Raw genomic sequence first — 112,947 nt, forward strand, 5'->3', positions numbered from 1 at the left:
GAAAAATTGTTTATCTCAATGTGATGGTAGTCTTAGGCCCTTTAGATTACAATTTACTTCTTTGGCGTGACTATGTTTATGACATGGGAGCTATTGTTTCAACACTCTTTCGAGTAATGTGTTTCCCGCATGAAGGTGGAATTATCACCATTGACCAGCTTTCATTTCCCGGTCCAAATATGGCTTCCATTCAACCATCATCCCTAAATAGTCCTGTTGTCCCAATGGTATCTTCCCCGTCACGGGTCAATTATGTGGCAACTCATTCCATGCCTACATCAACTGACAATCAATTCCATGATGTTGTGCATTATGTACTGGGGGAATTAGAACCAAATCTCTCTAATGGATTCCTTGTTACGTATCCCTTCCAGAGCATTGTTCTCCCATCTGATGAGAACCTCTTGGAAGTCATGACCTCTTATGGGTCATGATCAAGGAATCATAAGAATAGTTCCTTGTCTTGTGTCAAGATCATTAAAAAATGAAATAAGGAATATGAGGATAGTTCTTTTACTATGTCAACCTCATTAAAAAATGAAACAGGTCCATGAGCATAGTTCCTTATCTTGTGTCAATCTCATTAAAAAATGAAACAAGGAATATGAGGATAGTTATTTTACTATGTCAACCTCATTAAAAAATGAAACAGGTCCATGAGCATAGTTCCTTGTCTTGTGTCAAGCTCGTTAAAAAATGAAACGAGGAAGATGAGGATAGTTCTTTTATTGTGTCAACCTCATTAAAAAATGAAACAGGTCAATGAGCATAGTTCTCTATGGTTCAATCTCGTTAAAAAATGAAACAAGGAATATGAGGATAGTTCTTTTACTGTGTCAACCTCATTAAAAAATGAAACAGGTCCCAAAGCATAGTTCCTTGTCTTGTGTCAAGCTCCTTAAAAAATGAAACAATGAATCTGAGCAGAGTTCCTTGTTATGTCAAGCTCATTAAAAAATGAAACAAGGTCCCCTGGAGCAAAGTTCCAATTCGAGTGTTTGATTAGATATCGTAAAATCCTGGTTGAGTCTTTCACTTGATCTCATAAATGAACCTTCATTCCGTCCACCTGATAGCCATGAGTAGTCTAATTAGGTGAATGTAATTAAGCTTGGGGGGCATGCACCTAGAATCGAGTCATCATGCTGGGGGCATGTAAACTAATCAAAGCATAATTTTTCGTTTCAAGCTTGTGTAAACATGAAATTGAATCCAATCATAGTTCCCTATGGTTCAAGCTTGTGTAAAAATGAAACTAAATTCAAGCATAGTCTTTCATTTCAAGCTTGTGTAAACATGAAAATGAATCCAAGCATAGTTCCCTATGGTTCAAGCTTGTGTAAAAATGAACCCATCTCCATTTTAACCCCCGTGATTTCCATTCTATTAGCCTCTTCCGTTAGATGAGCCTTGATCTTTTGCCTTCCATCGTCACTATCTGCTTGGCTGATACTATGCTTTCACTTGGTTGTTTTACCCTTTTTGAGGAACAATTGCAACGAGTGGTCTTATTAGCCAACCTCTTCACATAAATCAACATGTTTTGAGAAGTTCCAACATCACCTAAACCAATTGCTATCCTAGACACCACTCACTCCTCTAAGACGAGTCACCTTTAAGCTCTCTTCTGACTCGTAAAAAATGAAAAGATCGCCGAGTATTTTCTTTTTTTGACTCGTTAAATTAAAAAAAAAATAGGGGGTCTACTTTCAAGCTCTTTTCTGACTCTTTAAACACGAAAAGATTGTCAGGAACTTGTCCTTTTCAGCTCATAAATGGATTGGAAATTACATCTACTCAGTATAAGTTTAACCCTTTTCCGAACTGAGATAGATTACTTACGAAAAAGGAATACGTTGATCGAACATGGTCAATAGGTTCTCTCTTGTATTATTTTATTCTTTTTCAGACTTGAGACACAAATTTATGAAAAAGAACTTGTGGAGTTTTCTTTTTGTCCATTTTCAAACTCTCTAAATATGAAAAGGACCGAGTTCTCATTTTCGTTAAACTCGTTAAAGCATGAAATAGCGACAAACTTGTCCATCATGACAAGACCGAGTTTCAACTTCGTTAGACTCGTTAAAAAATCACATACTGATGGATTCACCCGAAGGGTGGAATTATAATATAAGCATATGTTATTCTCCTCAAGCTTGTTTAAAAAAATAAAGAGGTATTGGTCAGAAATGACTGGGGAAAATGGGAAAAGCGATAAATCACTTTATGGTAGCAAGTTGCTCTTGAACATGACACTTTCACTTCATCTCTGTGACTATTTATGTTGGGTTATCTGCTTGATGGTTATCATACCTATGGTCTGTCACACCATCCATCACTTTGGTTTTGGGTCAATGCTTCCAATTCATTCACTATTGCCGACATGTTCAAGAGAAATCACTCAGTAAACTTCATCCTTTGCAATACTCATAATCCTTCATTCTCATGACCGCCATTCCTGAACATTGTGTTGCCAGTCATATTCTGTCTTCAAAATCATTACACTCGTTTCGTGTCGTTGATGGGGGATACATCAAGGACCTCCAGCGACGAGTCACTTTTTGTCGACATCAGCACATTATCCAAGAAGTTGACTTAGAAACACCATTCCAGTACCTTGAGGCTTGCATACATCAATAGCAAGTTTCTCATTTTCGGTGACAGGTTAACATCACAGGAATTTGACCGAAAGACTTTGTATGGTGTTTGACATCAAAACATCTATTCACACTATACAGAATGTATTGTAGTACCTTGAGAATCATTATCATTATCAGTGATTTCTCTCGCATCTGTTAACAACTTACATCATTGGCTGGTAATCAAACAATGTCTTCCCATGTTCGACTTTAGATCACATTTTCACATGTTTAGACTCATACTTGAGTGAACGATTAGATGAGATAGAAGACCCCAGATCTAGTTTCATCCATCCGTGCTGCGAATTCAGGAGAGTACTAAATCATTTGTACAATGGCTTTACACAGATGGTCATCCTATCATGGGTCTATATCTATAGACGACTATCTAATTTATGTAGATGTAATGAAAAGTTTATATGTTGAGTATGGGTATGCCTTCCCTTAGAAATTCATGAAAAATTCAAATATATCATGAAATTATGTGTTGTAATCGAAGCAGGTCACCATCCGCTTTAGATCCTCCTCATCACATCATAAAGCATATCACTCAACATTATCATTTTCGACTTCATGCTTTAGGGGGCAGTTGTTACAGGTCTATTTGGGCACATCACTCCCGACATTCAGATCAGTACAATTAGGGCTCATCAAACCCTAATTCAGTTGCTACATGCCTTAGACAAGTTATCAAATTGAATGCTTTCATCCATGGAAGTTTCCTAGCTTGAAACCTTGCTGAAATGACTCCATAAGACACCAGCATAGCCTTGGTCAGGGGTAACTATGTTGCAGAGTAGGTAGGCCCATTCAGGCTTGCACTGCAGTGCACTTGGGCCCACTTTGACCTGCGGTGGGTGAAAATGAGCGAAATTCGCATAGGATTCTGGGAATATTGATTGATTCTAGAGAATTCTAGAAGGATGCCCAAATCTTATCTCATCCTATGAGGTCAACTTTGGATAGGTTATGGATCAATTATCCCTCTATCCTCTCATCCCTTTCTCCATGGAAACTAACTCCAATTTTGTAAAACCATTCAATGCCCAATTTATGACATACCCACTTGCATTTCCCTATAAATTAACCACTCATCATAGTAATCAAAGGAGGTTGGAATTTGAATATTGTAGAGAAATATTGTTGGTTTGAGACTTGAGTTTATTGTCAAGTAATGTTATTCTGCTGGATTGATGCACTATTGGTGTGACGAGGATTTGGACTGAAGCTAGATGAGTGACACAGGATCGAACCACATTGGGTGTAACTCCTCCTTCTACATCAATAAAGTTGTTTGTTCCTTTTCCCATATTCTTGTTCATATCTATGATACATATATGTTTAAATCTTTTTTATTCCATTTGTTTATAGTAGATAGATCGTATTCTTTGATCGTTGTCATCTTCTGTTTCTATTGACAGGTACTAATTGAGCGAATTTAGTTCGAGCGGGAGCAACTTGAGAAATTAAAAGGAGATCAAACGAAGTGAAAGATCACAAGTAGGTTCCTTCATCTCATCTATATATTATTGGAAAAGGTTAAACCACTTTCTTTCTGTTGTTCTAAGTGTAACTACCCACTTACGGAAGATGTACTTATCCGTAGTTATAAATTCCATATAACACCCATTTTTTACATCCAATTGTGTTTCGTTTGTTGCGCCTATGTTTGCATCCACTTTTAAATCCCTTTATTCATTCTTTTTTTTTTGCAACTAACCCATTAGCCCTTAATCTAGAATCTCTAAACCCCCTATTCCATAACCCCTTGTCCTCCTAAACCCTAACCCTTAACCCTTAACCCCTAACCCCTAAATCCACTTAAATCCCATAACCCTTGATCATTAAACCCCTAAATCCACTTACCCCAAAGGCTTTGGTGCTTAATTATTAACCCTTGAAGCCCTTAACTAGCACCTATGGTTTTGGAAAGGAGTTTAGGGGTTTAGGAGTCAGAGGTAAAGGGTAAAGAGTAAAGTGCTAGAGCTTAGGGGGTTGAGGGGTAAGTGTTTGAGGTCTAGGGGGTTTATGGGTTAGTGGTTAATGGCTTAATGCACTAGTACATATGGGTGGAAAATACAACACTATACTCCAATAGTTCGATTGTACTGTCATATTTTACTTTTTTTTTTTTTTTTTTTTTAAAGCCTTGAATTTCATCGGATATTTAACGAACACAATTATCGTCAGATATTCAACAACAATTTTTTGTTGGATATTCGATGAACATTAGTAATATTATTAATAATAAAAATATTCAATGTATGTCATAAATAAAATATTTTATTATGCAAGGTTAAATAATATTGACATGTATTTTAAAATATATTAATAAAAGAATGATATTTTAATATAGACAAAGTGATTTATAAATTAAATATGTCAATGTCCATATTAAGTAAAATATTTCAATGTCACCTATGTACATATGTATGTATTATATAAAGTAGTTAATATATATATATATATATATATATATATATATATATATATATATATATATATATATATATATATATATATATATATATGATTGCTAAAAATTGATCCACCTTGGTGGGTTTGAGGTTGGTTTAAATGGTTTTCAAGTTGAAACTAATCATCGTGATCTTTCTCTTATCAATAACATTTGCTAGCTTTTCCATATACATGAAATAGAGTTATAAGATCACCTCATCTATAGATGCCACCATTATTATGAGATTGAAGGGATGTTCTATTATCTTTATCAATATTTGGATGGGTCATTATCTACATTCTTTCAATACATGTCTAGCCCTTTTTATGAGGGAGGTCCTATGATTTAGATATTTATATAAGGCCTTATGTGGTCTTCCCCTTTTGAACTCTTCCAAGGGGGTCACCTCCTACCATTCTGCCCTATATATTTAGATCCAAAATTGACACAAGTGATTGACACTTAAAACATAATTGTCATGGATCTCATGGACCAAAAAGGATATCATACTCTTTGAAGATTAGGAAACATTTTCTCATACTCTACTTAATATAGAAGTGGTAGGGCTTCATTGTTTTCCATTTTCTAGGAAATCTCACCCAAAAATTCAACCATTAAAGAATCAATCCTATGTTAAATCACACCTACCTTCTCATTTTTAAGATCTCTATGAGCTTTCACCTATGACTATTAAATTCAATGCCCCCTAACACCTTGAATGGTGGAATATAAGGCATTGCAATAGTAGGTAAACTCCATTCCCCTTCACATTTGTGAAGACCTCTAGAAACACCTACAATATATATTGCCTTTTTGACTCAACATGAACTTTTGATTTTTTTCCATTTCCTTTGCATACCCTCCCTTCAAGGCGATCCTCACAAGAAGAGCTAATGGTTTAAATATTATGACAACAAAATGAGACACACCATCTCCTTACAAGGTTTCAAGGGAGGGTATTGAAAAATAACCATATTATACCCTATATCCCTTAATACCTTCTCAACACATAAATTAAACAACAAACTTATTACATGGATCGAAAGATAGATCACATTGTTCAAGGCCAAACCCAAATAGAAAGAATCACACTATCGATTAAGCATTCACATTGAGTTTTGATAAAATCAAGGACCCCCTTTCAATATTGTGATCTTGTTTTAGCATTCGCAAATGCAAGGTTTAAAACCCACATCAAAAAGGGGAGATTTGCACATTAGCCTTTGCAACCTTTGCAACCTTTCCCAAGACAAATCATTCTAATGGACTAGCTTGGATATGTCAAGTCTTGGATTTTGAGTGCCTAATCAATGCTTTTGAGTCCAAATCCCTAGCCCCAACTAAAATTTAGTCCTATTAAATAGAAAACATTAACAATCCTCCTAAAAAGAGGCATTTTCTTTCCTTTTAATTGATTTACAACAAACCTCGATGTCTTTTATTTCTTATCTTCCTCTTCCATTCTCCAAAAAAATCATTAATCTTATTTCATAAACATTTTATATAAGTAAACATTGTAATCATTTTCCTCAACTCACTGGGTAACTTTACACCTTAACCCATGTAAGTGAGCTTAAGTCCATAATAGAACCCATCACACACTAAGATGGTTACAGTTGTCTCTTCAAAACTAGGGCATAAGATACCTTACAATGCTAAATGGTTAATTCGTCTCAAACTTGTGGGTTTTTTTCCTTCATGGAACACATTCTAGCTAGTGCTCATCAAACACAATGCACTAACACCACTAACACACACCAAAAGTCCAAGATACCCTTAAGATGTGGCATGCACCCAAGCACTTAGACTACACCTCCATAAAATGCACCTTCCACTTTGGAGGTCTGAAAATAGTAATATTCTAACCCAATATGGCCTATTTTTTGGATTTGTATAATTTTCTCCTTATCAAATCCTTGCACCTCCTTGGCACTCCATGAAAAATCTACTCCAATGGTCACCTTCCAAGTTCCAACACCTCCTTTTGCAACATGACATAACCACTTGTATATGTTGCAACAACCTTGCCAACTTATTTAGTGGGTTGCACATCTATTTCACATTTCTTCTTCATCTTGCAAAGTGGTAGTGCCAAGGAGAGGGTATGAACTTCGATCAAGGAATGTTCACTTAGTACCACCGCGAAGTTTCCTTCATGCAACTCCTCAAATGTCTTAAGTTTTCTTCACAACTTCTCATGGTGCTTAACTTAGTTGTCTACACCTCTAAGTGAGACTACACCCCCTAACCTCTCTAATTATTCCACCTATTAAACCCTTGTTAGAGTCTTCTTAGATGTGCATTCATGCCTCAAGCAAAACATAACACTAGCATCCCAAATGTGCATGCTCATTCCATCTTTTAATGTCTCGTTGAAACCACATTATCACACTGCTTAAAATGTAATGTTAAAATCCTAAGGAAAAGCACCTACTTTGGTTATTACAACCTAAAATATGTGAATGACTAAGAGAGAACTCCATTTTCTCAAGATGAAAACATAGGGTCTTACAACCCCATTCATGCAACAATTTGAATATATTTAACCTAAAGAAGGATACATACCCTATTCCTTCCAAATTTTTCATATAACTTTTAAGAAACTAACACTTGATTCTAACTATTAAATCCACTTACTATATACTCTCTTTTGTTTGCACCCACCTAATATGCAAGAACACTTAAATGTTTTCAATACAACCAAGTTAAGAGCACTTGTTTCCCTGAGGCTTTGCTTCCATAAACTTTAAGAGAAAAATCATTGCATAGAAACCATAACCTTAAAATTAGATTATTATAAATACCACCTAATATGTTAACAAAAACATGTAAAAACCCTTAGTTTCTCAAATACAACAAAAATTTGATGTAAGTGAAAATCAAATATTCTCTCTATTGTTTTTTCATGAAGGGAAATTTCAACGTTTTTGAAAAAGTTGAGCGTTAATTTTTTTACAAAACCCCTCCTATTAATTTTGCTTTAAAAAACCCCTCCCAACCCAACTTCATTTACGTTATCTGTTCACTTTTCACAAAGACGAAGCAAAAACGAGATCACAAAGAGTTGTGAATTGGGGTTTTACCTTTAGCAAACCCAATATCGAACCTCACCATGGGATCTTCAGTCCATTAGCAGTGCCAAGGTATTCCATTTTTAACTTCAATGCATTTCCACCCACATTCAGTCTTCCACAAAGAGAGTACATGCACTTCAGGTCTCTCGTTCAAAATCCATTGTTTTTTTTGTAGCCACACTTGAACCTTTTGGCTTTAATTTATGTGTTGCATTCTTTTAATGTTTACAAGGATGGAATTGGAATTTGATGAGTTCAGGAGGTCATTTAACATAGTAAAGGAGTAGGAACAAAAGACCCGAGTAAGAGGCTTAGATTCTTAGAAGGCCAACTTTGTGACCACTAGGGCCATTGCAACAATACTCCACACCTCACTCGACCCTATGGGAATGGACAAGAAACTCCAGAGTACCAATGGCAATGTCACAATTAGTAAGATCATGTTCCCTTATTTCATTCACTATTTCATGATCAGTGAAAACCCTTAAAAATTGTGAAAATAAGTAGAATTTACTTTTAAAAGGTTTGATTCATAAGTAGAAATTGATTTTAAAAATTTGTAGATATTCTGCAAGGAGTGAAATAAAAAAAATATTTTTTCACTCTTTCTCACAAAATACGATGCCCATCGAGCTAGATGCTCTACATACGATGTTACCTACCTACGAAAGTTATTGAAATTGGTGAATCTGTTGATATGTTACTAACATTGAGACATAGATGCTCTTTAGGGATCTACTTCGTGTAGAGGCACTTTTCAAAGGGATTGGTCCCTTCAAACCATACCAATTTTTACACTTTCATAGATCAACATTGTTCATTTTAGTTTAATATTTTCTATTGAAAAACTAGTCCTAGTTTACTTGTTCATTAACTTTAAGAACAGTTATAGGTCAACTCTAGCAAAATTAAAATGTCAACAAATTTGTGGGTTAGGTTGGCCTTGCTCCAAATACTATCACACATGTATATATAATCACATATTTTCCTTTTTAGATCTTGATCCATTGAACAAAGAGGTCCATTGTATGCATAGTTCTGTCCCAGACCTCCATATTAGCAGTTATAGACAATAATCATCTTGATTCATTAGATGTGTCTGCCTTAGGGTCCCTGTTGGTTTTTATATTTTGATGGAGCAACCTTTGACAACACAACTTTTACCATAAAGATGTTGATGTTCGATAGAAATCTCCACAGGTGTCTTACAGCAGACATATAAATGGCTATCGTATATCACAACAAGAAGCAATAACATATGAAGATGTGGAAGACCATAAAATCTGTTCGTTGAATCCATTGCTTGTTATTTCATGGTGGGATTCAACCAAGGGTCAAACATGAATACATCAACGGTAGCAATTAGTTCAATTCTTACTCCTATAGCTTCAAAATTTTCCAAGAGTCAAGTGTTGGAAAATGGATTAGGGTAGCATGTTTAACTTTATATTTTCCTTTCTTGACATTTATCTGTCATTATTAGGTTCTTATTAACTTGATTATGCTTATGTTCTTCTCATCAAATAAATTTCAAGACAACAAAGATCAAATGAACACAAGATATAGGTTCCACATGAGAGAAAAACCACAACTTCGGGAAAACCTGAACAATCTACTTCTTTTAGAAGCAAATCAAAATGAGACCTCTAAGACCCAAATGCCAAAGCCCAACCTCCTCCAAGCTTCAAGTCTTTCTTTCAAGAGTCAAACTCCAAATCAAGATGTCTCTCTTCTACACTTTTAGGATCTTGACCCTCTGAACATATCCTCCCACTTCGGTCTATATGGGTGACTGCCACTTCTGTCTTATATGAGTGACTATAACTCGGATCATCGTGCAACTTCGATCTTGAATGGATGACTTCAATAGAAAAATAGTGAATTGTCCAAGGATCCTTCTTTGGCATGTTTCTTGTTGTCCTTATGCTCCTATTCTCCTCATATTGAAGCACATATTTATTTTTCAAATGACTCGAACTCTTCATCAGTATATACACTTCTTTGAAGGTCGAATGCTTAATCTTGAAGGCTGACTTGAGCAAGGTAAGGTCGACTCAAGCTTGGAGGGGTATAATGGCGTATGCATCCGTTACATGATTACAATTTTCCAAATAAGTTCTTTACATTGACACTTAGACTCATGAAGATCCTAGAAGCATTTTAATTAATGCTTGACCCAATGACAAAATGTAATAAGCGTAAAACCCATGCAAAAAATAAAATTTCTTTCTTCTTTACATCATCTGAAAATAATGAAGACTAAACCTAGTTACTTTTCCAAAACTCCCTGTTAACCAAGGAGGTATTCATAATGACCCAACAAGTGCATCTCAGATTGAAATATTCTCATAAGAAGGGATCCAAATTGATAAGCATCACTCATCATAGCCAACATTGTCACATTACCCAAGGCCTTGACAGGTACACTTTATCTCTCACGAGATTAGAGCACAATGGTGGGAGTCATTTCATAGGACACCATATTGCCTCATCATGATACATAGTCCACCTAGGATACTTTGCATAATATTACCACCGGACCATTATTATCTAAGTCAATGTGACATAGGATCTTAATCCTAATCCATCACATTACATGACTCAATAATGTTTGTCCAATATGCTTATCCAATCCAACATTCTCCTTATCCATGTCCATGTACTTGACTTAGGACATCAATCCTAATCCATCATAGTACCTAACACAAGGAGAACCAAACAAGTAATCATTCTCCCTATCCATGATGCATGCACTAGACTTACGATTGTTAGTCTTGGCCTAGTACATGACACAGGGAGAACCATGGTCCAACCATACTCAATCAGGGAGGATATCCCTATTCTCCTTTTAATCAGAGAATAGATCTTTCTCCTATTCAAGGAGACTCCTTTTACTCCCTCTCAAACCTAGAGGAGATTCTCGACTTCAAAGTCACAATTCCTCTTACTTGTCTTTCATAAAAGCACATGGCTCCCTCTTTCCACTGCATCTCGTAGTACAAACCATGCTTCCTATCATGGTATTACGAATTATGGATCCATCTTCTCATGATAGATTCCTGGTCATCCATTTTTCACATCACTTTTTGTCTTGGCTTTATCAATGAATGCTTTTTATCGGGCCTTACCAAACTTCAAGCTAATCATGGCTTCCTCACAAAAGTGATCTTCCTTCTTGGCCTTCAATTTATCTTCTCACACTACTACCTTCCAATCCCAAGATGAACACATCTTGATCTTCATAGTTGCCAGGTATCATAGATTGAGCTCCTCTCAATATTCTTCAATTATTTCATCCACATAATTGAACTTGCCTCAACTGTCATCATGAATACCTATAACATTCCTCTAGGTAGAAAAAAAACATGTTAACCAGATAACCAATAATAGATGTTAACAACATATTTACCTCAATGACAACCTTCTCAATGAGTCATCTACATATTCATAGACCATCTCCACACAATTCTACCTTTATGAATCATAGTGCCCAAGGATCCAACTTGATTACCAAGTTACCATTTTCTTCCGAAGATCATGTTAGATTTTGAACATTTAGATTCTAATGAGAAAATATCAATATTCCATTTTTTCTAGAGTAATTCAACTTCATTTTTCTAGGCATCATAAAATTTTCTCAAAAAAATTGTATAAGTCCTATACAAAAGTTATCTTTAAATATGCATTGCTGTGCTTTATTTTAATAATCTAGCTATTAGACCTTAAATGATTCAATGTCTCATTTTCAAAGAGAAATGGATCTCTATCCTTGTGAGACTACAACTTGACCACCTGTAGCTTATCATCCTTATGTGTCACAATGCTTCCTTAAGAAACTCCAAAGTGATGGTTCTTTATAGGTTCTTGAGGATCCCCCTTAGCAAAAATGACTATCTTTGACATAATATTAGAAAATGAAAGGATGATACTTATGCAAGTTGAACTCAAATTTTTCATATTTGAAAGACTAGATGTTTTAACTAGGAAGACTCTAGACATGCTACTATCACATGATGCCATACTAAATAAAAAATACAGTAATACAACCTTGTTTCATTAATGAACTTCATTACACGGTCTTTACGGTTCCTTCCGTCCATCATGTTCACCAAAGCACAAGATTTTCTTTGCTTATCCTTCTCATTTTGCTTCCTTCATGGTGTGCTTGCATTAGTCACCCCAAGCAAAATGTACAACCACAAGAGCATAATGACCAGTCTTGTTAATCGAGGGATTTCATGGAATCTTAGAGGGTGAGTTCCTAGGGTTTCTAAGTACAAACCCTAACCATCTTTAGGGACATGATGTCATTCCTTAGACTTCATTTAATTCCAACCTTGCTATATACCCTAGACTACCTACAAACCTTAGAAATCAAGAGTTATGTTTTCTGTGAGGGAACAAGTAGATTAGGGTTAGGGTTTTTATATGACTAGGGTTTCGACATACCAACTAGGGTTTACAAATCCTAGCTACCAAAAACCTTCAACAAGATGAAGACTACAAAACCCTAGAATCAAATGTGTCACAAAAACCCTAATGCAACTCATGTTAGACCCTATATGCATAAAAACAAGTATACATACCTCAAGGAATACATACCTTAGTCCTCCATGATCACAAGAATCTGCTACAAATGCCTTCTACTTTTTCTCACAAGACATAGCCACTTCCACTGCTATCATGATCTTTCTTATTGATACCAAGATGCTAAAGCCAAATTTTGACTTCTGATGATCTTTAGAATGCCAAGCAAGATTACTTTTTCAAGAGACTATTTTTTGCTCTTCCATTAAGTTTGGTTAGAGTTATCCTCTAGGCATTGTACATTTCTTCAAACTATACTCCAAGTATAGCTTCTTTCTTGAAAAAAACCTGAGTTACATATGTCAGTCTCCCCCTATTTTTGATTATAAGAATGAATTTTATTGTACAATGTCGTCCCTCTAGTTAGGGCTCACCATGGTTACTATAAAAGAACTCTGATGTTGCAGTCTTGTAACTTTTAATAAGTTGTCTTACTTCAAATATTTGATTCCAAAGGAAATGATGTCTTAGTATAGGGCTGTGGTCTTGCCATAGAGATTCTATATGTAAGAAATCCAACTTTTCTAGGCTCCTCCAATAATTTTCTCTATTACATGGGGCATACCTTTCTCCATCTTGCACACAACCATTGTACCACCTCTACAACTTTTGGACTTCTAAAACTTCTATTCTGCAATTTCATATTTCTTAAATACTATTGTCCCTTTGGCCTACTTGTACAAAGAAATATACTTTAAAACCAAGCTCTGATTTGGTCCAAATTTTTCCTTCAATCATAGTCAGGGATCCAAACTTAGCCTACAAGATAGAGAATTTTCTTCACCAAATTTGTACATAACTTATCTCCTTGACCTGCAATCTCTCAAGTTTTTTCCCAGAATTCTTCTAGCTAGCTTCTCTAGCCTCCTTAATTCAGCCTTTAAGAGATAATCCTATTGGATTGTTTAATTTAATTATGATCATATTCTTTCTTCAGTGCTTGGGTGCTTCAAACCAAATCAGGAAATTGTCTTTTCTTCTCCTTCTTGATCTAGGATTTCCATAAAATTATGTTCTGCTAATAAGAACAATCTGAAAAAACACTTTATTTTCTTATAAACACAGAATTTCTCTACTCAATTTTCAGTGTAATTAGGAAGGAAAATAAAAACACGATCACATAGATGAACAGGGAACCCAATTGGGAAAACCCTATGCTTTATTATTGAGAATTTATTGAAGAAAATTGAGCAGTAGATCTCTTACAATACATTTCAATCTGAAAACATCCTTGTTTCCCCTGCTTAAACTAAGCTTGAAACCTTGTGCAATAATTTTGGTCTATGCTTCCTTAATCAAGGAATTCATCCTTCTCCAATTCCCGCAAGCCTTTCCTAGGCTTGTACTCCTCTCACAAGCTCCACGCATGATCTTGTGCTTCCTATTTCTTGGTCTCAGCAACTTGTGCTCACCAAAATAATGATTAAACATGTGCCTCCATTCCTTCTTTTAAAGCAATTCAAATGGCTAAAATTAGTGAATTTTCTAATTAAGGAGAGTTTATTTGTGATTTATGAGTTAGCATGAGTTAACTAATCATGTAGCTCATCCTATTTCAATTCAACCACTTGGAACTCAATCACTTGTGCTTTTCCTCAGTCAACTCACACTAAAAGACCAAAAGAGTGACCTTCAATTTCAACACATCAGTTAACTTCCACCTAACTTATCCTATTTTTAAGGGACTGATTCCTAAATTATAGAAACTCGTCCTTTACAGGGAATATCCTAATTTTAGAAACTAGAGCCATGCACAAGAAGGAACTCGTTATGGCTCCTATGATTAAAGGCATAAATCAAGGAACCCTTTTCTCGCTGATATTTTCAACACTTGATCTGCTTGGTCATCTGGGATGTGTGAAGTCTTTTGGTTTTGCATACCTATTCTTCAAGGAGACTCAATCAATATATATCTTCCAGTTTCCTATCAGTTTGACCTTAGCTCGGATACAATGTTGGAAAATTGATTAAGGAAACATGTTTAACTTTACAATTTCCTTTCTTGACATTTATTTGTGATTATTAGGTTCTTATTAACTTGATTATGATTATGTTCTTCTCATCAAATAAATTACAAAACAACGAAGATGAAATCAACACAAGATATAGGCTCCAGACAAGAGAAATACCCCACAAATTGGGGAAAACGCGAACAATCTTCTTCTTTTAGAATCAAATCAAAATGAGACCTCTAAGACCCAAATACAAAAGCCCAACCACCTCCAAGCTTCAAGTCTCTCTTTCAAGAGTCAAATTCCAAATCAAGAAATCTCTCTTCTACACTTTCAGGGTTGCAGCCCTCGGAACATATCCTCCCACTTCTCTCTATATGGGTGACTGCCACTTCGGCCTTAAATGAGTGACTGTAACTTGGATCATCCTACAACTTTGATCTTGAATGAGTGACTTCAACAACCAAAAATAGTGAACTGTCCAAGGTTGCTTATTTCATATGTTTCTCATTGTCCTTATGCTCCTTTTCAATTCATATTGAACCATGCATTTATTTTTAAAATGAGTTGATCTCTTCATTAATATATACACTTCTTTGAAGGGAAAATGCTTCATCTTCAAGGCCAACTTGATCAAGCTAAGGCCGACTCAAGCGTGGAGGGGTATAATGGCTTATACATCAGTTACATGATTACAATTTTCCAAATAAGTTATTTACATTAACACATACACACATGATGATCCTAGAAGCAATTTAATTAATGCTTGACCTAATGACAAAATGTAATAAGAATGAAACCCATTCCAAAAATATTTTTTCTTTCTTCTTTACATCATACTACAATAATGAAGACCGAACCTAATTACTTTTCCAATAGAAAGTCGGGTTGTTTGGATTGCTTGGCATGAATTCTATAGCGGATGCAAATCACTTCTTTGGAGGCATAGACCCATCCTCTACACTTATTCTATTGGTCCAAACTAAGCTTATATGTTGCAGCCTCTAATAGTCTTTGAAATGCTTGCCTAAAACTTCAGATATGGGCCAAAAATACCATGAATTTAAGAGTAATGGTATCCCTAAAACCTCCATAATTGAGTGTTACACTCAGTGTAGAATTCCATAGTTCCTGGAACACCTTTTGTTTTTTACAATAACTACCTTCTTTCTGTTTTTTTGTTCTCAAGAGATATAGTGAGGAAAATTAGAGCCTAAATAGTGCCTAGTGTAACCCTCACTCAAGAGTTCCAGGTCAATCTCTTACCACTATCATCTACAAAGTGTAACATATCATGGAGAGTTCCATTGTTGAGATATTCATAAACACGAAGGGGCTTCCCATGCTCTATAGAGTCACTGTATTTCCCATACTACAATTCTGCTATATGGCTCAGTAAGAAAGCTCTGTGTCTTCAACCTTTGAGTAAAACAAGTCCAATTATAAATCACTCCATTGTTCCAATGTACTATGATTGTCTCTTTTCATCAATCTTGATCAATCAATATTACAATCACTTCTTGCATTGGCATGGTTTTCCTTCGCAGAATTGAGCCAATGAAGTGTTCCAAAGTGCACCCGGTTTCAACCTCCATAAGTGATTGAAGGGGTGGAGAGGAAAGTGATGAACAAGGGGTTTTGGTGCATCACCCAGCCTCTAAACGCTCATCAGTGCAAACTAAACATCAAATAATATCCTCTAAAGTGGCCATTGTACTCCAAAGCATCTAAGGCATCACCCGGGAGAAGCTCCAAATTGGACACTTAAAGGGTTGGCCCTTCCTTCAAAAAAGGTTGTAAGTAATATCAAAGTAGACCAATGGGCTTTGACAAACCAACTCCAACTCCATGTCACTATACAAGTGTTCACATTAGTGCTACAAAAATTATTCTGAAGTATTACATCCTACATCAGTTCCTAAGATGGATGCCCAAAGGGGTTCTAGAATGAGCTGGTTCGTTTTCATTGCCACATTTAAGACTTTTGAAAGGGATCGGTCCCTTCAAACCATACCAATTTTTATGCTTTCACAAGTCGTCCCTGTTCCTATCAGTTTATATTTTGTATTGAAAATCTAGTCATGCTTTACTTTTTCAATAACATCAAGAACAATTATAGGTCAACTCCAGCAAATTGTCAACAAACTTGTGGGTTAGGTTTTCCTTGCTCCAAATACTATCACATGTATATATAATCACATATTTTCCTTTTTAGTTCTTGATCTTCTGAACAAAAAGGTCTGATGTCTATATAATTATATCCCAGACCTCCATATTAGCACCCATAGACAATGATATTCTTAATTATTCATCTGTGTGCACCTTAGGGTCCTTGCTGGTTGCTATATTTTGATGGATCAATCCCCAACAACACAACTTTTACCACAGAGATGATGTTGTTTGATAGCAAACTCCCTAGATGTCTTACACCGGAAATATAAATGGATGCTATATATCACAAAAAGAAGTATTAACGTATGAAGATGTGGTAGACCCTAAACTCTATGCATTCAATCCATTAGTCCAAATATCCGAAGACTAGAGGGCTTGCTCAAAACCATATGGGACTTTCTCTCATCTCAACATTTTGAACCGTAAACATTTCTTCATTCTGCAATCATAATCTTCCACCGTAGATAATAATAGGTGTTGAAATCTCATCAAGGCTTTCTCCCTCTGAATGGGAAGCCTTTTCAATGATTAATCAAGACATCACCTTGTCTTACATCTCACTTTTCATGATAAAATGCAGCCTTCACACCAGACTTGCTAAGAAATGTTTCTATCATTTCTGTCTCTTTTATGTCTATATTGGACCGGATCCTAGTATAGGGTGTTCCTCACCCGATACAGTTTCAAAAGACCCACTTTTTGTTTCTAAATCATGATATTCTTTGAAAACGGATCCTTCAAATTTGCTAAATGTCACACCAAAGTCTTCAGCTATATGCTCATCAGCCTCATCCTCAAGGTATTTGACTGTCATACTATGACCTTAACAAATATCTCATCCATGTTTTACTAAAAAGGTGTTTGCAATGATATCATCATCATTGGTATCCTCTCCATCATCACTGTTTGATTCATTTGAGGATGTTTCGTCTGAATCATAATCAATTTCCCTTGCAGATTCCTAGGTATTGTCTATAGAATCCTTTTGAAAATCAACTCCTTCTTTGATATTCTTTGATGGGGATCCTCATCGAGTATAACTATCAATTATATCTTGAAAATACACTTTATAAGATGATGGACAAGTGTTCTGGGTATGATGCATGGAGATCCTCAAATTTGGTCCGAAAAACGGTGTTAGAATAATTCTTGTGTTTGGATTCATGCCCAGAGAATTCATAATGTATTCTCGAACACAATGTGTAGCTATAGCAATAAGTTCCATAATCGGTATATGATGCTTTACTGACTCAATGTTGCTTTCTTAGAATCTTTATCTAAGTACAAACAAGCGCCTATAATCAGGTCGAAAATCATGACCCCATTTTGACACACAATGAATTTTGTCAATAGAAAAGAGTAATACCACAACTTTCTGCAAGATTCTGTAATGGCCCAATTACTCATAGAAGTGTCTCTGGACAGACATATATAATGCCATACATGCTTGCCACAGCTCTATCCTCAATTCTTTTGTCAACTTGCCCTGAACCAAGGAAACTAGCAGAAAATCGATTTATTTCCACCTTCAAGCATTGATCATGCGTAAGGCTGATTAATGGAGATACCACCAGGACAACTTTACCAGTCAATAATGTAGGAAGATGGAATCAAAGGTATTTGGTTGAGCCAGTTGCTGCAAGAACAAGGCAGTCTTGATGACATGCCCATGCCTTCAAAGCCTCTTTCTAAAAGCACTTCAATTCTTTATAGCCAAAGCACTGTTGTAAAAGAGTTTCTTCTTTCTGTTCCCAATCCAGTTGTGTGTCTTGTAAAGGATCAGTGTGTAAACTTGCTGCCACGGAATTCATCCTGAAACAAATGCAGTTGCCTAGTATCATTTCCAGCTACATAACTGGAAGATAAACTTTCACAACTGTCCATAGATCCAGACTCATCGTGTCTTCCAGTGGGTTTGAATTTCTCTGTAATCAGAGATTGATTTGTTGCCTAAAGGCCACTACGAGAGACATGATTTTTTTTTGACATCACATTCTTCTCTAGATTGAATGTTGGGAAGATTATTTTGAACATTCTTCATATTATTCCAATCTCTCATAGCAATAGCAGGATTTCCTGCCAAGATGAAATCTATGGCATCATTTACTGACTGCCCAACAACTTCTACCGCTTCCAATTCGGCACTGAATTCAAAACCCATAGAAATCAATTCAGCAAGCACCACATCCTTTGATAAAACGTTTTTCTATTCCATGTCACAATACTACGGGTTTTCCATACCTACAAAGGTTTAGTCTAATTACACTTCATGGGTTATGCATCATAGGCAGCACCAAGTCTGGAATCGTGTAAAATGAAGAGTGAGATTTTTGTAGTGGAAGAAATTATTTCTGCTTACACTTCATTTGACCTTGTCGTTCTCTTCATCTTAGTTTCTCATCAATCGACAGAAGAAAGTTGGGGGTTTCAAGTCTTCAGCCTTCATTATCTCCAAGCCATACTTCAGGGGTTTCTTTCAAAGCCTAATCTTATGCTATCCACCAAACCCTAACAAGGGTGCCCAGGGATTCCTTCAAATCTTAGGATTCTTTCAAGTCTCCCCCATCTTTACTTGCTTCCATCAACGATGTCTTCAAAAGGGTGATATTCATGACTTTTTTTCAGCCCACCTCTGATACCATGTTAAATTTCTTAGGGCTAAAGTTGTTCTTTGTTTTGAAATGAAATAATGTAGAAAGAACAATATCATCAATAATGCAATGGAAATAACATCAGAAGAAAAATAAGTACACATAGAGACACCAAGATTTGGTAGGAGATCAAGGTCAAAACCCCACAAGGGGGAAAACCCAAAATTATTCTTCTTCCATAAGATTTCGTCAAAAATCCAACAAAGAGGATCAAATTACAAATTTCATAAGGCTTGTTCACAACTTTGTTTGTGAACAAGTTACATGGATAATGCAACTGATATCAAAATTTCATCATACAGTTAATAGGGGTTTCACCATATAAATGCCACCACAGAACTGCAATGTTGCCATATATATAATTGGGATACTAATGATGCCAATAACGTTGAACATACAACCCTATTACTGAGTGATACCGTACTGATCATACTGCAACCATGTATAATGGTGGACTGTGCTGAAGAATGACTGGAATCAACCATTCATATAACACAGAGATACCATTGCAAAACCATAGGGCCATATCATATGAATCGCAGAGGAACTGAACCACGCATGTTGCAGAGATATATTATACCGATCTTAGATATTATAATTTTGACACCATTCATTGGACAGACCGCAAATATTATATCCATCGCAAGGATACCATTCCAGACTATTCATCACATAGTTACTTAGATCACTGACAAGAATCATTACTATATGCAATAACGGAGAGCCAATTCTTAATATTTATGAGCTAGTTTCATATATGTGTGTGTGAAGAAGATATTATGTGCTAAGCAAAGTTCTAAAATAAAACGCCAAGCGAAGTTTTGTTCTAAGATGCCACGCGATGTGATGTATAGAGACTATATCACTGCCATCCATGTGATGCTATGAGATCATATTACTATGCCATCGATGTGAGATATAGATACCATACCATGGTTCCATCCATGCGATGCAATAGAGAAGCTCCATCCACGCAAAGATAACAAGTGATAGATTTATTAAGTGTGAGCCATGAACAAATAGAACCAAGTTGAACCATAAAGATATATTGAAATTGAATATGTATCGAACCTCCTGTGACTTATCTTCCATCTGTACAGATAAAAGTGAATCCAAATAAAAACAGTGATGCCCAAGTTATTGCGATGTTAAGAGGCTACTACTCCCAACTTCCAAGCTCATCCCACCAGAGCAAACATTTGTAATTCTGAAAAAAAAATATATCTCCTTTACTTTGCTAGCTACATCAATCCAGATTATAGTTCTTGCGGCATGTACCTACACAAATACTTATCTAAAATGTTTTCTATGACCCCAGGTCAAAGAGGAATGGTATGGTTCAATATTAATATCTTTCAAAGAATTAATGAACTTCTTTGATTTCGATGGTTCTGAAAGCCCTTTCAAATTGATACTTGTATGAGGAAACATGGAGCCCTTAGTGGACTTGTATGGGCCTGAACTAGCCTCTGACAAGGGAAAATATATCCTTTTCCTTCTATAAGAAATAGGCTATGTGTCAGGAGCCCATGGCCTCTGCTTTGGAGTACTCAGTGATCTGAAATTTGCTTTGGAAAACTCTCTAGATGGCATGTAGTTGGGAATTCTAGGAAAGCTCATAAGGTTATCATCGTCTCTCATAGAATATGTACTTCCTACGATGTTACGAGAGTTTTATCTTGGTCTTTCTAACATCAAAATATTGTCATGGCTCTTTAATTTTGTGCTCAGTAAATGGATTAGATATTATGCGACCAATGTTGGCCAATTATGCATTATGCTGCTTTAACTCTATATCTGTATATTTTTGTCCAATATCACCTATAGTTTGAAGCTTCCTATTATAATTTTCCTTCATGGTCATCACGTGGTTGTCCCATGGCATGGTTGCCATCCAGCGATCTAACCAACTCCATCCCAGTGAGGCTTCTCGGGATCAATCTCCATCAACTTGGTTTGGACTGATTTTGGAGGATTCTTCCATAGCTGTAAACATGCAAGATTTACCAAAATGTGTCAAACAGATTGTTGAATTTGGCATATTAGCAGTTTCAAGCAGCAGTTAAGCACATACATGATGAGAAAATGCATAGGCCAATGCCCTCTCTCGCTTAATAACAACCTCTATTTTTCTTTGTCGTCTAGCCTCAATTTCTTCCTTGGTTAGCATGTTGTTGTCCCAATCTTGTTGATGATCAGCTTCAGACTATTCAGAAACAACAGTCTTTTAGTCTTTGACAAGTGCAAATGATGATTGGACAACAAGGCGACAACAAAGAAACATGCATTATTTACATTGAAACCAACTGAATTTCCTTAAGAAAAGAACTACATATACACAAAACTTGTTTCTTTTGTTGGACTGAAACAATTAATGCTTTCAATAATAGAAAGAAAGAATATATGAAATACTGAAGCTGCAACATAACTTGTTTTCCATAACATACAATAAAGCAGGTATAGATCACCAGAAACTACAAAATTTCATACTCATTGTATAAAGGCTTTGACATTAAATCTATTTCTCCAGCCAAGAATGGTCATTCCTATGTAAAAATAATTTGAGAGTTTATAAATATGTTATAATACAATCACCCAACATTGGAAACAATATATCAAAGGTCAAAACAACCTCTACTCAACATAACTTAGTAGTATTTATAAGCAAATACAGTTCTAACAGTTCTAACTGCTTACACCTCTGAGTATAGATGTCAACTTATGTTTAAGATCACCAAAAACTACAAAAATTCATACTCACTGTATAAAGGCTTTGAAATTAAATCTATTTCTCTAGCCAAGAATGGTCATTCCTATGTAGAAATAATTTGCGAGTTTATAAATATGCTATAATACAATCACCCAACATTGGAAACAGTATATCAAAGGTCAAAACAACCTCTACTCAACATAACTTAGTAGTATTTATAAGCAAATACAGTTCTAACTGCTTACACCTATGAGCATAGATGTCAAGGTAAGTTTAAGAAATCATCTGCTTGTCTTTGTCCTTGGATAATTCTATTAGTGAAAGGCATAGTTATGATCCTTCTACAATTCACCTGCACAACATCATGTTGTTTAAATGAAAATTTACATCTTTGTAATGCTTTGGCTCACCTTCAACAACTAGGGAAGTTAGTTGCTCATTGTAATCAAATAAAAAAATATTTGTTAATTGGAAATGGTACACATTATTATCATGATTAGTGAAACTAAAACTAAGAAAATTGTAGCCCAAACTAAAAGGCATTTATTTTTTGCAAGAACTTGTTGCCAAGAGCATTAAATCCTCAGATATTGACTTATCAAGTTATGGTGACACCTTTTTTGAGGTCACGATATGTTCTTTTTGTTTAATATGATTCTATATTGGACTTATTACTGGATACTTGGGTAATTACAATGGATCCAATGTCTATGATGATGTCTAAATATTGTCTTTGAGGTTGGGTTTTAAATTTTAGTTAGACATCCTTACCTTTTTGGTTGTATGGTTCCATGCGCTTGTCTGTTGGATGTTTTGCACACATATCATGATAGATTGTGTTATAAGTTGGAAAGCCCTAATGTATAAGTTTGTTGACAAGGAGTTTCCTTCATATAGTACAAGTAAGTTGTGGGACCAATGTCGCCTTTCTTCAAAGGTTTGGACGTTTTTTGAGTTTGTCGAGCCCTTTAAGAGTGAATTTGTGATCATCTTGGTTTTTAGATCAATTTCTCACTATGGTTGGTGGAGTAGGTCCATAAGTAAATAATCCATTTATAGTTTGATACCTAAAACAAAATCTACTCCAACAATTGTAAGTCTACCATGGTAGGGTTCCACCTTGTGCATTGGCCCTTCACACTTAATGTTGATGAAGAGGTGTTCAAAAAGCCCAAATTCTCGACTTGTTTCTCATCAAGAATGTTCATTGTACTATAAGGATCAAGTATAACATTTACAAATTAATTTTTTAAATATATTTAGCTAAAAATATGTATGCCTTGGTATCCATTTCGATGAAGTCACCAAGGGCAGGGTATCTATTTCACCAAAGTCACCTAAGACTTGTACATTCACTTGAAATAGTCCACTTGAGAATATTACAATATAGTGTAGCTTGCTTATAATATTTGAGGAAGATCTCTTTATCTAATTTAGTTGTGTCTCAAAATCTATTCCCATTTTAGTGAACATCTCTCTAAAGGATTTGAACCTCAGTAAAGGATATGAAATATGCCCACATTACCATCAAACCAAACCCTGTTAACATCAGGGATGATTATTTGGAATGGCATAAGATTGACTAGGCTTTCTTTTTTGTGGAAACGATAATATCATGCCATATATGGGAATGTTCCTCCATTTGGTTTGGGTGAGATTGCAGCTTTTGGATTAGATTTTTTCCCCTAAGTTAAAGGAAATATATGGTGCAGCTCCTTGGGGGTGTGTTTTTAAGAACTTCCAACCAAAAAAGCAAAATCTCAACTGTGATCCTACTAGAATCTTCTGTATTTGGGTTATTATTGAGTTCAATACACTTTTTTCGATCACCTTCAATAGGAAAGGGATCACTTTAGGGGATGGTACAATGGTCTAACAGTTTGGGAGAAGTTATTTGGAATGTTGTAAACTTGATTAGTCTTTAATTTTTGCTGAAATATCAAGGATGCGCCACATAATGGGATGATACACCTAAAACCATTTGATTTGGGTAATACTTCAATTCTTGGTTAAAATATAGTTGCACCTAAGTGAGAGGAAGTATGCAGTGCAGCTATGTGAGATGTGTTTCTCAAATAATTTCTATCCTCCAAAAATTATAAACCCTGACTAAACTAGTCTTCTGGGAATTGGTTATTGTTGACTTCAATGCTCTCTTTTCTCTCCCCTTCATTGTGAAAGTTACTTTTTTTCTAAAGGTGGTTGGAGGATCTGATTGCGAAGAAGTATTTGGAATTCCATAAGGTTGATTGATTTTTTTCCTTACACAAATTGGTGATGTCATGCGACAAAATAGGGATATTACTCCTTTTGAGTTTTATATAAGAATTTAGTTTGTAGATTATTATGGTTACATTATTTTCAACTAGGATGTGTAGGGACCTGTCCCATCGAAAAAAAATCCTATACTTGATGTTTCGACACTATGGGGATATGGGGAACCCTAGGAAATGTCCTTGAACAACTAAGGAATTTATTAGGGACTTGTTGTCCATCTCCATGATGTTCGGGAAAAATTACAAGGATGTTTTGGATAGATTTTGGGGATGTTCTTAGTATATTTCAGAGATGTTTTGGGAAAATACACGAATATTCTCGGCATGTATCTTCAGTTTTGACAATGGACATTGATCATTGGACAATACAAACATTTTTCTCTTTTTTTTTGTATTGCACTGGATCTAAATTTGTTATACAAGTTGCAGCCCAAAACATTGGTTTTGTATGATGGGATAAATTATTCTCTTTTCAGCAACAACATTACAACAAACAAATCCTGCATGTAGAAAAAGTAGGAAATGCAACATTTCAAAGGGCTGATCCTTTTGGCTTTTTCTCGTGTTCTTGGTTTTTGGGTCATCTCAGATTTTACATATTGTGCATGGGTTTTTAGGAGTCATTCAATTCCATTTCTTCCATCATCCCAGCCTCAAACATTGTAAAAACAATCAAATAGTTGTGACTTGGATTATGTATTAAATGTTTGAACGAATTTCCTATTCAATCACCCTTTTAATCTCAAAGATGAATTTAATCTCTTTACAGAACCAAGGTATTTTTTTTGGTTTTCAAGATAACTTTAAGAATCTACACAACCTATTGATGAGGAAATGCCTTCAAAGTTTTAACATAATGACCATTAACAAAAAATATGAGGAAGGATATATATTTTCTTACTTAATCCTTAGAATCTAATAAGCTTTTAACCATAATTATGGGATCTTCGTTTCTGCATGTTCAAATCCACTCAATATATATTTTAGGCTTGGAAGTGTTGGAGATCCAATCGAGATCTGTTTCTAGCCAAAAACGTCTCACGGTCAAATCCTTAAAAACTTTTTTCAAAATGTACCATAAAATATAAAATAAAATTTAAAAAAGTCCAAGTGTGGGGACCTAAAATCATAATTTTCCCTTATAAAACAACCCTTCCCTCATCCTAAAACAAACAAATATGAGCCTTTCATATCAGTCTGCATTTCTAAATTTTGTAATAGAGATTTGTAGTGAAACACATTTGAAAATGTGAATTTTCTATGTTTTTAATAAGTGTGGACACATGTTTTTAACATCGTTTTTCTATATCCATATATTAACTTGAAAAAAAAATGTTGTATCAGTTTGTTGTGTGTACAGTTTCCCTTTATCCAGATCTTGAGTTTTAAGAAATCTGGTGTATCGGTATCTGCATGTGTATATGTTTCTATGCAACTTAGCTTTAGTACTTATGAAACATGGAGGTGATTTAAATAGTTCTAACTTGTCAGATTTCAAGGGAATAGGAATTTGTAATTGTAATTCTCGGCGCCTTGTGTGTGTGTTGGCAAGCTTATCAATTTTTTGTGATGTAATTTGGACAAAAGACACTTACGTTTTGGGAATATGCAACAGGTTTGAAAGAGTTAAAGTGGTCAAAGTTGTTGCATGTAAGAGGTTGGTATTAAAAATTCAAAGCTAGGCATGAGTTCTTGAGAGGGAATCTAAGGACCTAAAAACTTAACTCGAGGAAGAGAAGAAAAGACATAACTCTACTTTGGTAGAATTCAAAAACCTTGAAAGGGCAAGGCACATCCTCAGATTTGCATGCACTCTCGTTTTCTTCTACTCCAGTTATAATGATAAATCTTGTGTTGATATTTTCCTATGGTCTTGTAATGTAGAGTGAATAATTATTAACTCTGTTACTTTTTCTTTTAAGGTTGAAATCATTGTTAAGCACATTTCTTCTTACCTAAGCTTTTAAGAAGTTGTAGGTGTGTCATTTCTTTCCAAAATGCTAAACATAATAATTTTTTATGTTCTTTTTCAACATTTTAATGCTACATTGTGCTTCATCTCTTATGTGAATGAAACTTGAAGGTTTCAACTTTACCCAAACCATTGATTGTGGCCAGGGAAACCAAGGGTTCTATTGTTTCTAATGATGGAAGGGATAGATTTTGTGCCATGATATCATTATTTTGTTCTTCCCATAAGAGTATGAGTTTCCTCTGCATATTAATATTTAGAGTTGAATTGGTGTAGGTTGTTTCCATAAAACGTTTTAAAGTGTTGGAAATGTAGCCCTTAAACTAGGGTCTAGAGCATTTACAACATAGGTTTGATGGGGAGGGTTTTGGGTTGGTTGATAATGGGTAGAGGCTTTGATTTGTGGCATGTCATGTTTCCCTCTTCCTTGAGCTTTGATTTGTGGCATTCCATGATTTCCCTCTTCCTTGGCCCTCCTTTCTCAAAAGAGGTAGGTGTAACAACCCTGAAATTAAAATATGCAATTAATTAGATTAATCGTGCGATTTATAATCAACACTCAATTTATCAACTATTTAACATCAAAGTTCGGAAATATGAGTAGAGACAACTTACCTGCGGCGATGATATTCCTTACTTGTGATTTCTGAGTTGAACGCTATTTGAATCTTGCTAACCACAACAAAGTTTTGGGGATGACTCTCCACCCAACCGTAGGCTCAATTGCACAAAATCTTGCTACGACTAGCCACCCCCGAGCCCTCAATCAATGTACTACTGCCAGTGAATCCTTTGTCTCACAACACTTTTCTCTCAAGAGAATGGATGATGGAATCATGGAATGATATCTCATCTTCCTCACCGTCTATTAAATAGAGCAAACATTGGAAAGGGGAACCACATGCACACACTCCATGTGTCAACATGCAACTTTTATTTCTTTATTTTAAGTTTAACTAAATTTAGTAATTCTCTTAATATAATTCTTTCTAATTTTATTCATTTTTACTTTTTGATAACTTTATTTATTTTTATAGTTCTCTTAATTTAACTCTTTCTTATTTTATTGTACTTTTGGTAACTTTACTTATTTTTACTATTTTTATAGTTTATTTATATTTATATTTATTTAGAAATCTAGTATTGTTATTTACTATTTTATTTATATATTATTGTTATATTTTCTTCATTATTTATTATTTATTTACTATTATTATCTTTTCTTCATTGTTTATCATTTATTTCCTTATATTTGAATATTAAATTAAATTATTTATTATTTATTATTATTATTATTACTAGGGGACATTACATACTCCCCCTCTTTAAGGAGCTTCATCCAGAAGTTAAGTTGAATTATTTAACATTTTATTTAGTTAGTTATTTATTACTTCATGTTTGCCCTACACCCCTTGCTGAACTAGTATAACCAACAGGCATCGAAAGTTTTCACAACAACCAGGAAATCTCAAGGAATCTTTGTCCTCTTTCCCACTTTCGGAACTAGGCATAAACCTCCCCGGTCTGTATCCTAGTCCAAGGCTGGCCCCAAGGCTCGCACATGACTCAGACCTCATCTGCCCCAAGGTAGGCATCTGGTACAGTACTCAATGACTCCGGGCATCTCGCAAGGTTGGCCCACTCCCTCCATAGCTACTAAGGTGCACAACCCGAGGCATCGAAGTCCTTACACCCCCACCAAACTTCGGCATCCCAATCCAATACTAGGCATCTAGCCTACAATATCAGGCACTTGGCCTCCTCAAGATGGTCCCATGGCCCCTCAAGAGCTATCCATCAAGAGCTATACAAGATAAAAGAACCACTGGCATATGCAGTGTTGATTGAGTATGTCCCCAGCCCATATGGTGTTACATATTCTCCCTCGTAGGTATGGGCTCCTACGAGATCATCAAATAAACTAACCCTCTTGGCTCATTTGTGGATTTCCTGTCAATCACCACATCTCAACATACATCCAATGCATTAGTTATAATCATAACATCATAGAAAATAAACAAGATGCCAACTCTTGCATGCCATCATGATAACATCACATCATTGTAAATCACCATTTTTGAATAATAAAGAATTGCATGCTTATGCATGTTATAAAATATGCATGCAATTACCACATGCTTCACATCATAATATCCTCATAAGTTATAACATCAACATATGAACATCAAAGACATATCATGACATCAAATAAATGAACCACATGTCAAAATACCTCATATTACAACATCGTAATCCCTATGCCACATTATATCCATCATGAACATACAACATCATTATCATATCAAACTAAATGAATAAGAACCACATGTGCATCATTATTCTCATACCATTATATCATGAAACATCATTAATATGAGAATAATCTCAATACTTTATCAAATATAGAATAATACACTATAAACATTCTTATCACGATTCATCAGAAAATCAATTTCATTTGCTTGTATAAACATTGAATACCAACTATGAAATAAGATTATTCAACATCCATCTAGGATATATGTTATCTCATCAGTACTATTAGTGTCATGTTTTCATCAAGATACCAATTACTTTTCAATAATCATTTCTTGTTCTTTCTATTAGGAAGTTGACCATTTACACCATAGGCATACTCATCTAAGTACATTGTTAAATTTCGAATGAGCCTCATCATCTTGAGCCTTATTCTCTCGTCAAATATTCTTCCTTCCCTAAGGAAATTTTCGTGAAATTCATTGTTAAGATATTACTATTTGTACAATCATTTAAATCATTAATATTAAGTTAAAATTCCATGAACACTATACATAGTTTTCTTATCCAAATGGGACACATAACCTAGGTCATCCTTATTTAAGCCTCATGTCATGCTTAATCCACCTGCATGATAGTTTGTTGTCCCTTGGTGATCTAGCCATCACTCACATAATTGTCATTGTTCATTCTAAAATATTTTCTTATCTCATCAAGTTCCCTCTTGATCTCTTTTATCATAGATTCACTCATCTTCAAGTTGACTAGGGATTCTTCCACTTTAATTATCACTTGTTAAATCTTTAGTTTAGAATTTGAAATGATTGGAACCACTACCACCATTTTCATCCATGAAATATTTGGTATGCCTACTGTGTTTGGAAATAACTTCTTCCAATACTAATGTCACACTAATAAGTTATTTTATATGAAGTAACAATAGATCATCATTCCACTCGAAGTGACATTTATTCAAGTACACCCTTTATTAGTTGATTCTCACTTCTTTTGTCAATTGATGTGTAATCCTTCTCAAAGCATCATTATAGGATTTCCAACTGTATTTCTTCCTCGGCTTCATGCTCGGTGTTTTCTCATTAGTCTACATACCGTATTTCTTTTTCCAACAGTTAAACAATCATTATCCTTGAAACATTTCCTATTTTATCACTTGTCATTTGTCACCAAATAAAAGTGCTCACAAGTTCATACCTTGACACTTCTAAATTATATAGCTCATCACTTTGATCGTTACCAATCATGTTGATAAATCCACTCATCTGTATCCTTAAGATAACTTTTTTCTTGATATAATCACTCCTTCACTTCCTCATACCAAATATTCATAAATATGTTTTTATTTTCTCCAATAGTCTTAGTTTCCTAATATCCCATTTCTACTAGCTTCAAAGATGGGAATATTATTATGGTTTCTTTTCCTCCTATCTTAAATGCATAAAATTGTTACACTTGGAAATGTTGTTACTACTCCTCTACCACCATAATTTCATTATCACCTTTACGAAAATCATCATGCTATAGGAGCATATATAAAGGTGTCATTTTTTCTTCTTCTTTTGTTTTGGACATATCAGTATATCCCTATGTTTTACAATAGGTGTGCACTAACCTCAACCACCTATCCAATTCAATAATGACATAATGATCAAATATCATACTATCAAGTTAATATATCATTTAAACTTTTATAATTTTCCCATATAATAAAATTAAATTTACTTAGTAATGTTTTTTATTTTATTTTTTATACAGTCATATCATGCAGATGAAAATATTTCTCATCAATTTTCCTCATACATAAACCACATGCATATAAATATATAAAAGACAATAAACCCTTAAATAAATAAATTTATTTATATTATAAAAACTTGGACTAAACTCCAAGATCATCAAAGCTTTTTAATACAGGCTTGCATCAATGCATGGAAACTAGTTTAGATAACTGGACTTTTATATATAATTATAAAATTTTAATTTTAAAATGATGTAGAAATTATAAAAATAAAAACATCATTATTATATTCAAAAGAATATAAAAAAAATGACACAACAATTGGAAAATCCATTAGTTGCATAAATATTTATTTAATCAAAAATTTTAATCACCACTTATTATCTAAATTATTTTAATTTATAAGTGCAACTATCTATATTAAACCTTTAGTTATAAACATCTAAATATACAATCATGTAATCAATATTCCTAACACCTAAATGCAATGAAATTAAATTATGCATGTTGTTTTAAAATAGTTAAACCTTCAAGGAAATTCGTCAATACATCGTAATGATGCAATCTTTAATCCTGTATTCATCATTTATAAACTAATATTGAATGTTGAATAGTTTGTTAACTCAATTGATGAGGGTCATGTAAGTGATATTCTTGTGTCGCCACTCAGGATTGATCCATTAATATCTTCGTATCTTAAGTTACATATATTTTAGTGTTTCCTCCGAAGTCAGTGGATTAATATCTCGAGCTAATTAATAGATTTATATTTACATATTTTATTTTAGCTCTTTTTATTTTAATAATTAAATTTAATATAAATTAAATAGCTTTTTGCAGTCGTCGATGTCCTTGTGGGCGACCTCTTCAGTTTTCACGTCACAATCGAAGTAAAATATTTATTTTTAGTTTTCTCTTTTCCTCATGCAGCCACGCAAGATTTTTCATACGATGAATGTGTCATCTTTAAGTCCTTGCTTTTAATAATTTAAACAAATTTAGAAAATTTGTTGAAAATGCTAATACTTGCTGATAACGATATTTACATTACATTATCTATCCAATTCTCACCGTTGAAAACGATTTTTTGATTACATTATCTAAACAATTCTCACTGTTGAAAAGTTATAATTTATAATATGAAACTATCAATATGTTTGAGCTCAGGCACCCAGATTCACTACATCTTCCTTTCCTTTTAAGGTTTCTTTGAAGAGAAAAATAAACAAACGGTTCATCTTACTGTATCTTCACCATTTATAGGATATCTTAACCCATAGAGCTAAAATTTAAGTGGTTCCATCATTCCCTTACCTTGAAGTACATGTTATTCGTACTCTATATTATATGGAGATATCGTAGAGCGTGTGTACAAGTTAACATATTGTAAAGTGTGTATACATGCAAATAAAAAGTGTCTTTTCTCTATTTAATAGTTGAACTAAAAAGTTTTTCTACTTTCTTAAAACAAAGAAATGATATCTATTTAATAATTTATACAATAAATGCTATATATATACACATTACTTTGAATGCCTCTAACACAAAAAAAAAAAAAAAGTTTAAAATTTGTATTTTTCTCTTATTTCACTTTGACTAAATTCATCTTTGTACCATGTTTAAGTATTTTTCTTTTGTATTTTTTTTTATTAACTTATATTTAGAGGTCACCCAGAGTTGAAACTTGCTCTGATACCATATGTAACAACCCTGAAATTAAAACATGCAATTAATTAGATCAATTATGGGATTTATAATCAATACACAATTTATCAACGATTTAACATCGAATTTTAGAAATGTGAGCAGAAACAACTTACCTGTGGTGATGATATTCCTTACTTGTGATTTCGGAGTTGAACGTTATTTGAATCCTGTTAACCGCAACAAAGTTTTGGGGACAACTCTTCACCCAACCATAGGTTTAGTTGCATATAATCTTTCTACAACTGGCCACCCTCGAGCCCTCAATTAACGTACTACTGCCAGGGAATCCTTTGTCTCACAACAATTTTCTCCCAAGAGAATGGATGATGGAATCATGGAATGATATCTCATCTTCCTCACCATCTATTAAATAGAGCAAACATTGTAAGGGGAAATGCATGCACACACTCCATGTGTCAACATGCAACTTTTATTTCTTTATTTTAAGTTTAACTTAATTTAGTAATTCTCTTAATATAATTCTTTATTACTTTATTCCTTTTTACTTTTTGATAACTTTACTTATTTTTACTATTTTTATAGTTCTCTTAATTTAACTCTTTCTTATATTATTGTACTTTTTGTTAACTTTACTTTTTTTTTTTACTATTTTTATAGTTTATTTATATTTATATTTATTTATAACTCTAATATTGTTATTTATTATTTTATTTATATATTATTATTATATTTTCTTCATTATTTATTATGTATTTACTATTATTACCTTTTCTTTATTGTTTATCATTTATTTCCTTATATTTTAATATTATATTAAATTATTTATTATTTATTATTCTTATTATTATTAGGGGACATTACATTTGTCATATCCTTGACTCTTGCATTTCAGGCACCATACCTCTTCATGCACCTCGGTTCGAACTGTTCTGTCCTACTTCAGTCTTTGCATCTCAAGCCACAGATTCTTCAACTGCGCATGGATCTACTAAACCCCCACATTTGGATCCTGCATCGGTGTTTCATGCAGTCTCATGGTGATTTCCAAGGACTCCACCTGAGTTGTTATTTTCTGTTGTGACAATGCAACCCTTAAGTGTGGCAAGAGAGAAGCCACAAACCATTCGCGATGTTTTCCATCTGTTAATTTCATGTTAGCTTCACGGATCTTACACTTTAATCTGTGGTCTAATTCCCAAGGTGTCTTGCTTGGTTGCATCACGATTTCCTTGAATCCCACAATCGACTGTGCCTCAATTTAGGCCTACTGAATTCTCTATTCAGTGTTGTCTGGATGTCTTCCACTCCAACATTTGGGTTATCATTCGAGTACTTGATATACCAGGTTAGCGCGCGATCTTGCAGAGCACTAACCAATGTCACCTTCTTTAGGTGATCATCTGTAACACCCTGAGCTTCCCATATAGCTTTCACAACAAACCATAATTGATCTGGGTCCTCATTTCCCAATCCTTTGAACAAAGGAAACTTCACTGAATTTGCCATACTAAACTACAGTGGAGGTGGAGGTTGTATGGGCTAAGTCACAGATGATGGTGGTGATGTTGTAGGTGGTGTGGGTAGAGGTGTTATTCTCAAGAATCCTTTTCTTATTAACTGAATAGCACTTCGCGGAGAAACCTATGCTATCCCTTCTTCGTCACCTCGCGAAGCTGAAATCAATGGACTACATTTAGGACCCCTTTTTCCTTCATTCTTGTAAATATTTCCACTTCATGTAGCTCCGAACGTCAAGGTAGCTACATAACCTGTTTTTCACACAATAACATTTTAATCCAGGTATTCAAAGATTTCACGTACTTACCTCGTGGTCCTTTGAGAAAGCGCCGCTCCATTTCACTGTAGCTGACTGAGGTGTTGACTACGAATTTAGTCACAAATCCTCCTATGACATGATCGAGCCAATGATTGATAGCACGGGCAATCTTTTCCTCAGATGCTTCAAATTTTTCTACTAGCTCTGGGGTCCAAAAAATAGGACCGTCAAGTTTCCACCTTCCTTGGCTATCTGCTAGGTTCGTGATCCACTTGTATAGCTCAATTGAAAAGGAGCAAAAAAAGATTTTGTGGACCTCTGTGTATAGGTATCTATCCGACCACTATACCTTTGTTAGTCACGGGTTTTTGTTCTCTTGCACCTTGAATTCGTGGATCTTCCTATCCAACCAATGTCTGATCTCTTTCTTAGTTGGACTCTAGTGATACGACATCACACATCTCTTATGCAGATTCTGGTCCTGGCAACGGAATCATTTGTTGGCTTGAGGGGACCTGAGATGGTTGTGATGTTAGTTTATTCGTCTTATTCCTGCCTTCACGCAGGTCACTTTGCTCTAGCGCTTGCCAGACGAGTCATATATTTCGTCCTTCAATACCTCCGCAAAAGGGTACAATTGACCTTCGTGCAGCCCTAACCCTCGATCTAGACACTTTCGCGCTGCTAAGGCAACATATTTCACAGATTGTCATGTTATCTTAAGAATCTTACTTGTCTTATTAGATGCTCATAGTTAGCATTGGGTAAACAGAGATTCTTGATTGCGTTAAGTTATACAACATAATTATACACATTTGCGCATCACATAAGCCTTATAAAGGAAATTCATACATAAAATGACAAGATGAATTAATCGGAACAAGAAATAGGAATTGCATAATACTTCTCTTTATTGATGTCTTCCAAGTGATTACAGACTCTGTCCACCCTACGGACACAACTGCAGGGGTCCACGCACTCAGCTCTAGACTTCCACCCTAGGCCTCTGCGCACTCAGTTGTAGAGCCTCTACCTACACTACGACCCAATACTAAGACTTCTTACTTCAAAGCTACAACTCTTTTACATGATTTCCATTGTGTCTCTCTAAAACTACTTAGAGCTTAGCTCTTTTTATACAATCCCATGATCTGCGGACCATGGGTAGATCTCTTACAGCTGACTTTACTTTACAAAACTAAGGGTGGACTACCCTTTATGAAACATGAAACCTTTGTGCTCCACGACCACAAAATGCGAAGTCTTTACAAGTTTATTACAAAATTTGACTCAAACATGGGCTTTTAGCCCCAAAACTGTCCTTGGGGGATCCCGCTCCCAACATATCCCTCGTTATAGCATGTCCATAACATAGACATAATATAATCACATAATATCAACCCCTAACCACATGATATTGACCTCATATATTTGTCAGGGTTACTCTTCCCAATTGATTCATCGTAATACCAGGAACCTCTTCATGACATTCACCTACATAAGAAAGATTATTCCACAAGAATGATCCTGAACCTGCCAGACAGTGACATATATACATGCATACATACATACACATACATAAACATCACCATAAACAATCATGATCATGTCAGACAACGATATGCATACATACACATACATACATATAAACATCAACATAAAATAACAATGATCTAGTCAGTCAATGACATACATACATACATATAAACATCAACATAAAATAACAATGATCTAGTTATTCAACGACATACATACATACATATGTACATATAAACATTAGCTTAAAATAACCATGATCAATGATGACCTTGTTAAACATGACATGCATACATACATTATACACATATAGACATCATCATAACCATGATCATAATGTAATTACTAGATATCATAAGGTAAAGGTTAAGAGAACTCCCTTTTTGTGTGCAACATCGAGAACGACAGTTCCCAACATATCCAAGACATATGATGCCTCGAATCCATTCACCTTATGTTTCTTGATTACCTTTCCTATGATTGTCCTGCGATCATCTATTTACACTAATGGACCTAACCAGTCCACCTAGTTGTCATACTCTTTCCTTCAACCTCCTTTATACATGCTCTAGATTCATTTAAGTCTTACATTTCCTACTGGATTTCATTTAGATCTCTCTGAGCTCCACTAATTTTCCTCTTTCCCAACCAATTCCCAAGACTGAAAACTTAAAATGAAAGCACAAGAAACAAACAAGAAGAAAGCCATGAAAACTAATAACAATACGACACCACAAACAAAGTGACATGATAATGCACTAGACATAACAAAACTGCAAATTAGGCACAATCAAATCACATAATACCAAAAGAACAAGACTAACAACAGACACCATGACTCAATCCCCATGGTTCCCAGTGCTTCCAAAAGAAAGCTCAACCTGAGCCTTCTTCAATATTTCATGGCAGTCTCTTTTGGCATGTAATCCCCTACATCATACTACCATAATTACATAGTTTTCAGTGCATCAATAAACATAACAACACATAGGTTACCTTACCTTTTTATGCCAAGCACACTACCTTGCAACATAACACATCCACACCATCTCTAAAGGGACTCCAATTCCCTTGAAAGATCCACTTGTAACTAGAGACTAGCTAATATACCTATCAAGTACATGGTCCTGAGTCTAGCACATATCCACATAATGTTAGACGAAATCAAGGTTAAGATGAATTCCTATATGCAAAGAACTCATTCATTTGGAATTAGGGTTTCCAAACATAGCCAAAGGAATTATTGCCCAATTCCTTTCACTTACCTTTTTACCTTTTTGTAATCGAGACTTACTATGCACTGTCGCATCACCAAACTGTTAGTTATATAAACACATCAACTATTACCTTGTCAAGCTAATACCAAGCATGTTTCCTTGCAACTACTCAAACATGTCAATCACATGTTCCAAATTTTAGGACAATCATATCTATCAATTTGAAATCAACCTTTACCAAGACTATCAATCATGTCATAATCCATAGTCAACTCATAGTCATTAGACATAATGCTACGACTTCCACCTACTACACTCAAGTAAATATCAACTGTCTCAACACATATGTGTTAGTATGAACATCTTAAAACAAGATCATTTCTTCATCCAATCTTACAGACACATACTCATATCATGCAATTAATCAAACATTCAACAAACTATAAATGTACCATGGTAGATAAATCAACTATATGACATAATATATACCAAACACTCAAACACAAAATAGATGACATAATCAAACAATCAAGCACCAAATATATGACATAAGAAAACTCATACCTTAATGTATCTCAGGGGAGGCTATATTGTCTATAAAATCAATCTAGTTAGTACAACATAACTTTACAATACATCGGCTCAAGCACAAATATGATCATGATATCCATACCAGTAACTAACTAACATGTTCACATCATAATCTCATAAACAATTGTCATTCATACATAATAATCACATATGAACAGTCAGTCTGGATTAGTATGACCTAGTATCATAACATATTAACTCATACTTGAATGTCATAACCCTAACCATTTTCATATACCAATCCAACTTAGTATGATATATATGGCATCACGATCTTAATGTAATAACCTCTTGAAGCCCTGAAAATCAGGTCTACAACAAGGGGGATACCCACCCGGTCCAGACCTTGGTTAGCAACTCCTTTTCAGTTTGGAATGGTGGGTCCGACTGGGGATAATGGGACCAGTTTCCCAAGGTGTGTGTGTGTGTTGAGAATTGATATTTCTTTCCTAATAATTCCTAAGTAAAATGTTTTTATTCTAAATCTAATCTAACAACATGCAATTGTATTCTAATAAACAGAAATATCTAATTCTAAAACTAACTCGGGATTTAATCTTTCAATTATGCGATCTAAAATAGTTTCTAATAGCAATTGGTAATAAAGATCATTCAATCGCTATGAGAAAAGAATTAAATGAAGATGAACCGTTTCGTATAAAAAGTTAGCCGAAACAGTTATGAAAAGCATATCGCATAATAAGTTATTCATATATCAAGCATAAATAGAATAGTCATCACCATACAAAAGTGCCAAATGATAACTCAAACATTCAAGCATTCATATATAAATAGTTGAACATAAATATCACTTAAACACATAAGCAGAAATCATTAAGAGATAAAAGTACCATTGATAACAAGTTCTACTCATGAGCTTCTGAGCAATAATGATTTATCTCTTCTTAGTTCAACATCTACTAAGAGTACAAAAGTGCAATTTCAGTAGCAGATATTAAACACAGATATCAATAAATCTTGTTCCATTCATTCATCAAAACCTTTTCCGAGGGTGCAGAAATGCATGTTTTGAGGAAACATTTTGAAAAATTTCAGGACCCTTCTCTAAATGCATGAGAAGGGTTGAAATACTACTAGCTAAATTCTAAAAATAGTTTATTACAAAAATATAGGAGGAGGTTTAAATGACCGTCCTCATCTAAGGCAAAAATGAAACTAAAACTAAAACTAAAACTGAATCTAGAAATTACTATCTATGTATCTGTTCTCTGTGGTTGCAAGCATTCAGCATCAACTTGAGGAGAGTTGGTTGGCCAACCTCCGACTTTAGTTGTCCTGCAAAAACAGAATCAGCAAGCGCTGGCGCTATCTTCTCGGCAGAGTTAGTGAGGCATTTGAGAGTCATGCATTGACTGTGTGGTTTAACCAAGTACTGCCAGTAAGAATCCCAATTCAACTTGGTTAACCTCTTGATGGACTCTACTCTTTCTTCAGCCTTTTGCCTCCAGCTGGTCTGTAGATGCTGTGCATTTGGGAGAAATTTACATACCACTTAAGGATATCCTTGATAAATACCACTGTTTTTAGAGCTCGAGTTTTGCCTTTAGCCTTTAGCACTTTTTCCTACAATTTTTCGGGCTTTCAGACAACTAAACACTCAGAGGCTTTCCTTCTCAAGGGGTTTTTCCCAACGATTATCACGCATCGAAAACTGCCTCCGTTTCTTGATCCGGGCTTCCCTGGTGCCAGTTTTCGCCTCTTGCGCGTTTTTGTTAGATGACTTCAGAAATTGGAACTTCTCCTTCTTTTCCCATTATACTCTGAACATTGCTATGTATATCTTTCTTCTTTCCACTCCTGCAATTTACGAACAAGGAAAGGGTAATGATAAGAAATAAGGTGACAAGAAAGCTTTAAATGTTGAAATCATATAAAATATACCACCCTACGTGAACTGACCTCTTGATCAGATCGAAACCTTATCTCATTAATGATCATCAACTAACTTATTAAATTAACATTAATGCGCATAACTTTGACATCGGATTATGAAATTTTTTTTGAACAATGTGCCTTGCAGATCTGCGATAAAGCGATTTTGCGATTTGCTTCGCAATATTGCAAATCGCAATATCGGAGATCACAATATCGCTAATCCGTTGTATTTTTGATAATCATTCCTTACCATGTGTTTCTGCGAAATGCGATTTGCGAGATGCGTTATTGCATATCGCCGGTTTGGAGTATTTTACCTTAAATGATATTTGAAGCATATGAAAACTGTGATGCAATGAATTCCTTCGGTGTCCGATCTCGCATCGTGATTTCGCAATCTTAGGAGTTTGCTCATATGATGTCGTTATTACCTTTTTGTGATGCGATGCTTTATTATTGAGAGAAAGATTTTTCTTCGAACTTATCATAAACTTAAGTCCTTTTGGATTTTGCAAGTATTCTCCTAAGTTCATGATACTAAGATTTATTCAAAAAGGGAATACAAGTTCTAATTTATTTTTATTTTTTTAGATGAAGGGTCCCCACTTATTTAGTATTGGTATCAAAACTAAAATAAGAAGGGGGGTTGTTGCTGGCCACAACAATTGGCGATTCACTTGGAAGAACCAGTTATCTCTGATTTTCTTTTGAATTTTCTAAACTTCCAAAACAAAAGGATTTTTTGGAAAATCAAACTTTATTATAGAAAGATAAAGTATATCATGCTTTCAGCTATTAATTCTAGTTTGTTTCTTCTATGTTAACTTTGATTATTTACTTCCTAAAGCTAGTCATTGTATTTACATCAGCCACTACTTGGTTTGTAAAGATAAAAACAAAGTCTCCTCTGTAAATCAATTTTAAATATGCTCATTTGTCGTAGGTAGAGCCTCTGCTACCAGCAGGCATTTATAGCCTCGACAGGGTTACCTGTTACCCAACAATGATCTTGTATCCTACTTGGAGAAATATACGATTTTCAAAGGGAAATCCATATCCACACTTATTGCTTTTATTTTCTTTTAATTCTTAAAGAACAATGCCTTGTTTTAATAGCCAAATTATGACAGTGCCACTCACTTGATTTATAACTTTGCTGAACAAGCTGGCTTGTGATGAGACCCCTTGTCTTTTGATTGCAACAATCTTGAGTCATTGCCCTGTTGTGGTATGCAGTTTTGGCAAAGTCAGCAAGCTATAATATCTATGATCATGATAAGTTGGCTCGTGATGAGACCTCTTATTCTTTAAGTTTAAAGTGTATCACTGGATTATTCCTTGAAGCTTGTAATTCTCTAGGTGGGGAGGAAGTCATTGGTTCCTTAAGAAGAGCTCTGGATGACAATTGTAGAGTTTTTTGGAAAGAGCTTTTCTACAGAGAATCCTTGTTTTTTGTTATTGATGCTTTTCATTGACTAATATAAAACAAATTCCCACTAAAGGTTGCTTTTTTATCAAAATTCACAAGGTTGAAACTAGTATCATTTCCACGCTTATAGCCTTTGACTGTAGCTTTCAATAGTAATGACCAATCTTCCAAATCAATTCTATTTATACAAGTGAAAAACAAAATCTAAAAAGAAATACTAGTCTTTTTGTGAATTCCAAATGTAACCATTTACAACTGGTTTTATTATCAAAATAAAAGGAAAAACTAATTTACAAAAATAGAAAAATAATCTTCTATGGAAAGTATTTTTTAAGGATCTGCCCATTAACAGGTAAAGATTCTCTTTTCCCTGCTAAATCCTGCAACATAAAAGTGGATGGACCTATGATTTCCACAATTTGGAATGGGCCAAGTCACATTCGTTGGAATTTCGTATGTTTGCCTTTTTCTTCATGAGCCTTATCTTATTTTAAAACTAAATCTCCAATTTGAAAGTCCTTTCTGATATCATGTTTGAATCAAAAAAAGCTTTTACTAATGCTTGATGATGAGCCTGAGTTATTTTAGCCTTTTCTCGTTGCTCTTATAGCTTAAGAATTTGCAGTTGTCTTAGCTGTAAGGATGAAGTTGGTGTTTCATCAATAAATTGAACTAAGGCCAAAGAGGGAATTGCTAGATGAGTTGGGAGAACCACTTCTTTCCCATAAACTAAATTAAAGGGAGAAGTGCCAATGGAGGCTTTCTGCGTTATTCGGTCTACCCATAGAGCATACGTCAAAGATTTGTGCCAATTCTTATGATTTTGGTCAATGGTTCACTTAATGATTCTGATTAAGTTTTTATTTGTTGATTCAGCTAACCCGTTCCCCTGTGGGTAATAATTGGCAGAGTATTTAAGTTTAAAACCTCTTTTGAGTGCAAATTCAGTCATAGTATTGCCAAAAAAATATGATGCGTTATCAAACGTTAAAGCAGAGGGTAAACCAAACCTGGTGATTATGAACTGATCTATGAAATCAATGATGTGTTCAGCATTAGCTATCTTGAGAGGAATGACTTCTACCCATTTAGTAAAATAATCTGTAGCTCTAAGGATATACCTATGCTATTTAGAGGAGTGAGTGTTGCTGAGGTACTATCACCCTTAGAGTGGGATAGGGTCATTCCGTATTGGATACTTTTCCCCCATCTTTCCGAATCACTCGCACTCATCGGGAAGGAGGACTAGGGGTGGAGACATTTCTTGATTGAATAGACCATTCAGGGTTGGTATGTGACTATTTGCGATGCGTGATCCCGGAAATGAAAGTTGGTCTACGAGCTTGACCATTCTTCCTTCGTGTGGAAAACACATTACTCTAAAGAGTGAGGAGACTATCGCTCCCATGCAATATATATAGTCTCGTCCAAGGAGTAGGTTATAAACCAAGGGTCCTTGAACGACCATCACGTTCATTTGAACGGTCTTCCCTTTCAATGTAACAGGCACATTGGGGAGGATCCCTAATGGTCGACTGGTTCCTTTATCGAAACCTGAGAGATTTCTTATCTCAGGCAAAAGCGCCGGGGAACCCAGTGCTTTCCAAGCAATAGAGGAAAGGATACTCACAGATGCCCCTTCATCAATGATAGTGCCAGCCATTACCATTCTGTAAATTTGGACTATGATTCTGAATGGTATACTGGCTGGCAACCGGGGTCTGCCTAGTTGGTTCCAATCAAAGGACACAACCAGGTTGCTTGGTGGTGGGACCGAATACACGGCCGGATACGACCCTGACGATGTTCCTTCCTGTGATAAAGGAATGGGCGCATTGCCCTGATGCTCGTCAGAATCTGTGTTGATGAAAAGAATCTGGATGGTGTCATCCTTCTTCTCTTCAGTGAGGGTGTCATTTGAAGATGAATCTTCAGTGACGGTGTCATTTGAAGATGAAACTTCTGAAGGGAGAACCGGGTCAACTGTCGTTTCGACCTTTGGACTTTCGTCCGGTCTGGATTCAGTAGGTTCATTTTCAATGACTGACGCTTCAGCCGACCACTTGAGCAGGCCAGCTGTATTCTCAACCAACGAAGGACTCGGCACGAGTTTTTTGTATCCAGGAGGAAGTCTCAACGGTGAAACCGGACGATCTTCCAAAACTCTCTTCGCTTCGTCTAAGAAGGGACAACGGTGGATGGCGTGATCGCCTTCACATAGTCTGCAGGGGGATCTTACTCCCCCTCTTTGTCTTGAACCTTCACTTTCGCTGGTTGACGGTAAGCATTCAACATGGCTATCAGAGGTTGATGCTCCCGGATTGTGCAAATGAGGGGACCAGTCCCTTAGTATCCAGGGAATACAGGGACAATCTCTATGGAAGTGATCTCCTCTACATATGACACATGGCGATTTAGGCCCGGTCTGTGCTGTGTGTGGATTTTTGTCAGATGTCTTTTGCTTGCCCCCAGTTGCCTTAGGCTCCTTCTTCTTCTTCTCTCTCTTCTTCTTCTCCTTCTTCTCCATGGGAGCTTGGCTTTTGCCGGCTCTACCTTGCGAAGATGAAGGATTGGATGAAGAGTTATAGGAAGTAGAAGGCTGGTGGGCAGCTCTAGACTGATCTAACTGTTGACTCGACTGTTCAGGAACCATGGTGTTCTGAACTACATTGGTTGAGAATAGCCAAATTGGCAGGCCAATTGTCAGTCCTGGAAGCGACAATGTGGCCATGTGGGGCGCACCAACTTCTCCCCAAGAGGAGAAAGGACTAGGATTTCCATCATGTGGAATTCCTTGGTTGGTGCGTTCCATGTTCTCAACCTACAGATCAACGCAGGAATAGGAGGTGATTATGTTCCGTTTAAAATAAATTTTATAACGACGCTTTAGACACAACTTGCTTTTTCACTTTTTAAGAGTCGAGAAAAAGCTAAAGATGACTCTAGTCTCCTTCGATGTTTTAACGAGCCCGAAGTGACAAATGCTCGGATGGACTTTTTCAGTTATAGAGTTTGAAAAAGGCCAAAAGAAACTGCTCTGGAGATCTAGGCAGAGGGTGTGCCAAACTTTTCGCAAAACCACAGAATACGTTTTACGGTACGAGTGGTCGATCTTCGTGAATGCTGTGTTCACTGCATTGCGATCAGTAGGGCAGCCGACACGGTTTCCTATGGATAAAGGCTTTGTTCCTATAGGGGTCTCCCAATATATACGCGACGGTACATGGGAGCACAAGTCCGTATTGATACTTATCGCTTCACCGTGGAGGAATCACCCAACCACTCAACGCTAAGATATCACGTTTAACGACGCCGGAACACGTCTCTAGCTTAGACCTCTATGTGTTTGCATTATGTTTCAAAGCGTTGTTATGTAAATTCAATTTATTTTAAGGTTGATCTTGTTTAGCAGTTTGCCTTTATGGATCACCACGAGATGTATAATACAACTTCCTAAATGCAGCCTAAAATGATAAGCAAGCTTTTCAATCTTTCAACTTTGAAAATCTTAACTACTGAGGGAAAAGAAAGACATCATCTTTTCACACAGATCATAGAGCACACACTAATGCACTTTTCCCTAAATCAACATGCAAGCTGTCAAAATGCACATGCACAATGCAGGTATTTCTTTTCTCTTTCTTAATGTTGGTGTACTACAAAAAGAAAGCTGTTGTATAACTTTGAATTCAATTTCAGGTGAAAGCAAACAAGCTTTGTCCAAAATCAAAAGACACCTTAAGATTTACTTGTTTCGACACTAGAAATACATAAATTCAAACCATATGACGAAAGCAAAAGCTCAATCAGCTATGAACAGCAAACAAACTAACTCTTAAGATCAAAAGGACACTTATCATAGGTCTAGATCTAAGAGGCCACAGCAAGACTAGTTCACTTTCGTTATGGGAAACTGCAAATGATATAAGAAATACACAAAGAACAAATACAGTTTCTTTATACAACCGAGGTGGAATAGTGGCAAGGAAAGGTGGTTTCAGATAGGTACATTGACTGATAACAGGCTGCAAAAACAAGGATGAAAACAGGGCAATAAACAGCAGGGAACCCGAGTAGCACAAGGCAAAACTGGTTCAGCGTAGGTAGTACACTGTCAGTTTGACATTCAACGCAGGTAGCCCCTTTGGGACCTGCGATGAAATGCAGACTGCCTTCACAGTGCCTGCAATGAAGAGATAAACTTTCGTTTTTCTTAGTTTCCGGGTCACAGATTGCTCAAAAATTCACAGTTTTTGGCCAAATCAGAAGCTATCAATCAAGTACACACTAAAGAATGAAAAGGAGGATGAAACGCTATCACTAAGAGCTGTTCAGAGTCCTTGTGGATCAGCTCTTCAAATCATAAACATGCCCAGAAACTGAGCTAGAGTAGCTGCTCTCTACTTTGCATTTGAAAGATTCAAATGCAGTTCGATTCGGTACTCCCTGTGTTTAGGAAATGAATAGCAAAAACACAAACAACCAACAAGATACGATCCCCAGCGGAGTCGCCAATTTGTTGTTGGGAAAAGTATCCAATACGGAATGACCCTATCCCACTCTAAGGGTGATAGTACCTCAGCAACAACCAAAGCAAAGCTATCTAAGATTTCTTCTTTATGAAAGTAAAATAGGGGAGAAAGAGATCCACTAACCGATGTCTTTCGCTAATGATTGATCCAATCTTCTCTCCTTACTGCTTGCTCCCAGCTCCTTACTCTTTCATTGGCCCAGCTACACCAAGATCCTACAAAATGGCAATAAAGGGAAACTACAAGAAGCATACATTCATAATTGATTCAAGGATTAGAATAAATCAAATACACAAGTATAACAATACACCATTGAGACACATGCATATAGAAGAACCTCAAATGCTTTATTAATGGAAGAAGTAAAGTTCAGGAAGTGATACAACCATAAAAGGCCCAATCCAGCATCACTTCCCAGCAGAAAGAAATCTCCTCTTCACCTCCTTCAAAGCAAATCACCCAATAGTTCTATACTCAAACCAACAGCACTTCCTTACATTCACAAGATTCCAGCGTCCCTAGACCTCATGAGAGAGATCTATATATAGGGTTTTGGAGAAAGGATGAGTCAGCTTGAGAGCTGACTAGTGTCCTCTCTCACTTCAGTTATTCTTCAGTTCTTGATTCCACTTGGAGGTTCTTGCTTCCACTTGGAGATCTAGACCCTCTTACTCATCACCAGTCGAATTCCCTGATCCAAGTGTCATTTTGGAAGTTTCCTGGGCATTGACACCTTGAGGAATGACTGTGCCACATGTCCCAACTCGCCCAGCGCAGGTAGCCTTCTTTGCAGTTGACATTCAGCGCAGGTAGACAGTGGAGCAGTTGACATTCAGCGCAGATGCTCAGTGGAGCAGTTGACATGATCCAGAATTAGCTTGTTTTTGAGTGTTTTCAGGTGGAGAACTGCTATTCAGTGCTGTGGTTTACTGACCTTGTTCCTCTAGGGGTAGGAACAACATGTTTAGGGACTTTGGATCCCTTAGATTATGGACATTTCATGCTTCATGCTGTAAGGCACAAAAATGTCTATAACAGTGAGGAACAATCTCACCTATTATATCCAATCCCCATTGATCAAAGGGTTGATCGATATTGACTAGTTGCAAAGGCAATGACGGTTTCTTTTGTCTTCCAGCAACAGTTTGACAAACTTGACATTTCCTTACATAGCTATGCGCATCTTTAAATAGTGTAGGCCAATAGTACCCTGCGCGCAAGATCTTATGTGCTGTAGCATCTCCAGCATAATGTCCACCTGCCGGTCCATCATGGAGTTCCTGCAACACTTTTTCAGCTTCAGATTTCTCAAGACATCGAAGGAGAACAGAATCATAATTCATCCTAAATAATACATCGTTTACGAGTTGATATTGCTTAGCCTTCAATCTTAGGGCTCTTTTCTTTGTATAATCTAGGTTTGAAGGAGCATATCCGTTCTTTAGATAAAATATGATATCAGCATATAATGATTCAATATCGTTTAGGCTTACCTCATACATTTGTACTTCTGAAGATGGTATTTCAGAAATAAGCGATGCTCCGGCCAGCATTTTGCAAAAGCCTTGACCTTTTACAATATTTTCCGGTTTAATTTCAGTGTCGTATTCTTGTAAGGTAGTAACCCAATTTGCTCTTTTCTCACCCACGTCTTTCTGTACTAAGAGATTTCTTACCGCTGGAAACGGTACTATGATCTTTGTATGGGTTTTAAGCAGAAAGGGTCTAAAGTGCTTAATGCTTTGAAAACAGCATACGCTTGTTTCTCGACATCAGAATAATTTAATTCGACCCCTTGTAGATTTGAACTGAAAAAGGAAATTGGGGCTTCCGCCTTATCTTGATTTTCTTGAGTGAGTATCGCAGCATATGATCTATCAGAGGCAAATGTATACAAAATGAAAGGATTGGAAAAATTTGGAGTTGCTAAAGATGGGGCGTTTACAATCGCTTGCTTAATCAGATTGAATGCTTCATATTCCTCTTGGCCCCATTTGAAGATTGAATTCTTTTTAATCATTGCTTGTAAGGGAGATACAATCCTTGAGAAGTCTGGAACAAACCTCTTAACAAAATTAATTTGGCCAAGGAAGGATTGCATGGCTTTCTTGTTGTGAGGCAAGGGTATTTCAGAAATCTCCTTAATTCTATCGGGATCAATATGGATTCCAAATTTTGACAACATATATCCAAGAATTTTTCCTTCACTTAATGCAAAAAATGACTTTTTTGGATTAAGTGAAATCCCATACCTTTGGAAACGTTTGAATATTTTCTTTAGGTCTTTGAGATGATTACCACATTTCTTAGAGTATACAGTTATATCATCCAAGTAGATTACTATTGATTTGTTTACTAATCCCTTAAATGTGATGTCCATGGCCCTTTGAAATGTGGTTCCAGCATTGATCAGACCAAAAGGCATCTTTTGATATGCGTAAGTACCCAATTTGGTTTTGAACGTAGTTTTTAATTGATCATCGGGATGGACCAAAACTTGGTTGTAGCCGGAGAAGCCATCTAAAAAGGACATTAATTCTAATCCTGCAACAACTTGCAATATTTTCTCCATGGGAGGCAGGGGAAAATTATCCTTTTGGTAGGCTTTGTTCAAGTTTCTAAAGTCAATACAAATGCTAATGTCTCCGTTTTTCTTTCTGACGGGAACTCAGTTGGAAACCCATCTAGAATGTCGAACGGGAAAAATAATTTTGGCTTTCAATAATTTGCTAAGCCTAGACTTAATTTGGTTTTCCAGATTAGGATGGATCTTCCTCAGCTTTTGCTGGACGGTTTTTTCATCGGTTATCATTGGGATAGTATGCTGGATGACAGAAGTGTCATAAGTCTTTAAATCATCGTAGTTCCAGGCAAAGACACTTTTGTATTGTTTCAAGAGATGAACATAGGTTAATATTTCTTCTGGGGCTAGGCCAAGACCTAGGTTGATATTCTACGGCTTGGTATCGGTTCTTAGACTCACTAATTCATAGTTCAGAGTTGAACTCTGAAGTTTTGAATTGGTAGATTTCTTGAATCGATCTTTCAAATCATATAGGTCTTCCAACTTGACTACTAATTTTGGCATAAAATTATCAGTGCTTTCTGGTTGCAACTGTTTGTCATATTGGTCCTCATCTATTATCTAATTAGTGTAAGATCCCTCTAATGTGAGAAAGCTTACAATATTAGGATCATTGTTGAAAATTTTCTAGTTTGTAACATTGTCAGGAATTGAGGGTCTAAAGATTAATTCGATTGAAAATATGTCTAGGCTATAGTCTTCTAAGGGAATGAGCTTGGAAGCTACGTTTGCCAAGAGGTCAGCACTAGTGTTTTGGATTCTGGGAATTGATGAAATATTGAATGCTATAAAATGTTCAGTCAGATCTTGCACTAAAGATTGATAATGCTTTAAATGACCTGATAGGCAATGTATAGTATTTCGTACCTGTCTAATTACAATTTCAGAATCTCCGAAGACTTGTAGATACTTGATATCTAATCCGATTGCCTTATATAATCCTTGGACTAAAGCCTCGTACTCTGCAGTGTTATTGGTGCAATCGAATTCGAGTCTACAAGTTAGCATAGTTTTGTTTCCCTCTGGACTAACTAATACGCATCCTGCCCCTGCTCCATCATTAGACTTTGAACCATCAAAAAATAACTTCCAAAATAAAGATTTATTTACAGGACTATCTATAAAATTAACACATTTAGAACTATCTGTTTGAGAAAAGTTTTCTACTTGAGACAAAACAAAATGTTCTAAGTAAGGTGAAGTATGAGCATTAAAATTTCCTAAGAAAGAATCAACAGAATAGTTGCCAATTATATTGTTGTTGTATGCTACAAGTTCATTTTCTCCTTCCAATTCTGTTACTATGTATTTTTGATGTCTTTCTCGCTCAACCTTTATCTGATTTGGTTTACCATTGTAAGGGAGCCACATATGTGACCAATTGGTAGCAAAGTATCCATGAAGCTTTTCAGACCAATCCCTACTAAGAATTAAGCCATAAAATTCTGGAATGTCTACAACTAGAATATCAATAACTTGACATACCTTTGGATTCGATGACAGCCTTATGGTAACTTGATTTAGTTCACCGATCACTTCAACCTGCGACCAGTCTAGCTGAACTATGTGTATTGCATACTTTTGCAGTTGAACGTTCAACTTTGCACATATTGATTTAGGTAAGATATTAGGTGAAGCTCCTGAATCTACTAAACAATTATGCAAGTTTTTGTTGAAACCTTCATAAGTAAGAAGAAATGGGGGAGTATGAGATCTGGACCTTCCTCTAATTAAAGAGATATCGTTTGGATCAACTTTATTGGTCACATTAGTTGGAGGTCTTCCCATCTCATGAGAAGCTTGTAAGATTACAGCGGCGGGCAGAGGTGCAATAGGTATCGCGTGTAATTCTTTCAAAAGGGGCTTTTGTTGATGTTTTAATTTGCTCAATTCATGAAAGGTAATGTTAGCCCTAGTCTTCTTCATGTCTTCTACAATATTATACTCCATCTCATCAGACAAAATCAAGGTTTTAGATGGAGTTGGTGAATCGGATTGGACTGGGGTTGTTTGAGTTGCTTTGAGTGACGTTTTCTTACATGCAACTTTATCTTTAGATATCGAGCTTGCACTCTTCTGTTTAGGAGTTGGTTATGGAGGATCAAGTTGATTTCTACTTCAGTACTAATCGGTGATGCCTCTTGATCCTCTTCATCAGGGAGAATGAAGTCCCACATTCCCTGCACTTCTACAACTTCTTCTTCATCAGTGGGCTCTTCATTGGAAACTTCCTCTTCTTCTTCTTCTAATTCTGCATTTGTAATCGCATTGAGAGGGTTTGAATCAGTTGAAGGATTTCTTCTATAAGGCCTGTAAGGATTTTTAGAAGAAGTCTCTGCTACTTGTTTCTTTATATCCACCATCTCATTAGACATAGTTTTCAAAACTTTTTGGAATCCTTCTAAATCAAATGGGTCTTATGGTTGTTTCTTCTTGGGATCTTATTTAAAAGTGACCTTCTTTGATTTTTGTTCATCAACAATGTTATTCTTCTCTAGGGCTAGGAAATGTTTTTCTACCACTATTTCTTCTTTCAAATTATCAGCCAAAGTTATTTTGGCAGCCCTATCGACAAAGATCGCTATGTTTGATGGTAGCGCAGATATGTACCATTCATTTCGAACTTCTTCACTAGGCTTGGAAGTGGTAGGAATTTTATTCAAAAGTTTGTTGAAACGCGAGTTAAAATCTTTGATAGGTTCTCCTGTTTCAGTCTTAAGATTCGATAGGTCATTGATCAATGTCGCAGTAGACCTATCATCACCGAACTAAGTCAAGAATTGCTCTTGGAAAACATCCCAACTAGTGATAGATCCGGATGGTAATGAAAAATACCAGGATCTGGTTACTCCTTGCAAAGTGTAAGGGAAGAGCCGGACAACAACATCTTCATTAGTAACTCCATTGAGATTTATAGATAACATAAAGTTGTTGATGTGTTCTTCTGCTAGCATGCCTGCTTCAGGATTAAACTTAGGCAGCCATTTTTCAGGATGGGCTGATAATTGACTCAAGGGCGCAGGCATTAAGACTGCCCCTGGGTTATTCCATGGGTTTTGGGCCATCATTGAACTACTAACAGAGGAAAGCGCAGAAGATGTTCCTTGCGGTTGGGAAGATGAGGATATTACAGTTCCAGATGATTGTGAAGGAGATGTTGAAGTTCCAGTAGTCTGTTGGACAATAATTTGAAGTGGAGGAGTGGATGGTTGACTTCGTAGTGGAGAGGTCGAGATGGATGACGATGATGAAAAAGTCTTGCTATCAGATTTTTTATGTGATTTCCTTGCTCTTTTCCTTTTAGGTAGAGGTAATTCGATTGGTTCAATACCAAACGTTTCACTCTGCAATCTAGTAAGAGGATGAGAAGGGTTATATTGTGAAGTCACACAACCTTGAGATATTTCAGATTTCTGGCGTGATATAGAAAATCCTTGAAGTTTATGGATCAAATTTTCAAATTCAGGAGGTTCAATAGTCGATTTCTCTGAAATGTTTGGGTTTGTGGCAGTGGTTGTTGTTTTATCGACTTCTTGCTCAAGATTTAAAGATTCTAAGTGCAATGGAGAAGTTGGGGGAGATGTTGAGGGCGATTTACTCTCAGAATGGTATTTAGATTTAGATTTACTAGCCATTCATAGTTCGGGCACTCCTTCTAGAACTAAATATGTTGAAGCCCCGAAAATCAGGTCTACAATAAGGGGGATACCCACCCGGTCTGGACCTTGGTTAGCAGCTCCTTTTCCGTTTGGAATGGTGGGTCCGACTGGGGATAATGGGACTAGTTTCCCAATTTGTGTGTGTGTGTTGAGAATTGATATTTCTTTCCTAATAATTCCTAAGTAAAATGATTTTATTCTAAATCTAATCTAGCAACATGCAATTGTATTCTAATAAACAAAAATATCTAATTCTAAAACTAACCCGGGATTTAAACTTTCAATTATGTGATCTAAAATAGTTTCTAATAGCAATTGGTAATAAAGATCATTCAATTGCTATGAGAAAAGAATTCAATGAAGATGAACCGTTTCGTATAAAAAGTTAGCCAAAATAGTTGTGAAAAGCATATCGCATAATAATTCATTCATATATTAAGCATAAATAGAATAGCCATCACCGTACAAAAGTGCCAAATGATAACTCAAACATTCAAGCATTCATATATAAATAATTGAACATAAATATCACTTAAACACATAAGCAGAAATCATTAAGAGATAAAAGTACCATTGATAACAAGTTCTACTCATGAGCTTCAACAATAATGATTTATCTCTTCTTAGTTCAACATCTACTAAGAGTACAAAAGTGCAATTTCAGTAGCAGATATTAAACACAGATATCAATAAATCTTGTTCCATTCATTCATCAAAACCTCCTCCGAGGGTGCAGAAGTGCATGTTCTAAGGAAACGTTTTTGACAAATTTCAAGACCCTTCTCTAAATGCATGAGAAGGGTTGAAATACTACTAGCTAAATTCTAAAAATAGTTTATTACAAAAATATAGGAGGAGGTTTAAATGACCATCCTCATCTAAGGAAAAACTAAAACTAAAACTAAAACTAAAACTGAATCTGGAAATTACTATCTATGTATCTGTTCTCTGTGGTCGCAAGCATTCAACATCGGCTTGAGGAGAGTTGGTTGGCCGACCTCCAACTTTAGTTGTCCTGCAAAAATAGAATCGGCAAGCACTAGCGCTATCTTCTCGGCAGAGTTAGTGAGGCATTTGAGAGTCATGCATTGATTGTGTGGTTTAATCAAGTACTGCCAGTAAGCATCCCAATTCAACTTGGTTAACCTCTTGATGGACTCTGCTCTTTCTTCAGCCTTTTGCCTCTAGCTGGTCTATAGATGCTATGCATTTGAGAGAAATTTACATACCACTTAAGGATATCCCTGATAAATACCACTGTTTTTAGAGCTCGAGTTTTTCCTGTAGACTTTAGCACTTTTTCCTACAATTTTTCGGGCTTTCAGACAACTAAACGCTCAGTCGCTTTCCTTCTCAAGGGGTTTTGCCTGGCGATGCGCATCAAAAACTGCCTCCGTTTCTTGATCCAGGCTTCCCTGGTGCTAGTTTTTGCCTCTTGCGCGTTTTTGTTAGATGACTTCAGAAATCGAAACTTCTCCTTCTTTTCCCATTATACTCTGAACATTGCTACATATATCTTTCTTCTTTCCTCTCCTGCAATTTATGAATAAGGAAAGGGTAATGATAAGAAATAAGGTGACGGGAAAGCTTTAAATGTTGAAATCATATAAAATATACCACCCTACGTGAACTGACCTCTTGATCAGATCGAAACCTTACCTCATTAATGATCGTCAACTAACTTATTAAATTAACATTAATGCGCATAACTTTGACATCGGAGTACGAAAAACTTTTTGAACGATGTGCCTTGCAGATCTACGATAAAGTGATTTTGCAATTTGCTTCACAATATCGCAGATCACAATATCACAGATCGCAATATCGCTAATCCATTGTATTTTTGACAATCATTCCTTACCATGTGTTTCTGCGAAATGCGACTTGCGAGATGCGTTATCGCATATCGCCGATTTTGGAGTATTTCAACTTAAATGATATTTGAAGCATATGAAAACTGCGATGCCATGAATTCCTTCGGTGTGTGATCTCACATCGCGATTTCGAAATCTTAGGAGTTTTCTCATATGATGTTGTTATTACCTTTTTCCGATGCGATGCTTGATTATTGAGAGAAAGATTTTTCTTCGAACTTATCATAAACTTAACTCCTTTTGGATTTTGCGGGTATTCTCCTAAGTTCATGATAGTAAGATTTATTCAAAAAGGGAATACAAGTTCTAATTTATTTTTATTTTTTTAGATGAAGGTTCCCCACTTATTTAGTATTGGTATCAAAACTAAAATAAGAAGGGGGGTTGTTGCTGGCCACAACATAACCCTAATCATCAAGTTACTGGCATATAACAACAAGTCGTATATCATGCTCATCAACAACATATAACCTAATCCTCAAGCTAACTATCATATAACAAAAACAAGTTATATATCATGCTCATCAATAACATATAATGTAATCATCAAGTTAAGTATTATATAACAACAACAAGTTAACCTATAACGTACCCATCATCAAGATACAACATAATCATCAAGTTATCTAACATAAAATTATAATATAAATTCATACAACCACGAGTTACTATCATTCATGACTATCTCACACATGTGCATATGACTATACTAATCAACTAGCATCTATCATGTATGTAACCATAACATCAATAACCATAATGCATATAACAATCCTTAACCTAGATACCTACATCCCCAACATACAAACCTGTATGACAACATCCTCTTGCCTCTAGGTCCAATGTTGCAATTTCACTTTGATGGTCTGCATCTCGTACTGTATCTCAACCAACTCATTAGCATCATAACATACCAATAACATCATGATGACCTAATTTCATACAATGACTTCAGTCACAACAACCTTCAGCGTGGAAATGCAAGCATAACAACATAAAGACACCGACATGCATAACAAATGAATATACAACTATACACTCAAGATGACACGTCCCACAACAACCTGATCAACCTTCACATGGAGACATCACTACGCCCATGATCAACACCATCCAAATGCAATAAGTAGATGGACTACAACATAAGAAACACATATGCAACCAACATGAATGCATGACCAACACACAACCCATCCATTCTGAGGGGTGAACCATGCTTTGATACCACTCTCTAACATCCTCGTCCCACATCTACCTAAGTAACTGGCCAACCGGGTTAAACATGTGATGATAATTTTCTATGATATGATTCAACATCCTAAGTAACATTAAGGAAGTGGAGTCGATGGAAACACACCTTACAAACCTTCAACATCAGCAATAGGACTCCTAGGAACCATCCCAACCTTTATGGTAACCATCCCTTGATTCCCATTGAGTTTTTAAGCTATTAAAACTCTAGACATTCCCATGATATGGGCATGCCAGCATCCAGAGAGCTCTGGATGCTCCCACAAGCCTCCATGTCTATGTCTAAGGACTATTTCCAGTAGAATTGTGTCAGAGTCAAAGAAATTTAAGGCACTTTTCAAGCCCAAAAATTTGATCGCTGCCCAGAATTTGTTTTAACTTCTGAAATCCATTAAACACATGATGACAAGAGTAATAAACCAAAAGTGAACTCTAGGACTAAGAATGACCATCCACAACCAGGATTGAAATTATGTCAAACACTTGGCATCAATCAAATCTACAAGTGTAAATGAAATATCTAAGCATAGAGGGTTTCATACTTATCTGCGATTCGATATGAGACATTGTTCCCTTCTCACTTTAGATGTAGTTTCATCAATGAGGCCATAGATACATTGTTCATTCATATACAAGTAAAAACATGATTGGGGCCATACACAGCCACTGTCATAATACATATTCATAACCAACATAATAACAACAAAAATACCAAGGAAACAATAGCCATATAATCCACATATAGACTAGTATAATGCTCATGACATAACAAGGAGAAACAACCTCATATTAATGATGAAAACTCCAACCCGATATGGGACTACCATGTTCCACCCGACTGTAGAATGGTGTTGCAGCCTCATAATTTTGCTGCCGAAACATGTGGGATAACCACCCGGTTCGGACCTTAAGACAACTTCTTTTTCGTTTAAAGTGGTGGCTACAATTGGGGATAATGGGACCAGTTTTCCAGTGTTGGTTCATGAGTTTTTTCAATAGAATAATGATAATCTAAGTGACCTATTCTATGATGCAATTTCTCTAACTAACTTATTCTAATATAAACCTGGGTATTTCTGTGTGGTATGTGATCTACAAAGATATTTGTTTAACATGTGATAATAAAGATTGAACACAACTAAACATAGATGATAACGTAAAAGATAATTCCTTTGACTAAATAGTTAGTCAAAGGAATTTATAAAATATATCACATATATGATGAGTTATATATGAAAATCACAATTTTAGCTAGGCATCATACAAAAGTGCAATTAACACTTAACAAAAACAATAAATCTCACATATAATTCATGAAAGTAAAGTTTTTCCACTAATTAAATGTAAACAGAATCAATCATACAAGATAATAGTACCATATGTGTGAAGTCCTGCTCATTTGACAAATGACATAGACCAACTTCTTTCTTCAAATCAAATTGTCTCCCAAGAATACAAAAATGCATCAACAAAGGAAAGTAGTCTGATATCTAGAAGAAATGATCATGTTCCACAATTTCACCAAAAAATTCACAAACTTACAATAGTGCATTCTTTGCAAATGTTTTTGATAAAATTCTAGACCCTTCTCTAAATGCATGAGAAGGGTATAAATATTATTCTAACTAATGTGAAAATAATAGATTATACAAAATTTTAGGTTTCAAACAACCTTCCTCCTAATTAGGTAACTAACTCCAAAAATAAACAGAGGATAAATAAACAGAACTGAGAGGACGACTTGTTGTCTTCCAACTTGTTCCTTAAATTAAAAATATCAGTCATCATTTGAATTTGAGGAGGTGCCCCGAAATGTGTCCTGAGCTGTCCTGTGAAGATCACATCGGTGAGCGGTGGCAACATCCATTGAGTCGTATGAAGGGAATAGTTGAGAGTCATAATCTGGTTGTGTGGCTTAACAAGACACTGCCAATATGACTCCAAGTTGGTCGTGGTCAGTTTTGTAATTTCCTCTCTTTGACTCCTCGCCTTTTCTTGCCAGCCTTTATATAGAGCATTTAAATCGGGCATTTCTTTCGTATTGCCTTCTTTAATGAGATTGGTGGCGAACATGATGTGATTCACTACCTTAATGATATTATTTGATACCTTGGCTACCCTTGCGACTGCTAGCTCAACCTATTTGATTCTTGCATCCCAATATGTGAAGAGAATGTCTTTATGAGTTTCCTCAATCTTGGGTAGATTGGCTTTCCTTCCATCTTTTGTTTCCTGCCATTCGATGAACTCAGAGATTTTGGTGTTTAAATCGTTAAACTCCATTCTCTAGTTGATTGCCTTATCTATTATCTGGTCGCTAGTAGTAAGATAGGGAGTAATATGAGACATCGTCTGGCAGAAATACTCCTGTTGTTTCACCAGAAGGGAATTTAACTTCAACGCCTCTTTAATAAACTCTTCAGTAGTGGGAAAATCCTTGTATCTTTCCATGGATTGCTGCATTTCTTGGAGTTGCATGTTTTTGGCCAATATATCGACTTCATGGATTATTTTCAAGACTTCTATGTCTTGTTGCAATTGTCCCAGCTACTCAGCCACCTGCCTATTTGTGTTTTCTTTCTTTTCCTCGAGCTCCTGTTTGAGCTGTGCAATACTCTCCTATTTTTCCCTTAGTAAAGTAGAGACCACAGTAGCCTTGTCCATAGTGGCCGACGCATATGCTCCTATGAATTGTGATAGTCTAGTCAAGTTATCAGCTGGATTGAAAGGAATTTCCTTCCAAACAACATCCATTGGTTCATTTCTAGGTGGGAATTCAGGTCTATCTACCGTTCTCCTTTTTCTCTGCCTTCTAACTACAACCTTGTGGAGAGAGCTATAAAACACATCAAGTGGAGGTATTTCAGTTATTTTTAGAACAATTTTTTATGTGGGCAGAGCAACGATGATTTCAGTGAGGTGGAATGTGTAGGTTTTAACCCTGTACAAAAACTACCTGCATACAAATTCTAAAACACAGAAAATAAACAATGCGAGAACATAACACATAAAACACATACACAAAGATTTTCCCCTGGATCCCAAAACCAGGACTACTAGCATGATTTTTCATTATGTTCCTTTCAATGTTACAATACATATTTATACATGCCGAAGCATCCAATACCATGGACTGAAAACCATCGCATCCAAAACCATGGACCGAAAACCATCGCATCCAAAAGCATGTGTGAAAAATCATGCACAAAACCATAGGTAGGTCCATCCAACCTAATATAGGGTCCAATTACAAAATTTTCCAGGACGCTGACCCGGACCCCATAGAGTGGGGTTACCTGCACCCCTCAAACCCCATGTGAACCCCCCCCCCCCCCAACCCCGCCCCTCGCTACCCAATTGGTGCAACAAAGGGGGGGCTCCACCCCATGTTTAACTACGTGGGCTAGTCGTGGAAAGAATATAACACAACCCAACATTCTCCCACTTGTTGTTTTCTTTTCATAAGGGGCCACAAGAGAGCTTAGTCATTTATCCAGCCCTGCAATGTCCATTGTTTCTCTACACCAAGAGAACTTCTCAAAGCTCACAGATTTTGTCAATGCATCTACAGTATCCTTCAAAGTGTCCACCTTTACCAACAACACCTTTTTTTCTTCTATCATATCCCTCACAAGGTGATACTGAACATCAATGTGCTTTGTCTTTGAATGATATGCAGGGCTCTTTGCCAAAAAAAATTCACTTTGGTTGTCACAGTCTATCCTTATAGCTCCCTATACTAACCCCATACTTGAACACAATCTCTGCAACCAAACTACTTCCTTGCTTGCATGAGTGGCTCCCATGTATTCGACCTCTATAGTTGATAGTGCCACTATAGATTGTTTCTTACTCATCCAACTAACTGTACCTCCAAATAGGTTAAACACATACCCACTTGTAGATATTCTTTGATCTAGATCTCCAGCCCAGGTTGCATCAACAAAGCCATGAATATCCAACATTCTATTCAATCTTGGTCTTCCTTGGTAACACAAACCATAATCACTAGTGCCACGCAAATACCGGAAAAGCCGCTTCACTGCTGTCCAGTGCTCCTTCCATGGTTTTGACATAAACTTGCTCAATACTCCCACTGCATGTGTAATGTCTAGTCTAGTACAGACCATTGCATACATCAAGCTACCGACTATACTTGCATATGGAACATGGGACATGTCCTCTTCCTCTTCTTGTGTCTTGGAACAATGTTCAACAGATAACTTCACACCTACAGGAATAGGAACCTTCACCGGTTTACTATCTTGCATATTAAACCTTTGTAGTATTGTCTCAACATACTTCCTCTGGTTTAACTAGAGCTTCCTCTTATCCCAATCTCTTTTAATTTCCATGCCCAAAATATAGTTTGCAGCACCAAGATCTTTCATTGTCGAATTTGGAGGACAATCGGGTCTTCAAATCCTGGATAATTTCTTTGTCATTTCCAACCAACAACATATCATCCACATACAAGACCAGATAAATAACACGGTCACCAATTAATTTAAAATACACACAGTGATCTTCTTTGCTTCTGGTGAAGCCAAGTCCTCGTATAAATGTATCAAATTTTTGATACCACATCCTTAGTGACCCTTTTAACCCATACATAGACTTCTTTAACTTGCATATCAGTTCTTTCTTACCCTTCACCGCAAATCCTTTAGGTTGCTTCATGTAGATTCCCTCTTCCAGATCCCCGTGAAGAGATGTTGTCTTCACATCCATCTATTCTACCTCAAAATCAAAAGCAGCAACAACAGATAAAACTAATCTAATAGAATTTACCTTGGCAACAGGAGAAAAAATATCACCAAAATCAATTCCTGACACCTGGGAATAACCTTTTGCTACCAACTGAGCTTTGTATTTCTCCACCTTTCCTTCTGCATTTGTCTTCTTCTTGAACACCCATTTGCTGCCAATGGGTTTCCTTCCAGCCGGAAAATCCACCAGATCCCAAGCCTCATTTTTGTGCAAAGATGCCATTTCATCAACCATGGCCTCTTTCCAGAGTTTGCCACCCTCTGAATCTACTACTTCCTTCACAGTTTTGGGATCATAATCAGTAATAGATAAAACAAAATTTGAACAAGAAGCAGATGGACTATACCTTTCTTGTTGCCTTCTTTCTCGAATTGATCTTCTCACACCCGGAGTTTGTGGCTCTTCATCTTCTGATTCCTCCTCTATTGTAGAGTCTGATTCTTCCTCCTTAAGCTCAAACTCTATCTTCTCAGGTTCCTTTGGTTGGACTTCATGTTTAATAACATCTTTTACTTCTCTGAACACCACATCATGGCTGTACACAACCTTCCTTGTTACTGGGTTCCAAAGCTTATAACCCTTTAAACCATCCTTATACCCAATAAAGATGCACTTTTTAGATTTACTAGCCAACTTGGTTCTTTTCTCCTTTGGAACATGTACATATGCATCACATCCAAATACCCTCATATGTGAAAGAAAGGGTTGCTTACCAGTCCATACCACTTATGGAGTCTTATCCTCCAACGGTGATGAAGGTGATCTATTGACCAGGTAACATGCTGTCTCCACTGCCTCTGCCCAGAATTCTTGTACTAACTTGACACCACTAAGCATGCTTCTTGCCCTTTCCATCAACATCTTGTTCATTCTTTCTGCAACTCCATTTTTCTCAGGTGTGTATGGAGTAGTCTTCTACCATGCTATACCACACTTCTTACAAAATTCTTCAAATTCCTTGCTGCAAAGCTCTCCATTGATATCTGTCCTCAACACATTTATCTTCTTCTCTATCTGTTTTTCCATTAGAGACTTAAATTCTTTAAACCTATCAAAGACTTTAGATTTATTCTTAAGGAAATATATCCATGTATTCCTTGAGAAGTCATCTATAAATGATACATAGTATACAGACTTACCAAGTGATGGAACCTTCACAGGTCTAAACACATCACTGTTCACAAGTTCTAATGTATGTTTCGCCCTCTTACCACCAGAGGGTAAACTCACTTGATTCTGCTTCCCATATACACAATTTTCACAGAAATCAAAAATCCGGAGAGCTATTACTCATACCTTCTACCATACCTTTACCATGAAGCATTCGAAGGCCCTTATCTACAATATGTCCAAGCCATTGACGCCACAGCATGGTCTTCTCTCCAGAGACCACTAGACTTTTTGCTCCACTTTCATGAACCATAGAACTATTGCACCCATCAATAACAGTGCTACCTTGTAGCTTGTACAGAGTTCCAATTTGAACTCCCCGCATCAATACCAATGCTACCCGAACCATTTTGTAGGTATCCTTCTCGAACACTATTTTTACACCTGCATCATCCAGCTTGCTTACGGAAATCAGATTTCTGGCCAATGTAAGAATATGCAGAACACTCAGAAGTGTTCTAACCCTTCCACCTTGCAACTTCAACTTTACTTTTCCATGACCAACGATTCTAGCCTTCCTATCACCCCCCATGAAGACATCACCACCATCATATTTCTCATATTCGCAGAACCACTCTCTATGGGGGTTGAAGTGAAAGGATGCACTTGAGTCAACCAACCACGCCTCATGATCTACATGTGTACTTGAAGAAGCCAAGTACACATCCCCACCTTCATCTGAGGTGATTTTCACCTTTGCATAAGTAGCATCATTAGATCCCTTTCCTTTGTCAGAAGCTTTAGATTTACAATCCCTTTTTTAGTGCCCTTCCTTTCCGCATTTCCAGCACACCACCTTTACAGGTTTTCCTGGAGATTTAGATCTCCCTCTAGATTTAGTTCTCCCACTTGATGACTTATTTTTGCTTCTGTTCTGGGACCGTCCTCTTATAGACAAGACATCACCATTCTAACTCTCCATATTTTTCTATCTCATCTCCTCCATCAGCAAGGATGAGACTATTTCATCAAACTGCAAGGCAGTTGCATTACTACCTATTGTAATAACCAGACTATCCCACGAATCTGGTAGAGAACACAACGAACTGATGCACCTATCTTCATCTAAAATTTTAATATCAACAAATAATAACTGACTTACCACAGTATTAAATGCGTTCAGATGCTCTGTCACCAAGTCTCCATCTTTCATCCTCAGGTTATACATCTTTTTTGCAGGAACAGTTTATTCACCAGAGTCTTAGATTGGTACAAAGTCCCTAACTTGTCCCACAAAGCCTTCGCCATAGCTTCCCCTGATACATTCAACAATACTGAATCCAAGACACACAATCATATTGTGCTCTTTTCCTTCCGATCCAACTTCTTCCATTCTTCATCAGACACTCCTGTTAGTTTAGTACACAGATCTACTGCGATCCACTGATCTTGATCCACCAATAGATCCTCCATATTGAGTTTCCACAACTCAAAACTCTGACCATTAAATTTCTCGATCTCTATCTTTCCATTGCTCGCCATCTTCTTTCAGCACCAGAATCGATCTCGTAGATCTCCCACTGAATAGGGTCTACCACAGGCTCATGTGAAACCCCTCAGCAACAAAGGCATCCCCTTGAAGCCAAAACAGCTCTGATACCAAATGTAGGTTTTAACCCCATATAGAAATTACCTGCATACAAATTCTAAAACACAGTAAGCAAACAATGTGAGGGCATAACACATAAAACACATATACACAGAGATTTTCCACTGGATCCCAAAACTGGGACTACTAGCTTGATTTTTCATTATGTTCCTTTCAATGTTACAATACATATTTATACATGCTGCAGCATCCAATACCATGGACCGAAAACCATTGCATCCAAAACCATGGACCGAAAACCATTGCGTCCAGAACCATGTGCAAAAAATCATGCAAAATACCATAGGTAGGTCTACCCAACCTAATATAGTGTCCAAAAACAAAATTTTCCAGGGCGCTACCCCGAACCCCATGGAGTGGGGTTACTTGCACCACTCAAACCCCCTGTGACCCCTTCCGCTACGCAATTGGTGCAACGAAGGGGGGGCTCTGCCCCCCTTCTAACCCCCTCGGTTAACTACGTGAGCTAGTCATGGAAAGAATATAACACAACCCAATAGAACGTTGTCTCTTGTTCCTCCATAGGCATGGAATGTTTGTCGATAAGCTTGGAATCTGTATCCTTATGAACATGGAAAGGAGTTTTACATTCCTTTGTTTCTTGGGTATTAGAGGCTTTGGGAGTGCATTGCAATTTTTTGATTAAAATGATCCCACTCCTGCTCCAAAATATTGCCTTTGGCCTCTGAACTGATCTCTGTAGTCAGGGTGCTCATCACTTTTTTCACAGTTGACTTCCTGTTGGACTCAGCCGTATTGTCTGCGTCTTGGGGTTTCCCTGTGTCTGGTGTCTTCTTAGTGTTTACTTGAGAGTCTACTTGAGAGCTAGGACCTCCACTATCAACAGTGACACTTGGTGTAGACTTATCCTTGGACTTTAATATATGCCTTTGGATCACCTGGAGCCTCTCATTTTTGAATTCTTGAAATCTTTGAAAATCTTCAAGTTTCAGATTCTCCTTTTCCCATTCGAACGCTTGTTCGAAGGATATAGACAACTATAAAACATCCTCAAAATAATTATCTTCATGGTTGTATGGCTTGAACTTTACTCCATTAGTGACATTATATGCGACTTTGTTTGGATCAAATTTCTTCTTAGGAAATGTATGAAGCCTGAGGGCTTCCATATGTGTTGATTCCTTAGTAGCATGAATAGTATTCACTAAAGCAAAAGAACCACCTTTGACACGAAACGTGGGCCATAATGACTTCTTGCCATCTTTGAGAGCTTTAGTGAGGCCCCTTGCCACAGTTTGGTAAGAAATATCCCTTTCTAATAATTATCAAAAACGTATAAAAGAAGGACTTGTGGATCGGCTGTGCTACGAAAAACCCTAATGTAGGTGAACCATTATTCAATGAAATACTTGTCGATAGTAAGCAGGTCTGTTGTGGCTTCTTGAGAAACCCTAGGGGATTTCTTATTGAAAATAATTTGATGTAGGGGCAACACAATAACATGAAATATCTTATAGAAGTGAGGTATGTAATGCGATTCCCATATTTGTTTATGACTGAGATGGGTTGGGTAGGGATCCTGTAAGGTCCATTTCCAACCCATGGTTGAGAATTTCGTGCAAAAATAGATAGCATCCATAATGTGGGCACTAAAATAGAAGGGAGGGTGGTTATCTGAAGAGGAGGCTTTCTTATGTCGATATTCAGTAATGGTGGTGGCCAGGTTGTCAGATAGGATGGAAGACCAATTCATGAAATGGGAATTAACACATGCATCAATCAGAGGAATCGATTCTATTGAAAACTTAGTATTATTGGGTAGCCCATACAATCTACATAACATGGTTGCTACATAGTTGTAGGAGTTTGCCAAAGAGGTTGTAGCATACATACCCAATTTTTCATATTTAAATTTGTTGACCAACACCCTCCAACCCTGGATTAGCTTGAAGGGGTCTGGGTTCTTCTTTTCAAAGTTAGCCACAAATGTGTTGTCGTAGATATCCTACAGGTCAGGTATGTGGTACATTTTCTTCAAGTCCTCTGCTATGAACGCCCCTATGAGCTCCATTCTTGAATTCTTGAACTACCTGTCTTCAATGATAAGGTTTTCGATCACCCAGCTGATCATTTCTATGTATGGGAGCATTATAGCTCTTGCTCCTATCCTATGAAGGAAATAACATGAAGCATATTTGCATTGAAGTCCTGAAGGCCTTGTTGATTCAATTGTTGCTCTCATAATAGTGATTTTAGGACGCTTGTCCTCCAGCCTATTGTAAATCACTTCCCAAGCTGTTGTGCCTCCAACAACATCACAAACTGTATCAACAAAGATAGGATCCAACTCTGTAAACTCAGATTCAACAATGGTCTTCCTACTTTGTTTCTGCATCACCTTTCTTAATGACATGTCTTTTGTAGCTTGCCTAAAATAGACAAGATATATTAGCACAGACGATATCAGGTAATTAATACTGAAAGATTCTCTAAAATGACTTTGGATCATGAGAAAGGTTTAATGAGATACTTGATTGTAACTACCCATAACCTGGAAAATTATTATCCTTCCTCAGGTCGCTAAATATTTATTAACCTATCAATTCGTTCATTTTGTTATTTAAAACATAATTATTTCACATGTTTTACCGCTCTTAATTGCGGATCATGATCTCTAAATGGATACAGTATAGCACTACCAGATGCATCAAGTGAAATGCGATTGCGGATATCGCAATATCGCATTTCACAAATCGCTAACGGTCATTCTAAGGGAATGGTTAAGTTTGTTGCAAAGTGTGAAATGAGATTACAAAATGACAAGGTGGTATTTATGGAGTTATCACAGTGGGATACCTAATCGCAGATCGCAAATTTTTGAAGGTGTTTTAAGATAGTCATGCGGAAAAGTGCGATTTGCAATGTGGATTTCATCCTTAGTTCATTTTGCAAGGTTTTTCTAGGTATTTTCTTAAAGTTAGGTATTATTATCCTAAGCCTAAAAATTTAAAAGGGTCCCCATTTATAACTCTAACCTTAGCTATTGTTCTTTATAAATGGGGGGGGTTGTTTCGTAGTACAACAATTGGTGATTCACTTGGGAGAACCAGTTATCTCTGAGTAGTTTTCTGAAATTTCTAAAAACTTCCAATGTGATTAGAGTTATAAGAATAATGATTACATGAGTTATAAGGTAAACAACATTTCTCTAGAATCATCATTACTTGCTCAGTTTACTTACTTAATTACTTTACTCTTGTAATGATAGAAGTATAAATGTTTGCATCATTTAATAATAAGGTTTAAAGTAATATAGAAGGTATCTTCTGCATATTAGTTTTTTGGTGTTTAATAATTTATCACAGATGGAGCCTCTGCTACCAACAGGTGTTCATAGCCTCGACAGGGTTATGTTTTAACCAACAATGATTCATTATCCCATCTGTATGAATTTCCAAATTTCAAAATGATATTCACTTGGATCAAATCTCACTTGGACCTTGTCCCTTTTTTCCTTTTTGAATGTAATCTTTTTTCTTTTTTGGTTTCTTAAAAGACATTGTCTAGGCATGGTAACCTACTAGTGACAATGCCATTCATTGGTTGTAACTAAACTGAACAAGTTGGCTCTTGATGAGACCCCTTGTCTTCTGATCGAGGAGATCAGTAGCTATTACCCTGTTTGATATGAAGTATTGATAATATCAGTTTAATCACTTCCCTATGAACATGGTAAACAAGCTTGTAATGAGACTTTTATCTTCTAAGTTTATATATTTTAGAATCACACTTTGAAAAAGGAAAATTTTAACAGATGGGGTGGATCATTGGCTCTTTTGAGAGTTTCAGGTGATAATGATAGATTTTTTAAGACACTGATTTGTAGAAAGTCCTTACTAGGTTAAAGATTCTTTTCTTGACTGATAACAAAACATTCATATTCTATAAAAATAAGAGTTTGTTCATAAAATAAATGTTTAAAGCAAGATCAAGTTTTTCCAAAGAAATCAAGTTTACTTTAGTACTCAAATGCCCTAATTATTCATTTTAACTCTTACTTTCTTATAAAAGCGAAAAAAACAGAAATGTTATCAAAGATTTTAGTTTGAAAAGCCAAGAATAAATACTAGTTAGCCATTATTTTCCTAAAAGCCAATATGTTACAAAATTGGAAAAGGTTATCTCCTAGAAAAAGTATTTTTTCAAAAATTTCCCATGAATGGGCAAAGAATCCTTCTTACTTGACAAGTCTTGTAAAAGAAACGTTGATTTTCCAATTTTTTCAATGATTTGAAAAGGGAAAAGCCATAGTATTTGGAATTTGGTATGTCTACCTTTTTCCTCGTGTACTTTGTCCCATTTTAGAACCAAGTCACGTACTTCAAGAGGTTTTTCACTGGCAGAAGTTGTGTCAAAATAAGCTTTGACTAATTGTTCATGATGGAAGTGGGTTGCTTTATCCTTTTCTCTTTCTTCTTCAAGCTTGAGAATTTGAAATTGTCTAGCCTGGAGAGAAAGTGAAGGGTTTTCTTCAATGAATTGTACTAGGGCAAGAGATGGGATTGCTACCTTTGTGGGAAGAGCAACTTATTTTCCATAAACTAAAGAAAAATTAGAAGAACCAATAGAGGTTTTTTGAGTAATCCTATCTTCCCTTAGAGAAAATGTTAATGGTTTGTGCCAATTCCTGTGATTTTTATCAATAGTCTTTTTGATAATTCTGATGACGTTCTTGTTTCTTTACCTTGAGGATAATAATTGGTTGAATATTTCAACTTGAAACCTCACTTAAGAGAAAATTCTACCATTGTATTTCTAGAAAAGTAAGATGCATTGTCAAACATTAAAGCTGAGGGTAAGCCAAACCTGATAATTATGTACTGATAAATGAAGTCTGTGATATTTTATGTATTAGCTATCTTTAATGGGACAACTTCTACCCACTTTGTAAATAATCAGTAGCTGTAAGGATGTACCTATGCTGTTTGGAAGAGTTAGGAACAAACTCACCAATTATGTCTAATCCCCATTGTTCGAATGGTTGTTGGATGTTAACTAGCTGTAAATGGAATACTGGATTTCTTTCTCTTCTAGCTGTGGTTTGACAAGTTTTGCACTTCCTTGCATATTCATGTGCATCTTTAAATACCGTTGGCCAATAATATCCTGCATGTAGGCTTTTCTGAGTTGGGGTATCCCTCTGAAATGTCCTCTAGTTGTTCCATCATGTAATTCCTGCATGACTTTTTCGGCTTCAGGTTTCTCTAGGCATCTCAGCAATACTGAATCATAATTTTTCCTAAACAATACATCATTGACTAGTTCATACTGATTTGATTTCAATATTAAATCTCACTTTGTTTTATAATTAAGATGCATAGGAGCATATCTGTTTCTTAGATAAAATTTCAAATCAGAATATTGTGATTGCGTGTCATTGACGCTTACTTCTGATATTTGCACTTCATTACCTTGATTTTTTTCTGGTGGTAACTGGGAAGCTCCTGTTAACATCCTGCAAAAACCTTGGCCCCTGACAATTTTAGCTGGCTAGATTTCTACATCATATTCTTGGAGTGTAGTCCCCCAATTAGCTCTTTTCTCCCCTACTTCTCTTTGGATCAATAGTTGTCTTACTACAGGGTAGGGTACAACTATCTTTGTATGGGTTTTAAGAAAAAAGGTCTGAAATGTTTCAAAGTTTTAAAAACAGCAAATGGTTGTTTCTCGACAGCTGAATAATTTAATTCGGCGCCATGAAAGTTAGAACTAAAAAAGGAGATGGGTGCCTTGATATTTTCATTGTTCAGCTGTGTCAACACTGTTGCATATGATGTCTCAGATAAAAAAGTATATAATACAAAAGGTTTGAGAAAGTCAATGGTTGTCAATGAAGGATTATTAATAATGATCCAGATTTAAACAGGAACATAACAAATTATAGAGATAACCATAAATACAGAGATGCAGTGGAAATAATACTTCATTTCATTACTGTAAAATACTAAAAGATGCTTACAAACAGAAATGGAAATAAACCAGCTAGGGCGATGGTAGCTTATCTCTGAGAAGAGATGTGGCGACTACATGCCTCTCAACTATGTTACAATGAGGCTCGAAGGCCTATTTATTGTTGAGAAATAATGGAAAACCCTAAACATCCAAAAACCTAACCCTAGAAGATGAAACGCCAAACTGTGGGCCCCGTTTGGGTAAATTGGTACATCAACTTCCCGGGGTCGTAACTTTGGCATACAATCTCTGTTTGACGTGCACAATATCTCGTTAGAAAGATCTATCCGAGAAATACAACTTTAGGAAGAGAAACATCGGTCCATGGACCCATGTTGCTCCCATTTTTCCAAAAAATCGTCGTTTAGGTCCTCAAAACAACTCCAGAAGTTCAGCACCCAAAAAACTGCTAAAAATAGTAAACTATGCTACAATTAAGGAAACTAAAAAGATTAAAGAAACAATGGTGGGGTCTAAGTGGACTTGGTGGGTGGCCACCAATATCCACCTGGATCAATGGCCATCATTATCCACCTGGATCAGATAATGACTTTTTTAATCAAAGAAAATGACTCTCTTTCATCCTTGTTCCATCTGAAAGCTACATTTTTTCTTATCATCACTTGAAGGGGTAGGACAATTTGTGAAAAATATGTGATAGATCTTTTTACAAAATTTATTTGGCCTAGGAATGATTGCATGGTTTTTCTATTGTGTGGGAGGGGAATCTTTTCAATCTCTTGGACCCTATCAGGATCAATGTAAATTCCTTTCTTGGATACTATGAACCCAAGGAGTTTGCCTTCTAGTAAAGAAAAATAAGATTTTTTGGGATTTAAGGAAATTCCATATTTCTTGCATCTTTCGAAAATGTGCTTTAGGTCACTTCAGCGATTGTTCCTATCCTTAGAATAGACTATGATGTCATCTAAGCAAATAACAACTGATTTATTAATTAGACCTCTGAAGGCAATGCCCATAGCCCGTTGAAAAGTGGCACCAACATTAATGAGTCCGAAAGGCATCTTCTGATAGGCATATGTTCCCCACTTGGCCCTAAATGTTGTCTTTAATCTGTCATCTAGATGCACACGAATTTGATTATATCCTGAAAATCCATCTAGAAAAGACATTAATTCAGAACATGCAACTGATTGCAATATCTGTTCCATAGTAGGTAAGGGAAAATTATGCTTTTGACAAGATTTATTCAGGTTTCTAAAATCAATACAAATCCTAATATCACCGTTCGTTTTCCTTACATGTACCATATTCGATACCCACTTAGAATGTCTAACAGGGAAGATTATTTTGGCCTTTAGAAGCTTATTCAATTTAGATTTGATTTGACTCTCAAGGTTTGGGTGAATTTTGTGAAGCTTTTGTTGAACTGGATTTTCATTCAAAGTCATGGGTATGGTATGTTGAATATTATAGGTATCATAGGTCTTGAGATCTACATAATCCTAGACAAAGATGCCTTTCTATGTTTTCAATAACCTAATGAATGATATTATTTCTTCAGATGATAGGCCAAGTCGTAGGCTGACATTTTGAGGTTTTTCATTTGACCCTAGGTTTACTACTTCAAATCTCAGAGTAGAACTTTGAGTTTTGGAGTTAGTAATTCTCTTAAACCTATCCTTTAGATCATAGAGATCTTCCATCTTAACCCCAGACTTTGGGATTGGGTTTTGATCATTATTATGTTTGATTTCTAGGTCATTCTCATGTTCATATATGATATGTTCTTCATATGATCCTTTTGATGTAAGGAAATTAACTATATCCGCATCATTGTTGAATACTCTCCAATTTGTTACATTGTCAGGAATAGATGGCCTAAATATTTACTCTATTGAAAATATGTCTGGACTAAAGTCGTCTAAGGGTATAAGCCTGGATTCCACATTAGCAAGTAATTCAGCACTTGCATTTTGCAATCTAGGGACTAAAGACATGTTGAAAACAAAAAAATGAGAAGTCAATTTCTGAGCTAAAGATTGGTAGTGTTTAAGGTGCCCAGAGACACGATGGATTAAATTTCTCACCTATTTCAAAATTATTTCAGAATCACCATAGACTTGTAGGTATTTGACATTAAGACTGATGGCTTTATATAGTCCTTGGATCAATGCTTCATATTCATCGATATTATTAGTGCACTGGAATTCAAGTCTACAGGCTAGCATGGTTTTCTCTCCTTGCAGATTGATCAAAATGCATTATGCACCTACACCGTCTTCTAATTTAGAACCGTCAAAATAGAGAGTCCAGAACAAAGAGTTATTGTAAACTTTATCTACTAAATTTAGACATTTGGAAGCACTGTTTGTGAAACAATTTCGATTTGAGAAACTACAGTGTTATCTAAAAAGGGAGACCTCTGAGCATTAAAGGATCCTAAAGAGGACTCGGTTGAGTAATTTCCAATGATATTATTAGTGAAGGCAACAAGTTTGTTGCTTCCCTCGAGGTCAGTGACTGTATATTTCATGAATTTCTCTCGGTCTACTCTGAATTGGTTTGGTTTACCATTGTGTGGAAACCACATGTTCGACCAATCAATTGCGAAATAACCGTGTAACTTTTCAAACCAAATCCTACTAAGAATCAAACCATAAAATTTAGGGATATCAGCCACCAAAATATCAATTATTTGTGAAACTTTTGGATAATTTAGCAAAAATCCTTATTGAAATTGATGATATCTCTCCAAGGACCTCTAATTTTGCCCTATCTAACTGAACTATGTGTACTACAGATTTTTGAGGTGTAATGTTCAATTTGGTACACATAACTCTTGGCATTATATTTGAGGATGCTCCTGAATCGACAAGGCAGTTGTGAACATTTCTGTTGAAAATTTGATAAGTGAGAAGAAATGGAGAAACAGAAGAAATAGACCTATCACCAATCAGGACTAGATCTGAAGGATCTACTTTGTTTGAGGATGAGGGAGGTTTTCCCATATTATGGGAAGCTTGAGTAACTACAACAAATGGCAGAGGAGATACTGGAACTGTTTTCATATCTCTTAATAGAATCTTTTGCTGCTTCTTGAGTTTAGGGAGCTCGTGCAATGAGATGTTAGCTCTAGTAATTTTCATGTCTTCCACTATATTGTATTCAAATGTATCCAAGATTACTAATGTTTTTGAGGCATTTGGGGAATCTGGAGGAATAGGATCAGTTTGGCTAGTCTTAGATTTCTTAGATATTGTTTTCTGTTTTGTAGGAGAGTTTGTATTTATTGTAGTCGTTGGCATTGCTTGTGCCTCTTCTTCAGTTGTGAGGATGAAATCCCACATCCCGCTTAGTTCAATTTCTTCTTCCATTTTAGCTTCCTATTCATTTGGTGAATCATCTTCTGCTTCTTGGTCAGACTTAGCATTTGAAACGGTATTTGGGGGTTTGATGCAGAAGAAGGGTTCCTTTAGAATGATCAAAAAGCTTTCTTGGGAGGAGAGGATTCTGCGACCTATTTTTTAATTTCAACTATTTCGTTAGACATCTTTTTTAACACTTTTTGAAGGCCTTCAAGATCGAAAGGTTCCTTTGAAGCTTAGTTCTTAGAGTCATCCTTAAATGTTACCTTGTTTGACTTCCTTTCGTCTGTTTGTGATCTCTTTTCCAAAGCTATGATTCTTCTTTCTACAGAGAGGGCTTCTTTCATGTTTTCTACAAGGGCAGCCTTATTGGCTCTATCTACAAAAATTGTAATATTAGAAGGAAGAGACGATATATACAATTCTATTTGTACATCTACAACAGGTTTAGAGGTAGCTGGGATTTTATTTAGCAATTTGTTAAATCTGGAGTTGAAATCTTTGATCTTTTCATCTGGATTAGCTTTCAAGTTAGAAATATCATTGATAAAGGATGCTATGGTCCAATCATCACCAAATTTTGAAAGAAATACTTCCTGAAAAGTATCTATGTCTCTAATTGAACCCGGTGGGAGGGAAAAATACCAAGACCCAACAAATCGTTGGAAAGTATAAGGAAACAGTCTGATTACAACATCTTCATGTGAAACCCCATTGAGATTCATGGCTAACATAAAATTATTTAGATGTTCTTCAGTCGGGAGAGCATTGTCAGGATTATACTTAGGCAACCATTTTTCTGGGTTTGCTGGGAGTGCATTTGGATTTGCAACTAGGACAACACCAAGATTTGTCCAAGGTTGATTGGCCATAACTTGAGTTGGGAACTGAGAAGATGGGAAGGTCGGTCCAGAAGTAGGTATAGATGGTGAAGAACTTACTACTGGGTTAGTACTATTAATTGTAGTACTAATTGGAGAAGTGGATAGGTGAGAAGTCGTGGATTGAGTAGAAGTGGATGGGGAAGTGAATGGATGGGAAGGTGATGTGATCTCGCTAGTATTTGATTCAGATGTTGATGAAGTGTCTTTCCTATGTCGTGGAGGAATGGGGAATTAGAAATGGGTGACCCCAAGTCTTTCACTTTGCAGTCTAGTCAATACACCAGTTTGTTGTAATAAGGAGGTAACACTTTCTTCAGACACTTCGAGTCTCTCTGGTTTCTCCGTAGAAATGGATATTTCTTCCAATTTCTGTATCAAAAAATGAACTTCGAGAGACTTGAGAGTGTAACCTAGAGAGGGTGGTTGCCTTACTACTTCAGGAGATGAGGGAGATGTTTCTACAACTTCAAACATCCAATTAGGAGATTCTTAACAAGTTTTAGAAGGTGTAGAAACAGTGGAGGAGTTTTGACTCTTATGAATGCTTTTCAAATGAACTTTAGGTTTATATGACATTCATAGTTAAAGGCCATTCTTCTAGTGCCAAAATGTTGCAGCCTCAGAATTATGTTGACGAAACATGGGGGATAACTACCCGGTCCGTACCTTAAGACAACTCCTTTTCCATTTAAAGTGGTGGCTCTGACTGGGGATAATGGGACTAGTTTCCTAGTGTGGTTTTTAAGATGAGAGTGGGTAGTTCATGAGTGTTTGAAATAGAATAATGATAATCTAAGTGACCTATTCTATGATGAAATTTCTCTAACTAACTTATTCTAATATAAACCCGGGTATTTCTATGTGGTATGCGATCTACAAAGATATCTATTTAACATGTGATAATAAATATTGAACACAACTAAACAGAGATGATAACGTAAAAGATAATTCCTTTGACTAAATAGTTAGTCAAAGGAATTTATAAAATATATCACATATATGATGAGTTATATATGAAAATCACAATTTCATCTAGGCATCATACAAAAGTGCAATTAATGCTTAACAGAAACAATAAATCTCACATATAATTCATGAAAGTAAAGTTTTTACACTAATTAAATGTAAACAAAATCAATCATACAAGATAATAGTACCATATGTGTGAAGTCCTGCTCACTTGACAAATGACATATACCAACTTTTTTCTTCAAATCAAATTATCTCCCAAGAATACAAAAGTGCATCAATAGAGGAAAGTAATCTAATATCTAAAAGAAACAACCATGTTCCATAATTTCACCAAAGCATTCACAAACTTACAATAGTGATTCTTTGCAAATATTTTTGATAAAATTTTGAACCTTCTCTAAATGCATGAGAAGGGTATAAATACTATTCTAACTAATGCACGAAAATAAATTATACAAAATTTGAGGAGGTTTCAAACAACCTTCCTCCTAACTAGGTAACTAACTCCAAAAATAAACAGAGGCTAAATAAACAGAACTAAGAGGATGACTTGTTGTCTGCCAGCTTGTCCTTTAAATCACAAATATCAGTCATCGGTTGAATTTGAGGAGGTGCCCCGAAATGTGTCCTGAGTTGTCCTATGAAGATCACATCGGTGAGTGGTGGCAGCATCCGTTGAGTCGTATGAAGGGAATAGTTGAGAGTCATAATCTGGCTATGTGGCTTAACAAGATACTGCCAATACAACTCCCAGTTGGTCGTGGTTAGTTTTGTAATTGTCTCTCTTTGAATCGCTGCCTCTTCTTGCCAGCCTTTATATAGAGCATTTAAATCAGGAATTTCTTTCGTATTGCATTCTTTAATGAGATTGGTGGCGAACAGGATGTGATTCACTACCTTAATGATATTCCTTGATACCCTAGCTGCCCTTGTGACAACTAGCTCAACCTGTTCGATTATCGCATCCCAATCTATGAAGAGAATGTCTTTATGAGTTTCCTAAATCTTGGGTAGATTGGCTTTCCTTCCATGATGAACTCAGAGATTATAGTCTTTAAATCGTTAAACTTCATTCTCTGGTCAATTGCCTTATCTGCCAGCTGGTCACTAGTAGTCAAATAGGGAGTAATATGTGACATCTTCTAGCAGAAATACTCCTGTTGATTCACCAAAAGGGAATTTAACTCCAGGTACTCTTTAATAAACTCTTAAGTAGTGGGATCTATTGCTCTAGGAAACTCTCCTAGGTTGTAGCTCAGAGATGCCTGGTAACATATAATCTTCAATATTGTTCTCTGAAATATTGGAATAAATGATGGTTTGGATCAAGCCAGATAACCATTTCAACTAAGTTTTTACTCAAGACATCCATGAACACCCTCAGCTTACAAGGCTTTAGACCACTAATTCTCAAGAGTTTGTAGTTTCAATTAATGGATGGAAAATACTGCCCACACCGGAAGATGCATACATAAACATAAATGAATGGCTAGCTACAGGCAGCAAAAGAAAACACTGACTGTACTGGCAGATGCATATATGACCACATATGAATGGCTAGTTACAGGCAACAAAGAAGCTTGCAAATGTGATTTATCAAAGCAGAGATAATATGACAGTTATCTGGCCTTAGACACAAAAGAAAAAATGAACAAAATGTTCAAGTGCAAGCTTAGAACAGAAGAGAAAATGGAATATTGAACATATAACAGCAAAAGAAGCTTGTATTACTAATGAATGAAGATGAGACACTTGAGTAGCAAAGTCTCTACAGTCTCCAGAAGTTTGAACCCTTATTACATTTTTCTTTTAGATATTTATATCTCTTTACAATGATCCTGAGCCTTTTGAGGCTTGAGAGGTCTTAATCTATCCCTCTGTCTCTTCAACTGATTGATTCCCTCAATAGGCAGCATGGTTCAGAGGTTTCTTCTTTTGACAGAAGAATAACCGCATTCAGATATTTTGGGTAGCTTGCTGTGATGTCTGGGAACTCTCTCGTGCCAGAGATGCCCCATAATGTTTGTTGGTGTGGTTGTTGCATTGTCTATGCTGTTGATGCCCATGATGTCTCTGTTTCAGGTGAGCTGCGTGCTGTGACCTTTCTCTTTCCCTTTCCGGGCTCCTGTTTCCCAGCAATATGTCTCCCGGGCTCTGTTATATGGTGGAATGGGTCTTTAGGCCCTTATAATCCCTTTAAATGGCCCCTTTCTGTTAATACATGACTGTTTTTTGTTTTAAACAAAAAACGAAGTGACACTATGAAAATCCTGCCCACCTCTATCCTTTTCGGACTTAAGAAATCCTTAGAAATGGCTTATTCTCCTCTTGGGTCCACCTTTGTAGTGACAACACATCTCCACCATTGATCTGGGGGTCCCAGATCCAACGGTGATGATCCATTTTGGGCACCTCTTTTGTACTGGAGTTAAAGGGTGGTTTTCTCTCTCCTCGTCTTGGATAGGTGGTAGCAGCTGTATGGCATCGGATGAAGCTCGGTCTAAACCACTTACCGCCCACAGCCCGCCCAAAATACTGCCTGTTTTGTGATTTTGCCTTCATACTGGAAATATGTCGAAACATTGAAAATTTATGAAAAATAGCCCTAGAGGATCTCAAATATCATACATTCCACTTCGTAGACCCTTTCGGGTCCGGCGCGCATCGCAATCACACTCGCCAATGCTCCCTTCATATTTTCATTATATCAGTGAAATACACAAAAACATTAAGAATTGGGCTTTCCACAGACTTGAAATATGATACAATATTGTTTAGAACCCCGTCGGGTCTGGTTATCAGGTCGTTGTCATATATATGAAAAGGCCCTGCCCCTTGGTTTCCGTCGATAGTGATCCGGCGATGTAATGTGGGCCATTGATCTACGTGCGTGATCACCAGTCCAAGTTTAATCATTGAACGCAGTCGCAACTTCCCCCCGGTATGTGCCGATAACGCCGATTCGCCTCCGTCAATTGCGACCTGCCGATCCAATCATCGGCGATCACTGATCGGTGGTGTCCAGCGCTGATTGCCACTGCCTACGACCACTGATTTGTGATTTAGCTGCTTAGATCTGGGCCATTGATCGGCCAGATCTAACGACAGCTGTGTGTTCTTGAGTTTTAAGCCTGCGATAATGGTTTTTTGTGATTTTGAAGTGTTTTAGCCTCCCGATAGTGTATTTTCACCCTTCCAAGGGCTTTCTTCCTGCGGCTATTTTGATCTTTGAACGATATTAAGCCAACTTTTGAAGACTTATGGAGGGCTTTGGAGCATATTTCGATTTATTTGCATGATTTTAAGCAAACTTTGGAGACTTTGGGAGTGTTTTGGATCCATTTTTGGGCCAAACGCCAGCAAAGCTAACAGGAACATCCTTGTATCTTTCCATGGATTGCTACATTTTTTGGAGTTGCATGTTTTTGGCCGATATATCAACTTCATGGCTTATTTTCAAGACCTTCATATCTTGTTGCAATTGTGAGAGATGCTCAGCCACCTGCCTGTTTGTGCTTGCTTTCTCTACCTTGAGCTCTTGTTTGAGCTACACAATCCTCTCCTATTTTTCCCTTAGTAAACTAGAGACCTTAGTAGCCTTGTCCATAGTGGCCGATGTGTATGCTCCTATGAATTGTGATAGTCTAGTCAAGTTCTCGGCCGGATTGAAAGGAATGTCCTTCCAAACAATGTCCATTGGCTCATTTCCAGGTGGGAATTCGAGTGTATCTACCCTTCTCCTTTTTCTCTGCCTTCTAACTACATCCTTGTGGAGAGGGCTATAGAACACATCAAGTGGAGGTATTTCAGTTATTTTCAGAACAATTTCTGATGTGGTCAGAGCAGGGATGATTTCAGTAAGTTGGGACATTGTCGCTTGTTCCTCCATAGGCGTGGACTGTTCGCCAATAGGCTTGGGCTCTGTATCCTTATGAACATGCAGAGGAGTTTTACATTCCTCTGTTTCTTTGGTATTTGAGGCTTTGGAAGTGCCTTCAATTTTTTATTAAACTGATCCCACTCCTACTCCAAACTACTCCCTTCGGCCTCTAAACTGATCTCTATAGTCAGGGTGCTCATCACTTGTTTCTCAGGTGACTTCCTGTTAGAATCAACCGTGTTGTCTTTGTCTTGGGGTTTCCTTGTGTCTAGTGTCTTCTCAGTGTTTACCTGAGAGTCTACTTGAGAGCTAGGACCTCCACTATCAACAATGACACTTGGTGTAGACTTATCCTTAGGCTTTAATAGATGCATTGGGATCACCTGAAGCCTCTCATTTTTGAATTCCTGAAATCTTTGAAAATCTTCAGGTTTCATATTCACCTTTGCCCATTCGAATGCTTGTTCGAAGGATATGACCAACTATAACAAATCCTCAAAATAATTATCTTCATGGTTGTATGGCTTGAGCTTTACTCCAGTAGTGACATTATATGCCACTTTGTTTGGATCAAATTGCCTCTTAGGCAATGTATGAAGCCTGAGGGCTTCCATATGTGTTGATTCCTTAGTAGCATGAACAAAATTTGCTAAAGAAAAAGAACCACATTTGATAGGGAAAGTGGGCCATAATGACTTCTTGCCATCTTTGAGAACTTTAGTTAGGCCCCTTCCCACAGTCTGGTAGGAAATCTCTCTTGTTAATAACTTATCAGAAACATATAAAGGAATGACATGTGGATCCATTGTGCTAATAAAAACCCTAATGTAGGTGAACCATTCTTCAATGAAATACTTGCCAACAGTAAGTAGGTCTGCTGCGGCTTCTTGGGAAAACCTAGGGGCTTTTTTATTGAAAAATATTTGATGTAGGGGCAACACAACAACATGAAATATATTATAGAAATGATGTATGTAATGTGATTCCCATATTTTTTTATGACTAAGATGGATTTCGTAGGGATCCTGTAAGGTCCATTTCGAACCGATGGTTGGAAATGTCGTGCAAAAATAGATAGCATCCATAATATAGGCACTAAAATAGAAGGGAGGGAGGTTATCTGAAGAGGAGGATTTCTTCTATGGATATTTAGTAATAGTGGTGGCTAGGTTGTTAGATACAATGGAAGGCCAATTCATGATATGGGAATTAACACATGCATCAATCAGAGGAATCCATTCTATTGAAAACTTAGTATTATTGGGTAGCCCATACAATCTACATAACATGGCTGCTACATAGTTGTAGGGGTTTTCCAAAGAGACTATAGCATACATACCCGATTTTTCATATTCGAATTTGTTGTCCAACACTTTCCAATGCTAAATTAGCTTGAAGGGGTCTGCGTTCTTCTTTGCGAAGTTAGCCACAAAGGTGTTATCCTAGATATCTTGAGGGTCAGGTATGTGGTACATTTTCTTCAAGTCCTCTGCTCCAAATGACCCTATGAGCTCCATTCTTGAATTCTTGAACTGCTTATGTTCAATGATAAGGTTTTCGATCACCCACCTGATCATATCTGTGTATGGGAGTATTTTATCTCTTGGTCCTATCTTATGAAGTAAAGAACATGAAGCATCTCTGCATTGAAATCTTGAAGACCATGTTGAGTCAGTTGTTGCTCTCGTAACAATGATTTTAGGATGCTCATCCTATTGTAAATCACTTCCAAAGTAGTTGTGCCTCCAGCAACATCACAAACTGTATCAACGAGGATAGGATCCATCTCTGTAAAATCATATTCAACAATGGTCTACCTACTTTGTTTCTTCATCACCTTTCTTAGTGACATGTCTTTTGTAGCTTTCCTGAAATAGGCAAGATATATCAGCACAGACGATATCTGGTAATTAAGATTGAAAGCTTCTCTAAAATGAATTTGTATCATGAGAAAGGTTTAATGAGATGCTCTATTGTAACTACCCATAACCTGGAAAATCATATCTTTCCTCAGGCTACTAAATATATATTAACCTGTCAATTCATTTGTTTCGGTATTTAAAATGTAATTATTTCACATGTTTTACCGCTCTTAATCATGCATCGCAATCTTTAAACAGATACAATATAGCGCTACCAGATGCATCAAGGGAAATGCAATTTCAGATATCACAATTTGCATTTCGCAAATTGTGAACGATCATTCTAATGGTATGGTTAAGTTTCTTACGTAGTTTGCGAAGTTCGAAATGCGATTGCGAAATGACAAGGTGATATTTATTGAGTTATCGTAGTGGGAGACCTAATCGCAGATCGTAATTTTTTGAAGGTGTTTTAAGATAGTCATGCGGAAAAGTGCGATTTTGATTTGTCATGTGGATTTCATCCTTAGTTCATTTTACAAGGTTTTGCTAGGTATTTTCTTAGAGTTAGGTATTATTATCCTAAGCCTAAAAATTTAAAAGGGTCCCCATTTATAACTCTAACCTTAGCTATTGTTCTTTATAAATGGGGGGGTTGTTTCGTAGTACAACAAATGGTTGAGCCAATTCTCTCTCCATCCATTCACCCTCGTACCATATACCAAGCATGAATGTGGGATCTCATAAAAAAAATCAATCCAAAACCATCCAGGGTTTCCAGAGGCCAGCCACCTCAACCCATCAAACAATGGTTCCACCTAACAGTTGAACATCACAAAACCATCATTAGGTTGATCTCTATCTAAGACTTCCAAGGCTCTAGATTCTTTGTTCCAACCAAGGCTCTAGGACTAGTAACTCAACCCACAACTGATGTGGGGCTCTACGACTAGTAACTAAACCCACCAAGTGATCTAGAGCATTTTTCCAACCAAGTCTCCAACATTAATAACTAAACCCAAGTTGTTAGAGGGCTCCAGAGAATTTTTCCAACCAAGGCTCAAGGAACTAGTAACTCAACCCAAGCTAAGGAAACATGAGAACCAGGTAGAAAACAAAGAAAAAGAACCTAGAACACCATGGCTATCCAGGAAATGGGAAGGCTAGGAAAATCCACAGTCAATCCAGGCAATCCTCCATGCCAGTGTCATATCATGACCAATGATCCACATGCATATACCATGAATGCCAAAGCTAGTGAGGAAAACATACATGCAACTCAGTACCCACAAGACAAATTTGTTATAGTTGCTGATGCCAGTGTCCTCTTATGCTTTATTGGTCTTCCTTTTCCTTCTTTCTCCAAAAATCCCAGTATGCTACACTCTCCAAGAGTGCTCCAAGAAAACTATAAGTATTCAAGAATGAGAGAGAGAGAGAGAGAGAATAAAGAGAGAGCTCCAAAACTAAACTAACCAAGCATGCCAACTTATCATCAAAAGCCTTTTTATTAACAAGGCCTCTATTTTCTTCATTTTCGATTATTTTCCTTCATTTTCCTCCTCACATGAAACCTGTGACCTTTCATGTCATTTTTCTCCTAATTTCCATTATTTTCATAAATTAAATTCCAATAAATGCCTCATGCCTTTCCAATTCCCTTGTCATTTCCATTGCCAATTTCCTTATCCATAATAAACTGAATGAACACCCACTAGGATTTTTTTTCCCACCATTCATATTGGAATACATGTGCCATCAACATCGCCTTATATATTTTTACATTGATTTTTAACCAAGGCTATTACAACATGGGTATGCATGTGTCTGGGGACTTTTCTCCTCAGACTTGTGCCCGCGACTCTAGTTTTGGTGCCATTTTCAAGCCCAGAATCTAGTTCACTGCACAGAAACCCATATAGATTTAAGAATACATGAATTACATGATCAAAATACTTACAAATCAAAACTGACTCCAGGACTAGACCTGACCATCCCCAACTGGGACTAACATTATTTCAAACACTTGGCATCAATGCAATCTACAAGAAATGAATACAATACAGAGCATAAATGAGTGATAATTCATATGAGACTTGATAATAAGGATCACCACCCTCTTCCTTTAATTGTTTTGACATCAATTAGATGCTGCATGCATTATCCCTTGAGTTACAAGTAAATAAATGAAATAACCATGACAATAACCAATCATATAACCATGCTTATAACCAACATTAAACCATGTAAATAACAATCAGATAAAAAATATTAAGGCCACATAATAAAAAGTAAAAAAGAAAGAGAACTTAAATTTTATTAAACATAGGCAAAGTCGACTAGGTTCGAGACTTCCACGTACCACCTGATCCTACACATGGCTGAACTAAATCTTTCTTTCAGCCAGTCACCCCTATGCCATATTCCAAGCATGAATGAATGATCTATTGGATAAACCAATCCAAAAACAACTAAGGTAATCCATAAGTTAAACAACCTCCACCCTCACCAAATTGTGATGTCACCGAACTGGCATCAAGATCACAAAACGAAACCGAGCTAGGAATGCCTCCAGACTCCATCATTGTCCTTAAGGAATTTTCCATCTCCCTGTATCGCAGGATTTACCATAATACACACTCAATCACTAGGCCCTAATCCAAGACTCCACACTCAAGATTTACTGTGTATCCCGGTCAAGGGATTCCTAGGCCTTTGGGAATTTCCTTGAGACCACCTCCGCCCCAACTTCTGAAACCATTTGAAAATTCAAAAGCTCAAAACCAAGAAAACAATCCCATCACACCATGTCTATTCATAAAAGGCAAGGAATGTCTGAAAACTACTATCATAACCCAACAAAACTATGCCACAAATAACAAGAGAACCATATAACAACATGTAAAGCCATGCATGTTAAAACCTATTAGGAAATCACACATGAAATATGTTACCTACAAGTATTCCTACTAAATTTTCTTTATCCTAATCTTTGCTTGATCTTTTCTTTACTTCCCTTTTCTTTCCTTCCCTTTCCTTGTCCTTCCTTTGCTTGATTTTCCTTTCCTTCCTCTAAAGCTAGAAAGCTCCAGGAAAATTCCAAGTGACCAAGAGTATGGGAGAGAGAGAATAATGAGAAAGATCCAAAAATGAACTAAAAAAATGTTACAAACTGATCCTCAGAAGCCTTTTTATTAATGTGGCCTCTATTTTCTTCATTTTCCATTATTTTCCTTCAATTCCCTCCTCACATGCAACCTGTGACCTTTCATCTTCCCTTTCTCCCATTTTCCTTTATTTTCATAAATAAATGTGCCAAAAAAACTTTTTTTCCTTTTTAATGCCTTAGCCATTGCCTTTTACAATTTCCTTTAGCCATAAACACATCCAATTATCTCCACTAGGATATATTTATCTAACATTCATCTTGAAATATGTGTCCCTTAACCATGGTCTTATTTTTCCTTTATTAACTTTTATTACATGAAATTTTAAATAGGGGATGTTACAGACCCCTCCCCTTTGGGGAAAACCATCCTCGGTGTTAAACCACACCAAGACCTCAACAAAATTGTTGAAAATAAAATATATTTCCCATGGAGCTTTATAACCTAACTTGTTGCAGTATTCACAGTGAATGGCCTGCTCAAATGAAAAACATCATGGCAACATGAAAAGATAACAACCATACCGCTTATTGGAGATTTATAACATAGCTCGTGGCAGTATTTACATTTATATACATATGTACATATATGAAAACATCAACAAAACATATGCCAAACATATACCAAACATCGTACCAAAACTTATTTTCCTCCACCGGAAAACAAAGAAGGATACATGGCTTACATATGATCGACCATCTCCCATGTAACTTCTTCAGGGCCAAAGTGCTTCCACTGCAATTTAACTTACTCTATTGCTCTATTCCTGAGCATGAGATTCTTCCCCTGCAATATGCACTGAGGCTCTGGACAGAATTATCTTTTTTGCTCCACCTGAAATATAAACCAATCAATAACATGATCAATATCCTGTATATACCTTTTAAGCATTGAAACATGGAAAACATCATGGAATTTCACTATTGGAGGTAGTGCAAGTCGATAGGTCCAATCCCCTCAAGGATCTCAAAAGGTTCGCAATACAATGGTGCCAACTTTGCACATTATCCAATCCTTAAAGAGCTCTTCTTGGGTTTGATGCACAAATACACATGCTCGCCAAACTAAAACTTCTTGAATGCTCTGTATTGTTCTGCATAACTCTTATGTCTATCATGTGTTGCCTTTAGATTCTTCTTTATAACTTTCATTTCTTGTTACATGTCTACCAACATGTTTGGTCCAATAAGTACCCTTCTCATTGGATCACTCCAGTTGTTGGGACTATTACAACTCCGCCCATAAAGTGGCTCGAAAGGAGTCATCCTCAATGACTCCTGATAATTGTTTTTGTATGAAAACTCAACCAATGGAAGACACTCCTCCCATATTCTTTGCTATTGTATCACGTATGTCCTTAACATATCCTACAAGACCTTGTTGACGCTCTCTATTTGTCCGTCTATCTACGGATGATAAGTTGTACTGAAGGCCAACTCTATACCCAAACCTGCAAATAACTCTTTCCAAAACCCTGAAGTGAACCTCACATCCCTATGCGACACGATATTCTTCGGAACACCATGCAATCTCATGATATCACTAATGAAAACCTATGCCACCTCACTAGCTGAATATGTAGTCTTCACTGGAATGAAGTGAGCTACCTTACTCAACCTATTGACCATGACCATAATAGAATCATGTTGTCTCACTTTCCTTGGAAGACCTGTAATTAAATCCATGGAAATTACCTCCCATTTCCATTTCGGAATCATAATAGGTTGTAGTAGACCACTTGGATTCTTACACAATACCTTTAACTGCTGACAATTCAAACATTTAACCGCGATCTCTACCACTTTATTCTTCAAATTCGGCTAATAGTAGAACTTCTTCACTATTGTTAGTGTCTTTTGATGTCTTGGGTGACCCATGTATGGCTTGATGTGAAACTCCCTCAAGATAATCTTCTTGAGTTCATTGCAATTCAACACATAGATCTTGTCCTTGAATCTCACCAAACCATATTTTGTGAGATGATAGACTACATCCTGATCACTTGTACCTATACTTGTACCTGAACCTGATCTTGTACCTGCACCTATACTCTACTATAACCTATACATAATCTCCATATACCTGTCATCTCATTGTCCTACTTGCAAGATCAAATCTCCTAAATTTGTCTCATAAGAGCTCATATATACTATATGATTCACTTGTACCTTCCTAATAAGAGAATCTGCAACCCAATTCTCCTTTCCCTTAATATGTCTAATCTCAAAGTCAAACTCACTAAGGGTAGCCATCCATCGATCTTTCCTGGTATTTAGATTTGGATGGTCAAACAAGTATCTCAAGCCACTATGATCGCTCATCAATACAAATCTCCTTCCAAGAAGATAATGCCTCCACATATTCAAGGCGTGAATAATAGATTCCAACTCAAGATCATGAATCACATAGTTTTGCTCATGCTCATTCAACATCCTAGAATCATAGCACACCACCTATCCCTCATGCATAAGAAATCCATTGAGTCCTCTTTTACATGCATTTGTACACACTACAAATTCTTTATATGGATCTGCCATTTTAAGGACTGGAGCATTGGTCAACAACTACTTCAGCTGCTCAAAACTAGTTGCACATTCTTCTGTCCATTCAGACTTCTTACCTTTCCTCTGCAAGGATGTCATATGACATGTAATGCGTGAGAAGTTCCTAATGAACCTTTTGTAGTAACCTTCCAATCCCATGAATGATCTCACCTCATCCACATTCTTAGGGGCTACCCACTCCATGGCGACCCTTATCATTTCTGGATCTATTGTTATGCATTCCCTGGAAACAACATGTCCCATGTAATTCACCTCTATCTGAAAGAAGCTTCACTTGTTAAGCTTGGCATACAACTGATGCTCTCTTAGAAATATCAACACTGTTGCTAAAGGCTTGAAAACTCTTCTTCATTCTTGGATTATATCAAGATGTCATCAATGAATAAAATAACAAACTTGTCCAAGTAAGGATGCAACACACTATTCATCAAACACATAAATGTAGTTAGAGCATTAGTCAAACCGAATGGAACTACAACAAACTCATAATTCCCATACCTGGTCTTGAAGGTAGTCTTGTAGATATCCTATTCCTTGATGCATACCTGATGGTATCTTGATCTCAAGTTGATCATAAAGAACATTGATTCTCCCTTCAACTGATCAAACAAATCATAAATCCTTGGAAATGGGTACATGTTCTTGATAGTTACCCTTTTCTGCTACCTTTAATCAATGCACAACCTGAGAGTACCATTTTTCTTCTTTACAAAAAACACTGGTGCACCTAAAGGTGTTTTGCAGACAATCCCTTTTACGGACATAAGTGATCTCTCTAGCCTTATAAGAGGATCTAGTAACAAACCAGACAAACATGTACAAACTTTCCTAGTTTATATCATAAAATACAAGGTAAGATAGATGACCTACCTCACTCTAATTCTAAACACCCATCAATGTCATCCTCGATCTTCTCACTTCCAAGTTAAAGCCTCTTTACGTTGTTTTGGATGAATACATACAAGGAAGATAAAACAGAGATGACAAAGGCATACACAACATAATTCATTCTAGCATAAACTATGTAACAGATCAAGGAGTATCACACTAAATGAATAATGATTTACAGATATATGGAAAGTAAACACATAATGTATTAGTAATAGAAAATAATGGAAGAATACAACCACTTAAGCCTTGATGTTGGAAGCCTCCTTTGGATGAGTTTCCAAGTCCTAACCAAGACCTTCAAGCACTCCCTTATCTTTAACAAAATGGGTAGTATTTAGGCATAGTTTCAACATAGGAGGGCAACCAAGCAATATCCAACCAAAAGCTAACCAAAAGTAGATGGTGGGGGTTTTATTTATAGGGAAGGAGAGGGAGTTGAGGTTACATAAAAGGAGGGAGAGGTTCCACATTTCAAGGGGAAGATCCATGAAAGTAGGATCAAGAACCAAGAATGGGAGGTCTCATTCTAATCCCCATTCAACTGCAACCATCTCATTATTATTGAGATTTCTAGTAGGAGAATCTTCTCCTCCATTTTAGGAAAAACTCCCTAAAGAGGGCTAGCACAGATTTTCCTATCAAAAGGTGCACTGCCAGTGCTAGTCACTAATTAGACAGAAGGTTACCAGTGTTGTTTTGTGTGCTAAAAGTAGTCATGGACTTGCAAAACAAGGTTTTTGACAAGTTCTTCAGAATTTCTTCAAGGAAATTCATCTTCTTCCTTCAGGGATTCTTCTAAATATGTTTCATGGTGAATACACTGAAAAGGTTCATCATTTTGACACTTGAGGATACGGGACAAGAAATGTGACAAAATACTATGTAACAGATGCCCCCCTAAAGCATGAAGGAAGAACAGGGAGTGATGGGTGAAATTATTTACAATTCAAGGCAAGGAATCAAAGAAAAATCGTCAGGAGACCTGAAAATCAAGGATGATACAATATATCTAAGATCTATGATGTAAGTATGCCTAATAATACATCTTTGAATAAACATATAATAATACATGAATCCACGACATGGAAGTATCCATTTGAATAGAAGGGATCATGTGTATGGATCCACAACATGGACACAATCATCCGAATAGAAGGGATCATATGTATGGACCCACAGTATCGACACAACCATCTGTATAGAAGGAATCATGTGTATAATCATGAATAGCTAATAACTCCACGTAACCTAGAATTACCAAACGAAATCCAGGGTCTTCATCTCTTCCTTAACCTAACCAAAGTACAAATCCCACCATGTGAATAGATGTGTCAAAGTCGAACATGGTGGAAAACCACCTAATTATCAGTCAATGATGGAGATTGTTAACAGGCAGGAGAGAAACCACCAATAATGACAATGGCTCTCAAAGTACAAAAACACAATCCAAGAATGTGAACAAGGAAGTTGAAGTCGAACACTCCCAGAATCTTTTGATCGGATGCTACTAATGTCAACCTGTCATTGAATGCGAATAACCTACCATGGAGGCATGTAATAACTAAGGCACTGAAAGGGAGTTTCTAGACCATCTTCCTAGATAATGAGCTGGAGTTGACAGGAAGTGCTCTATTGAAGAAGGGCGATAATGTTCCCCACATCATCAAAATGAAACATAGGATTTCTCAGAGTTGGTAAGAGTGACTCAGGATTGTTTCAAAAAAGTCAAACAAAGTATAAGTCATTCGAAGTGCAAATGGGAATTCTCTTGAACATATCAATGACACGACTCTAGACTTTGGTAGATTTTGACTCAACATAGGATCATAGGTCACGATGATAATAAGATATAACCTGATGAGAGGAAAAAGGATTCCCAAAACCCAGGAGGGCAAGTGACGAAGCGAGGATAACCCAAACCTGATACGAGAAACAATAAGTGTCATGTTCAAGAGAAACATGTTGCCTTTATACAAAATACAAAATATATTTACTTCCATTTCTCCCCACTATTTCTAGCGAGTACCTCATTATTTTTTATCTCAAGCTTGAAGAGGATAGCATATGCTTCTCATATAAGTTCATCCTTTAGATGAATCCATCCTAGTATTTTTAATGAGCCCTAGGAAGGAGTAGCTTGGTCTCCTCATGGTGACAAGTCCTTCGTCGTTTTAGTTTTACGAGTCCAATGAAAGGGTAACTTGACGTCTTTCTCATGTTTAGAGAGTTTGAAAAAGAGGAAAAAATAAAACTCGGGAGGTCCTTTTTCATAGATAGTCTCTTGAATCCAAAAAGGTAGAAAACAATATTCAAGAGAACCTCTTAGCCATGAGTGACCAAGGTATTCCTTTTTCATACATTAATCTATATTATTCTGGAAAAGGGTTAAACTTATACTGAGTAGACTTATTTTCATTTACTTTTATGAGTTCGAAAAGACAAGCGGTCGACAATGCTTTCATATTTTTGGAGTCTGAAAAGAGTTGAAAGAGGACTCCTCCTGGAGGAACGAGTGGTATAAAACGATATCAACTGGTTGTAGTCATGATGGAACTTCTCAAAACATGTAAATTTCAAGAGGTTGGCTAAAAAGACCACTCACCGTAGATGTTCCTCAGGAAAGGGTAAAACAACCAAGTGAAAGTGCATGATCGGCCAAAGAGATGGTGACGATGGAATGAAAAAAACAACGCTGAAAATAGGCTAATAAAAATGGAAATCATGAGAGCTAAAGTGGGAACGGTTTCATTTTTACACAAGCTTGAAACATGGGAAGCTATTCTTGAGTATACTTGAAGATGGTTTCATTTTTCCACAATCTTGAAACATGGGAAAAAACTATGCTTGTATTTGGATTCATTTTTACACAAGCTTCAAACAAAGATAAATTATGCTTGGGATGAGTTTGTATGCCCCCAACGTAATCACTAAATTCGAGGAACATGCCTCGCAAGCTTCATTTCATTCACCTGAGTAGACTATGGGTTACTAAGAGATGGATGGAACGAAGGTTCATTTATGATATCAAGTGAAAGACTCGACTGAGAATTTACAAGATCTAATCAAACACTCGAATTGGATGGGAATTTGTTTCATTTTGTAAAGAGCTTGACACAGGAAAAGAACCATGCTCATGACACCTTGTTTCATTTTTTAACGAGATTGACACAAGTAAAGGAACTCTGCTCTGACACCTTATTTCATTCTTTAATGAGATTGACACAAGAAAAGAACCATGTTCATAGGGACCTATTTCATATTTTAACGAGGTTGACATAGTAAAAGAACTATCCTCATAGGTACCTATTTCATTTTTTAATGACATTGACATAGTAAAAGAACTATCCTCATAGGGACCTATTTCATTTTATAATGAGTTTGACATAGTAAAAGAACTATCCCCAACGAATTTGCCATTTTCTTGTGAAGAAAATCCTTTCTATGGACAGAAGCAGTCTCTCTAGTCCTATAAGAGGATCTAGCAATAAACCAGATAAACATGTACAAACATTCCTAGTTTATATCAGAAAAGACAAAGTAAGATATATGGCATACCTCACTCTGATGCTAAACACCCATCGATGTCGTCCTTGATCTTCTAGCTTCCAAGTTCAATCCTCTTTACGTCGTTGTGGATGAATACCTGCAAGGAAGGTCAAACAGAGATGACAAAGGCATACATAACATAATTCATTCTAGTATCAACTATGTGATAGATCAAGGAGTATCACACTAAATGAATAATGATTTACAAATTTATGGAAAGTAAACACATAATGTATTATTAACAGAAAATAAAAGTGTAAAATGACTTAAGCCTTGATGTTGGAAGCCTCCATTGAATGAGTTTCCAATTCCAAACGAAGACCTTCAAGCACTCCTTTCTCATTAGCAAAATGGGCAGCATTTAGGCATAGTTTCAGCATACGAGGGAAACCAAGCAATAAGAAACCAACATCTAACCAAAAGTAGATGGTAGGGTTTTGATTTATAGGGAAGGCGAGGGAGTCAAGGATCCATAAAAGGAGGGAGATGTTCCACATTTTAAGGGGAAGATCCATGAAAGGAGGATCAATAACCAAGAATGGGTGGTCTCACTCTAATCCTCATTCAACTGCAACCAACTCGTCGTTCTCAATATTTCTAGTAGGAGAAGCTTCTCCTCCATTTTAGGAAAAAAAGCCTAAAGAGGGCCAACACACATTTTCCTATTAAAATGAGTGTTGCCAATGCTAGTCACTAGTTAGACAAAAGGTTACCAGTGTGGGTTTGTGTGCTAAAAGTAGCGATGGACTTGCAAAACAAGGTTCTGGAGAAGTTCTTTAGAATTTATTTGAGGCAAGTCTTCTTCTTACTTCACGAATTCTTCTGAATATGTTTCATGGTTAATAAATTGACACCTTTCTTCATTAGATATTATTTTTTTGGATTCAACTGTATTAAGAAAGTCATTCCATGAGAGGTAGTCGTAACTGACTAATTTATCATGATTTTTGAATAGTCCACTTAGCACTCATTGCATCAGGTGATGCTCACAGGGTGAAGAAGTGGGATTGAAACTAGTGAAATGAATCACAAAGCGTCAATCATCACTTCCGAGGCTTGTACTCGATAACCAGGACATACTGGGAGGTCACCCATCCCAAATGGCCTCTGGATCAAGCGTGCTTAACTGTGGAGTTTTCCCCACAATCAAGCCCACTTAGCTTTCTACCCCATTTGAAAAACCTTAGCAACTATTGTGCTTCATGAACCATTCAAGTAGAGCTCCCTTCACTCTTATGTATTTAAGTATTGAGGGTCTTTTGCAGTGCATTATATTAGATATCATTTTTTGGGATTCAAATCCGTTAACAAAGTCATTCATCTATGACCATTTCCATGAGAGGTAGTCGTAACTAACTAATTTCTCATGATTTTTGAATGGTCCACTTAGCACTTATTTTCTCAAACCACACTTATCCACCAGGTCAATATTAATATAACTATAATTATAGCCAAGATCAATCAAAATAGAAATAACATGATCAAAAACTTACCATTCATCTGAATGATGGATTCTTGATGATCCGCCTTCTTGTTGTCCATAACTGCATAAATTCAAGGAATGTTATAACCAATATTCCCAACTGTATGTGCCTTCTGATCACTATAGACCTGAGGTATACCAACCTGATACTATATACAATCCTTCGTATGATGATCTTTGCTACATATCTCACATTGCAATGGTGCTCTACCCTTGCTTCTAGTATAGTTATCTCCATGCCCCTTCTCAACTGTATTGAACTTATTATAAGGGATCATCTTTTATTTCTCACTTGCATCTTTAAGTCTTCCTCTCTTTGGTGGCCATTTTCCTTTAACTTTCTCATTTCCTCTCAAGTCACGCATAGGATCCTTGTGCTTCGACTGCTCATAACAATGTTTCAACTTTTGGATGGTCTCCTCTAATGATCAAGGCTAATCAAAATCAGTCTTTATATGCTACTAGAAGTCCATTGTTGAATCTCAGAACCTTGGCCTTCTTCTCCTTGAGGTAAGGCACATATCTCAACAAATCCAAGAACCTTCTAGTATACTCATTGTTAACACCCAGGTTGTTCCCTATGAATCCCAAGGGAATATGGCCGGGGTAACCACTAACCAATCTTTGGATCACAGTTTCTAGCTAAACTGTAATCAGAGAGGGCTCTCTCTTTATGATTTGTCTCTGTTATGATGGTGTTTTAGGCTAGCTATTATGCTCGAGTTTTGGTTTATGTTTTGGTTGTAGGATTTCCTTCAGGGCTTAAGATGTAGTGTTTAGAGAGTAATATATCATTGGGCAATGGAGTCTGGAGTTGCGAAATGCTTTGAAATGCAGGATTGGTGGTGTTCAAACTGCCGGGCCAATTGTGTATCCCAGACAAACAAATTTAACTTGAATGGTGATGCATGTTAGCCAACAGAAAGCAATTAAGAATTTTCTATTAAGCTGGTGAGGTGAAAGTGAAACACGTTGCACAGGAGCAAACTTGAATTCCTGTGACAAAGGTCACTGTGAAAGATGTATTCTGAAAGTGCAGCAATTAAGAATTACACTTATTAAGATTACAGTTGAAGAAAACATTCATTAACAACACAGATTGAACTCAGGGTATTCATTGAATAAATCCTGAAAGTTATTCTTTTTCCTTGTTGCTAAATATTCAAAGATAGAAAACATATATAGATTTTAACAAATCAAAAATACATAACAGAGAGAGTTACAGAGACTTATTGTATTGTGTAATACACAGGAATCCAGCAGTTTTCAACAGCCACCAGAACGCATTCAACACTTCAGAAATCCGAGAAATTCCATCACTTTCTTTATTAAACTTCTGAAAGGATTACAGCATAAGAACTTCTTCAGGAGAAATCAACCACAACCCTTGCAAACTCATGCGAAGGGGACTTTATAGGAATGCTTATACAAAATATCTCAGGCATTGAGTCATCTGAGAGAGAAATATCTTCATAACTTCGTACAGAAAGTAGAAAAGAAGTTATTACAACTTTGAATGCAGCATAAATGCTCTTTAAGTCTGTCAGAGGATAATTTGACCTTTGGAGGTCATTAAGTCGGTTGAACCGCTTTGCTTTAATGCTGGATAATGTGTCTTTACTTTTTGCTGCGCTGTATCTTCTCGGCTCTGCCAGCTGTGGTTTCCTATTCTTGCTTTGTTGGCCAAAATTTTTGCTGAGTTGGCTCAGCTTTAATCTTTGATGCATGCTGATTTTGTTAAACTGTGCTTTGCATAACAATTGATATTTTTAAAAACAAAATTTGGTGAATGGCTCACTGTTTATAAAATTTTCTGTATTGTATTTGTCCACGAGTCTTGTGTAGGGAGTTGATGCCTGAGAATTGCATCCATAGTCTCCTCTGCCTCTGTATATTTGTAAAAATTTGGTGCCACATCAAACAGGTGATTGATCTCATTCATTATAAAAAATAGATTTTCTACCTTGTTGTAGATAGTCTGTCCTATAGCTGGCCCTGTTTCTTCTGAGCTGCTGGGTTTCTCATGGATTTCGTTTGTGGCAAATGCATTCACTCTTTTGGCATACTGCTCATGAATGAGCAGTCTCCCTACGCTGTTCAGTAAGCTAGGGAGTCCTCTATTTTGTAGCACCAGGAATTTATCCATGAATCTTTTTACCTCGGTCTGCATGTCTTGGGTTCTTCTCTCCAATGTCTGCACCAAATTTCTCAATGTGAGAACCCTTTTGATCAACTGAATGGCCTCAGTTCTATTGGGAATTCCCATGTTTGCCAGCTGAGTACTTGTTCTATTATTCAGCACATTGATCATCCTGGTGGCAACTTCAGGCATGTTGCCTAGAGCAGCCCTTGACTTGTGAATTTCAGCTTGTGCTTTTGGGATGAGCTCTACCTGCTCATGGATTGTCTCTATATACTGCCATTGGTCAGTAATAGACTGGCCAATGTTGGCCCATAGCATTGCCTTAAGCCCAGCTATAACTTTATCTAATTTGAGCTCATTTTCTAGCTCTTTTATCCTGTCTTTGAGGGCTTTCACCTCCCTGCCCTTCTCTGCCACCGCTTGCTTGGATTTGTCATATCTATCATTCACCTTGGCCAATTTATCCCTGGTCTCATTTAGCTCTGCCATTTGAGCTTCCAGGGCTTGAATCTCATTTTTTAGCTTTTGCATGTCCAAGCTAGGGGCCTGTTCTATTGGTGGAGGTGCTGAAGTAGATGGTGTAGCTTGATCAGTTTGTTGGGGGGGAGGAACAGCAGTTGGGGCAGCTTCCTCAAGGTTTATGATTTGAGGAGGAGCCTGAGAGGTCTGCCCTTCTTCTCTTTGTTTTAAGGCTGCCTGTAGTGTTATTTTTGCAGCCTCCGATTCTCCCAGCTTTTCCTGAGTTTGGATCAGCTGCTTATATAGAGATATCAACAAGGTTGTGGCTTGTTGATCATGTCTTTGCTGGGCAACATCATCTGTTTGAGGGTGAATTGTGGTTGGGAGTTTGATCTTTCTCCTCAAGGCTGCCATGTCTGCATCCCTCAATTTTAATATCTCTTGTATGCCCTTGATATCTTTGAGATCATGCCCCATCTCTATGATGATGTCCTCCAAGGACCTTATTCTGTTGTCCTTTGCCTGGGATGATGCTCTCTCCAACTCTAACTGAGAGGCGGTATTGCTAAGGCTATTTTGTAGCCTGTAGTTGTCCAATGTTTGGTCTGCCAAGGAAGCATAGACCATCTCACCCGTTTGCTTATGCAGTTCTATCTTATCCATTGGGTGGATATCCTTGGCAAGGACTTCCAGGTTAGTCCTCAAGTAGTCAGAGGCAGATTGGGGCTGCACTGCTGTTGGCATAAAATGACTCATGATCATTTTGCCTTCCTGCACATCATATGCAGACATGAGTCTTTGTTGATTGGTGGGAGCCATGTTCAACAGATGGTTATATAGCTGTATCTTGATGGGCTCATTTCTCCTCTTAATGTCGATGAACTGCTGCTTAATGCTGGGTCCACCTTCCCTTTGCTGATTTGAGGAACTCACCTCTCCTCCCATTGCTCTATCCTGCTCCTGTTGAAAGGAGCTTGCTGATGCTTCCCTGCTGGGTATACCAAAGGACTGTCCTATTGGCATTTCTTCCTCTGAGAAGGGATTAATTCTCTGTCTTTTCTCCCCATGAGATGCTGATGTTGTAATGGGAGTCTCTCTATTCCTTTTCCTGCTTGTATCCTCCTTTTGTGGAGTTTGGAGGATTGATGCCTCAGCTGAAGTTTCTTGCCTTGGAGGCACAGTTTGTTCAGTGGATTTAGGGGCTTCCACTATTTGCTCTTGCTCGACAGGCTGTTCCTGCCTTTGTTCTTCCCGTTGTTGCTGTTCTTCTTGCTGCTGCCCTTCTCCCTGCTGCTCCATTTCTTCTTGTTGCTGCACTAGTGTTTCCATTTGTTCCTCGATCATAGGAGGTGGTTGTTCCACCTGCTTTTCTTTGCCTTTGCTGGTTGTCTGTGGAGTATTCATGGCAGCTTGCTGATGTGTTGTTGAAGCTGAGGAAGCTGCTCCAAGTTGTCTTTTGTATGTGAGGGGGACCTGTCCACAAGTTTCTAAGTCAGTTTCCTTTTGAATATTTCTGGCCTCTCTTTCTAGCAGCTCTTCACTAGTGATTTCCTCTTCTAGGGTGCCCTCTTCCCAGCTTAATGCATTGGCATACTGCTCAATCTCAGGCTGCCTTATATGTGAATAGGTACCCAATTTGTATCTTATCCTCCTGAGGGAAACAAAATGATTGGGGTCATAGGGTATCCACTCAAAGCTAGTTTGCAGTTTGAGGGCCTCTAGGATACTGTTTGCCTCTTTCCATCCCTCCTCTTTTCTGTTATATAGGAAAGGGCCCAGCTGGCTCCTTACCTTCAACTGTGCCTTCTTGTTCTTACTTTGGAAGTGGAGGTAGTCGGCATTCCCAAATTGCCTGAAGTATTCAAGGGCAAAAAGCCTCATGGGGACATACCTTGGCAGCTTAAAAGGCTTCAACTCACAGCCATATACTCTGATGACTGTGTGGTCTTGGTAAAGGTACCAATTACCAATGCTGTAGGTTTTGTTTAGATGGAGAATTCTCCTCATGTCATCAGTTAGCCTTGGAGGGGGAACACCACACAATAATGTCATAGCTGGATGTATGAATAAGTCTATAAACTCACAGTATGTGTATGGTGACACAGAGGTGCAATGAAAGACAGAGGTCCAAAACACAACTGATCTTGGATTCCCCTGGGCATTAACTTGTTTCAGGGGAATGAAGAAGCTGCCTGGTTGATTAAACAAGAATAGATGGTAAATGAATGAAGTATATCTGAACAGTCTTTCCCTCTGCAGATTCATCAGCTGGTCATGGATTCTATCTGCAATATATGTGGCATAATCATAATGTACAGCTGGAGGCTTTCCAGGAGAGAATATAGACATCATTGCCATTATAATTTCATCCACATCCTCCATTCCCTTGAACCCTAGGACATAGCTGATCAAATCCACTAGCATTCTGCCCAATTCATTCAAGTAAAGATATCCAATAGGAGGAGTTCTGATGGTTTCAGAGCCTGATTGTACAAACAGCTGGTTGATTTTGATGACCTGGTCATTTGACAACCTATTCCCCTTCTTTATCAAGTTCTGCATGTAGAGGGGGGTCAATGGTTTTGCATTGTGGAAATGCAGCATCTCATTTATGCTCTCTGGGGTGATATGGAACAGAATTGAGCCTGTAGGGCTGAGGACAGCTCTTTGGCATGGATCATAGCACTCCTGGCATCTATGGATCAACTCTGGCATAGAATTCACCTGGGGGAGGTTGTAGATGGGCAAGTTTGAATCCCAAATCACTAGGATATCAGCTCCACTAAGGTGTTGGGCTTTCAACTCATTTAGCATCTGAATATTGTATTTGGAGCCTAATGGAAACCAGTCCAACATTTGATAATCCATATCTCCCAGAGCTTTCCATTCCAACTCCCTATGAGGGGCATTGAGAGGCTTGATGTTCAGTGCAATTGGAGTTTCCATGGTCTATCAAGCTTCTGTCTTGCAGGTGAACTGGTTGAAGTAGGCAGAACAGTACTGAAGTAATTACTTGCAAACAATGTGAATTTCAGGGACCAGAGGGTGAAGAGGGCATACAACAATTGAAATACTGTCTGAATTATGAATAAGACCAATATCTGGTCTTACTTTGTCTTCTGTGGCAGGTTTTTTAATGGGTTGAACAACTGTTCCACGATTGCGCGAGCAGTTCACAGTTTTTTATAAGAACTCGGGAAATCAAGGCTCAGCTGGTGGTTTTCGAGCTTACAGTGGTGAATGGGGGGGCATCAAGTTTCACTGGTGAATTTTGAGAGTTTTACGTTGCTTAAGCTCTTTTGAGGGAAATCACAAACAGAGTAGGTATATGAAGGTTTTTAATGGAGAATACTTGGTTAAGAGCGAGCAATGGTCACGGATGACTGTGGAAATGGTGCGCCGGACGTCTCCAAGTTGGCTTCAACAAAGGTGGTGTAACTTGGACGTAACAATCATACAGAGAAAGCAACATTTCTGGTAGCAAAAGTACGAAAAAACGCAAAAATTGGCCTAAATATGGACTTTTGGCATTTTGGCGCGTTTTCTCGGGTGACGTCAGCATGACGTCATAGGGTGGGGTCAAGCTCAGATGACGTCAGCATGACGTCACCGGGTGAGGTGGCGAGCTACTATTGGTCCATGGGGATGATGCGGTGGCAGACACGCTGGCACAGGGGCGGACAAGAGTGCTGATGCGATGGCAGGGTGGCGATGACGTGGGTCTGACGCGGGACCAGCGAACCGGGCGGTGAGTGACACAGCGGTTACGGTCTCTCGGAGCGGTTAGGATACGGCCCTGGTTTTGTCAGAGGCCGCTCCGAGAGACCCGAGAGGGTGACGCGTGGCCGAGCCATGACGTATCCGTTCGTCATTTTCTCGGGCGCTAAATGTCTGTCGTGGGGGCTGCTCCGATATCAATGAGGGCCGTCGGATCCCATGGGTCCGATCCGACGATGGACGGGAGGACGATGTGATCGGTGGATACGGATGCGGGCGGGTGTAATTTAATATTTGTTTTTGAAATCAGCGCCCGGCGGAAAACCTTAGGGTATGGGTTTTTTGTAAGGTTTTTTGGTGTATTTGGAAAATCACATATATGCGCCAACTTTGGTTAAGCAGCGAAAGTGGGTTTTTTTTGGATTTTTTCATAATTTCAAAGGGTTTTAGGGGTAAGAAGGGGTTTTTATAGGGTTTTTCTTTGCAAATGATGGTTTGATGAGTGGAGTGACTTGAAACAAGGGGGTGAGAGGAGGTATAGGTTCATCAAAGTGACCAGATGTCATTTTGACTCCTTTTTCAGAGAACATATGGCTATAATGCCAAGGGGAGGGATATTTATACACAATTTGGGGTTTATACACCATGGTGTTACTACTAGTAGGGGAAAGGTGACATAGGGGATTTACATAGTAAAGTTAGAGTTAATATGGATGAAAGAAGTGGATTAGGGGAGACAAAGCTAAGTTTATTTGAGAAACACTTAGCTTAGGGAGTAGATCAAAATGAAAAGATTTTTACACAAGAAATGTGGCTTTTGAAGGAACAAGAACCACCATGAAACCATAATCTTCTTCCATGAATCTCAGCTGATGAGGGAGTGTTAGTAATGAAATGGAGAGGGGAAGAAGGGAGGTTAGACATGCTTCCTGCTTGCTGCAACTTGAAGAAGAAGAACACCTTCTCAATTGATTGACTTTGCTTTGGTAAACAAAGTTAACACACCTGCAATGGTAAAGATAACCTTTCTGCAACCCCAACTACTTACCCAACTACTTGCCTAGCATTTTTTATTTCTTCTTGGAGGGTGCACTTGGACTTGCAGACCCTTACCTGCCTTTTCTTTTCTTTGGCTTTTTCTCTTGTTTTTTCTATCTACTTCTACCCTTATTTCTTCCAAGGTCCCAGATTAAGCTGTTGGGAGCCTTTTCTTCTCTACCTGAACTATTTGTCTGCGAAGATTAAACAGTTTGGACAGACTCCTTTCTCTATTCTACAACTGCAAAATTTAAAACATGACATGATCCAGATTAGACTATTGGACCATCCATCAAAATTTTAAGTCCTTACCAAGATATAAGCACAGCTTGGTTTCTTTTGGAAATATGTGATCTTTGAATCATCAAAGCAGAGCATATTTGGACCTTTTCATAGCAATCATGAAATATGAAACCTATTGGTATAGGTAGCTAACAGTGGCTCCACATGGGGATGGTGTTTCATTTGAAAGACCACGAACAGTAGGTCAGATTGCCTTGCTCCTTAACTGCTCTTGCCAATCTTGAAGTTTGCTGCTTTGAAGTGCCAAAATTGTGTGCTTCTCTTCTTGGTAGACCTCTGATTCTATTTACCCTTTGCTGGCAGATTTAAGAACACTTTGAGAAATTTCATATTTACATGTTATCAGAAAGTAATATATACATTTGGGTATGTACAATGGAAGCTCATGCTCTACTTATGGGTGGTAGTCAAAATAGTGCTTCAGCATCCTACCATTCACAGGACCTTCATCTAAGTCAGTTTCAGTTAGACTTTTAAGGAAATAGGTATTGTTTCCTTGCACTGCTTGGACAGCAAATGGTCCTCTCCAAACGGAGTCAAATTTTCCATGTTTTCCTTTGTCTTCTCTTCTTGCATCCCACTTGAGGACTTTGTCACCAACGTTGAAATCTTCTGCCTTAGTTCTTCTATCAAAGGCCTTCTTTAATTTTTCTTGTAGAACTTGAACTCTGCTGAAAACTTGATCTCTGGTTTGCTGGAGACATATGATTTGATTGATTCTTCTTTGCATATCATTTGGTTCAGCTTGGCTTTCTTGAAGAAGCTTCATAACGGGCACTCCTAATGATGAGGGGAACTTGGCCTCTAATCCATAAACCAACTCATATGGACTGGTCCCAATTGATCTTTTGGTTGTTAGTCTATCTGCCCATAGGACATTCACAAGCTTCTTATGCCAATTCTTTTTGTTCTCTTATAGCACTTTCTTTATGATGTTTACCAGACTTTTATTTGATGACTCAGCAAGGCCATTTCCTTGAGGATAGTAGGCAGTGGAATGGCCCAGAGTGATGTGAAATTTATGGCAGAAGTTCACCATTTTCTTGGATCTGAAAGCAGCAGCATTGTCTGTTATTATTTTGTCAGGACAGCCAAATCTAGCCAATATGTTGTTCTCCAAGAACTGAATAATTATTGAATCATTTGCTTGTCTGCATGGGGCAGCTTCAATCCACTTAGTGAAGTAGTCTGTTGCTGTTAAAATCCATCTGTGTTGGCCTGAAGATGAGGGATGAATTTCCCCAATGAAGTCCAATCCCCATTGTTGAAAAGGTCTCTCTGTTGCAATAGGCCTTAAAGGAAGTGGCAGCAACTGTCTCTTTCCCTCAAACACTTGACATTTATGACATGAGGTGATGAATTTCTTGGCATCAGAGAACATGGTGGGCCAGTAATATCCAGCCCTTAGTATTTTATCCACAGTGGACTTCCAGTACAAGTGCCCACCATAGTCACCTGCATGAAATTCTTTTATGACATTGTCAGTTTCATTTTCAATTAAACAGTGCAACAATATACCTTCATGGTTTTTCTAAAGCAGATTGCCATCCATCACACAGAATCTTGAGGTTTTCATTTTTAAGAATCTACACTTAGTTCTGGACAGTCCTGGGGGAGCACACAGGTTTTGTAACACATAACAAATATCAGAATACCAGGGGGATTGTTCAAAGGCTACATTGATCTTTGGAGTCGCCAGCTCCGGTTCACTGTCCAGCTGGTTAATGTCTAAGGCTTGGAAATTTGTTTCTGTCATTAATTTGGCCAAGCCTTGCCCTTTTATTAGTTTTGTAGGTTTTATCTCAATGTCAAATTCCAAGATGTTGGCAATCCATTTTCCTCTTCTGCCCTCTAAATTTTCTTGGGTGAGAATGTCTTTGACAATAGGACTTGGCACATATGCTATAACATGGGAATAAAGGATATAAATCCTAAAGTCTTTAATGGCTTTGACTAAAGCATAAGCTTGATTTTCCATGATTTGATACTTTAAAGGTGCATCTCTAAGAGCTTTGCTAAAGAAAGCAATTGGCTTCTCATTTCCTTGGTCATCTTTTTGCAATAAAACAGCAGCAATTGTATGCTGGGAGGCAAAAGAGAAAATGATAAATTCTCTGTCAAACTGAGGATTGGTCAACACTGGGGTTTGGGTAAGGGCCAATTTTATACCTTCAAAGGCTTGATTGGCTTCAACGGTCCATTGGACTTTTGAATCTTTCTTTAGCATGTTATTTAATAATCTGATTAGCTCTGCTAAGTTTGGGATAAACCTTCTCAAGAAATTGATTTTTCCCAAGAATCCTTGCAACTCTTTGACATTTCTTGGGTGGGGCATTTGTAGGATAGCCTGTATCCTATCTGGGTCAATTCTAATGCCATCTTTAGAAATGATGTGGCCCAATAGCTTACCTTCCTCTAAACCAAATAGGGATTTCTTGGGATTCAAGGAAATTCCATATTTTCTGCATTTTAGGAAGATCTGTCTCAAATGTTTTATATGTTCTTGGTCTGACTTTGAGAAAGGTGTAAGGTCATCCAGGTAAATGACTAAAAAGTCATGGATCTCTTTGGAAAAAGCAATATCCATTGCTCTTTGAAAAGTTGCCCCTACTTTTTTCAATCCAAAAGGCATCTTTACATATTTGAAAGTTCCCCATGGGGTTGTAAATGCTGTTTTGTCCTGATCATCAGGGTGAACTAAGATTTGGTTGAAACCTGAGAATCCATCAAGTAGAGAAATTCTAGAAGCCCCCACTACTCTCTGCAAAATGTGATCCATCTTGGGTAAGGTGTAATTGTCTTTGAGGGATACTTGGTTCAGATTCCTCAAATCCACACACAGCCTAATTTCACCAGTCTTCTTTCTTGTAGGGACTAGGTTGGAGATCCATTCAGAGAATCTGATTGGTGCTATGATGCCTGCCTTGAACATTTTTTGTACCTCTTGTTCCATTGCTGGGAGAAGCATAGGATTGATTCTCCTCAGTTTTTGTTTAAAGGGCTTTTGATCAGGTTTGAGAGGGATTGTATGCTGGATAACAGAGGTGTCATAGGACTTTAAGTCCTCATAACTCCATGCAAAGACATCCTGGAACTCTTTAAAGAGGTCAATGTACTTAGGCTTTTGGTCAGGAGGTAAGGAAGCAGATAATTTAATTATCTTGGGTTTGTCCATTGTACCTATGTTGCATTCTTCAATGGCTGCATTTAAGGGCTGCATTTTTGGTTTTCTGGGAATATCATTTGAGTCAAAGATGTCTTCTAGTGGGGTTAGGCCTGTTGGTAGAAAATTGTCTTTCAGCTCAATGATTTCAGTTTCAGCATTGGCCATCTCCTCACCGTTGATTGATTGAATTTGCTGAATGTTGTCTATGTTGAAAATAGTTGGATTTAGTATTTGTTTTGCTGTTCTGGGTGATATTGGGTGAGCAATCTGTTGAAACTGTATTTGTGATGGACTTGCTCCATCAAATATTTGTGATTGACTTGTTGTCTCAAGTATTTGTGATTGACTTGCTGTCTCAAGTATTTGTGATTGACTTGCTGTCTCAAGTATTTGTGATTGACTTGTTGTATCAGTGTCAATATTTAGTCCTGCAAATTCTTGCTGCAGAGTTAAAAAATGGTTTATTTGCTTGTCATCCTCAAATACTTGCCAATCATTAACGTTGTTTGGAATGGAGGGTCTGTGTTTTACCTCAGCTGTAAAACAATGATGGGGCTCAAAGGGCAACTTGCAGGTACTTGCAAAGGTGGCTAAACTATGAGCATGTAGATTGTGGGTTCTGGGAATTTTAGTAATTTGGAATTCAGAAAAAAAGTTTAGTACCTCAGCAACAGCAGACCTATAAGTCCTTAGTCTTTTGTCATTGGTGACAAAGTTTCCCTTCACTTGTTGGATAACTAAATCTGAATCACCCATGATTGAAACCCTGGCAGCTTGTAAGAACTTTACTAACTTGAGGCCTAGTAAAAGAGCTTCATATTCTGCCATGTTGTTGGTACATCTGAAATTCAATCTATAGGCTCTGCCTTCTGCATGACTGTTTTCTTTATTGTGTACCCAAACTCCGGCTCCTGCCCCTAATTTGTTGACTGAGCCATCAAATTCAAGGAACCATAGAATATCCTGTTGGGAAGGAGATTTGATGATCTGTTCATGGGCTGGCAATGTGAGTAGAAGTTGTGTTTTTTCATCTAGCTTGTCTTCTAGGACAGTCTCATCGTTTGATTGGGTATGCTTGAGATTTAGAACAGCAACAGTATCTAGTGTTTGATTGACTGTTGTTTCATGGGTGATGATACTTTCATTTGAGTCTTTCTCTTGTATGAATATCTTGGTTTCAATCTCACCTTTTGAGGGCGTTGTGGTGTCATTGAAGAGAATGTATGAGTCTGTGTCTGAATGGACAGCATATATAGGAAAGTTTTGAGGCTTTTCTTCACTGCTGACCATGCATTTCATTAGTGTTTCTCTGTACAGTCTTTTTGGTTGCCCAAAAACAGAGATAGTGGCATATGACATGTCTAATTGCAGGGAACCTTGGAGTTTAGCTCCCCATGATCTTGATAACAACATCCCATACTTAGGTGGGATATCAACAACTACCACATCCATTAGGATTGTCTTGTTTGGGTATTGGACCAGAGATACACATAAATCTTTTATGAGACCTAGACACTTGACTTGGCTGGAGTCAAAGGAAAACAGGTCCTTGTATGGTCTTGTTATGTCTAGATTCAATCTTTCCATGACTGCTTTTGGCATGAGATTGTGAGAGGCACCTGAGTCAAACATTGCATTATGTAATATTTTATCATGAATATGTAAACTGACATAGAAAGGTAATACCCCTGTGACTGCTGTTTTTCCATCCACTTCTGGGCCAAACAGGAGTTCTGGGGTGTCATCCAGCACATTGACATCATCTTTGTTGCTAGTGAGTTGAAGGGACTTTTTGATCTGTAATTTATAGATGTCATGTTTGGCTAGTTCTGAGAGAGGAATTGCTATCTTTAATTTGCCAATTTCTGTTTCTAGATCAAAAGGTTTTTCAGATTGGGTCTTGGGGTTATAGGTGACAGTCCTTTCCTTGTTCATTACATCTTCTTCTTGATTTTTGTCTTGACTTTGGGACTTATCCTTTTTACTCATCTCTTGAGGAGAAATAGTTGAATAAGGATGAGCAGGGGGAGTGACCATAGGCTGCTGTTTTAAGGACAGTGGTTCAGTGATCTCCTCAACAATCACTTCTTCTGTATGTGAATTCATTTTGTCATTAGGTTCTATGACTATAACTCTTTCAGGCTGCTGATTATCCTTTTTCTTTTCAGGCTGGTTAACATTCACAGTTCTGCTCCTCAGCTTGTATTGTTTATGGACTTCATAAACAACAGTGTCATAGCCTTGTTTGAAGTCAAAGGATTCACCTGATTTAGTTTGGAACAGTTTGATTTCATCATCCTCATGATCTTCTTGTGTTAAGAAAACTTGACTTTCACCATCTAGACCCATTAAATTAATCTCAAGATCTTCATTGGGCTCTGCTGATGTGGAAGTTTCTGCATAATTTTCTTGGAAAGGGGGTCTTATGTCTTGATCAGCACTGGTTTTGCCAATGCCTGGGTTTTGAGTTCTCCTAAAATTTGGATTCCTAGGAGGGTTGTTTTGTGGTGCTTCCCATGATGACTTTCTTTCAACCGATTCCACTCTATCACCTAATCTTTTCATTCCATTGAGTATTGCATCCAGCTTCTGATCAAAGGCAGAGGGTTCTTCTTTGAAAGCAGTCCTCTTTTCCAACCTTGCCCTGTTTCTTTTGGCAATCAGGTTGGCTTCCACTGTGACAGCAACCCTTTGGGCCTCTGCAAGGGATTGAGGATCTCTTTCCTTCAATTGATAGGCCATGTCAGGGTCAAAACCATCAGGGAATTTGTACAAGGCTAAATCAGGAGGAGGTCTTAAATTTTGTGGAATTGCATTATATACATTGTTAAATCTTGCACAATACTCCAAAACAGTCTCTTGGGGACCTCTTTTGATAGTGTCATATTCCCCAAGTATGTGCAAAGGATCTTTCTTCTTCTCCCATCTACTAGTAAAGGCTTGATACAGTTCATCAGGAGTTGTGATGGAGTTTGCATTCAGGGATCTAAACCAAGTTCTAACATCCCCAGTTAAGCTCTGAACAAACATCCTCATCCTGACACTGTCATCATCTATTTCATAGGTCTCAAAATGGTCTTGCATCCTCTTGGCATGCTGAACAGCTGTCAGAGGGCCATTGGAGTCAAAATATGAGATTTTGGTTTGGTAATCTTGGGGTAGAGCTGCAGCATTAGCTGGTATCTGCAAGGGTGCATATCTGTTAGCCATATTTACAGGGTTTAGAGGATTAACAGGGGCAGCTGGGATAATAGGAACAGTAGGTACCACAGGGGTGACAAGTAGGGGTGACCCTAGAGTGTTGGTCAAGGGGATATGTGCAGTGGACGAAGATGTGAGAGGAGGACTCTGGGATGTGGATGGTGAACTAGGGGAATTAGGGGTAGACCGGAAAAGAACCTTGCATGGGGTAGAGATAAGGCTAGGATGATCTGAATCCGAGCTTAAATCAGTAGGCTGCTCCTGCTTTTGTTGCCTCCTAATGTTTCTTGGGATGGTATTTGGATTATCAACAATGATAGGTGGATTAGGGTCAGGATTTGCCCTGGTGTGCCGTGGATTTTTCTTAGGAGCCAGTTTCTAACTGTTTTTTAGGATTTTGTAGGAAATTTTTATATCCGCAAGGACTGGATTAAGACTTTGGAATGGCTATATATATTTCAGAGCTAAGATGAAGATTCCCTAAACAAGCTCCTCCCTAAAGTTGTTAATGTGATACAGAAACAGATTAAAGGCCTCTTGACTGATTTCAGGCTTGATAGTAGCTACGAAAGATATATAGTAATTGAAAAGTCTCAGCACGTCCCCAGTGGAGTCGCCAATTATGTTAACACCCAGGTTGTTCCCTATGACTCCCAAGGGAATACGGCCGGGGTAGCCACTAACCAATCTTTGGATCACAGTTTCTAGCCAAACTGTAATCAGAGAGGGCTCTCTCTTTATGATTTGTCTCTGTTATGATGGTGTTTTAGGCTAGCTATTATGCTCAGGTTTTGGTTTATGTTTTGGTTGTAGGATTTCCTTCAGGGCTTAAGATGTAGTGTTTAGAGAGTAATATATCATTGGGCAATGGAGTCTGGAGTTGCGAAATGCTTTGAAATGCAGGATTGGTGGTGTTCAAACTGCAGGGCCAATTGTGTATCCAGACAAACAAATTTAACTTGAATGGTGATGCATGTCAGCCAACAGAAAGCAATTAAGAATTTTCTATTAAGCTGGTGAGGTGAAAGTGAAACACGTTGCACAGGAGCAAACTTGAATTCCTGTGACAAAGGTCACTGTGAAAGATGTATTCTGAAAGTGCAGCAATTAAGAATTACACTTATCAAGATTACAGCTGAAGAAAACATTCATTAAAAACACAGATTGAACTTAGGGTATTCATTGAATAAATCCTGAAAGTTATTCTTTTTCCTTGTTGCTAAATATTCAAAGATAGAAAACATATATGGATTTTAACAAATCAAAAATACATAACAGAGAGAGTTACAAAGACTTATTGTATTGTGTAATACACAGGAATCCAGCAGTTTTCAACAGACACCAGAACGCATTCAACACTTCAGAAATCCGAGAAATTCCATCACTTTCTTTATTAAACTTCTGAAAGGATTACAGCATAAGAACTTCTTCAGGAGAAATCAACCAAACCCTTGCAAACTCATGCGAAGGGGACTTTATAGGAATGCTTATACAAAATATCTCAGGCATTGAGTCATCTGAGAGAGAAATATCTTCATAACTTCGTACAGAAAGTAGAAAAGAAGTTATTACAACTTTGAATGCAGCATAAATGCTCTTTAAGTCTGTCAGAGGATAATTTGACCTTTGGAGGTCATTGAGTCGGTTGAACCGCTTTGCTTTAATGCTGGATAATGTGTCTTTACTTTTTGCTGCGCTGTATCTTCTCGGCTCTGCTAGCTGTGGTTTCCTATTCTTGCTTTGTTGGCCAAAATTTTTGCTGAGTTGGCTCAGCTTTAATCTTTGATGCATGCTGATTTTGTTAAACTGTGCTTTGCATAACAATTGATATTTTTAAAAACAAAATTTGGTGAATGGCTCACTGTTTATAAAATTTTCTGTATTGTATTTGTCCACGAGTCTTGTGTAGGGAGTTGATGCCTGAGAATTGCATCCATAGTCTCCTCTGCCTCTGTATATTTGTAAAAATTGGGTGCCACATCAAACAGGTGATTGATCTCATTCATTATAAAAAATAGATTTTCTACCTTGTTGTAGATAGTCTGTCCTGTAGCTAGCCCTGTTTCTTCTGAGCTGCTGGGTTTCTCATGGATTTCGTTTGTGGCAAATGCATTCACTCTTTTGGCATACTGCTCATGAATGAGCAGTCTCCCTGCGCTGTTCAGTAAGCTAGGGAGTCCTCTGTTTTGCAGCACCAGGAATTTATCCATGAATCTTTTTACCTCGGTCTGCATGTCTTGGGTTCTTCTCTCCAATGTCTGCGCCAAATTTCTCAATGTGAGAACCCTTTTGATCAACTGAATGGCCTCAGTTCTATTGGGAATTCCCATGTTTGCCAGCTGAGTACTTGTTCTATTATTCAGCACATTGATCATCCTGGTGGCAACTTCAGGCATGTTGCCTAGAGCAGCCCTTGACTTGTGAATTTCAGCTTGTGCTTTTGGGATGAGCTCTACCTGCTCATGGATTGTCTCTATATACTGCCATTGGTCAGTAATAGACTGGCCAATGTTGGCCCATAGCATTGCCTTAAGCCCAGCTATAACTTTATCTAATTTGAGCTCATTTTCTAGCTCTTTTATCCTATCTTTGAGGGCTTTCACCTCCCTGCCCTTCTCTGCCACCGCTTGCTTGGATTTATCATATCTGTCATTCACCTTGGCCAATTTATCCCTGGTCTCATTTAGCTCTGCCATTTGAGCTTCCAGGGCTTGAATCTCATTTTTTAGCTTTTGCATGTCCAAGCTAGGGGCCTGTTCTATTGGTGGAGGTGCTGAAGTAGATGGTGCAGCTTGATCAGTTTGTTGGGGGGGAGGAACAGCAGTTGGGGCAGCTTCCTCAAGGTTTATGATTTGAGGAGGAGCCTGAGAGGTCTGCCCTTCTTCTCTTTGTTTTAAGGCTGCCTGTAGTGCTATTTTTGCAGCCTCCGATTCTCCCAGCTTTTCCTGAGTTTGGATCAGCTGCTTATATAGAGATATCAACAAGGTTGTGGCCTGTTGATCATGTCTTTGCTGGGAAACATCATCTGTTTGAGGGTGAATTGTGGCTGGGAGTTTGATCTTTCTCCTGAAGGCTGCCATGTCTGCATCCCTCAATTTTAATATCTCTTGTATGCCCTTGATATCTTTGGGATCATGCCCCATCTCTATGATGATGTCCTCCAAGGACCTTATTCTGTTGTCCTTTGCCTGGGATGATGCTCTCTCCAACTCTAACTGAGAGGCTGTATTGCTAAGGCTATTTTGTAGCCTGTAGTTGTCCAATGTTTGGTCTGCCAAGGAAGCATAGACCATCTCACCCGTTTGCTTATGCAGTTCTATCTTATCCATTGGGTGGATATCCTTGGCAAGGACTTCCAGGTTAGTCCTCAAGTAGTCAGAGGCAGATTGGGGCTGCACTGCTGTTGGCATAAAATGACTCATGATCATTTTGCCTTCCTGCACATCATATGCAGACATGAGTCTTTGTTGATTGGTGGGAGCCATGTTCAACAGATGGTTATATAGATGTATCTTGATGGGCTCATTTCTCCTCTTAATGTCGATGAACTGCTGCTTAATGCTGGGTCCACCTTCCCTTTGCTAATTTGAGGAACTCACCTCTCCTCCCATTGCTCTATCCTGCTCCTGTTGAAAGGAGCTTGCTGATGCTTCCCTGCTGGGTATACCAAAGGACTGTCCTATTGGCATTTCTTCCTCTGAGAAGGGATTAATTCTCTGTCTTTTCTCCCCATGAGATGCTGATGTTGTAATGGGAGTCTCTCTGTCCCTTTTCCTGCTTGTATCCTCCTTTTGTGGAGTTTGGAGGATTGATGCCTCAGCTGAAGTTTCTTGCCTTGGAGGCACAGTTTGTTCAGTGGATTTAGGGGCTTCCACTGTTTGCTCTTGCTGGACAGGCTGTTCTTGCCTTTGTTCTTCCCGTTGTTGCTGTTCTTCTTGCTGCTGCCCTTCTCCCTGCTGCTCCATTTCTTCTTGTTGCTGCACTAGTGTTTCCATTTGTTCCTCGGTCATAGGAGGTGGCTGTTCCACCTGCTTTTCTTTACCTTTGCTGGTTGTCTGTGGAGTATTCATGGCAGCTTGCTGATGTGTTGTTGAAGCTGAGGAAGCTGCTCCAAGTTGTATTTTGTATGAGAGGGGGACCTGTCCACAAGTTTGTAAGTCAGTTTCCTTTTGAATATTTCTGGCCTCTCTTTCTAGCAGCTCTTCACTAGTGATTTCCTCTTCTAGGGTGCCCTCTTCCCAGCTTAATGCATTGGCATACTGCTCAATCTCAGGCTGCCTTATATGTGAATAGGTACCCAATTTGTATCTTATCCTCCTGAGGGAAACAAAATGATTGGGGTCATAGGGTATCCACTCAAAGCTAGTTTGCAGTTTGAGGGCCTCTAGGATACTGTTTGCCTCTTTCCATCCCTCCTCTTTTCTGTTATATAGGAAAGGGCCCAGCTGGCTCCTTACCTTCAACTGTGCCTTCTTGTTCTTACTTTGGAAGTGGAGGTAGTCGGCATTCCCAAATTTCCTGAAGTATTCAAGGGCAAAAAGCCTCATGGGGACATACCTTGGCAGCTTAAAAGGCTTCAACTCACAGCCATATACTCTGATGACTGTGTGGTCTTGGTAAAGGTACCAATTACCAATGCTGTAGGTTTTGTTTAGATGGAGAATTCTCCTCATGTCATCAGTTAGCCTTGGAGGGGGAACACCACACAATAATGTCATAGCTGGATGTATGAATAAGTCTATAAACTCACAGTATGTGTATGGTGACACAGAGGTGCAATGAAAGACAGAGGTCCAAAACACAACTGATCTTGGATTCCCCTAGGCATTAACTTGTTTCAGGGGAATGAAGAAGCTGCCTGGTTGATTAAACAAGAATAGATGGTAAATGAATGAAGTATATCTGAACAGTCTTTCCCTCTGCAGATTCATCAGCTGGTCATGGATTCTATCTGCAATATATGTGGCATAATCATAATGTACAGCTGGAGGCTTTCTAGGAGAGAATATAGACAGCATTGCCATTATAATTTCATCCACATCCTCCATTCCCTTGAACCCTAGGACATAGCTGATCAAATCCACTAGCATTCTGCCCAATTCATTCAAGTAAAGATATCCAATAGGAGGAGTTCTGATGGTTTCAGAGCCTGATTGTACAAACAGCTGGTTGATTTTGATGACCTGGTCATTTGACAACTTATTCCCCTTCTTTATCAAGTTCTGCATGTAGAGGGGGGTCAATCATTTTGCATTGTGGAAATGAAGCATCTCATTTACGCTCTCTGGGGTGATATGGAACAGAATTGAGCTTGTAGGGCTGAGGATAGCTCTTTGGCATGGATCATAGCACTCCTGGCATCTGTGGATCAACTCTAGCATAGAATTCACCTGGGGGAGGTTGTAGATGGGCAAGTTTGAATCCCAAATCCCTAGGATATCAGCTCCACTAAGGTGCTGGGCTTTCAACTCATTTAGCATCTGAATATTGTATTTGGAGCCTAATGGAAACCAATCCAACATTTGATAATCCATATCTCCCAGAGCTTTCCATTCCAACTCCCTATGAGGGGCATTGAGAGGCTTGATGTTCAGTGCAATTGGAGTTTCCATGGTCTATCAAGCTTCTGTCTTGCAGGTGAACTGGTTGAAGTAGGCAGAACAGTACTGAAGTAATTACTTGCAAACAATGTGAATTTCAGGGACCAGAGGGTGAAGAGGGCATACAGCAATTGAAATACTGTCTGAATTATGAATAAGACCAATATCTGGTCTTACTTTGTCTTCTGTGGCAGGTTTTTTAATGGGTTGAACAACTGTTCCACGATTGCGCGAGCAGTTCACAGTTTTTTATAAGAACTCGGGAAATCAAGGCTCAGCTGGTGGTTTTCGAGCTTACAGTGGTGAATGGGGGCTAGGCATCAAGTTTCACCGGTGAATTTTGAGAGTTTTACGTTGCTTAAGCTCTTTCGAGGGAAATCACAAACAGAGTCGGTATATGAAGGTTTTTAATGGAGAATACCTGGTTAAGAGTGAGCAATGGTCACGGATGACTGTGGAAATGGTGCGCCGGATGTCTCCAAGTTGGCTTCAACAAAGGTGGTGTAACTTGGACGTAACAATCATGCAGAGAAAGCAACAGTTCTGGTAGCAAAAGTACGAAAAAACGCAAAAATTGGCCTAAATATGGACTTTTGGCATTTTGGCGCGTTTTCTCGGGTGACGTCAGCATGACGTCATAGGGTGGGGTCAAGCTCAAATGACGTCAGCATGACGTCACCGGGTGAGGTGGCGAGCTACTATTGGTCCATGGGGATGATGCGGTGGCAGACACGCTGGCACAGGGGCGGACAAGAGTGCTGATGCGATGGCAGGGTGGCGATGACGTGGGTCTGACGCGGGACCAGCGAACCGGGCGGTGAGTGACACAGCGGTTACGGTTAAGAGCCGTAGCGGTTACGGTCTCTCGGAGCGGTTAGGATACGGCCCTGGTTTTGTCAGAGGCCGCTCCGAGAGACCCGAGAGGGTGACGCGTGGCCGAGCCATGACGTATCCCTTCGTCATTTTCTCGGGCGCTAAATGTCTGTCGTGGGGGCCGCTCCGATATCAATGAGGGCCGTCGGATCCCATGGGTCTGATCCGACGATGGACGGGAGGACGATGTGATCGGTGGATACGGATGCGGGCGGGTGTAATTTAATATTTGTTTTTGAAATCAGCGCCCGGCGGAAAACCTTAGGGTATGGGTTTTTTGTAAGGTTTTTCGGTGTATTTGGAAAATCACATATATGCGCCAACTTTGGTTAAGCGGCGAAAGTGGGTTTTTTTTGGATTTTTTCATAATTTCAAAGGGTTTTAGGGGTAAGAAGGGGTTTTTATATTGTTTTTCTTTGCAAATGATGGTTTGATGAGTGGAGTGACTTGAAACAAGGGGGTGAGAGGAGGTATAGGTTCATCAAAGTGACCAGATGTCATTTTGACTCCTTTTTCAGAGAACATATGGCTATAATGCCAAGGGGAGGGATATTTATACACAATTTGGGGTTTATACACCATGGTGTTACTACTAGTAGGGGAAAGGTGACATAGGGGATTTACATAGTAAAGTTAGAGTTAATATGGATGAAAGAAGTGGATTAGGGGAGACAAAGCTAAGTTTATTTGAGAAACACTTAGCTTAGGGAGTAGATCAAAATGAAAAGATTTTTACACAAGAAATGTGGCTTTTGAAGGAACAAGAACCACCATGAAACCATAATCTTCTTCCATGAATCTCAGCTGATGAGGGAGTGCTAGTAATGAAATGGAGAGGGGAAAAAGGGAGGTTAGACATGCTTCCTGCTTGCTGCAACTTGAAGAAGAAGAACACCTTCTCAATTGATTGACTTTGCTTTGGTAAACAAAGTTAACACACCTGCAATGGTAAAGATAACCTTTCTGCAACCCAAACTACTTACCCAGCTACTTGCCTAGCATTTTTTATTTCTTCTTGGAGGGTGCACTTGGACTTGCAGACCCTTACCTGCCTTTTCTTTTCTTTGGCTTTTTCTCTTGTTTTTTCTATCTACTTCTACCCTTATTTCTTCCAAGGTCCCAGATTAAGCTGTTGGGAGCCTTTTCTTCTCTACCTGAACTATTTGTCTGCCAAGATTAAACAGTTTGGACAGACTCCTTTCTCTATTCTACAACTGCAAAATTTAAAACATGACATGATCCAGATTAGACTGTTGGACCATCCATCAAAATTTTAAGTCCTTACCAAGCTATAAGCACAGCTTGGTTTCTTTTGGAAATATGTGATCTTTGAATCATCAAAGCAGAGCATATTTGGACCTTTTCATAGCAATCATGAAATATGAAACCTATTGGTATAGGTAGCTAACACTCATCATCTATCATGGAACCCATATGTAACTCATAAAACGCCTTAGCTTTGTCATCATAGTACCTTTCCAACAAATACTTCTTCTTGAGGAGACTCTCAAACTAATTCCAAGTCAAGTCATCCTCCCAAATACCTTTAGCATTCTTCAAATACTCCCACCAGATATTTGCTTTCCCTTTTAGATTGAAAGCGTCTATCTTTGCTTTCATGTTCTCTGAATAATCATGCAATCTGAAGAACTTCCTCATAGCAAGAAATCATGCCTCTGCATCCTATGACTTCTTCATCTCTCCATCGAATGTAGGTGGCTTTTCTTTCTTAAATGCATACGACAAATATCTCCTATCACTCCTCCTTTAAGGATGATAACGATGACGATCATAATCCCTGTCCAAACTAGAACTAGAATAGTACATGTG

At 37.5% G+C, this 112,947-nt stretch overlaps 1 pseudogene; it reads right to left on the reverse strand.

Moving 5' to 3' along the window:
* Positions 1-20,823: 20,823 nt before the first annotated feature.
* Positions 20,824-78,890, reverse strand: LOC149196914 (protein IQ-DOMAIN 14-like; annotated as a pseudogene).
* Positions 78,891-112,947: the final 34,057 nt, after the last annotated feature.

The sequence above is a fragment of the Pinus tabuliformis genome, chromosome 2_2 (assembly GCF_031772625.1).
Source record: "Pinus tabuliformis cultivar Carrire ecotype Pingquan chromosome 2_2, CPIR1, whole genome shotgun sequence".
Classification (NCBI taxonomy): Eukaryota; Viridiplantae; Streptophyta; class Pinopsida; order Pinales; family Pinaceae; genus Pinus; species Pinus tabuliformis.